At 43.3% G+C, this 144179-nt stretch overlaps 3 long non-coding RNA genes across 7 annotated transcripts; 2 read left to right on the top strand and 1 right to left on the bottom strand.

Moving 5' to 3' along the window:
• Positions 1–56478: 56478 nt before the first annotated feature.
• LOC144318199 (uncharacterized) lies at positions 56479–115932 on the bottom strand. 2 transcript variants are annotated; one of them, XR_013384017.1, is made up of 6 exons: positions 115443–115932; positions 111418–111473; positions 110866–110930; positions 106382–106514; positions 100809–100937; positions 56479–56638 (listed from the first exon to the last, which is right to left on the bottom strand). It is a non-coding gene; the product is annotated as an uncharacterized LOC144318199 (long non-coding RNA). The 2 variants fall into 2 exon arrangements; XR_013384016.1 differs by lacking the exon at positions 111418–111473.
• Positions 79989–84285, top strand: LOC144318198 (uncharacterized). The gene is made up of 2 exons (XR_013384015.1): positions 79989–80212; positions 84075–84285. It is a non-coding gene; the product is annotated as an uncharacterized LOC144318198 (long non-coding RNA).
• An 83-nt stretch (positions 115933–116015) lies between the features above and the next one.
• LOC144318197 (uncharacterized) lies at positions 116016–122186 on the top strand. Of its 4 annotated transcripts, none has more exons than XR_013384013.1 (5): positions 116016–116188; positions 116464–116714; positions 120196–120316; positions 120495–120594; positions 121597–122186. It is a non-coding gene; the product is annotated as an uncharacterized LOC144318197 (long non-coding RNA). The 4 variants fall into 4 exon arrangements; XR_013384014.1 differs by having other exon boundaries at positions 116016–116714; positions 121597–121827; positions 121997–122186; XR_013384012.1 differs by adding an exon at positions 119550–119603 and having other exon boundaries at positions 116016–116714.
• The last annotated feature ends 21993 nt before the right edge of the window (positions 122187–144179 follow it).

Raw genomic sequence — 144179 nt, 5'->3', positions numbered from 1 at the left:
CACTCAAAACCTTGCCCGAATCCCCCCAGGAGCTGGGATTTTGTCTTCGATGTTTTTTGTAATCTCTCCAGAACTTAGGATCATGCCTGGCATGTAGTAGGTGCCCAGTAATTTTTATCAAATGAGTGAAAGAATGGTTCTCCTTGGCTCTTGTGCCCAGTCTTAGAGCCTGGGGTCGGATCAGGTCCAGCTAATGTGGCTAAATAATGGGTGCTATGAACTGAATGTGTCTCCCCAAAATATGTGGAACATATTCCCCCACTGTGATGGTATTTAGAGGCCCGGCCTTTAGGAGGTGACTAGTCTCATGAATGGATCTTATAAATAGAATGAATGTCCTTGTAAAAGAGGTCCCAGAAAGCTCCCTTCAACCACGTGAGGGAGAATAACTGACAAGATGGCCTTCCGTGCACCAGGAAGCAGTTCCTCACCAGACATGGAATCTGCCAGCACCTTGATTTTGGACTTTCCAGCCTCCAGAACTGTGTGAAATAAATTTCTGTTGCTTCTAAGCCAGCCAGTCTTTGGCATTTTATTATAGCCACCTTGTATCTTAGCCAAGTGGACTAAGATAATGAGAGAGTATGTTTCCCCAGGAACTGTTGCTGGGAGCATACAGGAGTATGGATGCTGAACAGTCAAGCATAATAGATGCCCACATCACTGTGGCCGACTGTAGTCTTCCATATGGACTTGTGAGAGACCGATAAATATCTGGTGGCATGGGATCCTAGGATTTACTTCCTTTTGCATATACACTGGGGGCAAGGGAGGGAGGGATGGGGTCTCAAAGGAATATTAAGATGCTGTTGCCATTTTAGAAAAGGGAAAGGAGATAGTGAGGCAAAACCAACAGCGTCCGCTCCAGAGAACATCATTAGGAGAGAAAATAGATTTAATTCAAGAGTTGCAGAGCTGGAGGGCAACCAAGTGAATGGGGCGGTAGCTGGATGAAAAGGAATCTCTCCCCAAGTATCAGAAAATTGTTGAGTTTTGAGAATGTGATGGGCATCATTTTCAGTGATCATGTGGGAACTATATTGCAATGGCACAGAACGAACCATAAGTGCCCTTCAAGAGCCTTTGGGCACCTCCACTTCTCTCAGACTTCCTTGCGATTGGATTGAGCATGTGACTTGTTTTGGCCAACAGAATATGAGCAGAAGGAAGCATGTTGGTCCAAGATCAAGACGGTTCAATAATTTATAGGTCCCTTCTATGCTCCCTTCTCTAACTTATTCCTACCTGCCTATTATTGGATTCCAGGGAGAGCTTGGAGTTACAAAATAGAGCCATGAGGTGGAAACAACCAAGTCTCTAAATCAGTGCTTTGAAGAGGACTGTATTATTTTCAGGAGACTAGGATGTGAATGAGAAACAAAATGCATTTGTGTTGAGCCATGGAGAATTTGGGGATTATTGGAATCAGCAGCTAGTCTTAGTTCTTCTTGAATAATCTGAAGCATAAAGGCAAAAGCAGTGAGGCACATTTGAGGGGCTTTTGCAATACTGCAGACTGGAGGTGAAGGTGGCTCGGAACCAGATGCTGGCAGTAGAAGTGAACAGAAGACTCTTTGGATTTCGAATATTATGAAGATAGGGCCAAAGGATTTGATGAAGGAATCAATGAGGGGAAGTATATGGGATAGCGAAGCCTCGGTGATGACTTCAAGATTGTTGGCCTGAGCAATTGCAAGGATGGAGTTGACATTTAATTAGCTGGAGAAGACCATGAAGAAAACAGAGCCAAGGGATGAAGGAAATAAAGAAATCAGGAGTTCTGTTTCAGACATAAATGTTTGTGATATATTCCACTGGGCATTGAAGTGGGGTTGTCAAGGGGACAGATGGACAGCTCAGAGATGTCTGGGCTAGAGATAGGAATTTAGGAGTTGTCTGTGTTGGGAGGTATTTTTAGCCCCAAGAGCAGATGAGATCATCAAGGAAACAATTCTACATAGAGAAGGAAAGCTGGTATTAGGAATGAACTCTGACATTTGACATCTACAGATGGAGAAAGTGAGGAGCAACAAGCATACGCTACTTAGAAGTTGGAGCTAAAACAGATAGAAGCAGACTCATGAGAGAATGTTCTAGAAGCAAGAAGGAAAGAGTAAAGATTTATGTCAGATGCCGCTGATAGGTCAAGTGAGAAAGAAAATGATCACTGACACTGAATCCAGCAATGTGGAGACCACGAATGTCCCAGACAAAAGCTGTTCCAGTAATGGGGGTGGGAGGGAGGGAGAGGGTGTATGTGTAGGGGGGAAACAAAAGCTTTGTTTTGATTGTATTAAAGAGAGAAGGTTCAGGGAGGGGAGAGGATTCTGGAAGAATGAACATAGATAACTTTTTCAAGGAGTCCCTTAGTGAATCAAGGGCCTCTGATTTTATTTGGTGGGAAAAGGAAAATACTCTTTTCTCTTGCTGGCAACATCTTTTTCTCCACCTCTCTTGTGTCTTTATGGATCTGCGCCTCCTCCAATCTTGGACCTGGTCACACCCCTGCATTTCCTCCTTCATCCTTTCCCCAACCAGGCAAAGCATCTGCTCTAGCTCCCATGGTAATCATTCATTAATGAATCGACTCAGTCCTACACCAACCACTCTTCTATGTTGGCCACTGTGCTGCATTGGGGCCCATAGTGGCAAATAAAACAGCTTATGAACTAGAATGGGGTCTTTAAAGCTTTGTGTTTATGATTCCCCTAAGACAATTTTGAAAAACTGTGACATCTCTTTCACCCAGGCTTCAATTTTAAAATGATATTTTATGTTCAAAAAGTCTTTTGTAGGAGAACTCCTGGGTGGCTCAGTTGGTTAAGCATCTGCCTTCAGCTTAGATCATGATGCTGGGGTCCTGGGATAGAGCCAGAGTAGGGCTCCCTGCTTGTGGAGAGCCTGCTTCTTCCTCTTCCCCTCCCCTTGCTTGTTATGTCTCTCTCTCTCTCTTTTAAAAGTTTTTATTTATTTATTCAGAGAGAGAGAGAGAGAGAGAGAGGCAGAGAGAGAAGCAGGCTCCATGCAGGGAGCCTGACGTGGGACTCGATCCTGGGTCTCCAGGATCACACCTTGGGCTGCAGGCGACGCTAAACCACGCGCCACCAGGGCTGCCCTCTCTCTCTCTCTCTCTCTCAAATAAATAAATAAAATCCCTATAGAATAAAAAAATAACAGTCTTTTGTAAGAAAGAAGAGACAGACTCAGCAGACGCTGTCTGGGATGCCTTACCCCATTTCCAAATATATTAAAATTACAGGCTTTTTGTTATACACAAGGAGTTTTTCATGGTCATCAGGGAGAAGATAGTTTGTGGAACCAAAACAAGGGACTGGAGACTTTCCAACAGTCAGTACAGTGGGTATGAACAGTCCCTTTGGGTCTTAAATCAACAAACTTCAAAAAGACCAATTGAAATGAATGTGGATTTGAAAATGTTCTCAGTGAAATCCATTTAGGATCAGTCATTATGCGGAGACTTTACCTTTCCTTCTAAAGTTTCTTTCTTCAATAATTGACATGCCCTACTAATTTCTTGTGGATAGGCTATATCTTTATCATCTTTTATACATGTTTAAATTAATATCTAAGTATTTTCATCATGAATATACATAAATGCAAAGGATATTATTTCCAGTCAACTATAAAGACTGTCATTGAAAAACTAAAATTATTACAGGGCAACTGGCTGGCTCAGTATGTAGAGCACACGATTCTTAATCTCCAGATTGTGGGTTCAAGTTCCACACTGGGCCTGGAGGCTACTTAAAAATGTTTTTTTAAAATAAAATAAATAAAACAATAGCCATCTTCTTTTTTAAAATTTTTAAAAATTTATATGTTTGAGAGAGAACATGAGAGAGTGGCAGAGGGAGAGGGAGAAACAGACTTCCTGCTGGGCAGGGAGCCTGATACAGGCTCAATCTCAGGACCCTTGGATCATGACCTGAGCCAAAGTCAGACACTTAACCGACTGAGCCACCCAGGTGCCCCAATGAATACCTTCTTTTAAAAGTGTCTTGATGAAGTCCCAATAGTTCATTTTTGCTTTTGTTTCCCTTGCCTTCATAGATGTATTTTGCAAGAAGTTGCTGTGGCCATGTTCAAAAAGGGTGTTGCCTGGGTTCTCCTTTAGGATTTTGATGGATTCTTGTCTCACATTTAGATCTTTCATCCATTTTGAGCTTATCTTTGTGTCTGGTGTAAGAGAGTGGTCTAGTTTCATTCTTTTGCATGTGGCTGTCCAATTTTCCCAGTACCAGTTATTGAAGAGACTGTCCTTTTTTCAGTGGATAGGCTTTCCTGCTTTATTGAATATTAGTTGACCACAAAGTTGAGGGCCCATTTCTGGTTTCTCTGTTCTGTCCCATTGATCTACGTGTCTGTTTTTGTGCCAGTACCACACTGTCTTGATGATCACAGCTTTGTAATCCGACATTGTGATGACCCTGGCTCTGGTTTTCTTTTTCAATATTCCCTTGGTTATTCAGGGTCTTTTCTGATTCCACACAAAACTTAAGATTATTTGTTCTAACTCTCTGAAGAAGAGGTCCATGGTATTTTGATAGGGATTGCATTGAATGTGTTAATCAAGATAAAAAGCTTCTGCACAGCAAAAGAAACAGTCAACAAAACCAAAAGACAACCTACAGAGTGGGAGAAGATATTTGCAAATGACATATCAGATAAAGGGCTAGTTTCCAAGATCTGCAAAGAACTTATTAAATTCAATAGCAAGGAAACAAACAATCCAATCATGAAATGGGCAAAAGACATGAACAGAAATCTCAGAGGAAGACATACACATGGCCAACAAGCACATGAGAAAATGCTCCGCATCACTTGCCATCAGGGAAATACAAATCAAAACCACAATGAGATACCACCTCACACCAGTGAGAATGGGGAAAATTAACAGAATAGGAAACAATAAATGTTGGAGAGGATGTAGAGAAAGGGGAACCCTCTTGCACTGTTGGTGGGAATGTGAACTGGTGCAGCCATTCTGGAAAACTGTGTGGAGGTTCCTCAAAGAGTTAAAAATAGAGCTACCGGGATCCCTGGGTGGCGCAGCGGTTTGGCCCCTGCCTTTGGCCCAGGGCGCGATCCCGGAGACCCAGGATCGGATCCCACATCGGGCTCCCGGTGCATGGAGCCTGCTTCTCCCTCTGCCTGTGTCTCTGCCCCTCTCTCTCTCTCTCTCTGTGTGACTATCATAAATTAAAAAAAAAAAATAGAGCTACCCTATGACCCAGCAATTGCACTCCTGGGGATTTACCCCAGAGATACAGATGCAGTGAAAAGCCAAGACACCTGCACCCCAATGTTTACAGCAGCAATGTCCACAATAGCCAAACTGTGGAAGGAGCCTCAGTGTCCTTTGACAGATGAATGGATAAAGAAGATGTGGTCTATGTATACAAGGAATATTACTCAGCCATTAGGAAGGACGAATACCCACCATTTGCTTCAACCTGGATGGAACTGGAGGGTATTATGCTGAGTGAAGTAAGTCAATCGGAGAAGGACAAACATTATATGGTTTCATTCATTCGGGGAATATAATAAAATAGTGAAAGGGATTAAAGGGGAAAGGAGAGAAAATGAGTGGGAAATACCAGAGAGGGAGACAGAACACGAGAGACTCCTAACCCTGGGAAATGAACAAGGGGTATAGAAGAGGAGGTGGGCGGGGGGAGGGGGTGACTGGGTGATGGGCACTGAGGGGGGCACTTGATGGGATGAGCGCTGGGTGTTATACTATATGTTGGCAAATTGAACTCCAATAAAAAATATACATGAAAAGAGTGTCCAATGACATCTACATACCATAACACTGTGTTATATAACATCAACCATTGTTAAGATGTGCAAATCAGCTCTCCTTTAGCAGTAAGAACGTTGAAGTTTTCCCTTACCGAGCCCATACTTCCATTCTGTTCAATCCCACACACACAGGATGTTATCCTAATATAGAAGCTTGATCTTGAAGGACTTTTATTCGTTTTCTTATTATCTTTCTCTGCAGCAAAAATTTGTACTGTTAGATGCCCTCCAGCCAGTGGACAACCAGAACACACCTAGTGTTGAACAAATCAGGTTTATTGTTCATTGAAATGAGGGAGAGCGCCTACCATGCGGAATTGGGTGTCTGAGTACCAGGGTGCAAGAAAGGCTATATTATAAGATTTGGACTTTAAGTAATTAGAGGAAAGTTTATGGGAACTCGACTTCACTCTGGATTGGATGCTTTCAGGAAGTGGGGGCAATTCTCTTAAGGTTTATCTTAATTTTACGTGGATGGTGGATGGCTCTATTAGTAAAGAGCCAGCAGTCACTCCTATTAGCTGGGAAAAGGCGGGTTTGCATTTCTATGCTTCACACAGTGAGGTTTTTTCTTTGCTTAGATGAAATCGTGAGCTGATATTGATGGTTGTTTTACTTAGTCATGATCATGTGTAACTTTGTCTGACGTTGGGGCTTTGTGTTATTGTTGATAGCCAGCAAGAGAATACTACGGTCTAGCTGTGAACATGTGTCAGTGCCTGATAACTAAATGGCCTCCCTGTCCTTGGAATCAGGGAATGCTTTTCACTTTCTTGGCCTCTTCTTTTGGGCAAGGATGGATGAAGTTAGCCCACGAGATATTAATTCATGATGTGAGATTTTGCTGCTCATGATCAAGAAGGCGTCCCCTGAACCTCCCCTGTAGTTAGATGAGGGCCCACCCCTCTTCTCCATTGTAAAATGAGTTGTTGTACCATCTGATGTGACAGTGCTGCCCACGAGCATTTAAGACTCTGGACCGGATATGTCAGCCAACTATAATACAGCCAATTACCAGAAACCGCATGATTATTAGACCTTGTAACAGGTCTCAAAGCAAGAGGCCTAGACCATAAACCCCAGGCAAGGAAAACATATCCCAGAATCCAGCAGGGCCTATTTTAGAGACCCTGATGGTTTCTACTATTCACCTGGTCTTGAAACCTGCCCTGTTGTATTTACACAGGGGCCTCAGGCTTGGAGGAAATCAAGCACTACGTGATCTTTCATGGCAACTCTGGCTAATGCATTTGGACGCGTTTATTGGGTGTCCAGGGCAGATACTGTGTTATTTATGACATCTGTTCAGGTCCATGACAAGTTTCAGATCACTGTAGGAATTGCCATCGGGAGAGTTTGCATAAAGAGGGCATCGGTATCCCCTCCTGAAGTATATCCCATGTTTTCCTCCTGCAGGAGGTTCCTGAGAGGGGTGGTTGTTCTGCACATCTTGTGGTCTCCAGGAATTACCGGCAACACACAGGCAGTTAGAGCAAAGCAGGCAGGTATGAGCCTGATAATCTTTTTGGAAGTAGAGTCCCAGTGGGGCACAGGCTCTATTGAGAATATAAGTATCATTTATCACAACAGGAGTGAATCAATTCTATGTCCATTTTCTAGGGGTTCCTGTTGTGCTCAGGAAATCCTTGTTGATTTTAAATCATTTAAGTCATGGATTAACCCAAACCATTTACCTCTTATGGTATAAATATATATTTGTTCTTCTATCATTTGTGAGTTAGTAGGTTTGGCTAAGGACAATTAACTTAGATGTCTAAACTGATTTAATTTCTGTGAGAAGCCTAAATGTCAAGGCACATTCAGCTCTGCAGAGCAGAACCTCTTGGCAATTTTTAATTTTTGGGTTTTGGGGTTTTTTTTAGAGTATGATCCATCGATACATAGTAGTAAATCAAAGATATCCAAAAAAAAGTCTCTAGAAGGTTTGAAAAAGATGTGAATGCTACCCTAAAGAGATTTTTTTCTCCAGACAAAAGAGTAAACTAGATTTTAGAAAACCAAGAATTGTTTATCTCCTTTGAAAAAAAAAATGAATACTCATCTCACACTGTTTTAATAATATTGATAACAAAAAAAGAAATGAATAAAGAAATGTAAATATATAATACCATCAAGAAACAATCACCACAAAATCATTACAACTGCTATAATTGTTTAACAAAAACAATTTGCTAACCTATTGTCATTTAAGAAGTCAGGATAAATTATGCTTAATGACCAGTGTTTTCTATTTGTTCCTTAATTAAAAACTGGGCATTCAAAGATTGTTTATTAATTAATTTAAAAATTTGCCTAATGTCTTAAAATTAGTTATGGTTCTGAAAAATATAACTTGGCTAATACACGAAATCCTTATGATTTGTAGTGTTGCGAGAGTTGCATAAAATTAAACACTCTAAAGACACATCCATTATCATCAGTTCATTTTTATAAACATAATTTGATGTGTATAAATTTTTAATTTTAAAGAAGCTATGGAGACAGTAGTAACCAAAGGAACTCGTAAAACCAATGTGGGCAGTTTAGCAAATTGAAATATGAGACATTTAATTCTGTACTCATACAAGTAAAATTTTGTGCTGGAAGTATTTTTATAGGGTCAAGTAATTTTTAAAGACTGAATCATGCCCCAAACTCTTGTTTTATCTTAGAGCTAAAGCCATTTTTCCTAACTTCATAGCTGGAATAGCAAAAGCTGTTATATAAATACTCTTTTGGGGGTCCACAGAGAAAAACACTGCGTAATAACTTTTTCTTTTTTTAAAAACATTGTTGAATGTTTATCTGGGCTAGATAGTCCTGGCATGCTGACATAGCAACTGAATGGTTTTAGTTTTACATCTTTAACCTCTTTTTCCCTGAGAGAGAAAAAGAGACAGAGAAAGAGAGATAGAGACAGAGAGAAAGAGCTAGAGAGACGGAGACAAAGGCAGAGAGGAACAGAGGCAAAGAGACAGAGACAGAAAGAGACCAAGAGAAAGAGAGAGACAGAGAGAAGGCAGCCAGCTCCAGGCAAGTACAAAATCACTACTACGAAATGCTAATTATGTCTTCTCTCCAGAGAGAGGATGATAAGCCTAGATGTAGAAAAGGATTATGATACCTGTGTTCAAGGAGAGTGGCATGTGGCTGGGTTTGACAGTGTTAACAGCCCGGACAGCCGAGAGGTCAGCCGTCCGTCACTAGTTCCGAGGGACTGAAATGGAGGGGGCATGACTCTGGGGCAAACAGAGTGCTCTTTCTGGTAGACAAACACCACATGTAACCTCCTCTTGAGGATTTCTTCGCTTTTTGTTCGAAGGTACCTTGCAAATGAACCACTCTCACTCCTGTCAAAAGCTCCCCAAAGCACTGCAATTTTGAGTGGTCCTGGTGAAATGGTGCAATTAATGAGGTGAGCACACACGTTAGCATGATAGTGAGAAAACAAGGGGCGGGGAATGGCCTGGGAGAGGCACAGTGTAGATGTGGTTGGGGGAGAGGCACAATGTAGATGGAGAACAAGCACAGTGTAGACAGAGGAGAGCCTCGGAGCTGCTGGGATCCATCAGGGGGTGTTTGTGTAATTTCATGGCTCTGGCTCCTGGCCAAAGGCAGTCATCACCCAGCCTTCATCAGGGAGCAGACAAAACTGATTCTAGGCAGACAAAAATAAACCAAGGTCTCAGAAACACCAGGAGAGGACTGAGGGAATGTCCTTATAGGGTTTTAAAATGGTGATCCAAGTCAAAGTCAGTCTAGAAAAGATGCCAAGTCTCAGGGGACACGATGAAATCCTCAGCCCCCGGGCCCAGCTTGGGGACAGATTTCTCAGCTCTATTAGCAGCTTTTGTCTGTGATGGTCGATGTGACATGTCAGTTTGGCCAGGCCACAATCCAGTCCTCAGTTATTTGAACATTAAACTAGATATTACCATGAAGAAATTTTATAGACATGATTAAAGTTCATAATCCATTGTTTTAAGTGAAAGAGCTTATTCTACATAATCTGCATGGGCCTGATTCAAGCAGTTGAAAAGTCTCAAAAGTGGAGTCAAGGCTCCTCTGAAGAAGAAATTTGCCTGTGGATAGAAGCTTCCACATGCACCTGAGAATTCCAGCCTGCCTTCTTGATGGCCTGCACTCTGGATTTTGGACTTGCCTAGCCAGGCCCTCACAATCACATAAGCCAATTCATTGCAATAAATCTCTTAATACAGGTAGCTCCTACTGGCTCTGTTTCTCTGATTGAACCTCACTCACACATACTCCCTATAGACGTTTCCAGTTATAGACAAACAACACTCTCTAAGACAGGGGACAAGCAGATAGACCAGGAGCAGGTGTTAGAAGACTGGAAAACAATTTCAGCAAAGGATAATGTAAATATGATCAAGTAAACAAGATAAGCCCAATGCTGGAATACTTAACAAAATATTGGAGCTCAACGTAGCATGAACTTATCTCTCAGCTATGTGTGCAAGGGGTACCTCAAATAGGTAGAGACACAGCAGGTCTCGAATGTGACCACCAGACTGGGTCCAGGGCTTCCACCCAGGGAGTGAGGACTTCAGCTGGGTCTTGGTGGCACATCCCTTTCTGTCAGTGCCCTCCAGCTGGACACCACAGGGGCATACTTACAGCTGAACAAATTGGGCTCCTACTGCTCATTGTAGGAAGGGAGAAGGTAACCGATGGGGAAGCACTGAGTATCTCACTAAGAAGATGGTAGAAAGGACTTATTGTAGGATTTGGAATTTGGTTAGGTAATTGGGGAGAACTAAACAAGGCAGCCTTTACTCTAGATTGAATGCTGTCAGAAAATGGGGCCAAGTCAATGATTAGTTGTCTTAATAAATCTTATTAAGAAAGTCTCCTCTTCTGAAAACCTCATCTGGAAGACAAGAGCCTGGTTAGAACAAAATTCACAAGCAACAGTCATTCATATTAGCTAGGGTAGGGTGATGTTTGGTACTTTGTAGTTTCCACAGTAACTCTGTGCTATAGACCGTGTCCTCCAAAAATCTTAATTCTGGATGTGATGATATTCGAAGGTGGAGTCTCTGGAAGGAGATTAGGTTGTGAGGGCGGAGCCCTCCTGAATGGGATCTGTGCCCTTAGAGCCCCGAGGGAGCTCCCTCGCCCCTTCTGCCATGCGAGGACACAGTGAGAAGATGGTTGTCAAGGAACCAGGAACTGAGTCTTCACCAGACCCTGAATCTGCCCCTGTCCTGATCTTAAACTTACCAGAATCCAGAAACTGTGAGACATAGATGTTTGCTGTTTAAGCCACCCAGCCTGAACTGACAAAGACACTTTGGGTTTGTCTGTGCTTAGACAAGATTATGAAATTGTTGTGTTTTGTTTGTTTGTGGTTGTTTTGTCTCCCAGTATCATAGTCACAGGGCACAAAGCACCAGACACCGGTTGAATGCTCGTTGATGTCTGTGGCTTGCTGATATTCCCCAGGAGGACCATGATCTGGCTGTGAGCTGTAGGCCAGCTCTTGGACCAGTTCTTGGACAGCTTCAAAATCACTTCCTAGATGTCAGAAGTTGTTCTCCTCTTCCTTTGTATATAAATTGAAATAGTTTTTAGTTTTTTTATGGCCCAAGATTTATTTTTTTAAACGTGGACTGAGCTACAAACAGTGTAATTATTATTATATCCAGTTTACCCAGACAACAAAAATATATAACATCTTGTGATCATTACCAAACAAAAACATATTATTAGAAATCATATCTTGATGAGATAGAAAGGGAAGTTTTCATGTGGGTCATGCATTTATGAATAAATATTGCTTTGTTCCTTAAATGAAAATAGTTGGCATATATATTTGTTGTCACTTTCGATTTTTATTTATTTAGGGGCTGAGAAAACTCATGTCCTCAAATGAGTCTATGGAAGCAGAATTTAAAGACAAAAAAACAACAACAACTCAATTCTTTCGGGTTATCTGCAAAACGTTCATTTTGATATACCATCAAAAACCAATTTTAATGATCTGCCTGTTTACAATGTAATTGAATCTTCAAATTGAAAGCAGAGAATCAGAAACTACATAACTTACAAAGGACTTGTTTTTCAATTGTGAGAGCTCATATCTTTCCAACCCGAAGACCAACATTTTAAATTCTTTTTTGTTCAAAAGCCCAGAAGTTTCCCCACCCCTCATAAAGTAATGCACTTTAGTAGGGAGGGGGGTGGGTGAGAAGTCTCTCTGCCTTCTGCACAATGTGAGAAAGGTGACTTTTTAAGGAAAAGTGAGACAGAATCCATGTCACCTCAACTGTAGGTGAATTCTCAGTTAAAACAGGTTTAACAAAGAATACATATGTATGATGAGAATCTGGTTATTAACTCTCTAAAGCCCTACGTGCTCAATACCCCTTGGAAGGTCTATTGGTATCCTCAGGAATACCTGTGCTTTACTTAAAGACTCACCAAGCGATCTGTAGGTTGCTTTCCCAGGAACATCTGCTGTGCCAATATAATAGGATCATTCTGGACCATGATCATTATACTGTTTAGCAATGTTACCCTTAAATCTCATGTAGCACCTAAAACACTGTCTCTGTGCATACGAGGTTCTCTGCAGATGTGAACTATAGTGAAAGAATCCATTGTATTGTGAGGTGAGAAAAGAGAATTAAAAATGGCAGCCATTGTGTACCACAGAGTACCAGTGCTTGACATCGTTCCTGCCAATGAAGAAGCGGCCAATGATTATTGATTGAATAATATTATTTATCATTTACAGAATACCTATAGAGGCCTGACATTTAACATACATGTGTGTATGAGGGGGCCTGGGCAGATCAGTCGGTTGAGCATCTGACCCTTGATTTCTGCTCCGGTCATGATCTTGGGGTTGTAAGGTCAAGCCCCATGTCAGGCACCAAACTGAGCATGGAGCCTGCTTGAAATTCTACCTCTCTGCAATCCGCCCCCCACTCATGCTCTCTCTCTCTCTCTGAAAACAAACAAACATACATGTGTGTATGGATACACGCACGCACCATATAACGGCCTCACAGACCGATATTGTTATTTCCTTTTTATATATAAACAGTTCAGAAAGCAGTTTCACAAGCCACAGAGCTAATAGAAGGTTGTGCAAACATTCTAATCCAGTTCCAAGGGGCTGGTTGCTTTTCATTCCTTCTTAGCCATGCCTGCATTTACATCCTGGTGCTCCTGGAGAACAGCAACAGTTTCTTAAAAAAAAAAGTACATCTCTGTTTTCTTATATTGAAAAGGATGAAGAGAAGGTCTGTCTTGTACTTGTGAGATAAATATGTAAAATGCCAACATAGTGCATGGAACACTTCAGACATTTAATCAATGCTACTTCCCTCCCTCATCTGCATGGAAATTTGAAAAGAAATAGAAATAAATCCGTGGAACTCAAAACTGATATATTTGGCTTCTGACTGGACTTGGTGACATTTTTTGGTAAAACAGAACATTTTCCAATTGGCCAAGTCTCAAACCAACCCGACCTGCTACCTGGCTATTTCAAGAGCCCTTCTTAATGCAAGACCACTTCAACACAATTTAGGAAAGATGGATTCAATCCAAGCTGCAAAGATTAGAAACACTCCACAATTTTCTCTCATTTTAAGGAGTAGAACACAACCTGAAAATGGAATATAATTGGAGTGAAGTAGCATCTCTGGGCTGCCTATTTTATTCTCATTTCCTTAGAAAGTATTCATATTTTGATCTCTCTGTGTGTGAGTGGAAATTAGAGCTACTTGCTTTGTCTTTGAAACAGGCAAAGGGTATCAGCCTGGATGACATGCATGCTGTTGAACTACATCAAACCAATGATCTGATCCTTAACAGTGAACAGTCCCTGGTCTTTTTAAAGGCAGAAAGAAATTTTGTAACACAAAGACAGAAATGAAGGTAAGCTGATTCCATTCTCTGAAGAATGTCTTGCCTGCAGATTCAGCCCTCATGGATCTGTCTACTTTTATTTGCTCATGCTATACATTTAGTGACAAGGCAGTATTGAATATATATATATATATCCCTTGAAGCAAAAGCAAACACAGAGCTCAGAGACAGCAGGCATCCAATGAGGCAAGTTGGCATTGCATGGAAGTCTAGACATCAGAAAGCTTATAGAAAGGTCTTTTTCCTTTTCCCTCCCTACCAAAGTGTTGAATGGCCATTAGGAGGCTGAGTGAAAATCTAGAGAACCTCCAAAGCTTTCCTCAGTTAGCTTAGCTTAGCCATACACAGGGTTTTATTCTTTGCTCTGCGAAGGGCTAAAAGAGGCAGCCATGGAGATGGGGGAAAAAATAGAAGAGATATTCCACCTTCTGGTCTTGGTTGTTCAGTTGAAAGTTCCTCCCTGTATGTGCTACAGGAGGACAAGGTACTAGGAATGAAATATCATGGGCACCACAGAAGTCCTGTTTGCAAAACACATAGATATTCTTCTGGATCTGCCCCTACCACATTTTGGAATTTCTGAGTTCCTTCCCATTGGACACCATTGAGGATGGAACTGATTTCCTTATGTTATCATCAGGGCAGATGTCTTCCTGTCACATGAAATCAACAATTGCAGATCCAACTGATGACTCACAGGCAAAAAGAGGTGACCAAACTATTGTGGCCACTCACAGCCATGGGGCTTATATGCTGTATTAGTTTCCTACCACTTCTGGAGAAAATTATCATAAATTATCACAAAGCATCCTAACACAGATTTATTCTCTTCCAGTTCTGGAGGCCAGAAAGTTAAAATGAGTCAGCAGGGCTGGTTCTTTTGCAGACTTCAGAGGAGAATCCATCTCTTTGCCTTTCTCAGCCTCTAAAAGCTACCCACCTTCATTAGCTGGTGGCTACACAGCACTGTCTTCATCATGACATCTCTGACTCTTGACTGTCCTGTTTTTCTCGTACAAGGACTCATGTTATTTCATTGGGCTCACCAAGATAATCCAGAATTCTCTCCCCATCTCAAGATCGTTAATAACATCTGCAAAGTCCCTTTTGCCAGGTAAGGTAACATACTTAAGGATTTCAGAGATCAGGCTGTGGGCATCTTTGGAGGATTATTATGTAGCCTGCTGTGTGTGCCAAGTCATTGTCTCAGAGTGCAATATCTAAATCAAGATCATCTTCTCCATGGGCCAAGTAAAGTTAAGTATAAATGCTTGATGTACTTGTCATTACTGAATACTAGAGACCATTTAATTATAGCACAAGTATTAAAACCATCTCCCTTGATGGACTGAGAAATCCTTGAGTGCAGGGAATGCATCTAGATGACACTCATCTTGGTGGATCAGGGGCCTACCACACACTTTGTCCAATAATGGCTTTTTAATGAGACTATATGGTCCTTTGTATATGAGAAAGTAGAGATGATGAGGGAACCTGGTACAAATGGAAAGAATAAATTAAACCCACATTTGATCTTTCATGACATATATTACTTTCTATTTTTGGCAATGGGCTTTTGATATTTGAGTGATCCTTGATAAAGTGTAAAGCCTATGGGGAAGTTATTGATTGTAGGACCAGGGCAGGTAAAATGCAAAATTACTCCAACTAACCAACCAACCAGCCAAACAAACAAACAAACAAACAGACAAAAACAAAAAGCCAGTGCTGAAGGATTTCCCAGTAGCCAAAGAGGCTATTGAATTAAAACTCAAAGTATAACAAATACCCAGAGTTCATACTAATGTAAGTGCATAGATAGAGGAAGGAAGGGTGGGAGGAGGAAGGAGGAAAGAACAAGAGATAACTCTTCAGTGCAGAAGAATTCCAAATAATAAATGTAGAAGGAAATAGGATGAGGAAAATAGGAAATCATCATTAGGTCACATCAGTAATAAAAACTACAAGCAAAATTATTATAAGTGAATTGTATTTGCACTGTTTTTCCCTCTGATAGCATCAGTATATATACAATATACCTATATAACAACAACAAAATGTCCCATGTTTACAGTAGCCCAAAAATGGAAAGAACCTAAGTATCCATAGAAAGAAAATGTGGTATATATATCTTTAACATATGTATATGCATGTATGTTGGAATAACATTCAGTCATAAAAAAAAAAAAAAGAAACCCTGCTATTTGCGACAATGTGGGTGGACTTTGAGGGCATTAGGCTAAGTAAAATAGGTCAGGCAGAGAAAGATAAATACTGTAGGATTTCACCTGTATGTGGGATCTAAAGAAAAAACAAACTCAGCGATACAGAGAACAGCAGAGGTGGTTGCCAGAGGGGCATAAGGGGCATAAGGATAGGTGGGTGAAATGAGCGAAAGTGGTCACAAGGTGTAAACTCCCAGTTATAAAGTAAGGAAGTCTTTGTGGTGATGTTGTATATGACATGGTGATTATTGTTTATAATACTATATTGCCTACTTGAAAATTGTTAAGAGATCCTAAAAGTTCTCATCATAAGAAAAAAAAAAGTAACCGAGTGTAATGATGAATGTTAACTAGATATATTGCGGTGATCATTTCACAATATACACACAGATCAAATCTTTCTGTTGCTCACCTAAAACCAATATAATGTTGAATGTCAATGATCTCTCAACTGAAAAAAATAAAAAGATTTACTCAAGAATGGGTGAAATCAGTGGGTAAAAGTTTAAGGGGGAACATGACATTAGCATAGTCTCAAAGTATTCATGATACTTGAACAGTCTCCGCCAAAAGTAATGCTTATGAATTAAAAGGTAGAAGTGGTAACCTTCCAGTGGAAAAAGCCCCCAGATATCACCTTAAGTGGCCAAGGTTAAGAACGGATTGCTGTAAGATGTGGCAATATCAGGTACTCCTAAATATTCTGCACTGAGGAAAGCTCATCACCTTGGTAATATCCCTCCTGACAATTCATAACTTCAGTCCAATCATGGGAAAACCGACAAATCCAAACTGAAGATCTGTCTACAAAATAACTTAGTCTCAAATGAAAAAGCAAGCAGAGGCTTGTCACAGATTGAAAGAGGCCAAACGAAATGCCATGTGGGATTCTGGATTCGATCTTGAAATAGAAACAGGACATGGGTGCAAAAACTGGGGAATGCTGAACAAAGTTTGTAGCTTTGTTAATAACATCGTATTCATGTTAGTTTCTCAATTTTGCTAGTTTCACTAAGATTACACAGAATGTTGAGGTGGGGCCTGTGTGCTGCATGAAGGCCATTCTGGAACTCTGTTCCCTAAGTCTAAAATTCTCTTACGATGAAAAGTCAAAGCTAACATAGAGCATAAGGTAGTGCTGGCCATGTTTCTGCAGGATTCTGAATGCTTCTGTTGCTGTTGTGCTATGGATGAAGACATGATCTTTTGAAGAGCAAGGAGTCCCTGCCCTTGCTTGGCACTGAAAAGTTCTGTGAATGTTTTCACAATCATTTTCCTATTTGAGCCTCTCAGCAATGTGTGTGATGGGTATGGAGTGATGAGAATTTTTTTAGAACAGAAAACAGATGTTTAAGGAGAATAAATGACTCCAGAATCATCAGTGGATGGGGAGTCCAGGTTTGCTGATTTCAAGACCAACACTCTTGCTGTGCCAGGCAACTTGCCAGTAGTAATCCTGTTTGTCCATGCTTTGTAGCCATGAAGACATTACTGTCTTGCATTTGAAATCTGGCTAATTACTCTTTACTCTCTAAATAGATACCAGAGTATCTGGATTTAGCCATGTTTTGGATGCCACAAGGCCTGCTAGACACATCTACAGAGTTTGTCTCCCTACTAACTTTTCAGTATTCAGAAAGGATGAGGGTTTAAGCCTTTTCTTATTCTGATACTACCTTTTAAGGAACTCCTGAAGTTCTCCAAGTCTGATGGCCTTATTTGCATGTGCCTAAAAGGCTCCGGTGCACACTTTTAACTCATCCAATCATCTAACATAGCCACAGCATGACAGGGTCGATTCAAGTTTTGAATTTATGGATGATTCAGCATTTCTAAATTTCAAAAGTAGCTTTGATGATGGCAGTATTGTGAGCAAGGGATGTGGGTATGGGGAGTGATAAGAGTCTCTGCGGGCTGGAGCTCAAACACCCACTATTCATGCCCGTGTTTTGATGTGGCGACTTCACTTGTCACTATCCACATCTAATTTAGGGCAGTAAGCAAGCCTATTGGCAGTCTGGGTGGAAAAAGAAAAAAACAGACCTAAAAGCAAATACATTCTGCTGTGTTGCAGAGCCCGTTCGTCCCTTTCCCAAAGCACACCTAACTGACGGAGTAGAACCGCAGCTCCCTTAGTCTGCTTGGGCTGCCATAACAAAGTACTGTGGATTTTGGGGTGACTTAAACAATAATACATTCATTTACTCACAATTCCGAAGGCTAGAAATCTGAGATCAAGATGTCATCAGAGTTGGTTTCTTATTTATCCTAAGGCCTCTCTCTTTGACTTACAGAGAACATCCCCCTATACACGTCTATATCCACATTTCCTCATTTTAGAAGGATATCAGTCACATAGGGTTAGAACACACCCTAAGGATCTCATTTTAGCTTAACCCTTGAAAGACCTTGTCTCTAAATACAGCTGCCTTCTGAGGTGCTGGGGATTAGGACTTAAACATATGAATTTTAAGGGGGACACAGTTCCACCCTTGACAGCATCTTTGTTATAAACATGCAATCAATCAATGACACTCAACAGGGCTCCTTGTGCTCCATGGTGACACTTAGCTTCCCCCAGTTCTGGTTCAGTTCTTCATGCTGTCAGATGGCAGGTGCTACAATCACACCCATGGGCCACCATAAAGTAGCTCATATGGGGTAATCTTAGAGCCGCTGAATATCCTATAACATTCCTCTCCTTTCTTTCTCATGCTCTATGCTGATGGCATTTTATCATATTCCTGTGGAGAAAGATTGCTGCCCCTACCACCATGTAAGCCCCCCATCTGCCCCCAGGAAGTATTTTCTCACAATGTTTCCTTGTCGTGCATCTAAGGCTCTATCTCATTATTCAACTCAGGCTGTCAGTTTCTGAGAGTTTTCTCTCTTCAAAGAAGGTCAGAAGAGGTTGTCTAGGGCTTAGAGCAGAGGACAATAGCAGAGGATAATACCTACATTTTAAAATGTAGGTTTTATTATTATTCAGGTAGGATGAAGCTGACAGATCAGGAAACAGTTGCCCATGAAAACAGATGTTTTCTCATAGTTCCCAAAAGGGGAAGTGCCATTTGGGCCACATGGGGAAGCATCATGGCTGGTTGGAAGGCAGGGGAGAAATAAGGGCAAGAGCCTTTATTGTGGTTTCCTTGGGAAGGTGCATGTGCATAAGCGTAAACAGGCTTAGGATGGGCAAGTTTGTATAGTTTCTGCAGTCTCTGGGGTGTAAGGACTGTTTTAAGTTGTCTGGTACCTGGCCCTGGGGTGATTAAGACAGGGGACTACTGGTCTGGAGCATGAGAGCCAGTAGAGGATGTAGGTTCTGTATTGGTTGGTTTGCATGTGAAAGATAGGATTGTAGGACAGTCATTAACAATCTCTAAGAACTGGCTAGCCCCAAGAGGGTAGGGTCACTAGGGACCCAGATGCCCAACATCAGGATACAAAGATATGCTTCATGCAGTGGCATCTATAACTGTCCCACTCTTGTGAACCACTGGTCAGTGCCCTGGACTGGACTACCATACCTCTAACCGCTCTCCCCTCAGTGGACTGAGACCCTATGTCCAGAAAAGAGGGCAGACAGGCAGTTAGGGCCTCAGCAGCACATGACTGATCCATCCTACTTAGTTTGCCAGATAGGATACAGTAGACTCTGTCAGAGTACTGGGGGGTGCCGGGTCACTTTTCAGAAAGGTGATTCTGTGCCCTCGCTCACTTCCCACTCCTGGGAGCCCCACATTTGGCTGGCAGATCCTGCCACATGGTGCATTGGTCAGAAGGGAAGGGAGCCAAAGCTTCCAGAGAGAAGCTCTGAAATTAGCAGAGGCATGGGGCAACGAAATTATAGTTAAAGCTGGACGGAGAGCAAGAGAATGGACAGACGGCAAGCAAGGCAGGGGGTAGAAGCAATCCCATCTCAGATCTTGGCACTGGCATGGCAAAACCAAGCCCCAGACACTGGGTAGTGATTTAAGAGGATGGTACTTCTGGGAAGGGCAAAGTGACAGCAGAACACACACCATCTGATACTGTGAAGTCCCAACGTCATCTGAAAACTAGACAAAGCAAGCGGGGGTAATGGGGAGTCCATGAACCCTGGGGCATGGAGCCATCCAGAAAAGGTCCCAGCTGATTAAGATCCCTACGCAGGCTTCCTCTGGTGCAATACCCCAGGTAGATGGAGATAGCTGGGGACACAGTGACCTGTGGGGAAGAGAAGTAGGTTGAGCACCACAGGAAGCATCATCCAGAGGTGTTAATGATGCAATAGTAGTCATGCAGTTGTTCATTCATAAATATCAGTGAACACTTACTACATCCTGGGTACTAGACCCTGGGATTATAGTGATGAGCCAAACACATCCGGTCCCCTCCTGGTGCTTAGGTTGCTTTCATAGCAAAGCCCTGGTCTTTAACCTTTTGGCAGAAAGCCTCCTAACATCCTCAAATACCAACAGCTTGCGGGTGACCACTCTTTATATCCTGGCCATCTCATTGAGTCTAAGAGGACCATCTGTAGGAAGCCAGATGTTTATTCCGTAGCAATGTTCTACTCTTCATGACTCACCGGATACCAACCCTGAACCAGTCACTATTTTTTGTGTCTTTTAATGCCTCCCCACCACCATGTGAAGTAAGATTATAATCCCTTTTTATGGAGGTAGGAATTGGTTCCAGAATGCTTGAGCAAGTAGCCAAAGGTCACTCGGAAGAAAAATAATTGAAACCCAGCTCCATTTGACTCCAAAGCCAGTGTTCTTTCAAAATTGCCAGGCATAGATGAATTTGAATTGTTAACCTGATTAAATAATTCCATTTGCTAATAGGTATTATATCTATTTCTAGGTGTATAGATGCATGCTCCTTAGTAGCATTTTGACTCATAGTTAATTAAATGATATGGATATACCCAAAAGATGAGTGGATAATTTACAGTTTTTAAAATTTTAATGAATAAATAACAACTCTTTCTTTATTTATCTGGTTTAAAATGTTAATGAATAGCTCCCCTTCTAATTGCAAAGCTGAGTATTTAAGGGAACCTGACACTTCATAAATATCAAACTGTGAGGTTTCATGTGTTGGTTTTATATAAACATAGGAATTGAGTAATTACCATCCCCGCTATTCATTAAAATTCAAAATTAGATAAACAATAAGCAGGAATGTTTTTGTTCATTATTATTCATATCAAGTACTTTGCTTAGAATATCCCCTTGCTTCTTTTCATGATTTCTTTTATGCACTGTCCTTTCTCTTTGAGCACAAAAAATGATCCATTGAGTGGAAAACTCTGCTCATCTTTTGTTTTTGTTTCAACTAAGTCATTATTTTATTTGGAAGGAGTGGTGGTAACAGAGAAAGAGTCTGGGTTCAGGGATACATGATCCTTAGTGCTGGTCTTAGCTCTGTCTAACTTCTGGTGGGTTCCCTAAGGCATGTCACGTATCATCACCGGGCTTGGGTTCCCTTGACTTCAAGATGAGGAATTAGCAATAGATTATCATTCATCCATTCATTTTTTTCCCCTGTAATAGATATTTTTGTATGAATATGCACTAGGCACTGTGCTATGTAGCAAAGCTCTAGAGGTGAACAAGAAATGATTGAAGTTTCTGCCCTAATGGAGCTTCATCAAATAAGCACCCAAACATTTCTAAGATCACAGCTATGATTCTTGCCACAAAGGGGATTATATAAAGTGTAAACCATTATAATAGGGCTGCTGTCCTGGAAGAAGGCATGCTTACATAACTCAAGGACAAGCAGAAGTTAACCAGGTGAAGAAGGAAAAGAGGACAATCCCAGGAGCTGGAAGGGCTTGGGAAAAGGCCCTGGGGCAGGAAACTATAAAAGGCCTATCTGTCTACAAAGGAAAGAAGGAGAGATTAGGCTATAAAGTGAGGCTATAGATAGTAGGTTGGGGCCTGTTCAGACAGGTCATCTGCAGGAGTTGGTCTTTACCTTAAGAACGGTAGCAATGAGCATCAGCATATTTTTAATATTTAGTATATTAATCATGTTCATCATGTTCTTTTGAAAGTGATCTTGTTAGATGAAGGTTAGATCTGTTTTTTTCGTTGTTTTTTTTTTTTTCTCTCCTCTTGAGAGCCTTCTGAGCAGTTTTGCTTGCAAAGCTCTCTTAGGGATATGGGATCTAAGGATAGTTTGTAAGCTTATGGGTAAGTGCCAGGCCACAGGTGGGTGAAGGATGGCAGACCTTAGGACCAAGAAGTTTGTGCTCCTTTCCCTGGCCTGCTGCTACAGGATTTCTTCTGCTTTGCTGAAACACAGATTTGCACATTAAAGATTTGTCCTATTGCACTCTTCATAAAATGATTTGATGAACCTGAGCTTTGACCTTCATTCAGCAACAATCCTAACTTCATATCTGCTCACCTGATTCTCCCAGAAATTGACAAACATTCTAAGAACACACGGTTTCTTGCTTTTATGTATAACAATCTATGATTCCTATTCCAAGCTACTTTGCTCGATATAATAATCTACTTACAATATTTTGTTTTATTTTTGTAAAAGGAAAAAGAGGCACCGCAGGGCCTTGATCCTGACAGTTTCCCCAGGGGAAATACCACTTCTATCTAGAAGTTGGCTGTGCCGAGAATCTTGATCACCAGCCTTTGACCACAGAGGCTACTTTTTATACAGTGGACAGTGGCATGAGGGCTCACAGGGAGACTTGAGGTTGGCTTACTTCCAGGACCTGTTTTGAAGTTGGCCACAGAAAGCTCTCTAAGCTCAAATATTCCATGCTATTGGTGAGAAAACCAGGAATATCCTGGAGGCAATGCATCTTTGTGTGAAATGCAGCTGAGCTAGGAGGGAACATGGCATTAGAGTGCTTCCCCACACTATCAGAATCTCCTGGAAGCCTCTTAAGAATGCAGATGCATAAATCTCATTTTTGTGGATCTGTTTTGATGGATCAGAAGTGAGGTCAATGAATGGATATTTTTAACAAGCTCCCTCATGGGATTCAATCCGAGAACTTTTCTACTATCCCTGATAAAAACAATTTCCCCTTTCAGGTTGGAGACTCCTTTGTTCTTCCCTGCTAGAGGAAGGGGATGTCAGGAGGCCTAAGGACATGGGGAGAAATCCAGAGTGCTCACCACAATTGAGAAATCAGGAGCGCTTTTCCTGAGTACCTTCTGCTGTCTTGTGGGGCATCCCCCTCTTCCAAGAGCCCAGCCCCTATTGCTTTATAAAATTTTTTTTAATTCAAATATAATTAACATACGTGTTACATTAGTTTCAGATGTACAATATTGTGATTCGACAATTCTGTACATTACTCAGTCCTCGTTGAGGCAAGTGTACCTTTATTCCTTTTACTATTTCAGCCCCTCCCACCTCCCCCTTTGGTAACTGCCAATTTGTTCTTTGTACTTAAGAGTCTGATATTTTAGTTTGTGCCTTTTTTTTCTTTGTTCATTTTTTATCTTGTTCCTTAATCTCCACATATGGATGAAATCATATGGTACCTGTCTTTCTCTGTCTTGTTTTACTTAGCGTCGGAATACCATCTAGATCCATCCATGTTGGTAAAAATGACAAGAGTTGGCTCTTTTTTGTGGCTAAATAATATTCCATCACATATATATGCCACATCATCCTTGTCCATTCATCTGTGGATGGTTGCTTGTTTGCTTCTGATTCCATCTGGAGTCAGCAGTTAGTGGGCCACCCCTCTAGGAGATGCTATCCCCTCATGGGTCCTCCAGGAGTAGGGGTAGAGACTTTAACATCAGATCTCCTCATGTGAAAATTGGTGATGGTTTCACCCTCTCAAATTAGTTTTTACTCAGCTCAATTGAGGTATGATTTATAAAAAATAACATGCACTCATAGTAAGTATACAATTTGGTGAGTTCCGACAGATTTATAACATGTGTAAACACCACAAGTGTGCTGGAGAACATTCCCATAGTCACCCCAGAAGTATGCTCCTGGCCCTCGGCGGTCACCCGTCTCCTCCACATACAACCCCAGACCAACACTGATCTGCTTTCCATCAAAAAAAAAAAAAAAAGATATATTTGCTTGTTCTAGAACTTGATCAATATGGAATTACTTGGTATATATACATATGCTTATGTTTCTGGCTTTTTTTTTCCTTTTTTACCAGATGTGTTTTAAAAATTCATCCACACTGTCTGTGCATCAGTATTCTGTTCTGTGTTAGTGCTGAATAGCATTGTATTAGATGCATGCCACACAACTGGCTTATTCATTCACTTGCTGATGGATATTTAGGTTGATTTCTGGCAATACAGCTGCTGGGAACATTCAAGCACAAATCCTTGAGTGGACATGTTGGTATTTCAGCTGGGTAAACATCTAGGAGTGGAACTCTGGGTCGTATCCTAAGTGAACATCTCACTCTAAAAGAAATGGCCAGGGCAGCCCCGGTGGCTTAGCGGTTTAGTGCCGCCTTCAGCCCAGGGTGTGATCCTGGAAACCGGGGATCGAGTCCCACATCGGGCTCCTGACATGGATCCCGCTTCTCCCTCTGCCTGTCTCTCTCTCTCTCTCTCTCTCTGTATGTGTGTCTCTAATAAATAAATAAAAAATCTTAAAAAATAAAATAAAAGAAATGGCCAGAATGTGTTCCAGGATGGCCAGACCATTTTGCACTCCCACAGGCAATGAAGGAGAGGTCCATTCGCTTTGCCTCATCACCAATACTTGGTATGACCAGTCTTCTTCATGTCTGTCATTCTAGTGGGTATGGAGTGGTGTGAGAAAATTGCTTCTAGTTTCTTTCCACTTGCATTCCCTCACTCCTTCAGAAAGGAAATATCCTCACAAATGCTATTTTACTGAAGAAACAAGAAAGCATATCACATAGAGGGTCTGGCATATAGTAGATGCTCAATGAATATAACCCTGCTTCTCATGGCAGTAGTTCTCAAGCCAGCTGCACATTGTCTCCTCTAGGGAGCTTTTAAAAATCCTGCCTCCAGGGTCTCACACCAAAGCAGCAAAATTAGAATCTCTGGGGTTGTCAGAGAGGTGCTGCTCTGTGGGGATGTAGCCTTGTCAGCCTCTGCACAGGGCCCGGCCTGGCTCTGGCCAGTATTATGCGGCAGCAGGTGACTGTTTCGAGCCTGAGTATTTAAGGTTTGCACGTGTGTGAATGAGTAAAATGGCAGCAGAGCCCGGCAGCACTGCAGTGACCTTCCCAGGCAGGCTGGCCGAGGACCGGCATGTTTGCAATTTCCGAGCATTCTGTGGGGTGGAGAGGGAATTTGCAATCATGAGGTCTCCAACACAACAGGCTGTGTCAGCAGGCGCACTGGCAGCGGGCTGAGTGGGGATCACGGGCAATCACAGGCAATCAGGCGCAGCCGCCTCGAGAAGCAGCTGTAACCCACTTTGTCGCTCCTTAGGCTGGCTTTGTGTGGTTTAACGAGGCTTTTCCAGTCTCTCCTCTGCAGCCAGCTGGCAAAGCCATGGGATCAGCCACAGGGTGCTGCCGAGATTCCCTTCTGAGGATGGCGTTTATGCACAGAGCCCCTCCGATCTCCTGTGAGCATGATGCACAGAGAGGGGACAGCCAAGCCTTTCCTGTCCAAAATAAGAGATCCTTGCAATTGGCAGAACCCTAATGCAGAATATGTCCCAGGCTTCCTCTGGCTGCGATTCCTGAAAAGGCTTTCCTATCTAGAATTCTAAATAGCCTATTCATTTTCCAAGGGGGAGAGCGAGGAGAAGCATTTCCCCAGACTTGAAGATGTAGTCTCTTCTTCATCTGCAGATTTCCTTCCACACCAGACCTCCTGCTTAGTAGATGCCGGGTACCTGCTAGGTGAGTAGCACTGAGTTGAAATCAGAAGTTCTGGAAGATTCGGATATTTCATACTCAGGGGCTGAATGGAACTAGATGATATTAACCTTGCTTATATGGCCTGCTCCCTCCCATCACTGGCGTCGGCCTCGCTTTCTTTCTCCCTGTGCACCCACAGCTCATGGCCAGGCCTTTTGTTACAGTATCAGAGGCCAGGACCCTCTCTCCCTGGGAGCTGCTCTGTGCTGTGAGCCTCCTCTCCACCCAGCACCCGCCCCAAGTCCCACAGCCCCTCATCCCCTGCTGTATGAGAACACAGTCTAAGCGATAAGGTCCAGGGCTTTTCTCCCATTGCATTCTCAGAGGAGGGCAGCACCTTTTCAGGCACCCAGAATACGGGGAAAGGACTACCTTTCTCCATTCTGTGAACCACTGCTATGCAGGTAACCACCCCAAATTCGGTGGCCAAAAATCATGATCTTTTCCTGTGTGAATAGATTCTATAGGGCAGAAATTTGAACATATACAGTGAGGATGGTTTGTCTCTCTGCTTTAGGAGGTCTAGGACCATAGCTGAGAAGTACTACATGGCTGAGGGTGACTCCAGTGGTTGGGGCCTAGAGTCATCCAGAAGCTTCTGTATTTGCTAGTCTGGTGCCTGGAATAGGATACCTCAGAAGCTGGGCTCAGTGAATATCAATCTACATATGGCCTATCTGTGGGGCTTGGGCTTCCTTATAACATGGTGGCCTCATGGTAGTCAGGCTTCTTACATGGAGCCTCAAGAGTCCTGAGAGCAAGCCAAGAGCATCAGAAGACATATAAGGTTACCTTTGTCATACACTATGGTCAAGCTGTCATAAGCCCTCATAGATTCAAAATGTGGGAGGAAGGACCCCACCTGTCAATAGAAGTGCCATATATTCTGCATTAGGACAGTTTGTGCTTTGGGGACCCCCCTTCCTTCAATAATACCCCACACGTTATTTATGGGAATCTGTCCAGTGGACGATTGAGGAAGAACCACCCCGGGCCCCCCTGAGTCACTTGGTTCCCTTCTGGGAGCCTCCCTGGGATCCCTCACAGGGAAGCTCCCACTACCTGTGCTGCTGGATTTCAGGGGGAGGCAGAGCAGTTGGGCCTCAAATCCCACCCTGAGATGTTTCCCTTTGCTTCTCTCCCTGGCAATTAGAGTGGCAACTTTGAGGAGAATGCTGTTCTGGGAGGACCCAAAGGGTGGCAGTGAGCAGGGTGGAAGGAGAGGGACCGGGGGGGCGGCAGGGGGTGGGTGTTGCAGGAAGACCATCAAGGTGGCTTGGCTAAGGCTCAGGACAGCGTCCACAAAGGGGAGAGGAGGGCCGTATCACAGAGACCACAGAACAAGATTTGGGAGCGAGCAGCAGTTTTCAAGAAAGAAAGAGATCATCTGGTAGATGGATCCCAGGGCCACCTTCTGGGGCCAGGCTAATGAGTGTGTGTAGACATTGTAGACATGGTTACTCCTCCCCACCGAGTGGCTTTGAGCAACTGTAGCATCTCAGTCCCATAGAAATTACATCAAAATCAAGTCAGCTGTTCCAAGCTTCCTATTTATTGCTAATGAGCCCTTGGTGTCTGTAGGGGTGGGGTGGGGTGGGGGTGGGGGGTTTCCTCACCCCTCTGCCTTCGTCGTACAGGAAACATATGAATTTTTAAACATACAGGAAGCACATTGTTTGTGATCACATTAGGCCTTCAAAAGGAAGCATGAACATAAATTTTGAGATGAATAGCCGAGTGCTGGAAGCCTGCCTCTCTGCTTGACTTCAATAACTTATCTCAATGAATCCCCAGCAGAAAGCATCTTCTATACTCCAGTTCTTGAGAAGATGAGACGTGAGTGCTGGGGAATTATAAGACAGAGGGGCTTTATTGCAACAGTGAACAAGCTGAAAATTACAAGGTAATGGAATCTCGGTAGGAGGTCCCCGTACCCTGCCATTAGCTAACTCAGACAATGATTGCAGCAGAAGAGAGAGGGTTAGAGAAGCCCCGTGCAGATTTCTGCACTTTGCATCCTCATCCGGCCCAGCCCAGGCCTAACCGCGCTTGAAGGCAGAGGGTACCCCTGCCTGCCGGGAGCTTTGACCTCAAGGGAACAGCCTCCAGGCTGACCTGCCTTGAGAATCCTTTATCCTATTGGAGATGATTTCATTTTGAGCCCTTGGAGGGGACTGAAGCTTACTATCGTTCAGCAGAGGTAGAGCCCCCGAGGGTTACTGATCTCTCAGGATGTACCTCTGCGGGCTCTACCTCCTGCCCCGGTCCTGGGGTCATTGTACCACACGATGGCCCAAGAAGGGACCTCGGTCAACAGGGCCTCTCCTGTGCCCCTTACAGTCCAGCCTTGAAGACTCCAGGGTGTGAGGGACACACAGAGGCAAAGGTTGAAGGCAGGGATTCCAGTCCCCGGGAGGGGCTGAGCAGAACAGAGCAGGGCCCACTCACCGAGTGGGGTTGCACAGGACAAGGTGGGGGCACTCTGTGACTGGAACTGGAGCCAAGGCAGGAAATGAGGCTGGAACTCTCTCCCAGAGCCTCATGTGGCAGGGGCTGGAGGGCAGGCCCTGACTCCAGAGCAGTCTCCCCTGGTTCTGGGTCTCCCTTAGCGCAGAGAAGTAACCACAGGTGGGCTGAATCTGCAGGTGGACATCTGCAGCCCCAGCTGCAGGTAGAGGAAGGCGCGAGGCAGGGAGGCAGGCTTGCCCATCCTGGCTCCAGTGGAAGCAGCCGGTGCTTTCTGTTAAGACAACAAAGGTTTGCCATGGGTCCCCAGTGGGAAAGACAGACAGGTCAAGTGTCTGCACAAATGAGCCAGCAGCGCTGCTGCACAGACTCCGTGGAGCTCACCTTTCTCTGAAGCTCCGAGCGCATGCTAATGAGAAACATTTCCAGTTTGTGTTTGTAAAGCTCATGCAAACAAGGGCTGGGCTGTCATCCCACGTCAGAGGCAAAGATGCGGCTAATTACGTAAAATGGGATGACGCGCTAAATCTAGAACCGTTTCGGGGGGGAGAAAGGAGGATGGGGAAGGATGGGGAAGGCTCACTGCGGTTTGGGGTCTTTGGTGTCTGCTCTGTGTTCCTTCTTCACTTTGTCCTGAGAAACAGCAGGATTAGGTGATGCCCAGGGTATGAAATCCAGTTCAGTTTACTAAACATTTCCTAGGAGCATCATGCATTGAAAGAAAAAAGGAAGGAAGGGAAAAGCCAAGGGAAAGGCAGGGAGGCAAGCAGGAAGGAAGCGAGGGAGGAAGAGGGGAGGGCAGGCAGGACAAACCCTGCGACACAAATGTTTCCAACTACTTTGGATATAATGCTCTACACCTCACTGATGCCCTGTGATCTGTTTCCTGACTGTACCTGCTGCCCAGGGTGGAGCGATCTGTGTTCAAATGTGTGCTGCGAGGGATCCAGGAAACTGCGCCCCACTCCTCATCTAAAATAGGAAGAATGCCTCCTCGGAGCCAGGAACCGTGACCGTGTTTGGTTTGTGTTCTCTCACTTGACTCTTGAGTTGCATACGTGAAGCTGGACCCTGCTGCAATCACTTCTAAACCTCAGTGGCTTAGACATGGCGAGTTAATTTCTTGCTCACATTACACGTTGGTCACAAGTCGGCAGGCGGGGCTCTGCTTCTTGTGGGACCCGGGCTGGCCGGACAGCCTTGATCTTGCATGTCACTGCTGGCCATTCTAGACAGAAAGGAAGCTCTGGAGAGCACACGCCAGCAATGCCCTGCTTGCCCAGAAGTGGCCTATGCCCAGCCTATACCATTCACAGCTTGTAACGTGGTAGCTGTAGGGATCCATCCTGCCCCAAGGGAGCCACGACACAGGATCCTACCTTGTGCCCAGAAGGCAGAGAGTGGGAAGTATTTGCTCCAAAGCACCAATGAGCACCCATGGCTCCCACAGTTTCTAAAATAATGCCTAGCTCAAGAGCTGGCCATACTGTTCTCATTTTACAGACGAGGTTTCTAGAGCTAGGGCAATGGGATTGACTTAAGGAAAATCAGAAGAGTTTTTATGCCTTACCACATTTCTTTTGCTTTTAGTATTTGTGACCCCATTTCCTAGAAAAAGCTAACCTGTGGGTAAATGACAAAACCGATTGTCTGAACTGGAAAGCTGCTTGCCAAGCTGTGTCAAATGACAGGTGCCTTGCAAGGTCTTGCCCAGGTGGCTAGCCATTTCCCTGGCCTCTTTCCTGTGAATATCTTTTTACTGCAGGGCTTAACCGAGGATGAGTTTCCCCAGACAAGAATCCCATAGAATGTTAGCTCCATTCAATACCAAGAAGTGTTGCAATCAAGGATTGAATATGCTAATCGGTTTTGTGCTTCTCCAAAAGGGAGACTCCAGCAGATGATAGCACACGATGTATCTTAAACCTATGTGCTTTAGTTTTCTAGAAGATCTATTAACAAAGAAACACTGGACCAAGGTGTTAATGAGGGATATATACTGATGCTGACTGCATTTCCAGAGGTCTAGAGCATAAACTCTTCTCCCGCAGGGGCTCTCCTATAGGAAAATTCAGGGACGGAGTATTAACTACATCACGAACTGAGTCTACACTATATTCCAGGTACTGCAGGTGGAGAGAGATTCACACAAGTATGGTCTCTGCCTTCAAGATCTACACCATTTACACAACTCATCATCGGCTATTGATTGGCAAATATCATTTGCTAATCATGCTAGGAAATGCTATTTTTTAAATCTTCATGCTAGTCTGACCAGATCTTGTCTTCATTTTATAGAACTAAGAATCAGATTAACCTGCCAGGTCAAGATCACGATGCCAGTATGAGACTGTGCCTGGCTCCTGGATCCCAATGTGCTGAGATGAGCATCGTGGCCACAAACTCACAAAGCTCAGAGTAGAAACATTTTGTCTCTTAAATGGGACTTCCCCAACCCTGTCTCAACATAGGCTGTGCATGGGGCTCAGTGGTGCTCAACCTTGAACATAAAATAGCAACACCCCGGGAACTTCACAAAAGGCCCATGTCCAGTAAGATCAGAACCTCCAGGGGTGGGGGCCCAGTACTAGGTTTTTCTGAAGCTCCACAGTGATTCCAGTGCAGAGTCAAGATTGAGAATCAGTGGCATGGCACTTGCTTGGCCCGTGGGAAGAACCAAGTTCACTCTTAGAAACCGTAGCCCTTACCTCCAAGTTGGAGGGAGAGGTCACACCTGAGATGTAAAAATTGGTGTATTCCAAGAGGAATTCCATTTTTTCTTTCATATATATATTTATATATAAAATAATTTTACTTGAAAGATATCTATTATCTATCTATCTATCTATCTATCTATCTATCTATCTATCTATCATCTATCAAAGGGCTTCCAAATCCCTTGGAAAGTGCCAGAACTTTGGATTTGGACTACCCAGTGTTCTGCTCTTAATACCATCCTAGCTGGGAAATGACTTCATCTCTGGTCTGCAGGTTTTTTTTTTTTTTTTTTTTTATTGTGTCTATAATAAAAGCCTCTGGCATAGGCTGGTGCATGGAGGAAGGAGGAGGGGGAAGATGAACATGCCCTCTTTATTCTGTACTTGGCATACAGCAGGTGTTCAGACACAATAGTCCCCTCCTCTTCCTTCACTCTTCCCTCCTCTCCCTATGCTTAATTTAAAATGAATCAGCAATCTTAAGAATCTTAAGAATTTCATGGCTGTCTTAAAACTAAGGCTGGTGTCACTGCCCTGAAGTCCCAGCACTGGGATCAGGGAGGGCCTGGAGTAAGTGATAGCTTGAACCATCTTTTCTGTTGGCTCAGGCTACATTATTAGTAGTAGTACCATTATAATGGCCTTTGTTTAACTTGAGGAATTGGAGTCAAATGTTCATTTAAATCAGTGAAGCTCAATGGAGACAAATATGTGTGTATAGTCTCTATTCATAGATTCACTAATTGCTTACCCGACTCACTAAATTCTAATTAAAACCATTCCACCAGATGATTTTATTTTATTCCTTTCAACTTGTAATTAAAGCATTTACTGGCCAACTATCGGAAAGAAATGCAGAGAATCCGCTTAGGTGTTTGAAGAAGAAAATGGGATGAAGGTCCCTGCGGTGGTGACTTGCTGGTTGGAATTGAACAAGATCAACTCCTTGTTGATTGGAGGCCATTTTATGGGAGGAGTTGGCTCTGCTTTTGGACATTCGGCGAGCTAGATTCCAGCTTAGTTTGAGAATCCAATTCTTCATGCAGGTATTGACTGCCAGTACATGCCCAGGAGCAGGACCCTTACATGAATCACCGGCGCAGGGATTTGTTGACACTCTCAGGACTGTCAGGGTGCCTTACTGTGGTCTTTATTCCTTGCTCTCTTCCTCCTGGTTTGAATTGGTTCCAATTCCCTTGTTGTATTAGTGACTCCCCTCTTAATGTCTATAATCAAGTGAGGCCCCCAGAGATCTCTCAGATTTTACTTGCTCTTCACTTACTACTTTATTTTACTCTCTGCCCATCTTGGCTCCTCCTAAAGACAGGTAGTTATTCTTGAGAATCGGAATTGGACAGACACCATGTACCTAACTCTAGGATTAGCTGTTACACAGATGGAGGTGACCATCCTTAATATAGAGACAGTCTTTACAAACTTACAAGAAAAGCACCGAGGCCCCGGTAAATAAACAAAGATATAAATCATTAACAAAATGAAAATATGAATGACCCCAAAACAAAGCAAATGAACAGAGAAAAAAAAAAGAGAAAAATAAAAAATCAGATTCAAATATAGAGAACAAACTGGTGGTCATCAGAAGGGAGGTGGGTGAGGAGAAGGGTGAGCTTGGTGAAGGGGATTAAGAATGATGAGCACTGAGTATTGTAGGGAATTGTTGAATTGTTATATATTCATCACATTATTATCTTGTATACCTGAAACTAATATAACATAAATTCAATTATACTTGAAATAAAAAAAAAATAAAAAGTTTAAAGGATTTTATTTATTCATTTGAGAGAGAGAGAGAGCACAAATGAGAGCACGTGAATGCAAGTGGATGAAGGGGCAGAGGGAGAGGGAGAAGCAGGCCCCCCATTGAGCAGGGAGCCCGATGAGGGGCTCCATCCCAGGACACTGGGATCATAACCTGAGCCAAAGGCAGACGCTTAATGGACTGAGCCACACAGGCACCCCCCCAAAAAAATAAACTTTTAAAATATGAATGACCAAATATATTTAGAATGCAGATTAAAACAAGCATGAGCTACTGTTTTTCCACCCATTTAACAATGGGGTTATCCTAAGTCGGGAGCTGGTATGTTCAGATGAGCTGATAAGTGTAGATCTGGGTATTGGGCCTCCAGGACAAGGGTCCAACCCGAAGCCCATATGTCATGCATCTACAGATGTAAAAGTCACAAAGAAAGCTAATGAACTGTTAAATATTTTCAATCTTCCTATCTTGACAGATACAGCTTCCTAATGAGTTGGATAAACTTACAATTCTTGGATTCCCGAGGCTTCTTTCAAGAACTTGGTATCAGGGAGAGTGAGCCCTAGGCTCCTGGCCATTGACCTCCTTACGTTTCCCTCCCCAGTTCCATCTGCACTGTGAGGGGCTTTGTGGATACATATGTGGACACCCTAATGGCATGTTCAAGATCTTCCCAGGTGCCTACCCACTCCACAAACAGCAGGGCAGTTGTATGGACACTGTAGTTGAGATCTGCCTTTGAGAAAATGGCCTCAGAGGAGAGACCCTGTAGCCCTGGAAGCATTCATGGGAAACTGAGGCAGGCAATACCAGGACTCGATGTTCTTGGATCATGATCTTGAGAGTCAAGGGTCATAGATTCCCAGTGGGTTATCCCCTCTGCCTCTAGAACCCTTAGTCTATGGGAAATAACATGGCCCAAGGAAGGCCAAAGAGCGCCCTGGGTAAGTGTATATCCATGCTGCAGCAGAGACGACTGGGAAGTGGCCACCTGGTGGGGGCAGCCTGCCGGCAGCCACCCCAGCTTACTTAGAGGGACACCTGTGCATTATGTCTTGCTGCCCACTCACGTCCCTGTGCCCACTGTGGACGCAGTCACCCTGTTCCCCTCCTGCTTAGGTCAGGAGGAACAAAAAGCAGACATGTCCCCTTGGTTTCTTTTGGGGGCCAAAGCATCTTCATGTGCGTGGTTAAGTAATTCATGGAGGTAACTGAAGATGAAGGCTGTTTACGGGAGGAGCCTGCCCATGCTGACTGCAACGGTGTGGCTGTTCGGTCTCTATGTTTGCATATGAAGAATGAGCCAGCACTTCCCAAGGGCTTGGGGTGCTCTGGGATACAACCCTCAGAACAAGTCATGTGGCCTGGTTATTCCCACGAGATGTTTGCCAAAAGTAACAGTAACAGCCAACACTTCGTTATTGATTATCACGACCCAGTCCAAGTGCCTGACAGCTTTGCTGGCTGGGACATGTGGTCTGCCACTGATGGCACCTGGGAGCTCCCCAGAAATGCAGAGCCTCAGGCCCCACCTCAGACCTAACAAACGGAAAGTGCATTTTAACAAGATCCCCAGGTCATTTATAAGCAGGTGAGAGCTTGCCACGTCCTGCTTTCCATACATTAACTCTTTAAATGCTCACAGAAAGTCCCAGGAGGGAGCGGAGATTGTTGCTCTTATTTTACAGATGATGACACTTGGGCACAGATGGATCAAGCGATTTGCCCAAGCTGGGAAGGGTTGAGCCAGCATTGAACTGGGATAGTCTGTTGCAGAATCTGATTTCTTAAGCATCCTTGCTTCTGGGGAAAAAAAAAAAAAAAAAAAAGTGACTTTGGTGTTACCCAGAGCTGCGTTCATATATCAGGTCCTTTTTCCTGGCTTTGTGACTCCGGTCAGGCTGCTTAACCTCTCTGGGCTGCCATTCTTGCCTCATCAGTAAAGGAAGACAAGAATAGCATGGACTTCGTAGGGCATGTGTGAGGCAAAATAAGAAAACACTTGTGAAGACTCAGCAGTTAGTGTCTGTTACGATCGCTGCCACTTTTACCATCATCCTTGTCACTGTTGCTATCATGATTGTCATCACCGTCAGATTGCCAGGACGAGGACCTGGGTTCACGGGGCACAGGACCAGCAGGAACTCAGCAGAGAGTCACCCAGGTGGAGTTCCACATTGGTGCTGACAGCTGCCTTGATGCACTAACCACAGAACCAATTTCTGCAACCTCCCGAAACCCTGGCGAGGTCGGTGGCTCGTCTTCTGTGCTCATTCTGCCCGTGCAGAGTTGATAGCTCTGCCTAAATATCTTCCTGGGATAGTTAACTTGAAGGCAGTGTTCTCCCCAAGTGGTGGTTGCTGTGGAGATGGGTGGCCCTCGGGGACCAAGACAGTGCTGGCAGAGACTCGACTCCTCATCTCCTGGAAAATAATTGTCCAGTTTTTCCTGTGCTTGTTATTCCCACGAGATGTTTGCCAAAAGGGCACAGGCCGTGTGGGCCCCATCCTGACCGTCGCCTCTGCTTTGTGGCTGTCGGAGGGAGCGCGTCTTCTGGTTGTATCTGCATCTCCGCCGCTGGTGCTCGTGGGCTGGGCTACAGGTGGCACCAACTCTTTGAGGTTGATTTTATTTTTCTAGCCTTGTGTTTCCTTGCAGCTCCTTGCCAACGCTCTCTTATTTTCTGGGACTCCTTATCCGAGCACTGCCACCCTGATTTAAAGGAAAGTCAGAATCTTAAGGCTTTGTTTAGGGCGAAGGAAATGCTCAAGGAAGGAAACCACAGCTGTCCAAATTACTGTTTCCTGAAGTTTCTCCCTCTGCAGGTGGAGGGGCTCTGTCTGGATTCCCAGTTCTTCCCCAACACATCCCTCCCCCCGCCCCCACCCCGGCCCCATTGAGTGAACTACATCCTTTCCAATCCATTGATGTGTGTATGTGTGTTTGTGTGGATGCCGGTAATGTTCCCTGGTTTTCCTTAGTGCAGCTGAGGTGGCCAGAGATGTTAAAAAGAACCTAACGAAACAGCAAAGAAAGGCAAAAGAGAAACAAAGAAAAATAATAGAGGCATAAAAACAGTCTGGAACTCTGGGGCAGGTGTCTGTGCGCTGGTTCCAGAGTTCTGGTTCCTGTTCAGTCTCCTTCTGTGGGTCCTTTACCTTCCACGGTCCAGCTTCCTCCCTCTGCTGTGACCTGCTCACAGGAGCTGGTTTCTTGGCCACATCTTGAAGCCAAGGCCAAGAAGAAAGGTTCTAACTCTGCTGCCCCACCCCCACCCCCCTAAAAGAAAGAGAGCATTCTAGAATAGAGCAAGAGAGAATATTGCATCCAAGCCATCCCAGACCCAAAGTCACACTTCTCCCTCTTAGATATTTCTTTTTTGTTTTTTAATATTTCTATAGATGGGACTTACCTTTGTGGCTAGTCAAGATGAAAGAAGAGCAGTTCGACTGTCATGACCATCCTTATATCATCTAGAATATTTTCTGCTTTGAAATCAGCCAGACTTCCCCCACCCCTCTCTTTTCTTTCTTCCTTACCCCGTTTATCCGTACAATAAACAGAGTGTCAGGGGGCCTGGGTCGTTCAGTCCATTAACCGTCCAACTTCCATTTTAGGCTCAGGTCGTGATCTCAGGTACGTGAGATCAGCCCTGAGTTGGGCTCTGCACTGGGTGTGGAGCCTGCTTAAGATTCTCTCTCTCCCTCTCTCTCTGCCCTTCCCTGCCCTCTAAAAACATAGAGTTTCAACTATGTGCAAAGTGCATTGGTCGAGGGCACTATTTTAAAAATGTCTGTTTAACTTAAAATTTTTGGTTCCTGAAATTTTTTTAGGCTGAATAACAAAATACCTTGCAAATACTTCAACAGCTCTGTAACTCCTCTCTCCCTTTCTTGTCCATAACCTTCTGCAACTCTGCATGCAGATGCGTTCCCAGTCTGGGTGCATGCACGTGTTCCTGTTTGCATAGACACGCGTCCTGGAGTGCGTGTGCACGCGTGTGCCTGTATTTGCAATCACCTCTCTTATTCCTGTTCGTTTTCTGTCCACTGACCCAGATGCATTCTGGAGTTAGACTCTCCGAGGCTTTAGCAACTCGGCAGCCCACCCGCCCTGACCCCTCCACATGCCCGGGTCCATCCCCTTGCAGGGCAGCTTACACAGTTCCCAGGGGGCCCAGGGAAAGGAGCTGACCGGCTGCCTGAGGAGGGTGGAGCACAGCTGTTTCTCAGACTTTTCCTTCCAGAACAGGCTGTGCACCATGGGGAGCCCTTTCTCAGCCAGGTAATGGAAGGGAGGCAGCAGATGGCATCCCCGTGTCTCCGCTGAACCCTCCCCCAGACTGAGCCCCACTTAGGCCTGTGTCATAGCTCCCCTCACTGTTCTGCGGACTCTGTTCATATTACACAAAGCTTTTTGCCAGCTTTTCCTCCCGAGCAGGAGCAGGAGGGGCTCTCGATTAAGCAAGTACCAGAAAACTGCCATTCTGCTCGGTGCCCTAGCAGCCTGCATGCCTCCCCTGCGCTCTCCTCCTTAACTGCTCTCCCAGGCCACATCCATCCCAGACATCTAGACACTGACTGCACTAGCTGCCTGGATGCCGGGAGCGCAGAGCCCACAGGATAATGAGAATCATTTGTTTTTATGGAGTGCCACTCTTTGCAGGAATCTCCAAGCACCTTTCAGACAATTAAATGGGATTGTTGTCAATGGGGAAACTGAGGACCAAGTGAAATTGAGCCTTTTCCCGAGACACGTGGCTGATGACGTGAGGAGCCCAGCCTTCCCAAAGATCACAATTTCCAAGCCGAGAAGTGAGGCTGTCGCACAATCACGAGCTCTTTTTCTTCTTCTTTCCTTGACTGCCCTTCTTCCCGGAGCAACTCCTCTTCCTCCTCCCAAGGGTCTGTATGCACTGAGCATCCAAGGGTCCTCCTTTCTGCAATTCCAGTGTAGAACCGGCCTCCAGAAGAACAGGAGCGGGAGGTCGCTGGAATATGGGGAGGCCAGGCTGCCTTCCTGCCCGCTCTTGGCTCCTACCTTTGCTTAGTCCATTCATCTTGTGTGTGTGTGCGCTTGTCTGGATGGACGCAGAGAACATCTTCCATAGGTCTGGTCCTCCGGGTGTGGGAGAAGACAGCATACATGCGGCTTCCGCTCCTTTGAGCTCACAGTAATTCCTATGCTTCTACGGTGACCACCTCCATCCGCACAGGGCAGAGCCAGAGAGAAGGAGGTCTCATTTTCTCTCTTATAAACCAAAGCACTTAATTACTACTTCCACCCACAGGAAAGGTGTGAGCCAAAGGTCCAGCCAGGTCCTGGGATTATAAAGAGCATTCTGTTGATGAAAAACATCTTATTTGGGACGTGAAAGACCATTACAGTGTTGATCTATTTTTCCTCCTGTAATGAGTCTACATAATAATAGTAATAAGTATTGAAAAAGTAGCTACTATGTTTATATATATTTAGCTACTCAATATACATACATATTGAGTAATACTAGATGTTGAGCTACATTCTAAGTACTGTAGGCACATTATCTCATTTGCTTCTTATATCATTTTTCCTTTTTTAATATTTTATTTTATTTTTTGAAAGAGAGCATGAATGGGGGCAGAGGGGCAGAGGAGAAGCAGGTTCTCTACGGAGCAGGGAGCTGGATGTGGGGTTCAATCCCAGGACCCTGGGATCATGACCTGAGCCAAAGGCAGATGCTTCACCAACTGAGCCACCCAGGCACCCTCTTCTATCAATTTTCTGATCCAGAAACTATTATTCTTCCTCTATGTAGATGAGAAACTGAGGCACAGAGATGTTACAAAGTTCTCATCAGTGTTGTATCAGGTATGAACCTAGGGCTTGTAGTGATCTATCATGAATTCATTCTACATGTTTAAGAACTCCTCAGCTTGCTGTAAGGAAGGGCAGGCTTAGGAGATGAGGTCCCTGTTTGAAGCACACAGCCCAGGAGGGGACAATGTGAATGGAGCCAAGGCTAGCTGTCCCCATGGTCCTTTATACTGGGGTCCCCATGGGACGTGAAGAGCCTGCCCTTGCCCTATAGTCCACGCAGTGCCTAGCGCTGTGTGGACCCACACTAGACACTCCATAAACTCATGCTCATTCTTCTCATGGTGCTAGTGGATCCGAAATTAAATACTGATTTTAAATTCTGTTCTCCCCGTTCCTGGGAGGAGTAGTGTGGGTAATTCAAAGGGTGGATAGTTACTTAATCATGGATGCTTTTCTTTTCAAATGCATTTGTGTATTTATGTTTGAATTCGGGTTTGCTATTTATGAGATTCATGTCACTTCTTACAAAATAATGAGGATACAGGGTGATGGTCTGACTCAGGAGAAGCTGGGAGTCGCTGTATGGTTCCCTCCTCAGTGTCTCCCTATTTCCAGCTCTCAAAGGGGTACAGGTGTCACCTCATACATTGAAGTCACAGACTGGCCATCCTGGCTGTCCTTGGCTTGTGAAGGACGTTTTTTTGACTGCCAAGTGATTTCCTCTCTGCCTCCCCCCTCTTTCTTCTTTCTTTCTTTCTTTCTTTTTCTTTCTTTCTTTCTTTCTTTCTTTCTTCTTTCTTTCTTGTTTCTTCTCTTCTCTTCCTTTCTTTTAAATTTATTATCCTTGTCAACATTTAAAAAATTAGATTTCATCTAGATTTCTGGCTTCTCCTGGAAATTTCTAATATCTGGCAACAGAGGCTTCAGATCTTCACTTGCCAGGTAGCTGAAACTAGTTAATGAAAGGCTTGTCTTCTGGACTGGCCTGTGCCTTCCATGAGATCTCAGTCTACCCTACATTGTACCGTCACCCTGACACCAAGGCTGAGTGTCAGTGGCCAACAATCGTCATGCCTCTGCAGTAGTTTTCCTGATGCCCAGTCAGCACCATTCAGTCTTCTTATAGCTCTGGCAGCTGAAGGCACCTGGGTGTGTGAGCTGCGTCTCAGGCAAGATGAGCCACCTGGGGTGAGCAGACGAGCACACAAGTTGTCACTCCAGCCCATCCCCACAATCCACCTGCCTCACGTCTTCTCTCTGACTGGGCACCAGTTAATGAAGCATGAGATGAAATGGCTCTGGCCCTGGTGTCAAGCCTGTAGAACTTGCTGGCTTCTCTCTAGTCACCCAGGAAGAGGCAAATATTATCTTGAAAATTAACTGCCACTGGAGTCCAGCCCTTGCATTCTCAAACTTTTCAACTAAAATAACACCCTTTCTATTAAATAATGTACTTTAGCCTGAGTAGTGCTGCTTTTGTGACTCTTGTGTGCTTGCTACCTGACTTATTTCTCTCTGTGAGAGCCGTAATTGATGCTTTGTTGCAGAGGAGGAAAATCCCATCCTCATTCCATGCTGATGGCATGTAAATAGAATCATTGGTGCCATTGTCAAAGGAGCCAGAGGATAAGGCTACCCAGACCTGGAGAGCACTCTGTCTTACCAAAATGGCCACAAGTGAGCAGATCGATTAAGTTGTGTCGAGACACCAACACAGATTTCTGCCAATTTTGGCAGAAATTGGCTGTTTTTATGGTGGTTGTGGGAGGTTGAATTAGTGTTCCCAACTCCTCATTCTCAGAAGGGAATTTCTATTTCCATGCCTCTTGGCCTATGACTTTGTAGTAGCTTCCACTGGAGTCTATAGAGTGTGTACATCGATACTCGTCTTTAAACTTGACCATGCAATTTACTTTGATAACTAGCTGAGGGTTGAAGAAGTTATCAAATTTCCACCAGCCCTATTGAACATCTGCCTTCTGTAATGAGAAAAATAGGCCCCAGGAAGCTGTTGCTCCTTAAGCTTAGATGTTGGGATGAAAATACAGGGAGCAAACCTGGATGTAATGTAGCCCAGCTGAGCCCAGCTAAGATCAGCCAAGCCACAGCAAAACTTCAACCCATAAACTTGAAACTAATATTTGCTGCTGCAAACCACTGAGATTTGTTTGGTTGTTATACTAACATCTCACAGGAAAAAAAATCCAAATGACCTGGATAATATAGCTAATAAATGGGGGGAGGGGGAGGAGATTGTGTGTCTATTTTGCCAATTATTGAGAATTTTGATCATCTCATACAATGTGTTGCTACAATTTTATCATTTACTCTGTAAACACACTTTTACTAAGATTTTTAGAGACAGCACATGAGTGAGCCAGGGTGGAGGAGGTGAGGGAGAGGAAGAAAGAGAATCTCAGGCAGACTGCACTGAGCACAGAGCCTAATGTGGGGCTCCATCTCACGACCCTGAGATCAAGACCTGAGTGGGAACCAAGAGTCGGATGCCTAACTGACTGAGCCACACAGTGCCCCACTAAGATTTTGTTTTGTTTTCCCCTTTTCAGTCAGCTGCTGTGAAGGTACATGCAGTCAGTTCCATTAAATTGACACACATCTTCTGTAATGAGTAAAGATACCCACCTCCATAGAATCACTTGACAGGAACCACAAGTTTACCAGGTACTGTGAAGAAAGACAAGGAAGGTGTGGTACCAAAAGCAAGAATGTGTCAAATAGGTATCTCGTAATTTGTCAAGAGTAAATCAAGCACCTTATTTTTCTAACTAAAATACCCTAGGTGTTTCAAACTACCTAACTTCACCAGCTCTGCTTTTCAGTCTACCTAATTCCATCAGCTTCTGTTATCTTCATTCCATGGGCAGCTTTGAGAATGAGTCCCAGTGGTCCTCTTATCTGTTCATTTACAGTCATCTTGTCGGGGTCACAGATAAGTACCCAACTCATTAGGCGCTGACCCCTACTGGAGTAATCACCATAAAGCACCATGAGCTCTTCCCAGTTCAATTGATGTGTAAACTATTTAAGGACAAGATGAAATGAACAGGAAAGATTTCCTGGTTTAGTTTAATTGCTTCTCAGGTGGCCTCTCATTTACCAAGCTCTGCTACAAGTATGAACCAGAACTACCCTAGTGAAACTAATATAAAAGACCCAAGTACTTTGGGGAATACAGCTTGATTCAACACATCCCAGGAAACCCGCATTGCCAGACTGAAAGAAAGACTTTTTCAAGTCTACTTGGTGTGCCGGTGGTGACCCTTCTCTCCTTTGCATGTGTATGACTCAAAATTGCACTCTCTTGAAAATAAAGGATCAGATTATATTGTCCACAAATTCCTTGCTCTTTCAACTATAAAAAGATGATGGCTATGTTAAACATGAGTCAACTTGTCCCTATTGGGATGTCTTCTGTGGGATGCATTTGAAGGCATCAAGAAAAAAGTTCTTAAAAATTGCAATAAAAATATAGTAGGGTGACGAAACAAGATTGACAGAAATCTATTGGTTCCTGAGACAACATGGTGCTTCACTGAACTGTTGGCCCTCTGGTTTTGTATGTGTTTGAAATCTTTCATAATAAAAATAAAAACTTTATAAGTCTGCAATCTATCAAGTCAAATTTGAACCCAAATCTTATTTTGGGACTCCCTTTGTATCTCTGTGGAACTCTTCTTAACTGTAAGAATGGCTGTCGGGAGACCCCAGTTCACAAAACACATTGGACCCTGGTGTTCTTCAACTTTCACTATTTTGCCAAGCCATGGAAGCAACTGGCTCTGGATTTTCAAGGTCTGACTATCAAATATGTTCCAGTGAAATGCTCTTGCCTTTTAGCCTTCTTTCTTGTCATCTTCCAATAATCTCTCTTTCTTGCCTCAGGTACAGATGGAATCCAGTAGGAACAGTGCTCTGGGGTTGTGCAGAACAAAGGATCTTATAAGCAGGTGCACCTACTTATCCTTGCCAGCCTAGGCTTTGCCTCAGAGGAAGTTCCTGGGACCCAGAACCTGAATTCCTAGCTCTGCCCAGTTCTTGACCAGCCCAGACTAGGACATGTTGCACCTTAGGAAGCAGATCTCAATAACAGGAGTGGTCTTACCATCTTTGTTAGTGTATTAGTGTATCTAGCATAACTTGGTTGGGGAGCTGAGAGCCTATGAAGCTGCATCCATCCATAACCCTCAACATGTGTGCCCCAATCATGTCATCTGATTTCCATATTAGATCTGATTGAGAATGGAACTGTGGTCTTGTTCCCAGCCATCTTTATGGGGGCTCTGATACCTTACTTGCTTTTGGCCATCTCCCTCCCCAGGAATGAGGATATAGAACCCAGGTGCTCAAATAGGGAACAAGGCTCCTCAGTTTGACTCTTGCCCCACCCATTGAGTTGGAGCCTCTTGACCATGGAGTCTGAATGTACTGCATCTCTTCGAACAACATACTTTGGATTTTGGACACATCCTGAAAAGCCAGAATTGTGGGAGATTAAATCTTATTGCACTGGCCTCACTTGTCCCGTGGCCACCTTCCTCCTAAATGATGGTAGTGCTTTTCTTTTGTTCTTCTGAGCACAGCTAAAACTACAATTTTTATATAGGACTTTTAAGAAAAGCACAAGTGAAAATACATTTAAAATCCAAGAAACAGGGGCACCTTGGGGAGCTCAATCAGTTAAGTGTCCGACTCTCTAATTTCAGCTCAGGTCATGATCTCAGGGCCATGAGATGGAGCCCAATGAGCCTGCTTATGATTCTCTCTCTCCCTCCCCTCTGCCTCTCCGTACCTCACTCATGCTCTCGGTCTCTCTAAAAAAAAAGAAAAAAAAAAAGAAAAAAAAAGAAAAGAAAAAAGGAGAGATAAAAAAATTTCAAAAAATACAAACGTAACACCTTTAAGGTCCAAATTTTGTACCTTAAAACAGCTCATTTGCTTACTTGGTTTTTTTCAATTATCTGCTTATTTGGCTTGTATGTCTAGTCAGGGAGCACATCTGTACTCTCCACCTCCTAGACTTGATGACCTAGAGCTTTTCCAGTTTCTGGACAGCTTGCAAGCACCAAGGTCATCAGGCATGCCAAGAAAAACAAAGGCTGGGGATTGGGTAGACAAGGGCCTAAATCTTTTGCCAGCATTTTCTAGCTGTGTGGTCTTCACAAGATTTCTTAACCTTAAACTCTCTGGGCCTCAGTTTCTCCATCTGAAGAACAGAGATAAATAACAATTCTTGGCAAGGATGTGGAGAAAAGGGAACCCTTGTACACTTTTATGAGGAATAAATTGGTACAGCTGCCATGGAAAACAGTCTGTGGGGTCCTCAAAAATTTAAAACTAGAATTACCTATGATCCAGCATTTCCACCTCTCGGTATTTATTTGTTTATTTTTAAAAGATATTATTTATTTATTCATGAGAGACACAGAGAGAGAGAGAGAGAGAGGCAGAGACACAGGCAGAGGGAGAAGCAGGCTCCCTGTGGGGATCCCGATAAGGGACTAGATCCCAGAACCCCAGGATCACACCCCAAGACAAAGGCAAACACTCAACCACTGAGCCACCCAGGTGTCCCTCATCTTTGGGTATTTATCTGAAGAAGATGAAAACACTAACTTGAAAAGATAGCTACACTCCCATGTTCACTGCAGCATTATTCACAATAGCCAAGTCATGGAAGCAACAATCTAAGTGTCCATTGAAGGATGAATGGATAAAGAAAATATGATCACACACAAATACACACAGGAATATTATTCAGCCATAAAAAAGAGTGAAATTCTGCTGTTTGCGACTACATGGATCGACTTTGAGGGCATTATGCTAAGTGAAATAAGACAGAAAAACAAATACTCTGTGATGTAAATTATATGTGAAATCTAAGAAAATAAAACAAATGGGAAAAAAACAGAGAATAGATTGGTGGTTTTTTGGGGATGGGGAGGGCAAAATGGGTGAAGAGAGTCTAAAAGTACAAACATCCATTTATAAAATAAGTCATGGGGATATCATGTATAGCACAGTGAATATGGATAATAGTAATGGTATTACATGTTTAAAAGTTGCTACAGGTATATATATATTTTTTAGATTTATTTATTTGAGAGAGAGAGAGAGAGCACGTGTGAGCAGGGGGTGCAAGATTAGCATCTCTGATTCAAGATAATGCCATTTCTCAAAGAATTTGTGCATCTTTTTAAAAAAAGATTTTATTTATTTATTTAATAGAGAAAGCAGAAGCACAGACAGTGGGAGAGTGAGAAGCAGGTTCCTGAGCAAGAAGCCTAATGTGGGGCTCGATCCCAGGATCGAGGGTCAGAGAGAGACTCTTAAGCAGATTCTCAGCTGACTGCAGACATGGGGCTGGATTTCATGATGCTGGACCATGACCTGAGCTGAAACCAAGAGTCCACACTTAATGGACTGTGCCACCCAGGAGCCCTGCTGAGAGCATATCTTAAAAGTCCTCATCACAAGAAAAATGAAAAACAAAAAACCTTTTTGCAACTTTTTGCAACACAGTGATGTGTTAAGTATACTTATTGTGGTGATCATTTTACAGTGCATACAAATATTAACTCATTATGGTGTACATCTGAAACTACTGTAGTATGTCAATATACCTCAAAAGGTAAAATAAATAAAAAATAAATTGAAAGGTAAAATAAAAATTTAAACAATGAAAAATGGGGTTAACAAGATCTACTTGGTAAGGTTGACAGGTGGATTATCAGATCAATCATATGTAAAATGCATCTCACAGTGCCTGGCAAATTATAAAATCTCATTGAGTGGTGGCTATTATTCCTCTTCTTACTCTAGATTCAGAAGGGCCCAGGATGTTCAGATCAAATAGGTCAAGAAGGAGTGATCCAAAGCGTGGATGGCCTCACACCACTCAGGTACCCATCAGCATGGAAGAAAGAGTCCAGAGCCCACTGGCCGTCCTCTTCTCCATCATAGAAAATGTCAAGAGCTATTTCGTCATGAGAGTATAGTCTAAAGCTTTTGTGTCTCGTGGAAAGGCTTTGAGGGGTCACTGAACCTGAACGCCATGCATGGTGTTGTGTTGCCCATGGGCCTCTCTGCAATTTTCTGGGAAGGTAGTCCATAGCTTTTATCAGATACTCAAATGAGTCTATTTTTATTCATTCTTTCGACAGCTATTTGTTGAGTGTTTATACTATGGTCTTGGTATAGCAAGGATAGCAGTGAATAAAACAAGACAAAATGCCTGTCTTTGTGGGCAAATTGTCTAATTTCCAGTGGACCTGAACATTTTTAAGTATCACTGATCTAAGCAAACCAAGAAGCCTATGGAAGGGGATTTTAATTTGCCAGTAACTCTTTTTCGGTTGCATTGAATTACAGACTCCAAAACATCTGTCCGACTGGGTCAGATATGTTTTCTACAGCCATATATATTTAATATCGCGGACACCCAGGGAAAGGATTAATGAAAATTTACTGATTATATTTGACGCCAGCAAATTTCCTCTGAGTACCCCACTGTGGAACTACAGGAATAAAGGAAGGTATTAAGGTTGTGGTCAAGTGAAAAACAACAAAAAGAACAAATGAAAGAGGCTGGTGTTTGGGGACCATGAGGGCCTGCGTTCAGATCTTCAGCTCCATAACTATGAGAGATTGGACAAGATGCACAAATTTGGGGCTCCTGGGTGGTTCAATGGGTTAAGAATCTGCCTTCAGCTCAAGTCATGATCTCAAGATCCTGGGATCGAGCCCCACATTAGGCTTCTTGCTCAGGAGCCTGCTTCTCACTCTCCCACTGTCTGTGCTTCTGCTCTCTTTCTCTATTAAATAAATAAATAAAATCTTTTTTTAAAAAGATGCACAAATTCTTTGAGAAATGGCATTATCTTGAATCAGAGATGCTAATCTTGCAGGGCTGTTGTGAATATTTTTTTTTAATTTATTTTTTTTAATTTAAATTTTAGTTAGTGAACCTAACAATGCAATATTGGTTTCTGGAGTAGAATTCAGTGATGTATTAAAATAATAGGGCTGGCAGTCAGTAAATGTTAATTCTGTACGTCAAAGACAATGATTCCTATGATGTTAGAATCATAGGCCTGTAAGTGTAAAGCACACACATACGCACATACACACATGTTTTTGATACTGACAAAAACTTGACAACTATAACTTTCTTCAAAGTACAGGATTTACAAAACACAAATAAGCTAAAATAAAACCACATATACACACAGCTATCGATTACCTTCTTTAATAAAGGGATTTTAAAAACAACACAGTAAAAGAGGTTTTTTTTTTTTAAGATTACTTATTTATTTATTCATGAGAGGCACAGAGTGAGAGGCACAGACACAGGCAGAGAGAAGCAGGCTCCCTGCGGGGACCCCAGTGCAGGACTCTATCCCAAACCCTGGGATCACATCTTGAGCTAAAGGTAGACGCTCAACCAAGGAGCCACCCAGATGCCCCAAAAGAATTTTAATCTCAGCATAAAATTTCTTGAAATGAAATAAATTTTCTTAAAAATTAATATATTGAAAACTCAATGTGTTCAAACTTGCATGTAAACATGTTAACAATATACTGTTGTATATATATGACAATGGATAACAGAAACTTATAAAACTAAAAACTCAATATATTTTCTTAATTTCCTCATTTTAGTTGCAAGTGTGGTCATGCACTTGCTTCATCTCTGATGCTCACACCCAGTAGGATGGGGAAGAAAAGGGCTTTTGCTGTATTTTTCCAGAGCAGAACCAAGACAGGGAGGGGAAGCAGTGGCTGTCTCAGTTCTCTCTCTCTGTTCAGCTTTGCCATGAGTTCTGGAAAATGGACTTGCAATCCATGGGCACTAATCTTGTCATTTGTCTGGGTCATGGAGAGGAAGGTTTCAGCTTTACGTAAGGCAGAACTTTGTAGACAGCAAAGCTGAGTTCCTTATGACTAACTAGGAGCCTTGTAGCAGAAGCCAGATGGCCAACCTGACAATATCTGCTTCCTCTTTTCAAAAGCACCTCCAAAGATTTGAGTCTCAGACCTTCCAGTCTTTCCTTTTTCCCTGGAAAAAGATTTCAAGCCCTGTGGTTGAACTCCCAGTCCATGGTGAATTAGGAGAGAAAGATTGGAATTTAGAATCACAAAGTCCTAGATTAGAATCCCAGCTGAGTCTACATTTGTATGAACATCGTGCTTACTCTCTCCCAGCTATCTGTATTTGTAAAATGGGGGCTGTAATTAAAACCTCCTAGCGTGGTGAGCATTAAGGAAAGTAACATGTGCATGTAAATTTCCTGATGTCATTTGCCCAGGGCTGCCGTGCACAGTTGCACAGGTTGCACCTTGCTCACGGGTGCCATTCAGGGGGACAAATGGGGATGGCAATCCAGCCAGTGCTCAGATCCTGAGTCTTGTGCTCTGATAGGAGCTGCAGCCGGGGTTGGGGAAGCATCTCACAGTGATCTGTGCACTTGGACTGAACATCCCTTCCTATGTTAGGGAGCTCTGAGTGCTGGAGGTAGGCCCTGCCTTCTTTCCTATCCCCTCTTTTTGATCAGTTCCTCTTTAGTGAACATGAGGCATAAAATCTACTACACTGAGCTACTCACTGCGCTCCAGGGGTTGCTCGGCCCCCATGGCCTGGACAGCACTTGCTTCTCAGCAAATGAGAGGAGGAAGATTTCTTGCTACCTCCAGGGCCTTGACAAGGATTGGTTCTGTCTCCAAATGAAATACTCTTTAAATTGCCCTTAAATTGGATTGCTTGTCTCAGTTAAGTGGAATCCTATGGACTATAAATCTGACTTCAGAGGGCTTGGTTTAATTTGACTAAGATGCTACAAAGGGTTTACCAAAATGTAAAGCATTTGTCTATGGAAAATCAATTCTGGCCCCCAATCTATCTCACTGATGACGGGAGCATCCTCCTTTTCGGATAGCCCACTTGCACATGTACTTGTGTGCACGCGTGTGTCTACACACATCCACACACACATGCACACGTGGGGTGCAGTGGCTGGAGTCTCGTGTTGCAGGAAATCCATGTAGATTAGGTTTGGTTTCCTGATGAATGATAAGCAAGTTATCAATTGCAGTGATGTTGGCACATTTCACTTGCTGCTTCTAGAATGCCAGATCCTTCCAAGCTAGCCACTGATCAGGTTTCAGCTTTCTATTCATAGCTAGAGAAAAGAGAGGATAGTGTTCTCCATTCCAGGTCCTTCTGTGTCCACTACCCTTCTATGACATGGGTAGAAGGCCACCCAACCTGTGGGAACTAAAGCTCTGGTCCCAATCTCAGAGGCAGAGTATCTACTCTCCCAGAGTTCAGTGTCCTAAAGAAAGAAGCAGGGCTCCTCATGCAGTGATTTCCCAAGGCTGAGTCTGACAGGTCATGAAGGGCTGAGAGGACCGAAACACAGAGCCAATGGATGAGAAATGCACAAAATTGCATGACTCGAGCCAGCTGACCACTAGGTGCTATAATGTTTGTGAGCAGCAGTGGCCAGGCCAGTGACAGAGAGACCAGTAGTGACATGTAGACCAAATAGGGGCAGGTGGGGTCATTTGCAGGGGTGAACGGGTGGGTGGCACCCTGCTTGGGAGCCCAAACCAAGAGATAGGACCCCACACTGATAAAAGAAATCAGTTACCAAGAGGAGGACCTGGTCATGGTTAAAGTAGCAGTGAGTGTAACAATAATACAATAACAGTAATTATAGCTCACATTTATGTACGTTACATAATATACATATGCATATTACATATATTGTCTCATTTAATTTGCAGAAAAAAAATCCTTCGAGGTAGGCAGCACTGTTATCCTCCAGCTAAGGACACATAGCTACTGCAACTAATGAAGTTGGGATCACAATGAAGCTCATTAATCATGATTATATGTGGTGGCCTTCGAAGACACTAAGTGGAAAGCAAAACTGGAGGTTGGCAGAATTAGGGTTTCTAACCCAGCAGCAGGAAGCAGAGCACCTAGGAAGGCACCTCTGCCCCCTGCACCTGCTAAGATACAGTAGCACTGAGGGGGCAAGTGGGAACATGGGCACACAGATTAGAATGGACACCGAGGAGCCCCATACTCTCCTCCTTCCTCGAGTTGTAACTTCAAGAATTTTGGAGACTCTACTTAAGCCTCCAGATGAAAGAGGAGGGTCCTTCGTAGACCTCTCCTGGCGGCTGGCACTGCCTTCTACCTAGAAGACTTGTCTCCCCCTGAAGACCCAAGGGGCCAGGCAGGGTGGGTCTGGGGTGGAAACAAGAAGCTGGTTGGCTGCTCGGGGGTTTTCTGGGGCTTTGGGTTTAACTGCCTGTGATGTTGTCTACAGTGAAACACATCAACAGGGAATGAATTTGAAAGAGTAGCAGCCTACAGAGGGGCAGGCCCAAAGAAGTGTGACACGGCAGCACGGTAGGGCACTTTCTGCTTCTTGGCATGTTGGGGAGACTGAGACAAAACATGCAAAGGATTTTGCCTTGCATGGTCTACATCAGAATGCTGTGGCCAACTCTGAGGACGTTTCAAAATGTTGGGGCTCCTTACACTGTTTGCAAGTGTAGACCAGAGTGCTGCCCTTTATACTTTAAGTGTGTATGAATATGAAGCTTCTGGGCATCTCTTTACAGGCCTTGGAGTAAGAGATGATTTGTTTGCTAAACCGGAGGTGTCCTCGGGACCTGTGTCTTGCATGGCCTGAGCAGGGGTTTCTAGAGACAGCAAGAGAAGAAGCTGCATTAGCCATCAGATTCAGGCTACCAACCTCCCGCGGGCCACTATCCCACCTACAGTGCACCTCCCAACCTCCATGGGTGGTCTTTCCCGAGTTATTCTTACAGCAGGCACTGCTGTTGGTTCTAATTTCCACTAGTTCGTCCCTAAGGAGAGTCAGAGAAGGGAAGAGAGAGAGACCCTCTTAAATTCAGATCAGGACAGGCCAGCAATCCACAAGGGCGGGATGGAGCAGGGCAGTTTGCTTTGGAAAAGGGGATTCAGGATGAGTTTGTTTAAGTTCCATGCTTCAAACCCCGAGACTGACAAATACTATGGATGAAAGCAAGAAGAGAATATACAGCTGGAAATCGGAGAAAAAGCCAAAGTCGGATGTAGGGTGTCAACAGAAGGAAGCAAATCCAAGGCCATGGCATGAATGGCTGGCCTGGAAGATCCAATGGCTCAATGTGCCAGTCACTCCCTCACATATATCCTCTCCTCTGGGGTCACAGCCTTGCTCCTCCTTAAGACAACCCTTAAGGATCCTTAAGGCAATAGAGAAGCAGAAGGAAAATTCTGGAAGTAAATACTACAGCTATCCCTCCCTTCAAAGAGACAGTTGGGAACCCAGAAGGGCCAAAGGGATCAAGGAGAGCCAGGAATGGGGTTTCCCAGCTCTGTAGAGACCTGTTTAAGAAGGGACACAGGTGATGATGGCTCTTTCCATGTAGCTCAGGATCCTGGACTTTCATCATCCCCCAAGCCCTCCATGTCCCCTCCTAAGAGCCACCACCGCCCCCTCCCCATCAGCTCCCAGTACTCTGGAAAGATCAAGGGACAGAAATGAGGAGAAGGCAGTCTCCACCAAGGCTGCAGGGAAGTTTGACAGTGTTTGCCACATTAAAAGGGATGGCTTTTAATGGCATGAAAATGCCTTTAATCACAGAAGCTAAACTGTGCTCAGTGCAGGTTCAAGGTGATAGAGATGCTCTTGTTCTACAACTGCATTTTCATCTCACTTAGATTAATTCATATTTTAATTGCCTCTCTCCCTGATTGAAGTGCGGAGAGGAGCGCTTTGATTCCTTTGATCTCACGTTCTCCCCCCTGCAAGGCCAAGGTCACACAGGGGCACAGGCGCAGAGTGGGAGGATTTCCAAGAGGGGCCCAGGAGGCAGGCTCCGTTGGGTGAGCAGGGGCCCTCTCCAGGGGGAAGGAAAGGCTGGCGGCTGGTGGGGACTGGATGGAGGCAGGCAGGCTAGTGCCCGGAGCGCTCTGGCTATTCCAGCCCAGCGGGCAAGAACAAACACAGTGACCTCACCAACAACGACGCTCAGCCCACACATTGTCCAGCACCCTGGGGTGTGGACGCCCGCTTGGCTTCGCATTCAGGCCACGACGTTAATAAGAATGTAGCTCCTTCTGTACTCACCTGGTGGAGTTCCCAGGTCTTCCGGCCCTGACGTGTCACCTTGCCCCACAGCAGGAAGGTGCAAAATGCCCCTCCTGCAAAATCTCTGGGATCCCCAAGCAGCTACGCATGTGTGTCTTGTGGCCTCTCTTGTTCTGATTTCCTGTACCTCCCCATGTCACAGTGCAGTGGCTGTTCCCTTCTCTCTACCCAGAGGCAGCACATGGGCAAAGCAGGCCCTGTTTCCCCAGTGGGTGAATCCAGGGTATTTGTGTGGAGCAGAGAACTCACTGCAGGTGAGTCACAGCTGATCCTGTAGAAGTGGGTATCAGAGAACACGCTCTTTATTTTTTATCTTTTCTTTAAAAAAAAAAACATTTTATATATTTATTCAGGAGAGACAGAGAGAGAGACAGAGAGAGAGAGGCAGAGACATCGGCAGAGGGAGGAGAAGCAGGCTCTCTGTGCAGAGCCCAATGTGGGACTCGATCCCAGGACCCCGGGATCACGACCTGCGTCATCCAGGTGCTTCAGGAACACGCTTTTTCAATAGTCATTACTTTTCAAATGAGCACCTGCCATAGGTAAGACATTTTTCTTTTCTATTTTAGCTCTTGGATCCATCACCACAATGCTGGAAATGGGATATTATTACTTTCTTGTCAAAGGTGTCAAAGGTTGGGGGCTGAGGCTCTGGGACGCCCAGCATCGTGCAGCCAGTGAGTGGCACTCACTGCTATTTGGTCCCAGAGCCAGTGCCTGTAAGATGCAGTGGATTCCAGCCCCTCAACCCTCGGCTGACCTGTCCTCTACCCCCCATACCCCTCTGTATCCTGGACACTGCAGTGACAACCTATGTTGGCCTCCTGTGGTTGCTGTACCCAGTCACCACACACTGGGTGGTTTAAGGCCATGCACATGTATTCTCTGAGTTCTAGAAGCTGAATTCCAAAATCAGTTCCACTGTGTCAATATCAGGATACTGGCAGGGCTGTGCTCTCCCTGGAGGCACTAAGGAAGGATCAGTCCCTTGCCTCTTCCAGCTTCTGGTTGGTTGCCAGCATTCCTTGGCTTGTGGCCCCATCATTCTGATCTCTCTCTGTGGTCACTTTACCTTCCCCTCTTCGTGTGCCCACATGTGTGCCACATGCATACGTGTGTGTGTGTGTGTGTGTGTGTGTGTCTGCAATCTCTGTACTTCCTTCTTTCAAGGATACATATGATCACATTTAGGGCCCACCTAGATAATGCAAAAAAATCACCCCATCTCAGGCTCTTTAGTTTACTTATATCTGCAAAGGTGATTTTGCCAAGTAAGGAAACACTCATGGGTTCTGGGGATCAAGACATGGACAGAGCTTTGAGGACCATGATTTCAGCCACCCCTACCCTTCCTCTGTCCTTTATGGCTCTCTCCTGACTGCCTTCCCTTTGGCTTGTGGCTTGCAGGCACTGGGTTTCTTGTCCTTCTGGCTCCCTCCAGGAGTGGGTAGGGAGGAGGAAAGGCGAGGTTCTTGTGTGTGGCCTACACCACAAAGACACACCAGGGAGCTCTCTCTGTCTGGGTTTTATAAAATGATTGTAATAATGCTTGTTTGAAAAAGGGCTGGAGATCATGTCCTGAGGATGAACGTGCCGGCTGTTTTGGATGGTAGATAGCTGCTTTGAGCCTCCAAGATCTCATAAAATGGAGGTCTTGCAGAGCCGAGATGAGAAAATTATTGTCCTACTGGGGAAAAACATTCTTAAGAGTGGGAAGGGGGTGAGAGAATGCCTCTGTGTGGACCAATGACAAGGCTCAGGAGAACTTCTGCTACTGCAGGACAGGGAAGTGATGCCTCCCCTCCCCACCCACCACCATGGTCATCATGGCAGATGGGTCACAAGGGCCTCGGGTAAGAAATCCCCAAACGTTTGTCAGGCTTTTCTGCATTAATACCTGATGTAGAAACCTTTCTCTCTCTTTTTTAAGCTTATTTGTCCTAAGCTGATTCCATCCACATTAGTCTCAAAGCATAATGCTTGTTTTGCTTTAGATATTTTGGGATATGTGGTCCCCTGAGGCCAACAGCCCAAAGGTCAATGTCAGTTCTCTAAGGTGAGGCTCTGGATGGACGAATGCCTTTAGGATTCTTTTTTTTTTTTTTAATTTTTATTTATTTATGATAGTTACAGAGAGAGAGAGAGGGAGGCAGAGACACAGGCAGAGGGAGAAGCAGGCTCCATGCACCAGGAGCCCGATGTGGGATTCGATCTGGGGTCTCCGGGATCACGCCCTGGGCCAAAGGCAGGCGCCAAACCGCTGCGCCACCCAGGGATCCCAGCCTTTAGGATTCTTGAGTTGGGATAATAAATAGCTGCCACTACTCTCTGCGTAAGTGCTCTGTAGGTGTGATAGAAGTCAAACGAGGTGGGCTGGATGGGATTGGCTTCAGCTAACAAAACAATAAATAAATAAATGATTGTGAAGTGCTTTCATGGGAGAGACAGGAGTGTTCCTGCTCTTCTATCCTTGAGAACATTCACTAGAAATGGGTGAGCAGTAATATTTGACCCACATTATGATCCTTTTGAAAGTGGAGGAGACATTACTCAGTTAATTTGGAATCCTAGGCATATATCCAGACTGCATCTCTTTACCCTCTGGGAGGAACTTGTACTTCCACATGGCTGGTCTTGGAAGAAGCTGTGAAGTAGATTTGCTTACATTATTCCCTTCCCTCGTGCTCTATTCTCCTCTGCCTGGTATTCTGGAAGCCATCCTTCTGGAGCTTGATGGCAACCATTTCCCACATCGTATTTTACGATCAAAGAAGCAAAGACCCCAGAAAAAGGTGACTTTGGGTTACACAATGGACAACAGATGGGCTTAGAACTTGTCTCCTCTCTCCAGAAGAGAAAACAGGAGTTCTTTGTGGCCGTGACTGGCCAGGGTCCAGTACTACCCACCCTACTGAGCCCAGCTCTGTTCAGAGTCACTGCTTCTCTCATCTGGACCCCCAGTCATTGGCGCTCAGTGAGATGACTGAAGGATATCTGATGGATTCACAGTTGCTAATTTTGACATCACCCTTTGGAGGATGACGTGTGTTTTTATAAAGGGCTTCTGTAGAGTGTCCTCATGCAAAGGAATGGATCTCAAATGTTGGCATTTCACCTACTGGGGGCAGATTTAGAAAGGAAAGCTTCAGGGCTCCCTGGGTGGCGCAGCGGTTTAGCACCTGCCTTTGGCCCAGGGCGCCTTCCTGGAGACCCGGGATCGAATCCCACGTCGGGCCCCCGGTGCATGGAGCCTGCTTCTCCCTCTGCCTATGTCTCTGCCTCTCTTTCTCTCTGTGACTATCATAAATAAATTAAAAATTAAAAAAAAATTAGAAAGGAAAGCTTCAGATACGGGAGGATTTGGGGAGGCATGTACATGAATAATATTTATTTTTCTTGTGCAGAAGGAGAGAGCAAGAGAAAGCCTAAAAGTGTATCTATGGTGGGGGAGAGAGAGAAAGAGGGGTATGGGGATGAGGAAAGATGGAGGGAAAGGAGAGAGAAAAGACTGGAAGAGAAGACAAGAAAATAAGAGAAAGGAAGGGGAGGGAAGACTTTGTGGGGGGGGAGGGGAGATAAGGGAGCTGCAGGAGAGATGGGGAAAGGGAGATGGTGGGGAGTAGAGAGAGGAGGAAAGGGAGAGAGGGGAAGGGAGGGACTTTGGCATTCCCCAGGAAGGAGTCTTGTATAGTTCATGCTGAGGTTGGTGTGTTCTGGAGAAAGGGGATGTGTTTAGAAAGGAATATCCACTAAGACATCAGTGACAGGTCTACAAACATATTGGTTGTCAGCTCTGGAAGCTACCCGGGAGTTTCTGAAGCCTTATTAAGAGAGGACCTGAGGTACGTCATTAATTCCCCCCAAGCAAGGTCTTCTGGACTTCCAGCCAATGCTCTTCCCATCGGACTTCGCTGTCTCATTAGTCAGAATAAGGGTGTAGGAAAGGGAGCAAACAAAGCAGACACTACCCGCACTGGTGCCAGTTACCATGCACATCAGGTCTGTCCATCAAGAAGATGAGGAGCCTACACAGCAACCAAAAACGTTTATTTGGGGTCTCAGGGATTGGCAGTCTCAGAGACAGAGTGGACTATAATCGAAATTATGCTCTGAACTCCATGTGGGGAGTATAGACTTATAAAGGCAAAAGCCACAGGGTTGTATAACTTGTTCTGAAAGAATTATGATTGGTTCTGGAAGATATCAACTGATCATCAAATAAACAATTGTCTATTTAGCTAATGGATGCTCCATTATCTCTATTTCAGTCCAAAGTAGGAGGACGTGTTCCAGGAGATGGTGGATTTATAGTTGACCATCGCAACTGACAAAGGTCCGGAGAGTTTCAAAAATTGAAATAGGAGATGTGCTTGGGTCTAGCTTCCTCGATGTCCTCCACCCCCACCCCATTTTAAACAACTTTTTGCGATGCTTAATTCACTTTGGAATCTCCCTTCACAGATCCCACCATCAGAAAACAAAACCAAAGTAATAAAACCCAGAACAGAACCTTCCAAAACCCAAGAGAACCAAAAGTGACAAGGTCATCCTTGAGCGCTTCCTGTACGTTCCCGACTCACAACAAAACAAGTTTATCTCTGACTTTTACAAGTGTGATGTCTAAGGATACGTCATGTTTGTAGATATGATAATCATGTCAGAAAACCATGTTCCATAGCAAACAGACTAATTGTAGAATGAGTAATTTTATGGGGTGTTACTTTAAAAAACTATTATGTTAGATGATAAACCAGAGTGTTTCGCAAATTAACTTCTTGATGTTTGTCTCTGATTCTTCCACTCAAAGTAAGAATCCATCAAACTTCGTTCCATGCCGACATAGAAGAAGATCTACTTCTGGTGATTTTTTTCTGCCCCTGTCCCAAAGATAAAAGATCCAGAAGGTCAAAAAGCCTCAGCGTCTCGAAAGCTCATCTCCTCATTTCTGCCTGTACAGCTAATTTTCATTCAATTCTACTGTTCTTTTGTATCATTTCTCAGATTGAACATCAATTTCCTACTTCCCTTGCTTTCCTTCTGTTCTATGGTCTTCATCCCACCCCTACCCCTGATTTCTCAGTGAATGATAATCTTTATTTTGGTCTCCCTTGTGATGGCTTCAGTCTTTCCTGTGACCCTGTCTCCTGCCATGATAATATTCCTGCAATATGGTTTTTATCCTGTCATCACTTCTACTCACAGGAATTGCTGCCTGGAGGAGGCAGTCCAAACATCAATATGGTTGCCAGGCCTTCGTGAACCGACCTTACCTTGAGTTTGGGAAGGGTTTCTACCTTCCCACAAGCCCAACTTCACAAAGAAATGGGGACTCCCCTGGTCATCCTCTTCAGCCTTCTCCTCTTTGTTTTGTATCCTTTGGCCAACTGTGCTCCTGATTCCTCTTTTTCTTCCCATCATTACAGTTCAACCAGTGCTACTCAAAGTGTGGTGTAGCTTCTGCATCACCTACAAGCTGGTTAGAAGTGAAATGCACGGGTCCCATTCCGGACACACGAAATCAGAGTCACCAGGTCAAGGAACCTATACTTCAACAAGTTTGCCAGGTCATTCTTAAGGCACATGGATATTTGAAATATACTGTTCTAGACCATAATGTCCGCCAATATTCTGTGGCAGTGATTGGATCTGCTGAAGTTAAATTATTCACTAACTGATTACTTTGTGGCAAAGTTGGATCTAGAACCCAGTGCCCCTAAATACTGTCCTTCCTTTGCTAAATCACCTTGACTCTCTCATTGCTCTGTAAACACTGAGTTGGGAGAAGTGGAGAAGATGGTCTGTTTCTAAAGTGAACCCTCAGAAAGAATCACTATCCTACCAGCTACACAGCCCAGTGTAACCTTGACCACTGGACAGTGACCTGGGATCCTGTAGCCCAGCATACTGTTCACCATCCATGGGAGATCGATACCTTACTGCTATCAGAAGGCATACTGTTTACCTTGAGGATCCAAGGGCAGAGACATCTGAATGTGGAACCAGCAGGGACTCTCGTAAATTCAGAAAACTCTCTCTGGGCCTTTGTGTAATGACAGGTATACACATGGTTGTGTCTACACCACATGCTGCTTATATACTCCTTAATTTCTAATCACTTCTAACTTCATGATCCCTGCTATGGATGCACTTTGGATTCTCATTTGGTACCAAGCTCTTGTCCTGAGATGTAACTCAGATTTCTTATTTCTACTTTAACTTATTTTAGTTTCTATGACATGTTCTTAGTGGAAGTGAGTCAAAATTAACCTGCTAGGGTTCCCCACATTGGCCAGTAACTTCCCAGGATTCCATTAGTCCTGAGTCTATTCCTTATCCTCAACTAGCCCTGGTAATGTGGACAAGACAATGCCAGGCCTCAGGGTCACTACTAAGATGCAAGGATATTTCCAGTCGCCAAGGTCAACTGCTGCCATGTTTCCCACTCACTTCCCACACTCCTTTTTTGATGCATTGGGTCCTCCAATCATCGTTGCCAATTTTCTTTTTTGCTGCTTCTGTGTCCACTACCTTCCTGGCCCAGTTTAGAGTCCACACTCCATCCTTACCTTCCCTCCCTTGCACACATCCTTAACGACCCCCACTTCACCCTCCAACCATCCTAATTGCCCCCAACTCAAATTTTAACCTCTCCCCTGAGCCAAGCTGCTGGACATGACTGGAGAAAACCATCCTACAAGATGGATACCTCTCTTTTTTTAATTTATGACTACAATTCTCGAGTGGAACCTCAGGTGTTCCTCCCAGGTGTCCTGCGACATTTTCAGGGTCTATTCTCATACCTCCTCACCTCTCATACCCCCTGCTCCACCGATGGGTCTGACTCCATATTTCACTGAGAAAACAGAAGCAGTGGGAGAACCACTCACTAACCTACTTTGCCACCATGTAATCTACTCACATGGCTACGTTTTACACACTTTCTCTACATCCCCTCTTTAAAGTGGATGAAATGGTATTGCACATAGCCAAGACAAGTGTCGCTACTGGAACAGCCGCCCCTGCCCCCCACAATGATCATGCTCTCATCGTCATCAGCTTCTCCTTCTCTCCAGAGCCATTACTCTCAGCTTATGACAATATCATAGCAGTTCACATCTTTTAAGAACAATGTTCTCCCTGGGCCCTGCATCCTCCTTCAGCTGTCATAGCCAAGTTCCTCACAACAGTGACTCCACCTGCTGCCCCCTCTTACTTGTCTCGTGGTCTCTCTTCAAATCACGACCATGGTCAGGTTTTTGTCTTCATCACCCATAGAAACTGTTCTTGCCAAAGTCGGCAAAAATCTTCATTCTGCTGGATCCACCAGTTACTTCTCTTTGTTATTTGACTCAAGGTTTCAGCAGCACATGGCACAGCTTCGCCTTCTGGCTGGAGCGACCCTCTTCACCAGGGTTCAGGGTCACCACGCTGTCCTAGTTCCCCCCAACCTCAGGGTGGTTCCCTTTACATTTCAGCTCTGCAATCATACCCTCCCCTTGCTGAAACCCAAAGACTTTGGTCTTCTGGAAGCTGTCCTGAGGGTCAGGGGGATATCACTGCAACATTGCCAGTTGGGAGCATGAATTTCTTTTACGAAGTTGTAATTAACATATAAAATTTATCATTTTCATGTCTACAACATAATTATTCAATAGATACATTGCAAAATGATCAGCATGGTAAGTCTAGCTAATATCTATCAGCATACATGGTTATAAATTTTTTTTCTTATAATGGGAACCTGTTCATAAGATCTTTGAAGATTGGCTCTCCTAGCAACTTTCAAATATAAAATACAGTATTATCAGTGATAGCCACCATGCTGTATGCTATACTCCCAGGGCTTATATATTTTATAACTGGAAGTTTGTACCATTTGATGTCCTCCACCCATTTCACCCTCACCCCCACTCCTGCCTCCTCCATCTGTTGCCATTTAGTTTGTATCTTTGAGTCCTTTTTGTTTTTTTTAGATTCCACATGTGAGATTACATAATATTACATAATATGTGTATTTCTTTGTCTGACTTATTTCACTGGGCATAATGCCCTCAAGGTGCATCCATGTTGTCTCAAATGGCAAAACAAGATGGGCAGGATAGTATGGGGGGTAAGAACACAGTCTCCTTTTCTTTTTAAAAGATTTTATTTATTTATTCATGAAAGACATACAGAGAGAGGCAGAGACATAGGCGGAGGGAGAAGCAGGCTCCTTGCAGGGAGCCAATGCAGAACTCGATCCCCAAATCCCAAAGATCATGACCTGAGTCAAAGCAGACACTGAACCACTGAGCCACCCAAGTGCCCCAGAACACAGTCTTTAAAACCAAACTGTCATTGTTCTATCCCTAACCTTGACTTTAGGGTCTTTCTTCATGGCTCTCAGATCTGTGGCTCGTGCCCTTACTTGATGATTATGGTCTCTGCTCAAAGGTCATCTTCTCAGAATCCTGTCCTAGTCACTCCAAGAAGATCAGGACTCTCTTTGCTCCATGCCCCTCTCAGTTTCTTTCATTACCTGCTCTGTTGTCTCCATACCAACATCACTACCTCATGGCATCTAGCTGGTCTGCCCCATCCCTGTACCAGTCCTGGAATATCAGCTCCCCAAGGGCAGGGACATGGGTTTGTTCATGCTGGATCTCTAGTGCCCACGTTGGTGGCAGTCGGCAGAGGGCATGCATATGGTCCCACCTGCATTCATGTTCACAGACACAGAATTGTAAATGCATTCCCTGTGTCTTTCTCCTCCTTCCACATCCCAAGGCCTGGCACAAGCTCAATCAATATTAATTATGATATATATATACTATTAGTATATATTAATTGCATTATATGTAATTATATTATATATGTACACATATACACATATATATTCATTGTATATATTTGTATATATTATTGTATATATTTATGGAAATATATATACATATACACACGTAAGTATTCACATACATGCACATATGCACACATATCCACATACACATGTATGTATTATGTATATATTTATGTTAGTGTATATATACGCATATATATTATATATGTATATATACATTATATAATAATATAATATTATTATAATTTCATTATAATATAATATACATATTATATACATATATACACTATATTGTTATATAATATAATGTATATATAATATGGTATATATAATTGTGTATATACATACATATGCACACATAAATATTCAGATATACACAGTACATATATGAATGAACGGATTTCAGAGAGTCCATTGGTAGTGACTCCACTGCTTTTAGATATGGTGTCAAGAGTCGATGAGCCTCATGTCAACATGGATGTTCTGATCAATAAAAGTGCTTTCACTGAAAAAATAAGGCAAGATAGCTGGCATGAGGACTGCCTCCTCATACACTGAGGGTGCAGGACTGTAGTTTTAAAGATGATCTTTTCTGTCGTGACCCCCCCCACCTCACCCCACACTGGCTTGTCCAGCGTTAGATACATTTGTACATCCTGCCTTAATTTGATTAGCGACAGATGCTATTATCTGAGGAAATCTAAATTGCCTCTTCCTGTGCTAATGAACTACTGTACCAAGTGCGTGGGGATTTGAGAATGAGATAGATTTATTAATGAACGCCTAATTAAAGGGACAGTTGCAGAGTTCTGGGGGCGGAGGTTGGCAGTGCGGGGAGTGTTTCCGTTTCTTATACAGATTGGCACTTTTATGACAAATGGAAATGTTTCACACATCATAGTTTCAAGTTTTCAATGTCACAATTTAGAACCTGAATATAGAGTTAAACCTAATTAAATGTGGTAGAACGTGACATCCCCCTTCTGGTTGGGGGTGGGGTCTGCAGGTCCTCCTGTCACAGCTTTCCCCAGCCTCGCTCACAAGCAGTCCTGCTACTATTGTCTTTCTTTTCTTTAATTTTTTTTTCTAACACTGCCCTGAGAATCCAACTCTGAAACAAATTACTTTTTTTTCCCTGCTAAAGTGGAAACCTGTATTTGAAGCTCCAGGAAGCACTTGGGCCCATCGTGTATACACAGCATGTGTTAATGACCCCCTACCCTGACCCTCTGTCCACAGTGCTCACTACCCATGAAGGAGCCCAGTATAAAGGGATTCCATAATTGAACCTTAATTCTTCCATCACATTCCGTAGTGTGTGACACACAGAAATGAGAATCAATGACTTGGCTTGCTATTCCAAGCCCATCTAATCATCATCATTAGCCAATCTAATCATCATTAAAGGCCATGAAGGGATGCTTGGTTTCACTGGACCAAGAGCTACTCATTGGGCCGCAGACAGGAAGGTGGGGGCTCCTATGCGAGCGAAGGGAAGAGAGAGGAAAGAGGTGCCTGGAAATGAGTTGGTGTGCAGGTTTCACTGCCGCCGGATCTCTTGACGCTGTATCTAGCAGTGCTGGGAGACTCTATACCTGCTACTGACTGACCATCAGCATCCCTGGGGAGCCCACCATGGTGACCATCATAAGTCCCAGATGACGAAGAGAATGAGGGCTGCCTCTTGAGGCACCTGAGAGGGGAAACCAAAGCCTGGAGAGACTTGACCTCTACCAAGGTCACTAGAAGTTACTACAGTGACCCAAAAGGGAGCGTAGCCGAAGGGTCGGTTACGTGGGGGAGTGGGTTTCCAAAGGAGGCTGGGAAAGGCAGATTTCTTCTATGAAGATAATCCATCTATTTTTTAAAAAGTCACTCTCTAAATTATCTTTAGTATCTCAGCTGCCTGCAGTTCAAGGCAAAGGGGTTTTGCATTCTCCTTGCACCTCTAGCCAGGCGAAGGCCACAAAGGCTGGGCAGAGAAGCTTGTCCTTTATTTTTGCTACCCAGAGACACTGCTTAAAATGACTGGCTCACTTGCATACGCCCTAGAGTTCAATGTCTCTAGAAATATTTTCTTATTCTTTGAAGACTCTCACAAGGGTTTCACAGAGAATGTTGTGTCTTGGCTTACAATTCTGGTAGCAGACCAGAGAACAGAAGAGACATGTTTTCCAGCTGTATGCATGAGAATAATCTCATCCATTTATATAATGAATGGTGCTCTATTCTACAAGATTTCCCCAGTCGGTCTGCTATGTCTTCTTTTATAAAATAAATAGAGGTGCCTGGTGAAATCATCAGCTCCTTTGCTGCAGAACCCAATGGAGGTTTAAAATTGGTCTCTCCCAGTAAGAAATCACGACTGCCTTCTCATGCTGCTATAGCAGAGAAGTTACATAGCCTAGAGAGGCCATATTTCTCCTGGGCTTGCAAATAGCATATACAACGTCAGCAGTTTGGGTTTAAAGAAGAGGGGGGAAGATAGGGCTAAACCTGGCCAAAGGTTTCCCGGGAGAGGGACCAACAGTGCACATATGTGTTTTTAGCTCCGGCTTATAGGAAGCAGTGTCCATATTGACATCGCTTCAACTGCAGCTGGTGGGCCCTTGAGACAGAGTCCTTCTTGCTGGGCAGATACTTGGGATGATGTCAAACAACAGGTGGTGTCTGGTTTGGACCAGTAGACATGGCTAGGGGGAAATGTACAAGAAATAGGCTCACACTTCCCGAGAAGGTCTGGTTAAAAATGGGGTGCCAGGCTGGAGGGGAGGTGAGTGGGAGGAATGGGATAACTGGGTGATGGGTGTTAAGGAGGACACTTGATGTAATGAGTACTGGGTGTTATATACAACTGATGAATCACTAAACTCTACCTCTGAAATTAATAATACACTATATGTTAATCAATTTTTAGAAAAGAAGAAGAGGGGCACGTGGGTGGCTCACTCATTGAGCACCTGCCTTTGGCTCAGGTCGTGATCCCAGGATCCTGGGATCAAGAACTGCATTGAGCTCCCCATGAGGAACCTGTTTTTCTCTCTGCCTGTCTCTCTGACACTCTCTCTGTGTGTCTCATGAATAAATAAGTAAAATCTTAAAACAAAACAAAACAAAAAAACAAACAAACAAAAAAACAATCTACTACAAAGAGGGAGCCAGACTGGTGGTTAGAGTTCCCAATAGACTAAAGTCTGGGAACCAAACCTGGAGGGTGTGAACACCTGACCTGTACATTTCAGAGTGCGGTCTAGGGAGACTTAAAAGGTGATATCCAAAGACGAATCTGGAGTTGAGATGCAACCAGACTAAATCAACCAAAGTCTTGATTGGGTGGAGGGTGGGCATTACATGGAAGGCAATGGCAAAGCTGTCAGAGCACATCAAAAGAGGCAAGGAAAGCCCTGTTGGATGGCTGGGAAGTAGGACTTACAAAGAGCTCCTAAGTGTCTACACAGAGAAGTGATTATGATTCCTCATGTGCATTAGGCACAAACCATGTGCCATACCCTCCCACCTTTTAACAACTGCACCAGAAAGTTACCCCAATCTCTCATACTAGGCAACGTGCCCACGATCTTAGAGTCTAGAATATCGTAGCTAGATTTTTGAACCAAATGCATGTGAGTCCAAAGTCATTGTTTCTGCCACGCTTTCTTTCTCTCCTTCATATAGAAATCTGTGTCCTTGCACTCTGGGTTTGAGAGAGTGGAGTGATCATCCACAGAGGATCCACAGAGGATGTCAGAATTCAGTGAGCACACATAAGGCCTCCTGCAGTGGGATCCCCCATCTGCTACCAGAATCCACTGCCTGTTCTTGGCAGGCTCCCAGTGGCTCAAGGACTGGGCGTGCCAACCTAGTGGTTTTCCAATCTCTGCTATGAGTTTGGGTGGGACTGGAGCACTCAAAGACTGTTGGTTTGCACTCCTCTGACTTCAGAAGAAGATGCTCCGAGGGTCTCTTATACCATCAAGTTGTGGATTCAAGGGGGGCTGATTCCCTCTGGGGAATAACGTGCTGAGCGCTGAGAAATTCAGCATATCTTGGAGGACAATTGCCTGCTGTAGTTGGCAACAGAGTCTCCTGTCCTTTGAGTCAGACCCTTTGCTTGAGGGTGATGGGGTGTGAAGGTGATAGTGTGGATATGGATACTTTGCACAGATTCTTAAATTTCAGTAAGGCCTGTGTGGAGCCCTATTGTCAGAGAAGATAAAATCTGTCAAGCATACTTTGAGAACAACTGTTGCAGGGCTGCTGTCTTTGCCAAAGAGGTCAGGGATACAACGACAGGTGCTTTGGGGGATTTTGAGATGGTGTGGGATGGCTTCTTCAGGAAAAAAAAATAGATTTCACGTAATCCTACATGCTCACATCCTACAAATCCCTAACATGGCAGGGTGAGGACATATGACATCTCCCGACTGCAAAAGCTACGATGTCTTCACGAAACTGCTGATTATAGTTAAGAAATGTAAATCTCTCACCATTTACCAGAGGTATCTGGTGCGAAGAGCCAGATATCAGAATCCAAGTCTGCCGAGTCTTGAGCCTTTTAACTCTACTTGTGCATATGTGAAGCCGGAGAGAGAAGATGACATTCACAGGAGGACCCAGCAGTGAGTGGAGGACTTGGGTTGGAATTCAATCCCTTAAGGCCCTGAATATCAGTGAATATTATTGTTGTTGTTGTTGTTGCTGCTGTTTTAAGAGAAAGGGTCCACACCATATCATACCACATCCATCAAGAACTCTATAAATTCACTGAGTGAGGAAGGTGAAGCAAGGGTGTGGAGTATCCGTGTTTGGGTCCCACAGTCTGTCACTTCTATCTGGGATCCTGGATTTCACTTTCTTGGCTTCAGTGAAGCGATTGCCTCTCAACTTGGGCATCCCAAGAAGGAGGCTTTCAGGTCTAATTTTGTCATCATAGCTAAGCACAGGGTCCTCTTACTGTCAGGCTAGAGTTGAGGTTCCAGTGCCAGCTCTTATCAGCCTTCACTTCCTTGTCATTGCCAGGATATCCAGAATCAAAGAGAACTATCACTGCTTCCACAACCACCCTCCGCACTCATACTCTGCTCCTGAGGCAGGTAAGTACAAGGACATAAAAGAATAAATTCCATCAGAAATCCAAAGGAGAGGGTACAAATAACACCCCACCAGCCCCTCTGGCACACATGATACTACTTAAATCACAGATTGAAAGATAAAAATTTTAGAAAGAAAAAAATGGGCAAAATATGTCTTCATGTATGTCTCCCTTACTCTGGCATGAAGAAGAGGTGTGTCTTAACTAATTTGAAAAGTCTTTTATCATGGAGGTGGAAGATAGGACTGTAGCTAGGTCCCTCGAATCTCACGTCACTGGACAGCTACCCCAGTGAAGTTTTTAAAGATTATCCTTATTCTGTGGAGAAGATCTGACTGGAAATGGTTCAGGGAGAGTATCCTTCATGTATAGGACCATGGATCACTCACAATTTGGGTCACTTTTGCCCTTAGAGGGTGCATTCTTCATGGACTGGACTCCACTTAGCCCATTGGTGGGAGGCAAGAGTATGGATGAGCAAGGCATAAAGCAGAACAGATGGGCTTGGTGAAGCCTTCCTGAACCAAACTTCTGGGTTCTTATTTTATGGCCAGATTGGCCAGAATTTTAATGGTTTGGATAGAGGGAAATTGTGGTGGTTGTAGAGGTAGGTTGGTAGCTTGAATTAGATCATTAAAAAGAAATGTCATTATCACAGATTTTCAGCCTAACCATTACGATGGAATTGATTAGTCATTTAGACAGCGTGTATTTATTGAACCACTGAGCTAACTACAAATATGGTTGGTCCCTATGCTCCTGGAATTTTATAGACTCACTGGGAGATGGGTAAGATAAAAATATTACACTTAAAAATTGATGCATTGTAGAGACCTGGGTGGTTCAGTCGGTTGAGTGTCTGACTCTTGGTTTAGGCTTGGTTGGGCTCTGCACTCAGTGGGGAGTCAGCTTCCCCTCTCCCTCTTCATGTGCCCCCCCAAATAAATTAATACATCTTTTAAAAAATATTGCATTGCCACATGGAAGAATGCCATGATTCTCGGAGAACATGGGTACATGAAGCCAGCTCCATCTGGGCAGGAACTGGACAAGGCTTTCTGCCTCACTGTTTTTCACTATTCCCCTAAATAAACTGATTACTCAGCCCACGCTTTGAATCTTAATAGTGTTTTGGTTTTGCAGAGTATGTGCCTCTGGGATGGCATCATTTTAAGCACATACTAGTCAATATTGAAGGGATGAGGGATGAGAATTCCAGTGGTTGAGGGCAAGGCCTTAGATCCACATCTTTCCAGAGCAGGAGACTATAATTATATATATATATTATATATATATTATATATATATAATTAATAGTTAAGTTTATTGACATTAGACTAAGACACCTGTATTAGGCTTTCCAAAAAAAAACAGAACCAATGAAATGTATGTGAATATATAATTCTATAATATTAAAATACAGTATAATAATATATTAATATTATAATCATGTCATAATAATAAAATATTGTGCATTGTTAATAAATATTAATAGTATAATATATGATAATATGTTATGTTAATTATATATAAACACATATTAACTAGTATAATACAGAATTGTTAATTATAAATAATTATTAATAATTTATATATACAAACATTTAAATGTGTAAAATATGTGTGTGTGTATATATATACATATATACAGAGAGGAAGAGATGAAGAGATTTTAAAGAATTGGCTTGTGGGGATCCCTGGGTGGCTCATCAGTTTAGCGCCTGCCTTTGGCCTGGGGCATGATACTAGGGTCACAGGATCGAGTCCCGTATCAGGCTCCCTGTGTGGATCCTGCTTCTCCCTCCACCTGTGTCTCTGCCTCTCTCTTTCTCTGTATCTCTCATGAATAAATAAATAAAATCTTAAAAAAAAAAAATGAATTGGCTTGTGCTCCTATGGAGGCAGGCAAGTCCCAAAATCTGCAGGGTGGAAGACTCAGGGAAGAGAGGACATTGTAGTTCAAAGACCATCTGGTCCAGAATTCCCTCTTGCTCAAGGGAGATCAGACTTTGTTCTATTCAGGCCTTCCACTGATTGGTTGAGGCTCACCCACATGGGGAAAGGCAACAGATTTAAATATTAATCTCTTCCAAAAAACATCCTTGTAGAACATGCAGAATAATGTTTGACTACATATCTAGGCACTGTGCCCAGCCAAGTTGATCACATAAAAATGAATGAACACAACACCCTTCAAATAAGCTTAACTGTCGCACAAAGAGGAAAAGTCAAAGGGTTTGTAGTGCTTGGAGAAGTTCTTGGAGGAGACGGGAGTGGACAGAGTGTAATTAGAAAAGGAAGAGCTGAGGAGGAAAACAGAGAACACAGACTATTGAGGAAGAGATGCCTCCAGCAGCTTGTTTTCCAACATTTCCTAAATCAAGAACATCTGCCAATGTGACTAAGACACGGTCATCATGTTCACTGTGAAGCATAACCTTGGGCCAGGAGTGGGTGTGTGAAGGCATACAGGCCCTTAGGAGGTTCCTTGCTGGCCCACTCCCCCCTCTAGAATTTTTAAAGCTCTTTGTGAGTGGGATAATAATAAACAGTGAGAAGCACTGGTCAGGGCTCGGTGCTCTTAGATCGGCCAGTACTAGGTGGAAATCGTGCCACTTCTCAGAATACAGTCTCAGTTTCTGTTTGCTTGTCCACATCAGTGGATTATATCCCTTATGGCCAAAAACCTGTCTAGTTTATCCTGTGCTTCCAAAGCCCAGCATGCTCTTCTGTATTGGTCATATGACAGAATGGACACGTCCCCTAGAGAAAGGCAGCCCAAAAGGTAGATGATACCCCCCCCAAACTCACCATGCTTAGGTGCTTTGTGCTCATCCCCCATTTCTCCAGGCCCAACACGGAAAGCACTCCTCCCTTTCTTTCCCCTTCTCAGACTAACTCCCACCAACTACTCGAGCATCCTGCAGATTAATATTGAATTCCTACCGTTTCGCAGATCATTTTTCCCAGGGGAACTCTGCCTTATTTGATGTTATAAAACACAGCAACCCCGCATTTCAGCTCACCAACTGAAGGGCCCCTAACAAATGGGTCTATTTCCGCAGACCCTCACAATAGGCCTAATTGCATGGGTTTGCGGTGTAAGCGGAGGTCGTTTGATTACTAGCTGTTTTGTACCATGAAAGTGCACATTAATTATTTAAGAGATGGACTTATAATTATTGTAAGCCTTAAGTAATTACCTATAATTTTGGCAAGGGTTAGAAAAACTGATAGTCTAGCAAATTCAGGTTCTAGTCATTAGTAAGATCATAATTACATTTAAATTGCAAAATGAAAATTATGCAATTTATCTCCCCAATAATGCATAAACATTACAGTGATTGTAGGTTTTAATGGACTATAAAAACTAGAGCACCAATGGGCAGTCAGGGGCAAGCCCAGCCCCTTGCTATTATTTTATATTTTAACTGCTTCTTCTGTACCACTGCTCCGTCCACTCCTCCTTGGGTTAGCAGGGGCGCTGTAGCTTTTCTTTCAACATGAAAGCAATGAACACTTTGCAGGAGAGGAATAAAGTGATGGACTTTAAAGAACAGTAGAGTACTTGCACCAGAGCAAAGGAAAGAAAAAAAATGAGTAGGGACTATCACAGAGCTTTGAAGTACTTTCAAACTTGAATTTTCATCGGAATGAGATGATCACACCTGCTTTACAGGTGAGAACACTAAGGCTCAGAAAGGGGCCAGCTGTCCTTGCAGCTCTGTCCCTGGGACTGGAACCTGGCATGTGGATGCTTTGTAGCTGGCTGTCTCTACTTCTTCATGCTCGATTCAGGGTCAGGACCCAGTCAGTTGTGGTGTAAGTGTTTTGCTGGGCAAACAGCCATGCCGTATGGAGGCATGAAATTATGACATTTAATTATGACCCTCAGCCTCAAATCTGTTCTCTTCTGGGTGGCCCAAACACTTGCAAAATGAAGCTCAAATATCACCTCCTCTGTGAAGCACTTTCTGGGGCAGGATTCCTCACCCCTTGCTTTGTTCCCATATTGGCCTGTAAATGTCTCCATTGTGATTCACATTCATCAACAAAAAGCTGCAATTGGATGCAATGTCTCCCTCGCTGGACTAAGAGCCTTACGGAAAATCATCCCAGTTTATGCATCTTTGGCAGTCAGTGAAAGCCCAGGAAATGTTTATTAATGGAGTCAATCAACTAATCAATCATTTATGACTTGTCCACTCCGCTTATTGTCTTAGGTTAGATGCAGTGGAGTTTTAGGAAGAAAGGTAATAAGTGTATCTCGAGACGCCGCAATCCAGGAAGAGAAACAAACAGCAGATGACAGACAAAATGACAATGCCAACATATTTATCATCACTGAGCAAACTGCACCAGTGTTATAAGTGTTTGCTGAGATGAGTTATAAATTTTTCCTCCGCTGGAAGGCCACAGAAGTTGCCCAGACACCTATAACTGCCTTGCTTAATCAGGTTCAGTTTTACCTAGATGCGAGAAGATAAATATTTCCTGTTGTCATCATCTAATTATGGGATGATACCAACAATAAATATTGACTGAGAACCTAATCTGTGCCAGGCTCCATGCTGCGAAATAGGACATCAAAAGGAACAAGCTCCAGCCTTCCATTAGCCGGGGAGACAGACTCGGGCGGTACAAATATAAGCCAAGCAGATGCTTGCCCTTCATCACTCAAAGCTCTAAGAGCGGGGAACAGGAGTATTGTGGAGAGGCAGGAGAAGGTGAAATGCTCCCAGTGGTAGGGAGGAGGCAGAGGGAGAGCTAAAGGGAGACGGGTTTTGAGAGTACCCTGAAAGATAAAAAAATATATATTCCAATAGACACGGAAGGTGGATTGGAATGGGCCATTCCAAGACTAAGTAACACTACAATTAAACACATGGCTATGTTCAATCTCCAGCAGCGATGTTTCATGCTCTGCAGTCTTGATGACCCCTTAGGGTAGCAGCTCCTGCAGATTGCTGGTTCATGTTACTTTCCAGGTCCTGCGCTGATCTTATGTTGTGATCCTGGCTCAAAAGTCAGTGAGGGGGACTATTTCGTTGGCCCACCAACAACATCATTTCATGACATCACAGGGGCTCAAAAGGAAGGGAGGTCCCCTGGGGTAATGCTGCTCTGCAGCAATGCTAATGCTTGCATGCATATTTTGAGCAAAAACTAAAAAGAGTGGCTGTAGGTCAAGCAGCCTTGGGATATGGAAAGTGCCTTTTCCAGGAGCCTGAAACTCATGCTTAGAACACAGTGTTGTTGGGTGGAATTTGCTTGATTAGGAAATTTAACTACTTCCACAACTTGGCTCCCATGACCTGGAAGAATCAGGTGTAGATACAATCTGAAAAAAAAAGAAAGAAAGAAAGAAAGAAAGAAAGAAAGAAAGAAAGAAAGAAAGAAAGAAAGAAAGAAAGAAAGAAAGAAAGAAAAAAACCTAAGTGAGTATTTCTTCTCACATGACTTGTCCAGTGCTAAATATGGTAGGGATTAACAAACCAATGATCATACAATCTGTGGCTTCAGGAAACTTTGCAATTAATGGAGAATAAGAGGTAAGGTCAGACAAATACCTGCATCATTTCATTCTAAGGCAGAGCATCACAAATGTAAAGAAGTGGTGAGAGCAGTAGAGCAGAGAGAGTGTGATCACTTCAGCTGGGAATATTGGCTGCCATTTTTGATTAAGATTTTGGCATTTAAATTTGGTCTTGAAAGAAAGGTAGGACTCTGTGCCTTAGAGATAAGGGAATGGATTCACAGAGGAAGCAGGACCCATAGAGGCAGGCAAATGGGTAGAAAAAGCGCATATTCTATGTGCTAGTTGGAATTATTTTGGTTGCGAGTGACTGAAAAATCAACTTGCCATAGCTCAGGTAAAAATGGAAACTAACAGTAAGGCTCACAAAGTTGTGGGGCCAGTAGGGGAATAGGTATCATAACAACAAAAGGGACAGATAGCTTGAGAATCACCAGGACTCACTGTGACCACCTCTGTCTCTGAATCTCTTAGCTTGTCATTTACAATCTTCTAGACTATCTGCCTCCTCTTGGAGGGAAACAATGGTGCCGGTCCCCTGTTAGTACAATTCCCAGATCCTGGGTCAAGATCTAAAGAACGGTGCAAGAATTCAGCTCAGGTTGAGTGTCCACTCCTATACTGATACTGTCCATAGAGAAGCCAATGGGGGATCTTATAAAAGCATAGAATTTGTAAGAATAAGAATATCACTTCTAAACCCACATTCTGGACTTGGGATAAGAAGAGGAGGGGTAGGGATAAAATATGAAGCATATTTCCGAGAATAAAGTTAAAAAAAAATGTGTGGCGCAATAAAATAATAGATGCTTCAAATACAAAATACAAGTATAGAAGACATGGTTGGGAATGTTGGTCAGAGGCAGATCACGGAGCACGTTGGATGCTGGGCGATGAGGTAGGATCTTTGTACTTGTGACAGTATTTAGCACTGGTGAGTTTTGAGTAGCTGATTTTATCATATTGTACTCCCTGGCTTTTCATTAGCTCTCCATTCAATCAAGCCACTATGGATTAGAGTAAAGGCAACTTATCAGATAAAAAAAAATGTTGAGATTTTATCACAAAGACTAGGCAAATAAACTGGTGAGGCTAGGGATAATAATATAATGCATCCACTATGAAAGCATTTTACCTACAAGATAATGGCTAGTGTTCATTGTGAGTGCCCATGTGCGGAAGCCCACAGGATGCTGAGATGGTGACATTGCACAGCATCTGTTTCCCTTAACTATGCCCTGCTGGTTTCCTGAGCACACAGGGCGGGCCCATCAGATCCATCTTGGTGAACCGGTGCTTCCACGCCTGTATGTGAACTCCAAGTTCACAGCCAAGTTCTAGTTCTGGTTTAATGAAATACGCCCACCGTGGAAAGCGGGAAAGATGTTGACTCCACGGGGACTTTAAAGGCAGCACTCTTCTGGAGAATGAATGCAAGCTCTTCTTCCCGAAGACATCAGGCTCCCCTTGTGAGGTTTCCTGACCTGTTGCCACCCGAACCACCTCAACTAAACAGAAAGCATTATTTAGGTGATCTATCAGGGATTAAGGGTTCCTAAGCTTTGCCCTGACCTTCCATTCATTTTTTTTGAGCCAGATGTAGTTATGACAGCACAAATGGACTCTGCTTCTTCAATTGAAGAGTAGCTTCCTTTCTTGTGTAGGATGGAGTTTCTAGCATATGTGTGAACAGTAACAAGGCCAGTGCTGAAATGCTGACTTCTCAAGAAATGATGACAGGTGGACTGAGTCGGGACTTTGATAGCAACAAATGAACTTGAAACAGCATCAATCTATCCTTGCCAAAGGTTGGATTCTGATGTCCTGGCCGGAGGGTGAATAGTCCCAGTTCCAGGCACAGGGGAAGCTGTCTCATTCTTGAGCAGGGATTAGGTCTGTAATTGCTGAGAAATGAGCCTCCCTCAAAATCTTAGAGGGCTTGCTGCCTAGGTGTTCATCCATGGAACAAGAGATGCATGGAATGTCTATGCCTGGGGTCAATACTGAAGAGCTGCTGACTGGGCTAGATCAGATTTTGTGTGCACATATCTGAAAAGTTTCATGTGTGCATTCGGCATGCGAGGCATGGGTGGCCACTGAGGGAGGAGGGGCAGCCAGGATTGAACACTAGTCTGGACTCAGATGTCACAGAGACTGAGCCAATGTCAGAAATTTGCCTTGGAAGTTGAGGCATGGTGTTTAAAGGTGATGGTGGGCTCAGCTGTGGTTGAGCAGACCCCTGTAGCAGGAGCTTCTATACCAGCTATGACATGACGTGTGTGAAAAATCAGGTAGTGTGGGTCCAAATTAGGTGGATTCTCTTCATTCACAGCAAGATCCAACAAGCTTCTAGGAATGGGCCACCTTTGAGCCCTGAAAAGACTCCAAGAGTCAGGGAGGGATGGAGATCTCATTACAGTGGGCTGGCATTCCAGAAAGGTCTCGCAGCCCCTTAAAAGACTAGGACATGAAGCAGGGTAGCTGGGAATAAGAGCGGGATTCAAGCTTTGGCCTGCAGATGCTAGCTAGGCTAGGTGTGTAGGACAAATTATGACTTCCAGACTACAGAGGAGCCCATCCTAGGTCTAGTACAGGTTCTTTTGTCCCAGACGTCACTGGACACTGAGGCTGAGGCTGCTGAGTGTCATCCTGGCTCAATCAGACCCAGACCTCCGCTGGCTTCGCCTGCGGCATTCCTCCATATACCAAGCACAGGGAAATGTCTGTGAGCTGACCCTGTCATGGAGACATTTTCTAATTAGATCCAAAAGGCTAGTCATGGCCAAAGAAAATCCTCCTGCCTCTGACCTACTAGAATTTAAGAGTTTCCTTTGAAAGGATCCTAATCTGTCACAGGTGCTACAAAAGGATTCTTGATGACCTAAAACGTCACTTCCAAGTCCAAACTTATTATTTCTTTATTGCATTCTACATAGCTGAGGCCTATGGTACAAAATTAAAGGAGCTTGTTGTTTTATTTTAAATGTAATACATGTTCATCATGGAGCATATAGAAAAAATGTTAATAAAAATAAGCATCATTTCATGAAGATGACTGTCATCCCTGCATGATAAATAGCTAAAACTGGTGATGAAGTAAGACCTTAAAAATCTCACTGTCATTTTCTCTCTGGCGTTTCAGCGCTCTGTTTGGCCTTCCACTTTCGGGTACGTAGAGGTGAGCTTTCCACTAACAGATGCGAGACAGGCAAGCAAGTGCAGGGAAGATACAAAATGGGAGAAGCCAAAAAAAAAAAAAAAAACTTCTTTTTGATTTTTACATGCATTTTCATACTTCCATTTGAGAGGAGACTTGTCTGGTGTATTTGAAAATTCACTTCAAAGGAAATAATAAAATCTTGGTGCAAGAGAAATTGAGATGCTTTCCAATTTCCCGACTTCAATAAAATGCTCCCCAGCACGTCTCTGAAAGTCACTCTGGACAGGAAATTGACAGCCATATGGTTCATTTCCAAGGTGATGAGGGAGGGGACAGTGAGGATAGCACTGAGCTAGGGCCACTATAGCACAGGGACAAGGTGACACTGGTCTCACTAGCAGTTGATGCCAAGATTTCAAGACTCCATGTGCAAAGAACATGGCTGCTTTTGGTCTAGGTGCAGTTTTGAAAGATCTGGGTAGGGAGTATGTGGCTTCTGAAGCTTCAGGCAACATGAGTCTTATCATCAGAGGGCTGTCAAAATGCTAGACCCAAGAGAACAACTCCAATGGAGATCACGGGCATTTATTGTGTCTGGGCACTTAAATGGCTCCAGATTATCCATGTGAGTCAGTGTTAAGAAGAATAAGGCCAGCCAGTAGCAACACCTCCCTGCTTCTTCCTCTGGCATGTATCCCCATTGTGCCCCCATGAGCCCATCATCCTGGACATTGCCTACTCGTTCTCCCCAGATCTTGAGCCCTTTGCTTATTCTTGGGTTTCTGCTACCCACCTCAGGCTTACTTTGCTCTCACGACAGTCTGGATTTCACAGTTGTCAGGATGTTTATCTGCCCAGTATGACTCTTTCCAGGCATAAACTTTGACTCCATATCTCTATTTGCCCTGATCCTTTAGGATCCTTCCAAGAAAGTGAATTCCAATAAAGAACATAAGGGTTTAATACTATGTTGGTTGGATGGAAAATTTTGGTTGGAATTAGGTCAGAAGGACAAGACCACAGGCAACTAGACTGGATTCAGGGCGAGGGGTTTGTCCATTGGGGAAATGAACAGTAAATCCAATCCAGAGGGAAAGGCAAGCCAGACCAATGCTCCACACGTAGACCAGGGTCAGTAGGTTGCAGATTGGGGCTCACCAAGGTATTATAATCCTCATTTTCAAGACGGAGGCTGGGAGGCTGGTCCAAGATCCCCAGAGCTGGAATTTGCAGACCTGGAATGTGGTCTCAGGGACTATCATCATCCTCATTACCCATAAGAGAGACCGCAGGTCCATAATTTGGGAAAAGTTTCCCAGAAGGATGCAGGAGAAAGGTAGGATGGGTGCTGAAAAGCCAGAAACAAACAGGTGTCCACTGCAGTGCAGTGTCTATAGCCACTCTTCCCCCCAACCCCCTGCCATGCACTTCTCAAAACACCTTCACTTAAAGTAATTTGATATTCCAGATACAACTGAAAACATTCCCACCCCTTTACCAAAAAGCAGCAAATTAAACTCTTATCAATCATGCCTCCAGGTCCATGTCTAGAATCTCTGATTCATATTTACCTCACTTCTGCTTATATGTGAGCCCATCTGGATATTTTCCAGTCTATGAAGTAGATGGTTAATTTAACCACCACCTACCCAACCTACATGTGAAGTGAGGCAAACAAAAGAGGAAAAAGAAGGGAAATTATTTAAAATATAAACCTGAACATTTGACATCCTAGACCTCCTCTTTTTTTCTCATTCGTATAAATCTGTCTGCAAGTCTCATTGGCTTTACTTTAAAAAGTGCATAGGGAATCCAACCACTCTGTATCCCTTCCTTGTTATAAAATCCTCTTGAAAACACCACTGGTTCTTGCTAGGATTGCTGCCATAACCTCCCAACCAGCGTGCCTGTCCCTTCTCTTGCCCTGCTACAGTCTATTCTCAACACAGCAGCCAGAATGAACCTGACAGCATCCTGTCTTAACCCCCAGTGGCTTTCAGTACTCTCTGCTAGAAACCAGACCCTTCATCATCATGCCAGTAGAGTATCCATGATCTGGCCTCTATGCTTCCCTGACCCTGTGGCCTCATCCCTTGTGTTCACTCTACTTCAGCCACTCTGGCCCCTTCACTCTTCCAACATGGCTGGTTTGTCCCCACCACAGCATGTGTGCACCTGTCATCCCTTCTACTTGGAAGACTCCACACACCTTGCTCATTTGCAAGCCTTTCACGTCCTTATTCACATGTCACCTTTTCAGGGAGACTGGTCCCAACCATAAGACTTACACTCTCCTCCAACACACAGTTCTGCTCCTCTGCTTTTTTTTGGACCCATATTTCCTATTACATTCGAGCACAATATATATTGTTTATTTATGGGGCTTATTATCTACATAAACTCTATGAAGAAAGGGAATTTTGTCTGTTTCATTCATTACTTTGCCCCTTGGCCCAGAGACTGCTTACCATGTAGGAGGCGCTCAATAAATGTTTATTGAATGAATGAATCGATGAATGAACTGTTCATGGGGCCATGGCAGCTGTCCCATCAATCTATAATGCTTCCCTCTTCCAATATCCATTCCACTTTCCCCCACCTTGTTCCAGCACTGCAGAAAATGGTGGGATGGGGGTGCTCTTGGGCAAGTTACAAAGACCCAACTCTGCATCCTGAGGGCTCTGAGCCCTTGGTGTACCTGCCCACATAGAGTGACTGGCATCTCCTATGGACCTTTGTCACAGGTCAGAATGGTGTGACTGCCCTAGGGATGCCCTGAGTATTTTCCTATTCACCACTGTGTAACAGGGGCCCAGTTTCCCTTTACTACTCAGCCAATCGTCCCAGCCAGCAGGGGAACCACTTTTGTCCCAGTGAAATGTAGCAGGGAATATCTGGGTGGCACTTCCTGCTTCCAATTCCACTATCTTTCCTAGGAGAGACAGAATCATGTATACAGGAAGAAAATCACTTACAAATGGATCATCGGGTATGTTCATGAGCAATGCCCTTCCCACCTTCCCCTCTGTGTCTCTGGACTCACGTGCTCCAGCCATAGGAGAAACTGGACCATATTCTGGGCTTTGATGCACACCCCTCAGAAAGACAGCCCCCAACTTTGAAAATATTGTCTTCAGCTTGCCCTGTGATTGAGCCATCAGCAAGCCAATCCACCAAGCTGTGAAGTCAGATGCTCCTGGCTGATAGGATTCATGATAAGAGTGGATTGCATAGGCATCAGCTCATTGCCTTTCTTCTCTGCCTGGGGAGTACGTTCTTTGGCCAGAAGCAATGTTGTGTGAGACAGTGAATAACGTATTCAGTAACTTGACAGATGACGGTGCTGGCGGAGGCCTGACAGGCCAGGAGGGAGAAGCAAAAAAACCCAGAATGGAGGTCTGTTCCAACAGGACAAATTACAGAGGCCCCTGTGACAGGAGTGGCTTAGTGTAATTAACCTGCCACCAGGCAGCTGGATGACCTCCTGGAGGGATTTTATCATAGTGCTACTCCCTCATGTCCACAGTTTGTTACTGATGTCAGCATACTGGTCATTCTAGAGTGACAGCAGGTGACAGGAGGTCCTTGGTGAGAGGAAGTCCATATTGTTGAGCTTTTTCCTACCCTTTATCCTTAGTCCCACAGCTGCCATTTTGGTCACTAGGTTCTCTCATTGGTACTTGGGTATTTGCAGAGGAAGGTGATTGGTATTGAAGGAAGAGTCCATCTGTCCATCCTCAGTGGGGAAGGGGGTAGTTTTTGGTGAGCATTTACACTGGATACAAATATTCTAATACTCTGGCCCATGTAAAAGTTCCATCTCACATATTTCTTCCCCCAGCTGCCTGGTCATCAGTATCCTGGTCTTGCTCCTTCTGAGTCCCTGTCAATTGTAACTACCCTCGCTTCCCGTCCTACATTTCTTTGTGTCCATTGTAGTGTCTGTCTTAGCAACCAGTCTGATTGATCCACAGAGATTGTGTGATTCTAGATGATTATGGGCATTAATGTAATTAGCAGCTTTACTATTATTTCTTATAATTCGGAGGAAGGGGAACTCCAGGAAATGACAGGAATATTGAAGAGTGAGGAACAAGGAAACTCAAGGGTGTAGGTAGCATGGATTTTGACAGTCCCACCAGAACACTGCTACTGGAATAACCAAGCATGTATCACCTTCATCCTCATTGTCACTGCTCAAGATTCACACCCTGTTGCAGAGGGTCTGATTGATCCTACTCAGGTGCCACACCTCTGCTTCTTGGCTTATCCAGTCTGTATCTCGTGGGAGGGAATCAGTTTCCCAAAAGGAAATCTGGATGCCAGTATCAAAGGCAAAATGGACATTACACAGCCACAAACTCTACAAGTGTCCGCTACACTGGACTCCTTGGTCTAAGATCTTCAAGAGGTTCAGAGGTCTTATAAGGGGATGGTTGTGGTGGTTGGATGGGAATTAAGTGACCAGGACCCACAGATTTATTTAGAGAGTCCATTCATAATAAATGCTAGATCCCTCTTACCACCGACCTCTCTCTTTCCCCCATTCATCAAACAGTGCACAGTATAAATGATGCTCTTACTGTTTGACAGGTGATCACCAGTCACATTCATTTCAGAGGTGACCTTTGCCCGAGTGATCTGTGCTCTATCTTTTTATGATGCTCCCTGAACTCACACCTGCACATCAGAACACAGAGCCTGGTTGTGGCTGTAGTTGCCCCAGCCTGCTGGCCCCAGCCTCTGACCCTGGGCTTTCCAGACATAGGATCCTATAAAAGACTGCCACAAAGGAAAAAGAAAAAGCAGTTCATAAGCACCTGTGCTCAACCTCCTGACAGATTTTCATTAGGTCTTTATGAAGCTTGGGCCAGCAGTCCCTGAGGATCTTTTGAATTTCCACAAGATCTGGCTCAGCTAGCTACTTTGCCCCGAGGACCCCCCAGAAGAGGTGAGCCATTCCTGAGTTCAGGTGTCAGATCCAGAATGAAGGCTTGGGCTGTGGACAAGGAAGGAGAGTGAAAGAACTGCAGGGATGTTCTAGAGCACTGGATCTGTAAGACATTCTCCCTGCATGATTCTCTGCTAAACCCCCGCCTCCTGTGAGAGGTCCCAGAGAGGGAACCTAGGCTTTTATGGCAGGGAGGGTTGACTCCGGCTCCAGCTCTGACAGCTTGCTGCTAGCTCTGTCGCTTGCTTATTTCCCCTCGGAGACTGGGTTTCCTCTTCTGGGGAGCGTGGTAAAGAGCAGTGTCTGCATAAGCATAGTGTGCACACGTGTGCATATGTATCATTCACGTAAGTGGTTAGGCATGCAGCATTGCATTTTATCTACATTATTTTATTTAATAGCCATATCTTGTCCTTGGGCTTAAATACTATCAAATGTATTGTATCAATGAGAAAACTGGATGATAGAAGGAATGAATTAACAGACGGTTTGGCTGGCCTCAGAATCCTGTCTGTCTGACTCCAACACATGTGCGCGCACAGCCGTACTGTGCTGCCCCTGTGCCTACGTGATGAATGCCTCATCTGGGGCAGAGTGGCCACTCCATAATCATTGCTGCTCTATTTGAACATATGCTTAGTTTCCATGCAGAGGAGTCTAGCCGGCTCCATGCACGTGGGCCTAGCTGCCATGAGCAATATCTCGCAGTGCTTGTCACCGACAGCATTTTCATATGCTAATAAGAATTAATAATTCATGCTCAGTAATCTGCCTGGTGTTTTTCCCATCCTTCTTTCTTGCTGGAGGCCCAAGCAGACCAGACATGATGCTTTCCTGGAAGGAGGCTGTCTGCAGAGCCATCTCCATGGAGGGCAAGGTGGGTCTGAGTCTCTTCTGCTAAAAGTGGGGGAATGACCAAGGGGGGATTCGAGGCAATGCCAGCCCCTCCTTTAGCAACCCCTTTATACTCGGTGCTGGGAGCCAGGGGAGCTGCAAGGAACAGCCTCTGCCTGCACTGAGAATGTTCTGTGCTTCTGACATTGCTGTATCTGACTCTTTGCAGAGATTGTTTTAAATGAGGTGCCCTGTGATTTTCTGGACTTGGTGGAGCCTGAGAAACCCTACCTGGAAAGCAGACCTAGCAGGCCACAAGGGCTTTTCCTAGTTAGGCTAATGTCTGTGTCACCCTTGAGCTTGGATGAATTTTCCAAGCCACTAATTTGTACTTTGCCAGGAGACAAGAGTGATGAGTGGTATTATTTTAGGCTTTCTAAATTGGAGCACTGCTTTTGGGTACTAGATGTTCTCAATTTTGTATTTCCTTCAACTCAGAGAGCTGGCAGTTTTTGTTGTGTTATTTAAAAGGGCAATTGAGTTGTTCAGAGAAGTATTTCTGGCTCCTTTCCTCCATGTGCTAAATGATAACTTTGGGTTCTGCAATTGAATTCAACAAATATTTATCATGTGCTTATCGGATGTCAGGCTCCAGGCTAAGTGCTGCAGAGGGCATGAAGATTGATGATTCACATGTTCATTCAGGTATTTATCTAGTCATTCTTACAATAACATCTTTGAGCACCTGCTATTGACCAGTTACTGGTAGGTGCTGAGCTGGAACTTTATGTCAATTAAGACTCTAGTCTTCTCCCAGTAACAGAAAACCAAACAAAATTGCCTTGAATAAAGAAGGATTTTCTTTCTCTTTTATATCAAGAAGGCTGGTATCAGATAATTATTGGTATCAGTGAATAGGCTGTATGATGTTTGGGATGACAGTTCTGATATCTGAGCCCCTTCCTCATGATCTCAAGGTGGCTGCTGCAGCTCCAACCATAGCTTCCATTTCAAGGCAGGAAAAAAGAAAGGCTAACTCAGCCGTAATGATATTTTCATTGAGAAAGCCTAAAACTTCTCCACATCACTTTCTCTCAGCCAATGCCCCCTTTGTATCTCATTGGTCAAGACAAAATTACTCACTGGTCCGTTCCTAGATGCAAGGGAACCTGGGCAGGGGACAGAGCTGTCATGATTGGCTTTGTCGTGTTAAGCTGGCAAGTTTCCTCTTGGGCTTCTGTTAGTAGGGAAGAAAGAGGGATGGTATTGGATACATAGTAGCAAGAGTACCAAGTGAAAGAGTCCTTTTCCTTGCCTTCAGGGAACTTACCATCTAGAAGCAGAGGCAAAGGGAAGGCGGGGGTGGAAGGGTATTACTGGAGGGAGAGACCACAGTTTCAAAGCCCTTCACGCACAGAAGTTTGTTTGATTCTCAATAAAAACCTGGGATAGGCTGAACAGAAATGAACAGCCTCATTTTATAGATGTCTCTACCTATGGAGCAGAAAGTCTAAATAAATGATGGTATTCCAGGGACCACATGGACAAGGTACAGTCATCCAGAGAACAAAATCTAGGTCTGCTGACTCTTATGCGCATCCTCATCCTGTTCTTAAGCATCTAGAATCTGACCTACCTACCACCAACCCACCGTTCCACTCACCCACCCACCCGCCTACCTTCCCACCCCTCACATATGCACAAGGTCAGAAGCTACCACTGGCGTCAAGTAGGCATGCAACCAACATAAAAGCAAATGGGGGCTGAATGAATGATTAATGAATCCTAAAAGCCAGATATTTTGAAAAGGATACAAACTCTACAGCCATACACTAGATGTAATAGCATCTTCTTTATGTCTTCATACTCGCTTGGATGTCCTGCACAAACCCCAGGTTGCTGGCTCTGCTGCCAGCAGGCATCTTCTGCATAGAGGAAGTGCCAGGCTCCTGACCTTCCATGCTGTTTACCTTTCAGAAATGAAAGGTCTCAAACTGACTTGCCCAGAAAGCCAGCCAGAGGGGCAAACCCGTACCTAAATGACCTTCAACAGCAGATCCACCTTACACTGTGCAGGCAGCACAGGGAAGCCCCTGAGTTTCATTCTCTTGGGTGCCTCTGACCCACTCTTCCTCCTCCACAACACACCTGAACTACATGAGAGCAAAGACTGCAGGTATGGAAGTCCGAGTTTAGCCCTTTCCCTCTCATGCCTCATGGAAGTTTCACAGTTTACCCTATGAATGCCCTTATTGCCATACAACAGATGAGGAGGGCCTTGAAGCTCAGAAAAGGTGAGTAACTCCCCGGGGTCACTCAGTTAATATGAGTGGGACAGAGTTGCAATTTCAGTGCAAGCTTGTCGGAGCCCAAACCCTTGCTCTTAAGCAATGGACAAACTTGTCTCTGTACAAATCTCTGCTGTGGTCCTTGCTAGAGCTTCAGTGCTGTGAGGTGGACCTTTCTATGATGGGGGAAATATTCTAAGCCTGTGCTATCCAATGCAGTAACCGCCAGCCACTTGAAATGCAGCTAAAGAAGCTGAGGAACTGGATTTTTAGCTTCATTAAATTATAATTAGTTTAGGGGACCTGGGTGGTGCAGTTTGTTAAGCATCTGCCTTTGGCTCAGGTCATGATCCCAGAGTCCTGGGATGGAGCCCCAGATCGGGCTTCTTGCTCAGTGGGGAGCCTGCTTCTCCCTCTCCCTCTGCCTGCCTTCACCTCACTTGTGCTTTCTCTCTCTCTCTCTCTCTCTCTCTCTAATAAATAAATAAAAATCTCTAAAAAAAATTTTTTAAGCCATAAGGAGCCAGTGGCTACTATATTGAACAACACAGCTCTAGAACATTGGTAACAGCTGGGGAAACTGAGGCCAGATAACATGACTGATTCCCCTAATGTGGTAGACCCTAGGGGCTCCTGGTTCACACACAAAAGAGTAAGTACCAAGGAATGAAAATTCCATGGGAATGTTCCATCCCAATCTGACCACTCAGAAATCTGAAAATTTTAGTTTTTGGTTTGTTGGTGTTGGTTGGGGAAAGTCCAAAACTGCTCTAAGTGTTTTAGGCAGGATGGCATTCAACTCGGCAAACTCATCAGAACCCTGCCCACCCCCAGCCCCGCCAGTAGAAATGTCAATAAATTTGATATTCATACTTTGACTCCAACTTTCCTACCCAGGAGAAAGGCAAGCAAGCAAAGTTCCTGGGGTGGGGTGGTTAATGGCAAGGTCAACTGTGTGGAGTTACCCTTTTCCAACATGTCACATTATAGGGAAGCAGTAAATGTTCATTCAATTAATGACTATTTAGCAAGAAGACAACAGAGTTTAAGAATAGGGAGGAGAAGTAGAGGGTGGCCGGGACCACTTAGAAGAGTCATTTTTGACAAACAACAGGGCCTCTTTGGTGGTGGTGTAGGTGAGTGGACAAGTAGGGAGAATTGGGGGCCATCAGGCCAGCATGTCTAACATCTCAGGGTTGTGTGGGAAGAGCTGAAGGTGCAGAAATGCCAGACACTGGGGAGGAGGCTACAGTCATTTCCCCAACCTTATCTTCTAAGCTTTAGAATTAAAACAAGCTACCTACACCTTCTCCTATCTCAGACATTTTAGCTCCTTTCTCCTGTGTGAATTCATTTTAGACTCTGGGCTGACTCCCTGGAAACCCAAGCCTGGCATAGCCATGGAGGAGAATAGAAAGTGTCCTCTATAGTCCTCCTGCCAGGAAGCAAGACACTAATCTTATGGAATCAGGGTTCCATCCTTATGATTATTTAACCTTAACTACTTCCTTGAAAGCCCTATCTCCGAAGAACAGCCTCACTGGGAGCTTCAGCAGATGAATTTAGGAGGATAGAAAACATTCAAGACACTAACAATAGGTTTCTCATTCATTCTAGGATGGGAAGAGCCCAAAGTCTCATTCACCATGTCTCCCATGAAAGATTATAAGAGTCCCATAAAGGAGCAGACCAGACGGCAAAGAGGAGGTGTTGATGCCCATCCACGAAAATGGTCTTCCCCCCACTTCAAGAGCACATCTACTTACACAAGCATGGAGCCCATTTCGCAGGAGGCGCTCATAAATGTTTATTAAATGAATATGTGGTATTCAGCTTGTAGCATTGCTCAGATGGTTAAGAGTCAAATGGGTGGTAAGTTTATTAAACTCAGAGCTTTTTAGTGATGTGACCCCAGAGCCTATACAGAATTGAGAGTCAGCAAAGAAGTGTTTGAGATCATGCACTTTACAAAGATTTATCCAGGGGAGACCGTCTCCACACCCACCTGCACTTTGTACATTTGAAAAGGGGACTACCATTTTCTGACTAATCTAGGAAAGATGTGCAAGCCAGGGTTGTTGCACCCAGCACATGTTCATTTCATTATTGTATCCATGATTGAGAAAATGATCCCCTATCATTGTGAACATCAGATAAAATATAAAATACACAAACTATTCTTTTTTAGCCTCAAAATCGGACTTCATTAAATCCCCTCCCCAGATTATTAAAGACTAATTGCAGATTGAGGATTGACGTGATGGTGGGGAGAGAGGGAATATGGGATCATATGGAAGGATGCAGCTGTCAGAAGCACCAGTGAGGTCATTATAGGAAACTTTGTACTCAGCCACTATTCCACCATTTGCTATTTTCATGACCCTGGTCAAGGAATTGAACTTCTATGAGACTCATTTATAAAAGCTAATATTGTCTTCCTCACTGGGTTGTGGTAATGATAGAATCAGGTCACTTTTCTACCGTGCTTAGCATCATGCCCAGGACCTAATAAGCAACATTCTGATGTCAGCCCTACCTGAATATGTAATAACACAAATCATCCAACATGCTTTTCAGAACACGACCATCAAGGTGAAAAAACTGAAATGATGAGAGAGGAATTTGCATCTTGGGTGATCAGTGGGAACCTTTGTCCCCAAATGTATTATTTTCAAATAAATCAGTAAGTTCCAGTCTTTCTAAGCAATATGGTTGGGATTTTGGGCAAAGACACAGAAAGCACTCAAGATGTTATCATCAGGAAGGAATTGAATGTAGAGAATTAGGTGCTAAACGATAAAACCCCAGTCCCTCCTCCCTTCTGTGTTCTTTATTCTCATGTTACTACTACCAGGCCATTCTCTGAAACAGCAGCTAAGTATCTTTTAATTTACTCCAACTTTGACACTATCTACCTGCAGATAGCATCAGATCCCTCAAGTTAAGGGCTCAGTCCTATAAGACCAGCCTCCCTCTCTGAAGTCAATTGCACACCCAGGTTGTCTCCTGGCTGATGGCCTATAGGTCACAAGTTTCCATGAGCCTCCTTCTCAGATTTGATTTATTTGCTAGAGTGGTTCATGGAACTCACAAGAACAGTAGCTTATTTTTACCAGTTTAGAATGTGATAAAGGACACAGAAGAACAACCAAATGAGGAGATACACAGGACAAGCTCTGGGAGAGTCCTGAGCACAGGAGGTTCTGTCCTGTGGAAACAGGGTATGTCACTCTCCCAGTGTAGATGTGGTCAGTGACCTGAAAGCTCTCTGAACCCAGTACTATTAGAATTTTCATGGAGCCTTTTTCACACAGGCATGATCAATTATCAATTATTAATTCCATTTCCAGCCCCTCTCCCCTCTCTCTGGAGAATGGAAGGTGGGATTGAAAATTTCAAGCTTCTAATCCTGAGTTAGTCTTTCTGGTGACCAGCCCCTAACCCAGAGCTCACCCAGACTCACCTCAATAGAATAAAAGATAGTCCTAGTGTTCTTATCTCTTATGAACTGACAAAGGTTTCAGGAACTCTGTGTCAAGGACAAAGATGAAATATATATTTTATTATGTATCGTAATATCGCAGTTGCCCCACAAAACTTTTGGCAAAGCGGTGGGTGGGAGTACAAACAGGGGAATCATCAATGGTGCCAATCACCCAGATATCAGGCATTAGAGAAACTATAAGAAACTGCCACTCAGAGCAGGCAATTCACAGGAAAATGGAAAACCTCATAAAACAGCACACAGCCTTCTGCTGAAACCCACACCCTGCCCACCTATGTCTGAGGATTATAACTGTTCCTGTTTTTCTCCCACCTTCCATATCCGTTGTTGGCAGAATCTCAATAATAATTCAACTAACAAGGGAGCCTTAAGAATACAGTTCTTGGGCTCCTTGCAGCCAATGTATGGGGAGAGCTTAAAAGCAGAAGATGCTACTGAGTACCAAGAGAAGATGCTACTGAGTACCAAGAGTTACCCTCGGTAATCACGGATTCTGCATTTGCAAATTCACCCACTCCCTCAAAATTTATTTGTGAATTTTCAAAGTACAATATTCAAAGTGCTTTCATGGTCATTTGCAGATATGCACAGAGCAGCCAAAAAGGTGATTCATCCCAATATACACATTTCCAGCCAAGGTTGAACGAGGGGATGCTCTGTTTTCTTGTGTCAGATCACACACAATGAATGAGCATCTTTTTCATAATCTATTCAATGCCATTTTCTTTACAGTTTTGAGCTTTTGGGGGTGGTGGTGGTTAATTATGTTATATAAAATGGCCCCCAAGCACAGTGCTGAGGTGAGACAGTCATGATGTGTTAAACGCACTTGGTGAAGGCCCAAGTTACGGCGCTGTCTGAAGGTCATGAATCCACAGTATGTATTAACTAAGGTGTGTTTAAACAGAAGCACATATAAAACAAAGTTATGCATTGATCAGCTGATGGACATGTTGTATCCAGAAGCTCATAGGAACCTAGCTCTGTATGTACCCTAGGAGCAGTGATTCAGGACTTGCTAATTCAGCATTCACGGACACTTGTAGCATGTCACTGCTTCGAATAGTGAGATTTAACTGTAATATTTAGTGCACGATCAGAGATGCTACAAACGCACCCGGGATACATTTCTGGGTGTGTGGTCCTCTGTGGTGGTGAGGACAAGAGGCTCATTTGTTGATATCGCAGGATCTCTTTGTGAGGATGTGCAGTTAAAAAGATAAGTGGTTGAGCATGCTTTGACATACTCAAGATCACCACAAAGTTGCATGCAGGAGCTGACTTTGTGCATCTTCTTTTGTAGATTGTGTGTGTGTGTGTGTGTGTGTGTGTGACGATTTATAAGATAAGTAACCTCTGTCCCGAACCTCCAATGTTCTTCGAACTTTAAAAGGAGAAAGATATAAGAATTCATGCTGTTACCTTGAGGAAGGAAGGGAAATATGGGGGTTTAGCCTACTGTCTTCAGGCAGTACGTTTGCTCTTGTTTTACATATAAAACACCTCTGAAGCCTGCAAAGGTTAAGAGGTTAGCCTGAGGCTACTGGGAGGTCAAAAAACCTGCCTTCTACTCCACTGTCTCTCCTTTTTGCTTGGCTGCTTTAAAATACAATTCAATTGCTTATAAAATGAGGAATTTGAACTAGCTGATCTCTGAGGTCCCTCGCAAATCTAAAATTCTATGACTTTGTGACTCTCATTCATTGAAGGCTTAAGACTGTTGAGCACCGAGCTGGTGGCTGGAGATGAGCTGGCGAGAAAAGATATAAAAAGCTGAATATTCCACAGAGAGTTTATGTGTTTGTGCACGCAGGTCACCGGGACATGAAAATTTAAATAATGATGCATATACTGCTTGTGCCTTTGATCAAATGACTCCTCCTTCACGAAGCCTGCCTTGATTTCTACCCTCTTCTCTGTGGGATATTATTTTATGATCCTGACTGCCGTGGCTCTACCTGGATATCTCATTAGTGCTAATGACTCATATTTATTGATTGCATATTAACAGTCATTGCATTTTACAGAGAGTTTACAGAAATTAATCCTCACAGCAGCCCTGGGAGAGAGATGTTTACTGGCTTCATTTTACACAAGAGGACACTATCTTTCCTCCTCTGACTGGTTCTCTTGTTAGCATTCCAGCTCCTGCCCACTCTCCTTCCTGAGACACTATCTTCCCTTGGGTTTTTATCACCCACCACCTGCTGGTCCCTGTACTCTCTGACCACTACTTTTCCATTTTTAGAATGTAGAAAGCTTATTTTGATCATCTTTGTTAAGGTACAGTTAACATAACTATCTGTTGATGTTTAAAATACACCCCTGTTGGGGCCCCTGGCGGGGCTCAGTCGGTTAAGCGTCTGCCTTGGGCTCAGGTCATGATCTTGGGGTCCTGATGGGGGGTCCTTGAACCCCATTTTGGGTTCCCTGCTCAGTGGGAAATCGGCTTCTCCTTCTCCCTCTGCCCCTCCCTCCCCTGCTCATGTTCATGCTCTCTCTCTTTCAAATAAATAAATAAAATATTTAAAACAGCAAAGTACACAATATTACGTTTTGACATATGAATATGCTTGGGTAAACCATCACCTCAATCAAGATAATGAATAGACCCATCATTGCCAAGAGTTTTTTTTATTGGGTGTGTCTGTGTGTATCCCATCATATTCTCCAGCTATCCACCCTCACCCCGGGACAATCACGGATCTGCTTTCCTTCACTGAGTTAAGGCAATACTTTGCATTTTCTAGAATTTTATCTAAATGGAATTTTATACAATACACACTTGCTTTTGTCGGACTTCTTTGATCAGTAGAACTATTTTGAGATCCATTTCTGTTGTGCTTCTATCAGTGGTTAACCCCTGTATGTTGCTAATTAGAATTCTGTTGTATGGATGGATGGATGACAATTTGCTTGTCCCTTCGCCCGTTCATGGACATTTGGATTGTCTCTTGTTTTGGGCTATTGCAAACAAAGCTGCCACACAAAAAAACGTTTTTGTGTGGACTTTTTAAAAGATCTTTCAAGTAAATACCTAGGAAACGGCATGACTAGAACATATGGTACATGTTTGATTTTTAATGAAACTATCAAACTGTCTTTACCACTGCTTCCGCCTTTTTACCTTCCATGGGCAAGGTGTGAAGAAAGTTCTGGGTCCACCATAGCCTTGCCAACACCAGTGTAGTCAGCCTTTTTAATTTTAGCTGCTTTATTAGGTGTGTAGTAGTATCACATTGTGGCTTTAATTTCCATTCCCTGATGACTAGTATGTTGAGCATATTTTCACATGCTTATTGCCAGCCTTACATAGTCTTTGATGAAGTGTCTGTTCAGAACTTTTGCCAATTTTTTGTTTGTTTTCTTTTAATTGAATGTCGAGAGTTCTTCCCATATTCTGGATGCAAGCACTTTATCGCATCTATGTTTGGCAAATATTTTCTCCCAGTCTGTGCCTTTTCTTAATAGCGTCTTTTGAAGAACAGAACTTTTTAATTTTGATCAAAGCCAGTGTATTAATTTGTTCTTTTATAGGTGGCATTTTTGGTATCATATCTAAGAAGTCTTTGGGTACTCAAGTTCACAATGAATTTCTTTGATGTTTTCATTTATATCTTATACAGTTTTAGGTATGATGTTCAGTTGTATGATCCATCTCAAGTTATTTTTTCTGTATGCTGAAAAGGATGCCAAGATGTGTGTGTGTGTGTGTGTGTGTGTGTGTGTGTGTGTGGTTATCCACTTGTTCCAATATCATCTGTTGAAGACTATCATTTTCCCACTGAATTGCTTTGCACCTTTGTTGAAAATCACTTTTCCATATAAATGTGGGCCTATTACCAGACTCTTGTGTCCCATTGATCTGGTCACCTATTTTGACATGAATGCGGTAAGACCTTGATTACCGTAGCTTTAAAAGACATATTGAAATCAAGTAATGGTTTCTAGTTCCTTTTCAGACTTTTTTTTTTTTTTTTTTGCCATTTTGGGTGCTTTTGCTTTTCCATATGAATTTTAGAATCAGTTTGTCAATTTCTACAAGAGGCTCACTGAGTTTTCAGTTGGGATTGCATTGAATGCATAGATCAGTTTGGGAAGAATGGACATCTTAGCAATATTGAATCTTCTGACCCACCAACACAGTAGTTTCTCCATGTATTCAATTCTTCTTTGACCTTTCTCAGTGTTCTGTTCTCTTTGGTATGTGGATCTTTTCTATTCTCATATGTTCTTTAAGCATTTAATATTTTTTCATGCTTAGTAAAAGATGTTTTATACTTATTTTTTAAAGATTTTATTATTTATTTATTTATGAGAGACCCAGAGAGAGAGGCAGAGACACAGGCAGAGGGAGAAGCAGGCTCCCTGCAGGGAGCTCGATGTGGAACTCAATCCCAGGACCCCGGGATCACAACCTGAGCTGAAGGCAGACGCTCAACTGCTGAGACACCCCAGGCATCCCTGTAAAAGATGTTTTAATTTCAGGTGTTCATTATTCACTTATAGTACATAGAATTATGATGACTTTTGTATATTGATCTTGTATCCTGCAACCGTACTAATCTTGCTTATTAGGTTTTTAGAGATTTTTATCCTCTTCTCTGCATCATTTATCTTAGGAGAGGGAAAGCTTTTCCTCTACCTCCTTAGGCTCTGTAACTGGGGCCAGTGAATTAAAAAAAAAAGTGATAAAAGAATATTAATGGGGAAAAAGGAAAACAAATTTCCTTAATGTTCTTTAGTTTTATATGCAAGGAAAATACACAGACGTGAAAACCCAAAGAAGTAGGTGGACTTTGAAGCTTTCATACAATTTTAACAAAGTGTGGTAAGAAGTGACTAGACAAAGGAAAGGGGAGCTTGGGTTTCTAGGAGCTGTAAATTGTGGGAAATCAACTATATGGAGAAACAAGGAAGATAAAGGTTATTTTAGTTAGGCTTGTTTGTGCAGATTCATCTCAATGCCAATTTCCTGTCTTCTTCATGGCCATAAAAATCCCCTGGAGAGGGAATTTATAGCAGCCTCATTTTTCAGAAGTTTCTGGTTTTAGTCGAGTAAAGGAAGTTCCAAGAAGGCTCCTTTCTGCAGACAGTGTCTGTTGGTTCTCATTTGCCTTCAGCTCAAAATAACCTGTATACCAAAGTGGTATACTTTGGGGTGGCATATTCTGATCCCCTTCACTATCATGTCGTCTGTATTAAGAGTAGTTTCACTTCATTTTTTCAATCTTTCTTTACTTTCTCTCTTTCTCTCTCTTTCTCTCTGTCTCTATCTCCTTCCTTCCTTCCTTCCTTCCTTCCTTCCTTCCTTCCTTCCTTCCTTCCTTCTTTCCTTCCTCTTTCCCTGATTGCACTGTTAGAATCTCTGGTGAGAATCCATCTCTTTCCTGTCCCTGACAGGGAAAGCATTCACCCTTCCACCACTAAGAATTAAGGTGGCTACAGGTTTTGCTTAAATGTTCTTGTCAAGTTGAGGAAGTTTCCCTCTATTCTTAGGTTCTTGAGAGTTTGTATCTGCAGTGGATGTTGGGTTTTGTTGAATGCCTTTTCTGCATTCAGAATGCAGAAAAGGGATGTTTGTTAATGTGGTAAAACACATTGATTTGCTAATGTTAGGGCCCAGGAAAGACTTCCTTTGGGAGTCTTTTCCTGTTACCAAGACAAGGCATCATCTCTTCCCCTCCATTTCCTGAGGAGGGAGGAGGAATTTGAACCAGAGCAAGTGTGGGTGGGAGGAAGAAAAATTTTCAGTCTGAAAGGTGAAAACCAAGCCACCAGTCAGTCCTGGGATGCTGTCTGCACTGAGCCAGTTCAAAGTTGTTTAATGGAGTTCAGAGGGTAGGGACTTCTCTGAGAAGAATTAGAAGAAGCACCTAAGAGATTGACAGAGCTGGGGTTCCAGGCACCTTCGTGTCAATTTTCTTTTCTTTAAGATTTTATTTATTTATTCATGAGAGACACAGAGAGAGGCAGAGACATAGGCAGAAGGAGAAGCAGGCTCCTTGCAGGGAACCTGATGCAGGACTTGATCCTAGGACCCGGGGATCACAACCTAAGCCAAAGGCAGGTGCTCAACCACTGAGCCACCCAGGCGCCCCCCACCCAAAATAAATTTTTAAAATATGAATGACTAAATATGTTCAAGTGTGGTGTCACTTTTCACAAGTCATTGTCATTTCACTTATCTATGGAAGGGAAAATGTAGCTAAAAATTGAGAACTTCCTTATTATTACTATAGGATTCTATTGGCCCTTGGCACGTGACACATCACCTCCTTTTAGCTCTTCTTTCAAACTGCTACCTGAGTGATCAGCTTAAATATCCAAATATGGGCATATCTATAACCCAACTGCATATAGCTTGACTATAAAGTATTTTATTAGCATGATTACAAGACCTCTTCATTCTCTCCCCGACCTACCTGTCCAACCCTTCTTCCACTGCCTTCCAGGCACACCCAATGCAACAGAAGTGCTAGTGTTTGAGATATTCAAGAAGTAACACACTTTCTCTCTTAAGCCTCATTATCTTTGTCTGAAATGCCTTTCCCCAATTTTCAATCTGTTTCTGTCTCTTCCCTTTTATAGTCTCAGGTTTAGAGTAATGTTAATCTCAGCTTTAGTTCATTGCATACTATCATCTGTGCAAGGGCTTGCCTCTAACTCCCCAGAACCGCAAATAATGCCACAATGGACTTGTATGAAAATCTCCGTGGGAGATAGATGCCCAGAAATGGAATTGCTGGCCAGAGAGCATTCAAGTTCCTAATTTCACTAAATATTGAGAGTTTATTCTACAGAATGGCCACGCCAGCATCTATATCCTCTGTAACTCAGAAACGTTTGGCATCCAGGTTTTCCACATTCAGGATAGCTTTTAATGCATCACATGCAACACTTAACATTATATTGTAAAATAGATTTTGTGTGAGATGGTAGTGCCCACCTGTAGACTATTGGAAGTGCTCTGAGCACATTTAAGCTTGGCTAGGCTAAGCTACAATGTTTGGTAGGTTAGGTGTATTACATGCATTTTCGACTTATGATATTTTCAACCTACCATGGGTTTACTAGGATGTAACCCCCTTGTAAATGGAGAAAGATCTGTATATGTATCATAATGCACTGTCAACATTCATTTCCTTTTTAGTCTCTTCTACTAGAAAATGAAACAGAAACAGATAGTAACACTATCTCTTTATCAAAAGACATAACACAGGACTTGGCACAAAGCTAGATCTCAATCATGTTTCATGAAGGAAAGTCAGAATTACATATATTGTCTGTGGGCAACATGATTAAAAATAGCCTTAAGATAAGTCAATCTATAAAATCAGAAAGAATGCCATGTAGAAATATAGATTATCCAACAGCATTACATGCATTGGGAAGAGAGGATAGTTATGTTCAGAGGACAATCCCACGTCTAATTCTTAATGCAAACATCTGTTTCTTTTGATCTACATCTAAACAAGCTGCGGTAAACTCCCGTCTCTAAAACCACATGCATTCACAGTGTTTGTTGACATTGGGCCAAAAGGTATCACACTGAATTCAGATGATTGGAAGGACAGATTTGTTAACTCAGCATCTCAAGACACTGCCAAGTACATTCACATCAATTTGCAAAGCTACCATTCCAGTTAGAGATGTCATCTTAAGGGGATGCATTGGAGCTCCAGAATTGCTTACAACAAAAGGAACACAAAGGTTTAAATGCCACAGGTTGAAAAGTCAAATAGACCTTTGCTGGCAAAGAAGAAACGTGTTTCTATTCCCAATACCCAGTGAATGTGGTCAGGGTTGTCCTTCGCACCACATAAATTAGGATAAAATCGGGCTTCAGAGTTTTATGAGAGAGTTCCTGTGACAGGTGCCATGGTTGGACAGGCCTCCCAAAGGAAGTACATCCAGTTCTCTCTTTTGCAGCCCTGGAAGCAGGGGTGCTCTAGACTCTGAGCTTGGCCAGGTCTTGCCAGAGTGAGTCTGAGGATTAGCCAGCACACCAAAGGCTGGAATGGGCAGGATGGGGCACTCACACCCCAGCATGGGGTATAAGGAGGCAGCATATGAATGAGCAGGAGATCCACCACTGACTTGGACAGGAATCCTGGAACTTCTGCTGAGGTAATGCTTCTTTAGGCTTGACCATGGGACATGCCAGGAGAGTGGACAAAGAAGAAGAAATAGGGAGGAAAGGGAGTCACGTCTTGGACTAATCCTTAGGAATTAATCAGTCTTTATAATTGATCCCAAACAGGCATGGAGTACCTGTGCCAGGGGTTGGTTTCCAGCTTGTCTGTGGGGGGTGAAAAGGTTGCGATGAGGATAGATACCACATACAGGCTGGCAGGTGCACTTTGGTCCTTGGGCTGAGGGCTGAGTCCAGCTGGGGTGGTGTGGAATTCCAGTTTTCCACACAACATCTCTTAGAAAACAAGGATGATTATAATATGATATCTACTTTCCAGAATGTATAACTGAGATACAGAAAAGATAATTGTTCTTGCCAAACATCATTCATTCATTCATTCATCCAGTGAATATTAAGTAAGGATCTACCACGTGCCAATCCCTTTTCAGCCTTTGGAGTTATGGTAGAGAACCAGAAAGAATGACTGGCTGAATACATGAAGTACACACACCTAGTTATAAGAGATCCCATGTAGTTATGACCATGATAATGTCTCTGAAAGACAAAGAACAACAGCCTGGGTGAGTGTAGAACATGGGACTCCAGCGTGTCTTAGAGAGGCTGGCTGCGGCAGTGAGCTTGTCCTGGAAGAAATGGCCTCCCTGTAGAAGAGACAGTTCAGCTGAGATCCGGTGGGCAGGCATTCTCAAGAAGAAGAGAGGTGGGGAGGTTTTGAAGAGTTTGCAGGCCGTGAGGACAGCACATGCCATGGCCCTAAGGGACAAGACCTCTACACTGAAAGAACAGAAGGCTGGTGTGGCTGACTGCGGATGATGGGAGGTGTCAGCCATACCTCACAAGGCTATGGAAGCTGCACTGAGAATCTTCTTCTGATCCTCCAACCAATGGGGAGCCATTAAAGAGAGTCAGGAAGGGGATACCACTACCTAATTTGTGTTTTTAAAAGCTCTCTCTGGCTGCAGCCTGGAGAATGGATGATGGGGGCTGGAGGAGAGTCCCATGGACCAGTTAGGAAGCCGCTGCAACACTCTAGTTGAGAGATGTTTGTGACTTGGATTAGGGTGAAGACAGGAGAAATGGATCAAGTGAACATCTTCCAGATATATCACTGAACAGATAACATGGGGGAGGCCTTAAGGGACAAATAAAAAGACAAAGGACAAAGGGAAATGGACACCAGGGAAGGTAGGAGCAGGGGTTTAGGCTTCTGCCTACAGAGCGACGCTCAGGAATAAATGGTTGGGAGCAGGATTCAAGGTGATCAGATTTTGACATCTCACGTGACCATCACCTCCCTGTGGTCCAGCTTGTTACTCTTATAGCTGCTGCCATGGAAACTGGTAGACAGGTGCTCTGGGGGCATCAGCAGGAGGGGACCAGCCAGAGAGACAGCCAGAAGCTACCTGGCTACCTGTTCAATGGTAGAAATTCATTTCAAGTCACCTCATAAGGGACCCAACAACATATCCACTCCCCTCCCCCAGGCCGTTGTGAACAAGGCAATGTTCTTTTGAGGAAAGAACAGGAGAAGCCGAAAAGATTGACAGCCCCCATCCCATCCCAGAAGCAGCATCCACTCCCTCTCCCTATGCTCAGAAGCTTCAATTTATTAAATCAAAAAGTAGAGACATATTTCTCTTGCTCCTATCCCGAGAGCTATAGAAATCATGGTCATCATTACGCTAAGTCAAATCAAGAGTAGCTGTCACAATCTTATTCTTCGAAATGGAACAGAAACATGTACATGCATTTATTTAGGATTCTCATATTTCGGAGATCTTATTTATTTAATTCTTCCAGCAATGCAGTGAGGAATAGCACTTTGCAGACAAGAACACTGGGACTCTAGGAGATTTGTGTCACCTGCCTCCAAGACCCTTAACAAATAAATGGCAGATCCAAGGTTTACAGCTAGCTCTCCCGAATCAAGCAGCTTTAATAGTTGACTGTCTCCTGGACAGAAAGTCACTTTAGCCCCGTGACTCTGTGATTGCAGCATGTGGGGTCCGTGGGTCCTGAGCTGAAGGCCCAGTCGAGGAGCTTTGTGTGTGCCTAGCACCTGTGGCCCTTGGCTCTTAGCCTCTCATTCTGCCAAGGAGAAGATTCTGGAAAGCGTCTTCTGTCTTTTATATTAACTGAAGCTAAAGCCCCTCCTCCTCTTCTGTCTCCCTTACACTAACACACACTGGGAGGAAGACAGGACACAGGTTCTCACTGTGTCTGCTCCTGGGTAGACCGTCATCTGAGCTGTTCATAGATCCTGTCTGACTGGAGCGCTTATGAGCCCAGCAGGGGACAGTGTGTGCTGGCCCGGGCTCAGCGATTCCTTCTCACGGGTCACCCAATGTTTCAGCAGCTCAGGAGTCCCAGAGGGCTCAGATCATCCAGGCTGCTTCCCACACACGGGGCAAATTGCTGGGATCAACACCGACCTGCCCATGAAGGGAAAGAGGAATTGCAAGGTATTGGGGTTAACTTTCTATCATGTGACAGAGGTGAATAAAGACCTTCAGGAACATGCTTAACATTAGTCACAGGCAGTGGCTCCCTGGAAAACAGCGTGGGACTCATTGCTCTTTGCATGCTCACCTCTTGGTCCCGTGGAGCCGTGGCAGCTCCAGAACCGCTGTGCCTGCTCTGGGTCTCTGGGACGTCAGAGCCTGCCTCGCCTTCCCCAGCCCAGCCTGCGTTGTCTGTGGGCCCTGGCCTGCACACTGCATCTCCCAGACTTTATCCGGGTTCAGCCGATGGAGGAATCGGTGGGGAACCAAAGACATAAATTAGCAGAAAGCACAGAACTGTTCTGCCCCCAGCCTCCCTCCAGCAGCGTCTCTAGCATCAGCTCTCTCCCCTTCTCTGTCTCTGTCTCTGCCCCTCGTCCCCTCTCTTTCTCACCCTCTGCTGTCTGTCTGCAGATAGCCTAGCTATTTGACCTGCAGGACCACCAACAAAGCACTGCCTCTTAATAAGGCTTACTTTGCTGGTTTTACAAGCAAGCACATTCCTATTTTTGCCGGATACCTTAGAAATCACTGACTGTGTTATTCAACACTCTGTCCCATTTGGGGATGTTGCTGGCCCGTGCTGGCCTTCTTAGTCATACTAATTAATAATGTGTAGTATTTAGGACATTTGGCTGGGAATGCAATGATTTATTTCAGAAACCTGGGACACAGGATATTCCAGCATAACACCTGGCTGAGAAACGACCACAGATTTTGAACTATTGGCTTGTCCTCAGGGCCTTGAAGTTCTTATGGAGTCCAGACTTAACCCCTAAGCACTCTTAGGAAGTGGGGTTTTGTTGTTGTTTGTCTGTCTGTTTTCTTTCTGGGACCCAATACTCGGAGATCTCCGTGTGAGATTATTCTCTGATAATCCTGACTGTGGTGTGAAGTCCACCTTAAACGCAGGTGTACAACAGCCAAGCTATTCATAAAAAAGCCATTTCTTTTTTTGTTTTTAAGCTTTTATTTATTTATCCATGAGAGACACAGAGAGAGGGAGAGGCAGGGATACAGGCCGAGGGAGAAGCAGGCTCCCTGTGGTGAGCGCGATGCGGAACTCGATCCCAGGACCATGGGATCAGAACCTGAGCCAAAGGCAGATTCTCAACCACTGAGCCACCCAGGTGTCCCAAGAAGCTATTTCTAGTGTCAAAAAGAAACAACCGAAAAATCTAAGTGCATTACTCGAACCCTGTAGGGAGAAATATGTAGTATTTATCCTGGAAAAATCTCTGGTATTGAAGAGTGGGATTTTGTAGCCAATGTGGGATTTTGAACACCACGTGATGGCTTGTTGTGCTCCTGTGGGTCAGTGGGCATGCTGGGTGCCTCAGTGTCCCTCGAGGATGGCATACTGGAGGCGGGCAGTGAAAGCAGTAAATACACAGTTGAAATGAATGGCAAATAAGTGCTGCTGAATTGTTAACTCAGGCTGAGCAAGCCAGGGAGGGCTTCACGGAAGAGAGTGACTTGTGAGCTAGAGCTGGCTCATGGGGAGTGGGTACTTGGCCATGTTTGTTGACTGAATGCAGGAGCATGTGACAAAGTAGAGGTCCACGGAGGAAACAGCGCATTCAAATGCATCAGGAGAGAACATGTCTTTTCTAAAACTGAGCATCAGTGTGGCCTGCTGTAATTGCTTTCCTGGCTATTTCGGAATTGGAATTTGCAATCCTGGATCTTATGAGCTTCCAAGTAAATAATATGGCAGCTGTGGGGAGAGTGCCTTTCTCGCGACCCGGGTCCCAGACTGCAGACAGCCTCCTGGGGAGTGCATTGAGTGGGAGATGAAGGAAGGTCCTTGTGGGTGAGCCACAGCCAGCTGGCTGCTGTAGTCAGTGCTCAGGACAAAATGGTCAGAACGAGGGGTTCCTTCACTTGGAAACTGCTCTATCACCTGGGCTCTGGGTAGCCCTCATCCCCACCTGCTGTCCTGTAACCCTCTGTTAACACAGAGAACAGGGCCTTCACTGTGCCAGACAGCAGAGAAGCCTCGCTGGTAGGAGCACTTTGCTATTCAGATGAGGAGCATTTTGTTCAATACCCAGGAGGGCCTGTAAATCCATCGTTCACTCATTCAGCAACAGGCTCTTATGGAACATGCACCTGTGCCTTCTGCTGTCTGAAGCCTCTCTACGAACATAAAGCCAGTTTTCTTACAATTATACACTCTGTCCAGGATGGGAGAGCCGAGTCTTCTTGTTATATTCACAATTGAGAATGGGAGCACCAGGGTGGCTCAGTGGTTGAGCGTCTGCCTTTGGCTCAGGTCATGATCCCAGGGTCCTGGGATCAAGTCCCACATCGGGCTCCCTGTGAGGAGCCTCCTTCTCCCTCTTCCTGTGTCTCTGCCAATCTCTCCAGTGTCTTTCAGGAATAAATAAATAAAAAATAATAATTGAGAATGAAGTGTGCTCTCGTGTGTATGTATGTGTGTGTGTAATTTTCTGCTAACAAGGTGGAATGAAAAAAAAATGGATTTTGATCTATGGCTTTTGAAACCACCCCTGAGCCATGCTATGCCTTCATCTAAATCTGAAGACCCAAGAGATGTCAAAATAATAATAATATGGGCATTTGGGGGGGATACTGATGGAGGAGGAGATGAAAGGTTAGTTTTGAAAATAGGCAGCAGGGGAATTTGACATTTGGCAAATATGGTAGAGTAGCAAGTGTTGCATGTATACACCTTGGTTCTAAGATATATCAACTTTTCTCCAGCAGGGGCCTAGGGGATCAGGAACTAGGGGTTGATTTGAAAATAAAGGTTATGAAAAATGGTAAGGCCCAGGAGACACTTTACACAAATTTCCAAAGCCAAAAGATTGTCAGCTGGGGCTGTGGGGTCAGCACTGGGCTTCCAGGACAAGCTTGCTTATTTTTTTTCCAAGTAAGACTGGGAATTGCCTTTATATTTCCTGAGCTAAAGTGGTTCAAGTCACGGGTGAGATCTCATTTGCCCATCAAGTCCTGGTGGCCAGCTGTGAACATGTGAAAAATAGATTAGAGACAGCTCTGTTGACTGTATTTATGGAGTGCCAAGGAATGGAGTCCAGTTTTCCTGCCAATGAAATCAAAAAGTTCTCCGAGCTCCTCTGGACTGAGTTTCCTTTGGTGTTCCCAAATACATATGTTGAAACCCTAACTCCCATTGTGGTGGTATGTAGTGCTGGGGATTTGGGGGAGTAGTTATGAAGTCACAAGGGTAGAGCTGTAATGAGATTCCTAGCCTTACATGAAAAGATCAGAAAGCTTTTCCTCCATCCGTCTATCTCTTCTGTTCTACGATATTTGGAGTGCGTGCCTGCACCAAGGAAAGCAAAAGCCATATGAGGACACAGCGAGAAGGCAGATGTCCGAAAGACAGGAAGAAAGCCCTCACCAGGAAGTAAGTCTGCCAGTACCTTGATCTTGGACTTCTCAGCCTCCAGAACCATGAGAAATAAATGTGTGCTGTTCAAGATAAATGTCTGCCCTGGCTACAGTATTTTTGTTACAGCAGGCTGAGCTAACACACAAGGTGAATGTTTTCAAACGTGCCCTGAACTCAATGTTACCAGCTTACTCTCTTGATTGCCCCTTTCTCTTGTCTTTCCTTGTGGGCAGACTCACCCACTTGCTCATCCTGGAGACCATGGAGTTACATGTGGCCTTTCCTCATCAGACACATTCCATGATCAAGTCCTCAGTGTAGCACATAAGATCCTTCCCCATTTGGCCACAGCCCACTCTTCTAGACTCATCTTTTACCCCTCTTCCCTCTCCCTTCCACATTGTTGGCTATACTTAAAAGGACTACTTCTTTCTCCTCTAGTTACACCTGTTTCCATGTTTCTGATCTGTAGTGCACATTGTTCCCTATGCTTAGAATACTTTCTGCATCCTTCTTGGTTGGAATGCATGACCCACACTGAAGGCCAGGACCAGGGCAAAGCTAGTGAGGCATCTCTGGCTCATCTTCGAGCTATCCACTCTCAGGGTCATGTGTACTTTGTTCTTCTGTTCCTTAGGCTCTCATTTTTATCCCCCTTGTCCCGGCTCTGTCTGCGTCCTCTTTAGGCCAGTACGCTTTGCACACAAGTCTGTTCCAGCATATATTCAATTCAATCCATGGGACATTTATTGAGAATTTACCATGTTGTATGAATAAACAAGTAGCACTTAAGCCATTTTGCACTTACCTCCCACAACAGCTTCTTGAATTGAGTGCTGATCAATATATCATGCCTATGTTGGTGTACATTTATTAATCCACTGGCAGCCGACTTGTTCTTTATATGTGTGACAGTAGATAGTTGTGGAGGAAGATCCTAAAAAACAGTTGTTAGTTTTACAAGTCCCTAAAAACTCATTCTTTCATTACAGATGAAATGTCACATTTAAAGACATGTGAGAGGGGCATGTGGGTGGCTAAACGATTGAACATATGCCTTCAGTTCAGGGCGTGATCCTGGGTTCTGGGATCCAGTCCTGCACTGGGCTCCCTGCAGGGAGCCTGCTTCTCTCTCTGCCTATGTCTCTGCCAATCTCTCTGTGTCTCTCATGAATAAATAAATAAAATCTTAAGAAAAAAAAGACATGTGAGAAAGTCAATTCCTTGGAAGGCAATTCACGAAAATTAAGGGATAGTTTCCCTTTCTAATCATACAAATCCCCCAAACATCAGACATTTTAAAAGTACAGAACAGCATAGATTATCCCTTTAGTTTTTAATTTCATAAAAACTTTCATCAATGATAGGCAAGTAGGGATCTACTTGAAATCCACCTAGCTCTAGGTTCAGTATATGTAAACAGCATTTCCATGCTGTGGGAAGAGGAGGTTAATATTCCTATACATAAACCCATAGTCATGGACACTGAGCCAATCATCTGGGGAAAAGGTAAAGAATTCTTCCAAGGGGAGCACCCTAGAGGGAATAGATGATGGTTGAGAGCACACCCTCGGGGGCCTACTAACATGTCATGTGGAAATTCGAGGGCACAACGTTTTCATGAACAATATCCATCAATTGTGAAAAGTTGAAGGCAGCTCTCTATATCATTTCTGGTTTATGAGTTTGCAAGGATTTCTCAGGGTTGAAGAAAATGGGTCAGAAATTAGAAACAAACTCATTTAACAGGCATATCTCGTTTCAATCAATATTCAGGATTATTTGGAAAATAGTTGGTTTGCTACTTATCTTAATCAGGTCTCTTTTGGTTGAAAATAATAGAAACTAAAAGAGGGTTTTTTTTGTTTTTGTTTTAATGACTCAAAAGACAGAGTGTATATGGCTACAGGCACACCTGAACGCAAATGGCTAAAATGATAACATCAGAAAACTGTTTATGTTTTTTTCAATTCTGCTTTTTCTGTGTTACTGTCATCATTAAACTGACAAAGATGGAAGTCCCAGGTTTACATTTTATCAGCTTAGAACCTTGTGAAAAAATAACTTCTCTTCCCCAGCATACCAGCGAAAGTGTTGGCTGTGACTCATTAGTAGAGTTTGGGTACTATGCCTGTTTCTTAGTCAGTCACTATAGATAGGGATAAACTATGCTATGACTGTCCAGGTTTGGGTTATATGCCCAGTTTGGAAGCCACAGATAGGGTTAGACTCACCATTACACTGGGTGAACTGAATGAAGGTGGGGGATGCTAGTTCTTTAAATGGTTTCCAGTAAGGACAACATATTCACTAGTCCCATTTGACCCATTTTTCAAGATAGTTTGTTCATTCACTCATTTTTTTTTTTCAACACAGTCTGACATTTCTCTACGCTTCAATCTGTTTCATGTATTTACATTTAGTGTATTCTGATACATGGTTGTATTTAGGTCAACCATTTCACTATCTGTTTTATATTTGTCCCATCTGATTTTTGTTCCTGTGTTCCTTCTCTCCTGACCTCTTTGAACTAATCAAATACTCTTAATATTCCATTTAAATTCACTAATAGCCTCTTAAGCTATAATTTTTTTCATATCAATTTTGTAGAGGTTGCTCTAGGGATTATAATATGCATCCTTATTATACTCTATTTGGATTTAATTTTATACCACTTCACATAAAATGTAAGAAACCTGCGACAGTACAATACAATTCCGTTTACTGTTTACCTATGTTTTGTATTTTACATCTACATACTTTATAAACCCACAAAACAGTATTAACATTTTTGTGTTAGTCATGTGTCTTTAAGGAAGCTAATAAGGAACAATTGACTCCTCTTCCCATTATTCATGGTAATGTTCTATACAGCTGATACTCTGTTAGTAATGTTCCATCAAGTTCTATGAATAGTGAGTTAGTGAATACTGAGCTCTCACTTCTATAGGAAATACAGGGTAATGTTCCTTCAAGACTCTGGTCACAACATTTTCATCAAGTGACCAATACCCAACCTTGTTTTATGTGTGTTTATGTTTAAAGACACCTTAGTTAAAATATATGTTGTTGATTCATTAACATTGAACTCATGGACAACAGTACTGTAACTCATGCCTGAATGAAGCTCACACATGTCATGTCATAGCCCACTTACACTTAAGAACACTATACAGCTCGTCAGCACTACACTGAAGAGGCCATTTTAAATATTTATTTATTTATTTTAAAGAGAGAGGGAACGAGGATAGGAGAGGAAGAGGGAGGGGAGAATCTAAAGCAGGGACTCAGGGCTCCATCTTATTAGCATGAGATGATGATCTGAGCTGAAATCAAGAATTTGACACTTAACTAACTAAGTCACCTGGATGCCCCAAAGCAGCCACTTTTATTATTTTATTTTATTTTAAATATGTTATTTATTTATTTGAGAGAGAGAGAGAGAGTGAGTGAGTGAGAGGGAGAGAGAGAGAGAGAGAGAATATGAAGCAGCTCCACTCTGAGCTCAGAGGCTGACATGGTGCTGGATCCCACAACTGTGAGATCATGACCTGAGCCAATACCAAAAGTTGGAGGCTTAACTGACTGAGCTACCCAGGTGCCCCTTGAAGGAGTCATTTTAAATGGCAAAATCACCAACAAAAAGCACAGATATTTGAAAAATACGGCACTAAGTAAAACTAAAAAGTCATTTATTTACACTATGAGAGCTGAAGCAAGAAAGCAGAGTGTCACTGCAGCTGGGAACATGCACATCAGACAACTCACATTTTCCACCACTTGGCACATGTCCTTCATAAGTTTTAGTGAATAGGTGAACTCATAAATACAGAATCCCTGAATAATGAGGACTGACTCGACTTATCATTACTGATGTTCTTCGTTCCTTTCTACAGAATTTAGTTTCTATCAAGTTTCACTTACTTTTAGGCTGAAGAAATGTCTTTAGCATTTCTTTAAAATCAGGTCTGCTGACTATGAATTCTCTCAAATTTTGTTTATCTGAAATGTCATTTTGCTTTCATGTTCAAAGACTATTTTTACTAGATACAGAATTCTAGGTAGACATTCCATTGTCTCTTGATCCCTATTGTTCCAAAAGAGAAGTTATTTATAATAAGTATTGTTCCCCTGTACATCATGTGTCATGTCTCTCTGATTTTTTTTTATTCTCTTTGGTTTACAGCAGTGTAAATATGATTATCAACTTATGGTTTCCTTTATATTTATCCTGCTGAAGGTTCTATGAGTTTCTTGGATATGTAAGTTAATTGTTTTTGCCAAATTCTGGAAAGTCAACAATTGCTTCATATATTTTTCTGGTCTTTAAAAAAACTCTCCTTTAGGGACTGCAATTACACCTGTGTTAGAGTATTTTATGTTGTCCTTTATGTTCCTGAGAACTTATTGAACTTTTTCCCATTTTTTTCCTCTTTCATGTTCATAGTGACTTTGTTATACCATATATAATCTGCTACTTAGTCCATCAGGTGAATTTTTCATTTCAAATATTATTTTTTCAAGTTCTAGAATTTAATTTTGGTTCTTTTTTATAGTTCGTATTTTTCTGTTGGTATTCTTCTTCAGATCACTAATTATAACTATCTTTTAATTTACTTTCTTGATCATATATTTAATTACTGCTTCAAAGTCCTTGTTTGTTAATAACAACATACTTATCTATGATCTTAGTCTATGGACTGAATTTTCTCTTGGATCACACTGCACTGTTCTTCCCATGTCCACTAATTGTTTTTTTTTTTTCCATGTCCACTAATTGTTTATTGTGTATTGGATATTGTAGATGTTCAGAAACTCATCTTCCTTGAATGAGTCAGTTTTTGTTCTAGCCAGTGATCTAATTGTTAGCTAGTTAACTTGAACTTGTAGATGTTTTGTTTTATTCTTTGTTAGTGTGGGTCAGATGTAGTTTTTCTTTAGTTCTGGGAAAGAGTCATGAAGGCATTGTCCTTGAAAATCAGTAGAAACCTGACATGTTGACCAGTACTCTGTAACTTGATGGGATTCAAACTCTGAACTCTATCACTCCTCAAGCAGGTCACAACTGAACTCTCTGCTCAAGTTTTTCAACTTTCCAGTTTCTGCTCTCTGCTGAGTGTCTTGGCAGCACTGCTTCCCCCTCATTTACATATAATTCAAGTGACATCAAGAATTTGAGGGGAGTTTACATGTAAATGTGGGGTCTTCTCTTTCTGTAGCTCCTTATTTTTAAACATTCTTCTCCTAAATTTTCAACTACTCTGGAAGCACCAAATTCTTCCTTCTGATACTTCAGGCTAAAAGGCTGGATACTGTAGTTTGAGTTCTAGGCAACCTACATTGAGCATACTGGAGAAGCCCTCAGGGGAAAAGCTATATAAACAATATAAACATAGCTCTCACCCAGTGCATTTTCTTTCACTCAAGTGTTGAATCCATTCCAATTTCTGCCTGCTTTTGATCGTTCTCCAGTACCAATAGAAACGTCCCTCTTTGCTTTTTTTGTTTTGTTTTGTTTGTCCCAGTTTCATCATTGTTTTCTGCATGAAATTTAATCAGATAAAAACTATTTCAGAGTTACAAGAATTGGAACTTCCATTTATTCTGTCTTTAATCCATTTGTTTAATGAGAGGCTTCCTACTTGTGATTTGAATCTCTCAATGGTGGTATGGGCAGCCCAATGGGGAAATGAGGGAGTGGAATATTTGGAGACCCTCTATAGATCATTGGAAAAGGCATTTGCCTAACAGGAATGCAAATTGAGTAGAAAATATTCAAGGAGAGAACAAAGATTTCCCCCTTGATGAAGTGGGCAAAAGTTACATGGCATGGGAAGTTGTTCTGAGAGAGAGCAAAATGATTTTGCATAACTCTGGGGTGACCAGTGGGCCCTGGTTGGATGCAGGTTTGATGAACTTCTATAGATTTGTTTTATCTATTTTCTTTTGTTTTTGAGCAGCTTTGATGTGGACAAAACAAAATCAAGCTTACTATAGTGATTCGATTTTCTTTGAAACTTCTCATTATTTTTTTGTTTCTCAGGGTGATCCCTGGGTGGCTCAGTGGTTCAGCGCCTGCCTTTGGCTCAGGGTATGATCCTAGAGCCCAGGATCGAGTCCCACATCGGGCTCCCTGCATGGAGCCTGCTTCTCCCTCTGCCGGTGTCTCTGCCTCTCTCTCTGTGTGTCTCTCATGAATAAATAAATAAAATCTTTTTTAAAAAAAGATTTTCTCTGAAACTTATTATTTTTTGTTTCTCATCTTTTCTACTTAAAATAATAATTCTGAGGTTTATATATTTTGAGGTTTATATATATTGGTGAAGGTAGAATAATATCTATGCTTTGATTGGCTCAAGGACACAGAAGTTCATTACTTACCCATATACCAGTTTAGTGCCATTCCCAGGAAGCTGAGGAAGGGAGTGTTCCATACAGTCACCCAGGCTAACAAGTCTCTTAGCTTTATCATGTGCTTCCCAGTGACAAATCAGGTATTGCCACTGCAGGTAGCCTGAAAGGAAATAGAGCATGGTGAGTACTCATGGGAGTTGTTGTTGCTTATGAGCAAGGCTCCTAAAAAGTAGCACACAGTTCTCTGCTCACATCCTATTGACTGGAATTCGGATTCATTTCCACACTGAGCTTCAAGGGAGATGGGAAGTGTGGTTTCCTACCTACATGCAGATAGAGGGTTTAGAGCTAAGTCGTGGATGCCTTCACATCTACATATCCTTTTCCTGAGGTAAAGCTCCTGATTATTTTTGAAAAGAACCTGAGCACCTAACATCGAGTTCTGTGCCATCTGAGCTGTCATAACCTGGGTTCTCCCGGGAGCATACCTGGAGACAAGACTTGAATACATATAGTTTGTTTGAAAGATGATCCCAGAAAGCACTGGTAAAGAAAAGTAGTAGAGATATGAGGCAGGGAAGAGAAACAAAGGACTATGAGCACATTCATGAGTTTTGAACTGTGAGCAACTCACAGTGGTTAATCCCACTGGAAACCCTTGGGAGACTGTTTGGAACATTCTACCTAAAGGGATGAGGAAGCTGGTGTACTGACTCTCTGCCTCCCATTTGTCATTGGCTGAGAGCTGTTCCCAGGGCTGTTAACTGCTCTGCACATTGGCGTGCCATGTGCCCAGAAAGCTGTCAAGTAGAGAATTGCTGATGACTACAGCAGAACGCTACTGGCATGTACCGAAATGATGAGTGTCAAGATCCGGGCAGAGCACCAAAGCATCTGTTACTCTACCAACTATGAACTGGCTATTAACTGACTCACCACCTTTGGATATGCACAGCAACCATCTCTCATCAAGTTAGAATGCTATGAAAGAGCTCGGGGTTAAGCAGGTCTGAAAGGGAGGTAAGATGCATGAACAGGAGGCCCCAATTTCTACTTCATCTATCCCTCCTGCAAACACTCCTTTCTCTCAATCCACATCTATGGCTTCAAAGATGACTGGTTTACTGAAAAAAAAAAAAAAAAAAAAAAAAGCTTGATCTGGTTCACAGATTGCTCTGCACAATGTGCTGCCACAATCTGAAATGAACTGCTGTGGTATTACAGCTCTGATCAGGAATATTCTGTCAAGATACAGATACAGGCAAATCTTTCCCAATGGCAAAACTTTGGGCAGTTGTTTTTCTACTCTGATTGGACTGAGAGATGAGCAATTTGGATGTATCTGATTCATGTGCAGTTGCTAAGTGTTTGGCTCGTTGGTCAGGCATCAGAAGGCACAAAATTGGAAGACTAGCAACAACAAGTCTGAGGAAGAGGTATTGGATGAGCAGCGTGTCAACATATTTGTGTTCCATGTTAATGCCAAGCAAAGGCTGTGCACTGCAGAGGAGGCTCTCAATAATCACATGGACAAGATGACACATTCTATAGATGTCACGTGTGCAAAGTCAGATGTGCAAAGTTCCCAGAAGGACATAGACAAAGGCTATGTATTGGCTCACCAATGTGGTCTGAGGGTATAACTTCCAACAGCAAAGACCAGGGCTAAGCCCTGCTTTGGTGCCTTTGTCCAGGGTGACCAGACAGCTACATGGTGGTGAATTAACTTCTCCAGTCTCCTTCTGGCATGAAGAAGGCAGTGATTCGTTCATACTAGGATAGATACATACATGCCTTCTTTTCTTTCAATGCTTGTGCCAGCACTAGCACTTATTAAATGCCTTATTTTCAGTCGCCGTGTGCCATACAACATTACTGCTGATGAAAGAACCTATTTCACAGCAAAATAAGTGTGACAATGGATTCATGCCCATGGAATTTACTAGTCTTACCATGTATCACATTACACTGAAGCAGCTGGTCAGATAGATGGGAAAATTGCTTATTTAAGAGTTGATTATAGTCCCAGTTGGGAGAAAGAACTCTTAAAACCTGATGTAGAGTGTACTTTCAAGAAGTGACCTATGTACAGTGCTGTTTCTCTCATAGCCTTAATACATGGGTCTGGGAATTAACATACCAAATGACCAATTTGCAAATATTTGCTTCCCATCCTTGCCATTCTAGGCTTAATTCCCATACTTCCAACAAAGTACACGCCTAGGGTTCCATTAAGTACGAAGTTTAGCTGACCTTCTGGCAATTTGGGGATTTTTCTTTTTAGAGATTTTATTTATTTATTTGAGAGAGAGAGAGCACAAGTGGGCAGAGGGAGGATAAGCAGACTCCCTGCTGAGCAGGAAGCCCAACACAAGACTCAATTCCAAGACCTCAGGATCACAACCCAAGCTGAAGGCAGATGCCCAGCTGACTGAGCCACCCAGGTGCCCCCATTTTGGGATCTTTATGCCATTGATCCAATAGACAAAGAAGGCTGCTATTCTGTTGACTGAAGTGATAGATCTTGATTTTTTAAATTTTTTTTTTATGATAGTCACACACACACACAGAGAGAGAGAGAGAGGCAGAGACACAGGCAGATGGAGAAGCAGGCTCCATGCACCAGGAGCCCAACGTGGGATTCGATCCCGGGTCTCCAGGATCGCGCCCTGGGCCAGAGGCAGGCACCAAACCGCTGCACCACCCAGGGATCCCGATAGATCTTGATTTTTTTTAGGGTTGCAGCCACATAAGAGGGACATTCCAGATCATTCTTCAAACTAGGGATTCTCTAGAGAAGCCATTTTTTGGTTCCATGCTCAATAGAAAACTATACTAATCAAAGAAGGGCAGGACCACTCAATATTCAGACCCATCAGGAAAGAAGTTTCATATCATCAACAAGGTCAAGAACTCTAACCACTTTGGAATCTGAATAAAGACAAAGGGATAGTAGAATGGAAGTGAAGAAGAAAGTTATGTGTATCAATGAGACTAGTTACAGAAATGTAACTGTTTTCCTACATGGACTCTGAATAATATATCCATGAAGAAAGGAATATTGGTTTTCTAGCAATGCATAAACTTTGTACAAACTTCTAGCAATCTCTACCAGACTACAGAAGGGCAATTGATCTTATTTTCATTAATGATCACTATTAGAAGTGAATTTGGGCATGTTCAGAGTCACTTTTTTTTTTTTTTTTTTTTGGTCACTTGGCTTTAAGATGTGTTTTGACTCCTTCCACCACAGACCTAGGCACTTGTGATATTCTGGGATTTTGTTTCCTCTCCAGATATGGAGATCTGATTCCAGTATAGCTAGAAACATGTCCAGTCTCCCATTCTGCTCCCTGCTCAAGAGGCATGCCTCTCCTGAAACTATATTATAAACTTGCTCTATGATTCTAAGTCCCTCAAAATGGCAGCAAACATGATCTATACCGTATACAGACAGGCTCTCTCGCATTGTCTGAGAACAACAGCAAAAAAAGCTGAAAATTCAGGTTTTACAAAGTTTTCCAGCTCGAATGCAAAGAGTTGGAAAATTGAGTGCCAGCGGAGGAACAGAGCAAAGTCAGGCAGAAGGTAATAAAGCAGAGGAGATGCCAACTCTCAATAAGGTTAAAAAGATGATTTACCAAGTTGTTGTGTAGTGAAATATGGGATTGGCTGATCCTGGGCTAGCTACCGATGCATCCAACCCATGCCCCTGGCTGTGGGATTTTGGAGGGGAGGTGGGTGGGTGGGAAGCAGTTATTATCCCTCTATGTGATGATCTTACTTAATGCGAACAAAAGACAACAGTAAGGCAAGGTGTGCCACCCTTCTGCTGGAGCTTCGCTGAGCCATGCAGCTGAAAGCTGAGGCTGGAAGGGGGTCACAGCTAAATCTTTGGGCCTGAAATGGCAAACTGTGGCCTTTTCTTTCCCTCTGAATGACCACCTTGAAGGCAAATCAACAGGAGTGACAGCGGAAGAGAGAGCCACTCAGCTGAGCTGTCTGCCAGCCAGAAGGGAGCATTCAATAGTGCTCTCCTCCGAACTGAGACCCGAGTCAGCCTTTCTGCAATCCAGTGACATTTCTGCCTATTAGTGAATGGAAACACACGCCTTTCATTCCAGAGTCGAACGGTGCTGTTTTGTCTGCAGTGTCCTTGCTCTCCTGGCCTGATTGTTTGCTGAGAAAAAAACAATTAAATCTTCCATTCAATTATGGTCTGTTTGGGTCTGAAGAGCTGTTTAAAACCAGAGAGCCTTATCATATTAATGAGCACTGCTGCCAAGATTAATACCTGAGAAAAGGGATTCCCTGGGGAACTGAGGAACAGAACTGAGAATATTAGGATGTTATGATCTTCACTTGATGGAAAACTACTGATAAAATGGCACATTACCCCTAGAGATAGGGACTTTGTGTTAAATAGGCATGGAAATGAACATATATATTTCACACAACCTGATAGACAATACAAACTCAGATGAAACGTGCATACACTCTTAACTAATTACCTGCCTGATATCACAGGAGACCCAGGGCTGGCTTTCTCTGCATGGTAGGGGTCAGGATCAGGAACCTGGTAACAAGGAAGGCAGAGAGGTAAGCCAGCTCAGACTGATTGAGGACTGTTTGCATCAAATGCTGGGAGAAACCAAGGGCAAAAGCAAATTTCCAAGCCAAAAACCAGGTGGAAAGCAGGGCTGTAACTCCAGGATCTCCAAGTGAGAGCTGGTGGCAATAGGATTTGGGAGAGAGTAGGGCATCTGAAAGGGAGGCCCAGTCCATGCAGTAGCCATGAGCTCTAGGCTATGGTGTTGCAGCTCTAGGGGGCTCAGCTTGGTCACCTGGCAGGAGCTAGGATACATGGACTCATCCAACTGGTTCAAAGGATCAAAGGTGGGTTGATGGCTTTCCAGATTAACACAAATTTAGCTTGTTTGTTTGTTTGTTTTTTAAAGACTCCTTAGCTCAGACTCTTAACTATAGAGAACAAACTGATGGATACCAGAAGGGAGGGGAAGAGGGGGATGGTTGAAATAGGTAATGGGGATTAAGGAGCACACCTATGGTGATGAGCACAGGGTGTTGTATGGAAGTGTTGGATCACTCTATTGTACACCTGAAACCAATATAACACTGTATGTTAACCAGATGGAATTAAAATAAGAACTTCAAAAAGAAAATCACTCATTAGCTCAAAATAGGATATGGTCAGTCCTCAAAGTGTGGACAGTGCAAGTTGATTGGAGTGATGTTTTCACTATCTGGTATTTTTACTCTTGTTTCATCTACCACTATTCACTCAGTACACTTATTTTGATTTATCCATGATTCTGCCTTAGCAGGAGCCCATTCCTGTTTAGTGCTGTGTAGTATTCCATCGTGAGACTACACCACCTTCTGTTTATCCGCTCACCTCTGAGCAGGCATTTGGGTTGTTTGCAGTGTTGAGCTATTACAAATAAAGCTTCACAGCATATTCATGTGTAAGTGTTTGAAAGGACACATACTTTTTTTTTCTCTTGGATTCATACCTGGGAGTGGAATGGCTGGCTCATATGGTAAATGTATGTTTGACTTTTAAAGAAACTGCCAAACTGCTTTCCAAAGTAATTGTTCCATTTACATTCCCACCTGCAGTGCATGAGAGTTCCAATTCCTCAACATGCTCATTAGCACTTGACATTGTTATTATTTTTTTTCACCAATGTAATAGGCATCTTACCATGGTTTAATTTATATTTCACTAATGGCTAATGTTATTTAAAATGTTTTCCTATTTGTACATATTTCTATCTGCATGTCTGAATAATATATAATATATATTACATCCTTAATATATTTATATATGTAATTATGTCATATTAATATCATTTTATATATGAACATTATATTAATATATTTAATATAATGTATTATTATATATAATAATATATATGATGTATTATTACATGTTTGATTGACAAATATTTTCTCCTAGTTCATGGCTTGTCTTTTCATTTTCATGGGTGTCTTTGGAAGAGCAAAAGATTTCAGTTTTTAATGAAGTCCGATTTGTCTAATTTTTTCTTTTATTTATTTTTTTAAAATTTATTCTTTATTGGTGTTCAATTTACCAACATACAGAATAAAAAACTGGATCATGCTTTCAGTGTCCTATCTAAGGTATGGAATGCAAAAGTAAAAATATTTTTCTTATATTTTGTTCTAAAAGCTTTATAGCTCTAGATCTTATATGACATAACTCTCCACTTATCAATTTCTTCTTTACATTCTCATGGCAATATTATGTAGCTGTCAATATACAAGCCCTGCACACTTTGTCAGATGTATTCCTAAATATTTCGTACTTTGACGCTATTTTAAATGGTATTACTTCTTTAATTTCAATTACTGATTGCTCGTATAGAAATACAATTTATCTTCGTATATTGATTGTAGATCCTACAACTTTGCACTTTCTAGATCTAGTAGCACTTTTTGTAGATTCCATTGGGTTTTCTATAAAGATTATCAGGTTGTCTGAGAATAAAGACTGGTAACTTCTTCCTTTCCAATCTGGATGCTTTTTAACTCTTTTTTTGTACCTGATTGCACCAGCTACAACCCCAAATACATACAGCGTGGAAGTGATGAGAGAAGATATCCTTGTCTATGCTTCCTCTTAGAGGCCTTTTATCTGATTGAAGAAATTTCCTTGTATTCCTATAGTGCTGAGAGGTTTGTTTATTTTAAATGCAGATAAGCTGTTTATTTTTAATGCTTTTCCCTCCATCTATTTAGATGTTCAGATGAGTTTCCTTTTTTCCTCTATTAATATGGTGAATTGATTTTGATTCCTTTAATAATGTTAAACCAAAACTATACTATTGAGATAAACTTCCTTGCTCATGATGTCTTATTTTTATTTTTAAATTTAATTTGCTAAAATTTGGTTTTGAATTTTTGCATCAATGTTCATAAGGGATATTGGTATACAGGTCTCTTTTCTTGGGATGTCTTTGTCTGATTTGAAGTAAGTATAATGCTAGCCTCATCGAATGAATGGGGAGGTATTCCCCCTTCCTTGATTTTTTGGAAGAGTTTGTGTTGAATTAGAATTATCTCCTCCTTAAATGTTTGTTGGAACTTACCAGTGCTGTAATCTTGGCCTGGAGTTTTCTTTGTGAGGAGGATTTAAACTATAAATTCCATTTCTATAATAGATACAAGACTCTTCAGGTTATCTACTTACTCTTGAGTGCTTTTTCAAGAATTGGCCCTTGTTACCTAAATTGCTGAAATTATTGACACATCCTTTTATTATCTGTAGAATCTGGAGTGATATTACCTCTTTCATTCCTGGTATGGATAATTTGGATTTTCTGTCTCTCTCTTACTTTCTTCTTTCCTCTACTCCCTTCTTCCCTCCTTCTCTCTCTCTCTCTCTCTCCCTCACTCTGAGTCTGCCTAGAGGTTTATCAATTATATTGATATGAAAAGGGTTGCTGGGATTGCCCACCAGAGCCCCTGAAAACTAGAACTATTTCTGTACTCTGCTTATCTTTTCAAAATAAATACTGTAGGATAAATAATTAGAACAAATAAGATGAGCTTTAGTTTCTCTATTTCAATCTCGGTATGAAGTTGAAGCCTTTTTGAATAAATGGATGGATGAAAAGATGTCTTTCCAGGTATATATAATAGCACAAAACCAAAGTATAAACTTGTCTATGGTGTGACTGATGAAGTTAGAAGTGATTGATACATATTAATTCTGAGCTGGATTTCCACTGACATGCCCTAACAAGACAATCGTGATGTAAAGATAGACAATATGATTCTGTGTGTGTTTTTGGAGTCCATCAGAAATCTTTATGGTGAATCTACCTCAAGAGGAGGCAAACATTATCTGTGAACACTTTTGATCTCAGTGACTAGATTAGATTTAGTCATTTAGCTGAAGTATAGGAAGTATAAATATTGCTCCTGGGAAGGTTGTAATACCATACACCCCACTCCCATGGCTTAATAGAGGTAACATTACTTAAAATAGGTAACATAACTGCCAAGCACAAAGGCATGCTCACTCCTTTTGCTGGTGTTTCTGGCTCTCTAACCTAGCTCTTAGAAGGTAAAGAACATGACAACAGGGAGGCAACCACATTTTGTGTAGCTGACAGCAAGAGGACATTTCATACAAGTCCTACCAGTTTCAGTTCAATGGAGATCTAATCTCAGTATCTTTGGACTCTTTTCCATAGTTCATTACTTTCTAATCAGTTATGGCCCTTATCAAAAAAGAACGCCTCTGAGACTCCCAAAGTAGAACAAATCCATAAATCAAACACAATGAAATTTTGTTGTTTTCTCTTTGTTTTTTCCCCTCATATCTGCACATCGTCTCTGGCTCAGAAAAGAGATGAGATATACAGTGCCCGGGCTAGCACAAAACACTTGTGTGGAGGCATTTTTAAGTGATATTATGGAGAAGCATTGGGATCAGAGAACTATGCCCCATCCAATGTAATCTGTTGTCTTACATATCTTTGAGCAAACTCTTATGGATATTTTACCAACCAGCCCTTCAACCACACCATAAAGATAGGCATCAGAGGCCAGCTGCATAAAATAGATATAAAAGTTATAGGACATAGGATTTCTGAATCTTATACATACAGCCTGTCTTCTCTCATTAACATCCCTATTTCTAGGTAAAACCTATTGGCCTACAAAAACAAAAAAGTGTTCCTAAGCAAATTAATTGTATAAACACAAGCCCCAGGAGAATGATTAAACTACTTAGGAGACAAACAACTCTTCAAGCTTTACAGAAGTACCTTCGGTTTTTGTTTTTTGTTTTTTTAAATCATGCTTATCGAAGATGTGTTATCTATTCATTAAAGCAGGTCTCCCAAGGATTTTTGTTAGACAATGTTTTGTTGGCCCAATTTTAATTACTCTATGCATTTGGAAGAAACAAAATTACATTTATTTTGAAATAGTCTATAATCCATAATCCCAGAATAATGATTTTATTGAGTTGGTTTTGACATTATAGCCTCAACTTATATTGAGAAATGCTCTAAGAAATAGCTTTATTACTTACTGTCAGGATTTTGTTCCAAGCATCATTCACTTATTCTCATTATCATAGAGATGATACATTTATTTTAGAATTAATCAATGGCAAAAACTTAGTTCCCCTAAGGGATTTATATCAAATTTCTTATGGACAATGAAAAGTGTACAACCAGCATGTTTTCCTTTCTGCTCTGTTCACAGGTAATTTGAGAGCCAATTTCACAGCTAAACTATACATCTAAACAGGCTCTCTAGGTGATGCTTATGCATGCTGAAGTTTGAGAAAGCACTGCTCTGCATTATTTACAACTTAAGGCTTTTACTGGGATATTTCCTTTGCTCTTCTTTGAGGGAGATAATTTGGCAATTCAGCTCTCACAGGTTCAGGCCATTGTTTCCTGATTCTAATGCTCTGAATTTAATGTTTGTGTCCCCCTACAATTTATATGTTAAAGTCCTAACCCCTCCTCACTATCACGTGGCTGTCTTTGGAGATGGGAAGTAATTTAAGTTACATGAGGACATAAAGGTGGGACTCTGATCCTATAGGATTAGAATTAGTGTCACAGTAAGAAAAGAACACTGATAACATTCTCTCTCTTCCTCTCCCTTCTCCCTTTCTTCCCTCTCTCTCCCTGGCTCTGTCTCTCTCTGTTTCTCTTTGCACACATACAAAAAAAAAAAAGAGATTACATGAGCACATGGGGAGATAGTGGTCACCTACAATTTACCTTGTTGGCACCTTGCTCTTAGCTCTCTCAACTTCCAGAAGTATGAGAAATATATTTCTGTTGCTTACAGCATGCAGTCTGTGTTTTTTTTTTTTTTTTTGTCATGGCAGCCCAGAGCTGACAAATACACTATAGTACTTTAACTCCATTCCATGCAGTAACAAGTTAAATGTTAGAATGTGAGGATTTTATTTTTAGTTCAATTATTATCTTACTATTTAACCTTAAAAATCCATTTTTCCACCTCATTCACCACAGTGATTTGCAAGATATCTGAATTAGACAATAACTTTAATGAGCCTTATTTCTTTCAAGTATACAGATTCGACAGTGTCAGAGGAGAGCTTAATGATCATCCAGTAAAAATGATTTATTTTATAAATGAGAAAATTGAAGTCCAAAGAGCTATTTGGTCTTAGGGCCTAGATGAAAGCCAATATCCCTGGATCCTCAATCCTGCTGATTGTTTCCTGATGCCAACGTATGGCACCAACTCCAAGTTCTCGACTGCCTAGAAGCCAGCTGGTTGGAATACAGCTATATTGATCCCCATTTTATTATTCACTGTAAGTTGTCTTATGTGGAAAGCCAGCCACAATGAAATTACTATCAGATTTATATTTTTAAAAGACACGGGAAGCCAGATAGACCTAAGGTCAAACTTGGCACTCCCCCATAGTAACAGTATGGCCAGGACAGGTGCCTAACTTTTAATGAAGTTGTTTCTTATCTGTAATAGAGAAGAAACAATTCCTTTATCATGAGTTGCTTGTGGGAATTTAGTGGATCATTCCTATGGAACACCTACCATAGTATTGAGAGTGTTCAATAGATGCTGGTTCTCTGGATCATGTATATTCTTTTCCCATACAATCAACTACTAGCAAGGGGTAAACTTTTACTTGAGTTCCCAGCTGGTTTCCTTCCTTGCCATCAATGTAGTTTCAAAGGACACTACCTGACAGGTCCCAGAAGAAGTAAAAGTAAGACAGTGAATACAAGATGAACCTGCCAATGATGAGACAGATAATGGTCAGGAGCAGACAGTTGCAGGGAGCACGAAAGAGCAGAATTGATAGGTGGAATGGGAAGTCTTTGGATGAGGTGAACTGATATGCTATCTGAAGGTCTGTAACACACATGGAAAGAGAACAGAAACAAGAAAATGAATTTCTTGGGGACCTGGGTGGCTCAGTGGTTGAGCATCTGCCTTGGGCTCAGGTCGTGATCCTGGGGTCCTTAGGATCTAGTCCAGCATTGGGGGGGGAGGGTTTTCCCTGCAAGGAGCCTGCTTCTCCCCCTGCCAATGTTTCAAAAGAAAAGAAAAGAAAAGAAAAGACATTTATCTTAAGCAATGGGCTCTGGATAAGCTTTATGAGGGAGATGAGATGAAGGGTTATTGATAAGCTAACTTCATGGTGCCTTAGACCTTTGACTAGGAGGTCTTCAGGAAAGCATGCAACTCATACATACAGTGAGACAGAAGCTAGAAGTAAAGCATGAGAGTCACAGCTGCGTTTTCCTGAATTTACAAAAATTCCAGTCATGTGCAAAATTTAAGATTCTCACATTTGGTCTGAAGCAAATAAATCTGTTATCCTGAGGTGAGTCACAATTTCCCAGGGGAGAATGATAGTTCTTCAATTTTTTTTTTCATTTGCTAGAATGTTCTAATTTTTTTCATTTAAGTTTTAATCACAATATTAGATGTATATGGGGGAAGAAAACAAATAGTTCAAAAATTCTTGAACAGAAGGGAAATGGTCTTTTGATTCCCATTCTTAACCACAGAAGCTAGAACTTTCAACTTCCCTTGGTTTTGTTTCTCCTCCAGATAAAGTGCTTATAGCAACATTTCCTAATTTGTCGATGGTAAAGCAGATACACTGACCTGATAATGTAAAAGAAAACCGTGTTGGTCACTTGCTCTGCCTCCGTCTCCCTCCAGGATCACTCTATTTACTCCTTGTGGAATACAGTAGGAACCTCTTCAGTCCTGACATTTGATATTTATGATTTGGATTTTTTTCCTCACCGTTCTGCTGACAATTTTAAGTACTATACTTATTTGCTTATTTTTTAAAGATTTTATTTATTTATTTATTCATGAGAGACACAGACAGAGAGAGACAGAGACACAGGCAGGGGGAGAAGCAGGCTCCGAGGGGAGCCCAATGCAGGACTTGATCCCAGGATCCCCGGATCACACCCTGAGCCAAAGGCAGATAGATGCTCAACCACTGAGCCACTCAGGTGCCCCCAAATACTATATTTAAACCTCTAATTCTTCTTGCATAGACTTTAGCAGATGCCTAACTTTAGGCCATCAGAGTGGATCCTTTTCGTCAGTTTGGCCTTCTGGCCTCTTCTTCCTCCATCCCTAACTCTGTTCTCCGACCACTCTCCAACAATATCACTTTTATGTGATCAAGATAAAAACACAATCATGGTGTTCCATAACCCAAATGAGGACTTGTTTACTTTTTCTACAGACTAATTCTAAAACTTGAAAAACAATTCACCCTAACCTAACTATATAAAGTTTCTGGTCTGCAAAGCACTTCTGTATACTAGGACTACATTTCCTTCTTGAGCATAATGCCCACTCCAGGGAAAAGGTTTCAAACATGTAGATGAAGTAGAATTTCTCTCTCCTTTTTTTTTGAAAACTCTATTAATGACTCAGAAACATTCGCATTTTACTTCACTTTATATTTGGATGCTGAGTTTCTTTCCGCCACTTGGAACACCCCCTTCCCTCCACCCCCCTCCCTCCCTTCCTTCTTCCTTTATTTCCTTCCCCCCTTTCTCCCTTCCTCCCTCCTTCTCTCTTATCTATTGATAAAACAATATTATGTCTCACCCAAATCCTCGAAATTATCCCATCTGTCAATGATTCCACCTATTAGAGCACCCAGTTTCTCTCCCTGGATCCTCCCAAACTCTCTTTTCAAACTCAATCCAGGTGCTTCCTGGATTCCATCCTAGAACTTCCCTCATTTCCATTCCCTAAGTATAAGCATAGAGGGAAGGGTTCATGGCATATCCATTCTGAGGACAAGGAAATGTTCAATTAAGTTCTTTGCTTCTGTTTCTCCTCCCTCTGTCAGCCTCTATTCCCCTTCTAGTCCGGAGTCTATTCTGAGCTCTTCTCAGAAGGCCAACTTCTGCACCCCTGCATCTCTTTAGATATTCTGAGCTAAGATTCCTGTTTTACCCAACAATACACTTTATGTGGCTTTCATCTTTTTTCACTGTCTTGAGATCTCTCAACCACTAACGACAGTAACCCACTCCCATGCCCCTTCCCTCGGTTTGGGTGGGCATGCTTTTTATTTCATTTGGATTCATCTGGGGTCTCATGGGAAGAGTTGGTGATGGTCAGTCTGTCCCCCTGACAGGGAGAGAGCAGAAGTCCGTGGCAGGTGTTGATCAGAAGTGAATGAGCCAAGCAGGTGAGGAGCTGATAGGAGTCCCACTTGTTTTATTGATTGCAGATTTCTCTTGCTGTTTCTGTCTTGTCACCAGCCTCCTGATGGCCACTTTTCTAGTCACTTGGTCATGGAGCAGATGGAAAATGAAGTGAGCAAAAGTTGGGGAATCCTTCAATGGATGTTATTATTTGGTCATATGTTCCAAATTAACAGTTCACCAACGATGGGAAGCTGGGGATTGATAAAAATCATGCCTGCCTTGTAAAAGTAGTTAAATATTAATTAATTATGTTTTTAAAGATTTTATTTATTTATTTATTCATGAGAGACACAGAGAGAGGGGCAGAGACACAGGCAGAGGGAGAAGCAGGCTCCATGCAGGGAGCCCGAGGCGGAACTTGATCCCAGGACCCTGGGATCATGCCTTAAGCCAAAGGCAGATCCTTAACCAATGAGCCACCCAGGTGCCCCTAGACATTAATTTGAATAGCTGCACAGAGAACCTTAAAAAGTGCGTGATTTTGTTGCTTTGCGAGGCAATGAGCAGAGCATAGGTTTATAGACTGTTGCTCAACAACAAACGTGAATGTATATGAAGATCATTCTTTTGCAGGAGCGGAAGGGAGAGGTGGGCAGGCTGGCCAGGGCTGAGTTGCTGTGCAGAATCCTCAGAATCAAACGGAAGATTCTCCTATGGTGGAGACACGAAGATAAATTTAAGGAAAATGTATGAGGTGAGAAATACAGGCATCTGGGGTGGTGGTTTGTGTGGCTCCCTCACATGGGCATGTTAAAAAAAATAGGAGTCAACGCAGAACAGTAAGTTCCAAGGTCCTGGGGTCACTAACTGGGTTTTCTTCTTTTGTTCCTCCCTGCCTCATTATGCCTCGTATTCTATGTTGACCACATAAGGAGGGAGCATTTTACAGTGAACAGAGTTCAGGCTTTGGACACCAGGCCTTCCTTGGCTGCCTCTATCCTGGGCAACTTACATCAATTCTCTGTGCCTCAGGTGAGTCCTCTGTGAAACCAGAGACGGGGTGGAAATGTTGACAAATGGGGGCAAAGGATCACCATGAAAAATGGCAACTAACTCTCAGTAGATATTTTGATAGATGAGGAGCAGAAAGTGTGGTCTATATCCAAACGGGGGAAAAGACCACTCAGAAAAACACTCCACAAGCCAATTTTTAAATTTCCTAGAGTGACCTTCTGGCTTGCCTTTCCCCTCAGGGTTCAGCGATACCTGAGGCAGGGTTGGCTTCAGGCAGTAGATCCAGACTTGCTCTCTAGAAGCCTGTTCTGGAGACATTAGCTAGTGTGGGAAGGTTTGTGTTTAGCTGGACCTTCAGGACAAGGGGGTCACTGCAGAGTGACCTTCAGCATCTCCTGGTCAGCATGGGGTGAGGGAGGCATATAGGGGACAAAGCACAATGAGGCCTAAGGATCTGGGCCCATGTCCCTCCCACACAGAATTTTGCTCTTGTCATTTGTTATTAGCTCCTTATGAAAGAATCTTTACACACATGTGACCCAGGATACTAACGTCTTATATTTATGGAGCCTTCGCAATTTCTTCAGTTCTTTCACAAAGTCTAGGTTCACCACGGATGAATGCCATGGTGACTTTGGGCAAGAAATTTCACTATCCTGTGCCTCAGCTGCCTCATCTGTAAAATGGGGGGGCAAGAGTGGGGAGGCTTCCCTGAGTTTGTGTGCATGAAGTGTTCAGAATGGAGCCCGGCCCTCACAAACCCTCGGGACTGCGCCCCTTTTAAAGATTTCATTTATTTATTCATGAGAGACACACAGAGAGAGAGAGAGAGGCAGAGACACAGGCAGGGGGAGAAGCAGGCTCCCTGAGGGGAGACCGATGCGGGACTCGATTCCGGACCCCAGGATCACGACCGAGCCAAAGGCAGATGCTCAACCACTGAGCCACCCAGGTGGCCCAGAACCTCCCATTATGAAAACCCAGTTTCCTGTTTTAGAGCTTCCTGTTTTTAATCCCAAGCTTACAATTACTGAGTGACTTCCTATAAAAGTCACAGAAGACTGCCCGTCAGAGGAGAGAAGGCGCTGACGTTCTTGCCAGATGCGGTGTGACAGGTGGTGTCTAGAAGTTTCCCTGTGCCATTTTGTTCCTCTGCACGAGAGGTCAGCCTGATTGTGATGAGGAGGAGCTCAGATTTTGAGAAGTTAACTAGACCTTCCAGACCTCAGCTGAGAACCAGAGCACAGACGGGTAAGGAAGCAGCCAAGGCCGTGAGTGCCAGCCCACACATTGGGTTTTGCTGGCCAGACCAATTTCTTGGGTCACCTATTGGAAAATGGATCACTAAAAGGAAGGCTGGTCGGAGGGGTGTGGACAAATGTCTCCCTGCTCCGCCATGAGATCACATCCCCTTTTGCAGACCCCGACGGTCCGGGACGGACAGCCTCTTTCCTATGGGCTCTAGGCAAGCTCTACTTGAAAATCAGACATTTGTGTGGACAACTATGTGTGTGCATGTGTGTGTGTGAGAGAGAGAGAGAGAGAGAAAGAGAGAGAAGAGGGAGGGAGAGGTGAGTCATTAAAAAGTGGTTCAGCTAAATAAAGGATCTCATTATGTGAGCTATTTTTATTCCTCAAATGTCTGCCTTCCTCTCCCCCCTTGAGGTTCCTACTGAAATCTGACAATCAGGGTTGAACTTCACTGTCAGCTTCCATTAGGCAAATCAAGCAGGAAAAAAGGGAGTGTGCCTCTGGCCTTGGCAGGGAGCTGAGTCAGCAGTGATAATCTGCTTGAGCTGGTGGGGGCCAGCTACCAAAGGCTTTAATTAGTCAGCCCAGGTGTCCTCTCCGCCCCCACCCGCATCCCTGCTTCCTGTCCCTTCACCCACCAGCCTCCACCATGAGTCTCTCCATGCCTTCCCTGCCTCTAATTCCTGGGAAGGCAGCTGGGATAACACATCCCCAGGGCGGGGCCCCCAGCACAGGCTGCCCCTGTCAAGGGCATTTTGTCCCTTGGAACTGAGGGACTCATGTTCCTGCACTGGCTGTCTCCTTCCCTCCATCTCTTGGCTCACCCACTGTGAGCAAGACTTAACCCCTCCTGGGAAAACGAGGCTGCAGTGCAGCCAAAGCCACAGCGATTCCTTTCCCAAAGGACTCAAAAACACCCTGTCTCCCTCCCTGATCTGGGCTCCCTCTTGTCTTCTTCATTAGGCATGCAGTCACTCTTTCAAAATAAAATCACCCCATCCGTGATGTGTGAAGCACTCTGCCTGGGTTGCAGGGAGGACTCGGGAGAGGAGGTCTCTTGATCTCAAAGGAGATGTTGGATGTAAAGAGGACAGAGGAACACAGGACAGGTGGCTATGGTCTAGAAAAATTAATTGGGGCAAATGGACCACAGCCAGCCCAAGTACAAGATGGAAAATAACGTGTGTAATAAAGGTTAAGAGCTTTGGGAGCTCCAGGAGTTCGGAGGAGGATGACCCATTTCTAGAACAGAACACTTCAGGGAGTGTCCTTGGAGCTGGGTTTTAAAGGTTGAATAAGATAAAATCAAGTAGAGAGAAGAACTGGGGTGTCCTGTGGGTAGGGTCCCTCAGGCATCATCTCAGAAAACCCCCCTCCCCCCATCCTGGGAGTCATTGAAGTTCTCCAGCTACAGCTGCTTGGCTGGACTCCATCTTCCTCCTGGCCTGTTAATGGCTCTGGTGTCGCAGCTGGACCGTGCCACCTCGCCCCTTCCCCCTCCCATCCTTGCCCATGGGTCACACAGGGACTGCCAACGCCATGGAGGCTGAGTGGATGTCACTTCCACATGCTTCCGGCAGCTCCTCCAGGCCAGCTAGCCACACTGGGATGGAGTGTGGCCCTCCCTATGACTATGTGACACATCTCCTTGTAGTCCTCAGCCCTCAATGGTTCTGTTTACTCAGTTTCTTGTGGCACCGAGGTTGCCAGATCCTGGCAGTCACTCTCTTCAGGATCTCAGCTGGATTCCCTTAAGATGACGCTCAAAGATGGTAAGCATGACACCAGCCCCAATGCTTCCACCTTGCTACCAACCAACTGTCCGCTCAGGTCTGTGTCACACACCTTGTACCTTTATCATGTGGCCCAGGGGAGCAAGGGAGGGCAGGGAGCTGCTTCCCAATTGATTTGAGAATCTCAGTCTTGGAAGATCATAATCCCCATGGACTTTTCTCACTCTGTGCACACAAAGCCCATGACATCTTTAGGCAAGTGGCACCTTGGGGAGCTGGTCACTTTGTTGGCCATTCTGGTTCTCATGAGATGTGCTGCTCAGGGCTCCTGTCTCCATATTTAACTGCATCTGTCTGAGCTAGTGGGGTGACTCAGATTTGCCAGAGACCTATTCAGAGGCTGGATTCTCTCCTTCTCACAGCCTTCTGGAAAACACACACACACACACACAGGCATGCACATGTACACACACACACACATGTACACACACACACACACCAAGGCTGCTGCTTCCTTCTCTTAGCCATTTTCAAAATGTTTTTTTTTTTCAAATTTTCTAAGGCAACAGTCACAGCCTTCCAATTCCATCCCATCAATCCCAAACTTCACATCCCAGTTTCTGCTGGGAGAAGGCCGGAGCCTGTGCACACAGGTGGGGAGGTAAGGTGCCTCAACGCCCCTCCATTCTCCCAGGAAGCTTCCCGCTAAGCCATGCTGTTGCTTGTGCAGGGCTCAGTCCCTTTCCGGGAACAGTTGGAAATGCTACTCCAGGCCTGCAGGTCTTATGCTCTTGAGCACAAATGAGAGAAGATGGGATGAACAGTTCAGAAAGCCCAAAGCTCTAGCAACGGTAAGCTATCGGTGTTAGTATGAAAGACTTGGCACTCTCCCGGGTGGGGGATTGTTCCAGAGCATACTGCTCCAGGGAACCAGGATGGTGGCTGTGAAAGGATTTCGACCTCGAATGAATATTGTCACTAGCGATGCAGGGGAAAAAACACGGACTTGGGCAAAATCCCAGCCCTGCTGCTAGGATCAATGTCCCAGTCTGTAAACTAGGAACAAGTGGCTGGCCTTCCAGTGTGCTTGTGAGGAGCTTCAAGGGAAAACGCTGTGTGAGCATGGCTGGCACAGAGCAGGGGAGCAGCCGCCGGGCTTTATCGGAGAATGCACTCTGTTCTCAATGGTGAGAAGAGGGAGAGAACAAAACCCCAAATCCAGCCCTGCCTCTATTCCCCCAACATAATCACTGACCCTAGGGCTCTAATCAGACGAGCAAGGCTCTGTTGGGTCTTTCATCCCAAATAAAAGCCTGAGACATAAGGATACCATTATCCTGTATAGCTCATCAGAAGGAAATTCAGCATTTGTGGGTAAACGCAAATAGACCACCGTGAGTGTCCCTGGGAGGAGGACGGCCTAGCAGCACAGGCGATGTAGACAGATGAGGTGGTGGAGGTGCGTCACTCCATGCAGCAGCCCGTACCTGCGCAGAGTGGGACATTCCCATTTTCTTTCTCTGCACGAATCCAGATTTGGGCTGCCCTGGGCAAGTGCGCAGCTGGGGACAGAAGCGCGGGATGGGTTTCACACAGCAGTGCACCAGCAAGAGCCGGGGACATTTTTACCCTGCCGTCCCATCGTCTGTTCTGGCCACACAAAACAAGTGTGAATCCTGGAAGCCCGCTGAGCCTTGGATTGCCCTCAGCTGCAATCCCAGCAGCCACTTTCCTGGGAATGCGGTGCCTGTTTCCTCTGTTTGCAGAGGGAATGAGGGTTCCATGGTTGCCCTGGTCGCTCTGCCACCAGTGGTCCAGCCGGTCCTGCTCCCTCCCCAATTGCCAAGTAGCCCTTTCAAAGGCTGCCCAAGGGATCAGAGACATTGCTTCTTTCACAAGTCAGGACTTAAGTGGAAGAAAACAGGGAGAACAGTGCTGGTTCACATCTTTTATGTGTGTTACTGTTTCTTCCTTCTTTCCCTCCCTCCCTCCCTCCTTCCCTCTCTTTCTTTCTCTTTTGATGTGGAGCAAAATACAACACAACACAACAAAACCAGACTATTTATCCCCCCTCTATTAACAAAGTGATCGTTCTAAAGCAGCTCTCCTGGAATCTAAACATGGAAACGAATCACCCCCAGGGTTCTTTTTTTTTAAGATTTTATTTATTTATTCATGAGAGACACAAGGGAGAAGCAGGCTCTTTGCAGGGAACCCCATGCGAGATTTGATCCCGGGACTCCAGGATCACACCCTGAGCTGAAGGCAGGCGCTCATCCACTGAGCCACCCCCAGGCGCTCCCAACCCCAGGGTTCTTGATGAAATGAGGATTCTGATTCTGGAGTCTGACCTCAGATTCTCTGGCTCTTGCAAATATTCACATCATGCTGATGCTGCATGAACCATGTGGTCCTTGAGCCATACTTGAAGTGGCAAGAGCACCAACATGTCAGGTTATGCCCCCTCTGGAAACCTGAGGTGGCTCTCTGTTGCCTAGACAGTAAAATCTAAATTCTAGAAATCACAGGGGACCTTTCAGCTTCTGGTCACTTATTCATTCTGTTAATCAGCAAATGTTTATTGTTTCCTAATAGCTAGAGCCCTAATACTCCTTTCCAGATGCATCTCCTACCACTCCTGACCATGGCTCCATGTCCTGCCCAAACACCATGACTTTCTGCCTTTGTGTCTTTGCCTTTAGACGTGTTCTCATGCAAATTCTCCTCTGCATCTTCTCAGATTGCTCCTTACCCTTCAAGATGTCTTTAAATGTTGGCTCTGCTGAGAAGTTCTCCCCAGGTCCTCCAAACACTTCTCAAGTATCTCATGGCATCTTGCGTACAATCCTGGCACTGTACTTGTCACAGTGTGTGGCACTTTGGTGATTTTACATCTACAGTGTCCACTGAACTGGGCTAGTCCTTCTTCAGAGCAGGGCTAGCATTTTTTTTTTCTTTTGATCTGGCCCCAGCACTGGGCCAGAAACAGCCAGGTGCTCAATAAGCACTTGAAAAATGAATTAACAAACGTTGAGAGAGGATGAGTACCAACTCTTCTTTCTGTCTTCCTGTGGAAGTACACATACCTAAGGTGGGGGAAAAAAAAGAAGCTTAAAAGAGAGAACTAAAATGTACACATTATTCTCAAAGTTGGTTTTATGAAATAAACTTTTGCTTTGGAAAAGTTGCAGATTTGCAGGAAAGTTATAAAGATAGCACAGAGAGTTCCCATATACTTCATACCCAATTTCCCCCAGACTTAACGCCTTTCGTCAGAGTGGTACATTTGTCACAACTCATGAATGAATTGCTTCATTGCGGTTACCTAAATTCCATGCTTTATTCAGATATCCTTACTTCTTACCTAATGCCCCCCCCCCTTATTTTGCTTCAGGATCCCATTGTGATAATCAACCTTGATCACCCAGAACTGATAATTTGACATCTTGAAGTCATGAGTCAAAATTGTTTATGTCCCTTCCATCTCTGAGGTGTGGTGCCTGAGCACACAGAAATCACATTCCAACCCTTCCAATGGCAAACCCCAACATCTGCATTTTGCTTCCCGCCCCACAGAGGACATCCAGGGCTAACAACTTCCCACCACCCCAGAATAAAGACTCTTGTCTACCATTTCCTCTCCCTCTTTCTGCTCCTGACTGACCCTGGGGCTTCCTCATCTGGCCCCCACAGAAGAGAGGCATGCCCCATCCCCGGGAATCATAGATAATAAACTCTATTCTCAAGGCAGTTGTCTGCATGTCTGTCATCTTACCATACATGATTAGAACAAACCCCAGGTAAGTTTCAAAATAATTGGTAGCTCGGTGACAGACGTGATGACGTGTGACTTCACTGCTTTTGGCTTACTAACTGAATTCATAGAATGGCATGCATGGCCTGGAAAGGCACCACGGGCTAATTAACACGCTTACACTTGGATGCCAGGGACTTCTGCTGAATTCTGCCTTGATTTGCCACCCTAAGATATTGTGGGGCCACAGGGAGAAATCCCAGGACTCCTGCATAGTTTAGGGATTTCTCCATAGCAGAAACCTGTCCGGACAACTGTCCTCAGTTTGCACCCTTATGACACTTAAGATAGGCCTACTATCTGGCAAAGGACCCAGGGCACCAAGGTTAATTGGCAAACTTATAAGGCTAGGCTCCTTTCCAGGGAGCTGCAAAGTCTTCCTAAAGGTGCTGGGGAGTGGGTGGACCTACATTCTGCTCAGCATCTGGGCCACCCCCATGGAATCGCTAAAGGCTGGGCATTACGTCTACTCTTTCAAATGTACTTGGGTCAGCACCCTTCCTCCCTATCCCCTTTATCAGGATTTTTCCTCATACATTTTTAATTTACCTAGACATTTTGCTGCCACATTCTTTACGCCATCCTGGGAGCTCCAGAATTCCTACATGACTCCTTTCATTTACATACGTTAAGGTTCACTCTGTAAGTCATAAAGTTCTGTGAGTTTTAACAAATATCTCCTGAGCATCATGTAGCCACCCTTACAGCAGCACATAGACTACTTTCACCATCTTCAAAAATCCCACATGCCTCATCTCTTCAGCCTCTCCTTCCTTCCCCGGAACCCCCTAGCAGCCTCTGATCCATTTGCAATCTCTGTAGTTTCATCTTTTCTAGAACATCATATAGATGAAGTCATTCATATGCAGCCTTTTCAGATGGCTTCTTTCACTTAACAATATGCACTTAAGATGCCCCGTGTCTTTTTTTCTTTTTAAGATTTTATTTATTCATGAGAGACACAGAGAAAGAGAGAGGCAGAGACACAGGCAGAGGGAGAAGCAGGCTCCATGCAGGGAGCCTGATGCGAGACTCAATCCAGCGACTCCAGAATCCAGGATCATGCCCTGGGCAGAAGGCGGCACTAAACTGCTGAGCTACCCGGGCTGCCCCTGCATCATGTCTTTTTATGACTTGCTAGCTTGTTCCTATTGATTCTGAATGGTACTTTATTGTACAGGTGTACCAGGGTTTCTCTCTTCTCCTGTAGGAGAACATCATGGTTGCCTCCAGTTTTCAGATGCCTTGTATATTGAATTCAATTTTAACCAATAAACATTTAGTTGGACGGCGGGGGGGGGGGGGGGGCGGGGTAGGGTGGGGGGCGGTTCAACATTTAAACACTTTGCCTGAAGCTTCTCAGAGGGCCTCGGAGGCTGGGTAAGTGAAGAGAATCTCAAATCACCTTTTTGCTACATTTGCCCCAAGAGTGAAATACTAGATCTAACAGATGTCCCAGGAAGGAGAACTAAGTTACATGGCGGTGGGTGGGTGAATGCGATCTTGAATGCCCAGGTGAACCCAACCATTTAATTCAACAACCACCTGGTTATTCTGAAAGCAGCTGCTCAGCAAGCAGATTTAAGGGGAGGTGAAGCCTAGTAATTGATTCTTATAAGCAGTTATTCCTACATGCAAAATCTGGTTTGGAAATTGGCAGCTGACGTCATTCATATTCAAGTAATATGGCCCTTCGCTTCCTGTCTAATTTCCTCTGCTGCCAGGCTACCCATGTCTCGTGAATACAGTCCTCCCTTTCTACTATTCATCAATCTGCTATGCTTTTCTCCTCTTCCCTTACTAATCCAAATCTGGCTGAATCCTTTGGGATTTGGGCCCATCCCACTTTCTTTCATTAAATCATCTTAGACGGTTTCATTCTCGATGTCTCTACCTTACCTACCACGAAGGTAAGCCTTTATGTTGAGTAATAAATGGAAGAATGAAACATGTATTCAGAAACCACTATGTTCCCGACATTTTGCTTGACTTTAGGTGACGTGGAATGTTTTCAAAAATGGCCTATGCTCACTTTTACTCTTTGCTTCTATTATCTTGCATTTTAATCTTCTTTTGCAATGTAATAATATGATGGCCCTGAGTAGGAATGTCTTTTTCTCCTGCATCCTCAAAAATACCCCAGTGGGAATGGGTGTATAATAATAGTGACCAGCATTGACTGAGCACTTTCTAAGTGCTGGCAGTGTTCTTAGTGCTTTGCATCTAGTCAAACACATCTTTGTATCCTCTCAATATGCTTACCATATAATTATTTCTATTTGACAGGTTAGGAACCTATGGCAGAGAAGGTTATGTAGTTTGTCCCAGATTGCTCGCAATTAAGTGGTATAACTGGGATTGGAGTTCAAGCAGCCTGACGCAGAGCAGTCGCTGGCTCCCATTCCCAGCTCAAGCTGCACGAACATAAACTTAACCTTAACCACTATGGTCTCCAGTCTCTCTAGTAAACAAGTGCTCAAAGACTTGATGGTTTTTTAACTTATAATTTTTCATGAAATTAATCATGCACAAACCCCATTGACTTGTACCCATCAACTCAAGAAAATAACATGCTTAAGAGAACAAGAAAACAAGGCACAGGCTGGGAGAAAATATTTGCAAAAGATAACATCTGCTAAAAGCCTGGTGCCCAAAATATACAAAGAACACTTAAAATTCAACAATAAAGAAACAACTCAATTAAATAATAGGCCAAAGAGGGTGACAGATATGCATCTGGCAAATAAGCATATGAAAATATGCTCCACATCATATGCTGTCAGGAAGCTACAAATTAAAACAACAATGGGAGAGCCCTACACATCTATTAGCCCAAATCCAAAGCAATAACAACACCAAATGCTGGTGAGAGTGGAGAACAACAGGAACTCTCATTCAATGCTGGTGGGGATGCAAAATGGAACAGCCACTTTGGAAGACAGTTTGGCAGTTTCTTACAAGCGAAAAATAGTCCTACTACATGATTGAACTATTACACTCTGTGGTATTTACCCAAAGGAGCTGAAAACTGTCCACACAAAAGCCTGAACACAGATGTTTATAGCAGCTTTACCCATAATTGTCAAAACTTGGAAGCAGCCATGATGTCCTTCAGCAGGTGAATGGATAAATAAACTGTGGCACATCCACAAGATGCAATATTATTCCCCAGAAAAAGAAATGAGCTGTTGAGCCATGAAAAGTCATGAAGGAAACTTAAATGCATATTACTAAGGGAAAGAAGCCAGGCTGAAAAGGCTACATGCTATATGACTCTGACCATATCACATTCTGGACAAGGCAAAACTACATAAACAGTAAAATTACCAATGGAATGCAGGAGGTGGGAGGGGGGGGAGGAGGAGATCAATAGGCAGAGCACAGAGGATTTTTAGGGAAGTGAAATTATTATGTATGGTGCCAAAATGGTGGATGCGTGTCATTTATTTTTTTTCTTTAAGATGCTATTTATTTATTTGCAACAGAGAGTGAGTAGGAGGGAGGAGGAGAGAGATCTGAAGCAGACTCTGCACTGAGCACAGAGCTGGATGAGGAGCTCCATCCCACAACCTCAAGATCGCAACGTGAGCTGAAATCAAGAATCAGTTGATCAACTGACTGCACCACCCACATGTCCCTATATGTCATTTATTCTTTTGTCAAATCCCATAGAATGTGCAACGCCAGGATTGAACGTTAAAGTAAACTGGGGACGTTGGATGACTGTGATGTATCCATGTAGGCTCATCCATCACCACAAAGATAATACTCAGAGGTGGATGTTGACAAATGAGGGATGCTGTGCATGGGTGAAGGCTGGGAGTAAATGGGAAATCTCTGTGCCTTCCTCTCCATGTTGCTGTAAACCTAAAATAGCTCTAAAAAATAGTCTTTAAAAAAATAACTAATCTATCCATTGGATTTCAAAATCTCCACCACAAAATTCCCTGCCCTGTACCTTGGAGATGTGTTTGACTCATCTCATGGGTAGGTGGGTGTCCCACTTCACCTTGCTCCAGAAGGATTTTTTCTGCTGTCTTGTGGTAATTCTCAAGATTTTCTTAGACCTTTCCCCAAGAATATTCCATGCACAGGGGACTGGAGTGGGTGGACACTCTATTTATTTATGCATTTATTTATCGATTCAAATATGCCCAATTTATTTAAGTTGTATGGACTGTCCTGTGGCCTCTGGAAATGTAATTTTCAGAGGCAATGTTTAAACAAAATCAAACTGAAAAATGCATCTTTAAGTAACAACTTACAGATCTAATAACCAAGGAAGGCTGCGCTGAACAGAGATGTTGTACATCTATTATTCTAAGTATCCTTTGTCCTGACACAATTTTCCCTAAAGCCTTTGAAATGTTAAATTTCTGTCAGACAAGTACACATGAATTCCAACAACTGGTTTGACGGATTTTTTTAGTTTTTCCATGAATCATATCACATACCAGAAATACCCTGGAAGGAGAAGGCCACAAATGTGGTGAGCCTGTTAAGTCAGATAGCACGAATCACAAAATCTGGGGATATAGTGAGTTCAGTTTAATGTGGGATGGCCAAATTTGGAGGGTGGGAGGGTCCACGAGGAATGTATTTATAGGAAGTTGAGTGGGGTTGTCACGATCTTCTGCTCAGAAGTACCTACCTGTGGTACGGAACATCTTTTGGGGCCTATGTAGGGAACAACCAACAATAGCTGGTGGTTATTGCAGAAGCACCATCCAGTGTGGGCCACTGGAATGTGGAGCTAACAAGATTGTTAGGTATCCTGCTGACATTCAGAGTTGAACCTCTATCCTCACAGGCAAAAAGGAGAAACCAGCAACCACGGCCAAAGACATCATGATGGGTTTAGGTAGGGAGGCCATCATCTTACGTATCCTTGTTCAGGCAGGTTAGGAACTGCTAGTCTAATTCCAATTGCTTCTTAGCAATTGTGAGTTATGTAGTTCTCCCTGTGGGGAACCTGATGCGGGACTCGATCCTAGGACCTGGGATCATGACCTGAGCTGAAGGCATACACTCAACAGTTGAGCTACTCAGGCATCCCGGGACCTCAGTACTTAGAGAAGCAGCCAGAACTGGCTAAAGTAAGTCATTGCTTAAAAAAATAATGCATACATACATACATACATTAGAAATAAAGAAATTTAAAAATAAACCAATAAATAAAAATTAAGTTAGCCACTGCTTTGGTATCAAGTAGATTCCATCTCATGTTTTTGTGGAAAGAAAAGTATATTAAAAAGATCTCTTGGAAGGTTATATGTCCGTAGTTGGCATAAGAAGATTCAAACTGAGAACGATAATTCCCAGAAAGTCAGAGGCTTCTTTGTAAGATTAATTACTGAAGTTTACCAAACCCCACGTTTGAGCTAGGGGAGAAAGACTTTGAGGCTGTTTCCCTAGTCCCAATAGTTTGGCATATAAGGTGGTCACCCCCTTGGCGTACACAATAAGACCCACGACTAAACCTCCTGCCACCTCTGCCTTCACCTTTGCCCTACCTTCTTCACCATATGTGATTGGAAGTTTTCCAAAGTGGTTAGTACCAAACCATGCTCTCACCAGCAGACTATGAAAATTCTAGTCGCTCCACAATCTTACCAATGTGTAGCATGGCCAACTTTTTCCTCTTAACTTTAGCCACGCTACTTTTGTATTTGTTTGTTTGTAATGGTATCTTATAGTTCTAACATAGTTCTCCCCGTCAACCAGTAGTGTTGAGCAACTTTTCATTTGTCATTTGGGCATCCTCTTTCATTTGTCATTTGGGCAGGGCACCTGACTGGCTCAGTTGATAGCGCATGCAGCTCTTGGTCTTGGGGCCATAAGTTTGAGCCCCACGTTAGACATAGAGATTACATTAAAAATTAACATTTATATATAAAAAGGAATTCTGCAGTAGCATATTTACCATAGATCAGGTGACTAATGTGTATGGTATTCCATTGGTCTGGATTTGATCTTAACTTGTGCTCGTATCAATTGTATTTTTGAAAGTGAGATAGAATTGACATACAGCACTATGTAAGTTTAAGGTATACAAAGTATTGATTTCATATGTTTGTATGTTGTGACATGATTACCATTGCAGCTTTAGCCAGCATCTCCAACACCTCATGCAATTATTATTTCCTCTTTGTGGTGAACACATTTAAGATCTGTGTCTTCTTAGCAGTTGTGAGTTATGTAGTACAGCATTGTTGACTATTATCACTATGCTGTGCATTAGATCTCCAGAACTTACTCATCTTCCAGGTGCAGTGTTGTTCCCTTTAATAACATATCCCTAGTTGCTCTAACTTCTGGTGACCACCATTCTATTCCCTGTTTCTGCAGGATTTGGCTTTTGAAGATTCTACATATAAGAGATATACAAAATATTCAGTCTTCTGACATACTTACTCTTTCCAGGGTTGGTTTTTTTGTCTTTGTTTTTGTTTTTGTTTTACCAATTTGCTACATAATTATGCGTCTATATGGATCATTTAATATCTGCCTAAGAAACTCTTTCTAGAATTTTCTTTAGTGAACTTTCACTGGGCACACATGTTGTCAATATTTGCTTGTCTGAAAATGTTTTTATATCACTTTTGCTATTGAAGGATATTCTCACTGGATATATAATTCTAGGTTAGAAATAATTTTGGAAGGGGCACCTTGATAGGCACATTTTATTGTTTTCTGGCTTACATTATTTCTGTAGGAAAAAAACCCAGCTCTTAAGCTTTTAAAAAACTATTATTGTGCCTTTGTATTTTTGTCAATGACTTTTTTCAAGAGTTTCAATATGGTTTTCAGGAGTTTTATTATGATGTGCCTAGTAAGACATTCTTTGTATTTATGCTTGTAAGGAGCAGTTAAGCTTTTTGAATGTGTGGCTTGGTGCCCTTTGTCAATTTGGGGAATTTTTTAGCCAATGTGCTGAAAATAGTGCTTCTGTCTCATTCTAGCTTTTCCTCCTCCCAGGAATCTAATTCTAAGCATGTTAGCCTACAGATCATGCCTTACATGCCCTATGTGTTCTTTTCTCTACTTGTCAGTATTATTTCTCTTTGTGACCACTTTGTATTTTTTTGTATATATTACTTTCCAATCTGTGAGTTCCTTCCTCTGCTGTGTCAAATCCACCATTAAATCATCAATTTTTAATTTTAGCCATTACTATTTTTTTGTTCTAGAATTTCTAATTGGTTATTTTTATACGTTCTAATTCCCTGTTGAAATTTTCCACCTTATCTTTTTTCTTAAACATATTCATCATAGTCAATGTCCTCACCTTAAAATGTATATCACCTATAGGTCTGTTTCTTTCTTCTGTTTTTCTTTTTCTCTTGGCTTTTGGACACCTGCTCCTGTCTCCTGGCATGCATGATGATTTTTTTATTGAATGCCAGACATGTTGCATAAAAAATTGTAGGCTAATGGATAATTTTATATTCTTCCAGAGAGAACTTAAAATTTTCCTGACTCTCGGGGACAATCTCCATCTACTCAGGGGCCAAGATGATTCAGGACTAGATTTAAGGTTCCATATGGGCTTGTCTATTTTTGGTCCATACTGACTCCTGGAGCATAGCCTTTTATGGGTCTCAAATAAATTCACCCATGAAGGTTTAGCCAACTTCTTGGCTCTCTCTGAAGTTCAATTTTGTATTCCTAGCACCTCAAGAGACTAAAAGCTCTGATTATAGATTCCCCCCACCTCCGCCGTAAGTTTCCATTTTCTGCTTTATCGGCTTTTTGTCCAGCTCAACTCTGGATTCAGCAAATACCATGAGGTAAAAAAGTGGCACAGAATGTCTCTGTAGGCTTTTTTGTCCAGGATTTTGATTTCTCAAATCCTGGAAGCCTTTGGAGCCCTGAACTCTCATTTCTATCCCATCCCCATGATAGTGCTAAAAGCTCTAGTCTGATGTTTCCTGATGGCCATATAGGCTCCAGGCTGGGACTCAGCAAATTCCCTAAGCAAGGGAAAGCACTGTTCATATGGTTTCTCAAGACATGGTTGCCTTGGTTGTGCACTGATGCCATCAAAAAGACATTTCAAATGGGCTTGCTTCTGGATTTCATCAAAAATTCATAGTTGCTTTCAGTGAGATGATAGTTCTAAGAGAAGATGCCCATTATAAGTAGAAGTAGAAACCTTCACTGATTTAGATTTAAGCCAACAAAAATGCCTAGTTGGGGTGAGGGTTAGAATTAATTCTGCAGTGTGTATAGTAGTTTAGTGATAAGCAGTGATATGCTGGGAAGTGTTTAATAAGTGGCTCTCATTTGTGGTGTTTTCCAATTTCAGTGATATAAATACTCTACCATGGCAAATTTCAAGCTACCAATATGATGTCCCTTCACACAGAGTTGGAAAAGATGTACACAAGTAACTTCTGGTAGCTGGTACAAGCTGACCCCAGCATACCACTGCCAATAAAGAAATCTTCCTCAATGAGACCAGCAGACCATTGTTAGCAACCTAACTACATTAGGCCCCCTCCATCCATGAAGGGCCAGGAGTTCCACCTTATAGGGCTATGTGTCTAGACAAGCAATTCGGTTTTGTTTTGTATTTTTCCACAGAACTTACAAATGCCTGGTTCATAGATAGAATCCTACACAACATAGCATTCGGCCAGGGGCCCACTTGATAGTAAAGATTTGAGCATGGGCATACTGTCTATCACGGTCATATGATATTCTATGCCATCCTGAAAGAAATGGCCTCAAAGAATGCTTAATAGACTTCTAAATGCACAGCTGAACAACCATCTTGAAAGGAATACTTGGAAAGCATAGAAGGTATCCTTAAAAATATACATTCACAATTAAATCAGAGACCTTTATTTGATAACTGTGTTCCATAAGAAGACTGTATGGGTCTAGGAACAATGGGGTAGAAGCCAATTTGCTCCTAATTATCATCACAACCACTGAGCCCCTGGGAGACTTTGTATTTTCTATTCCTGAAATTCTGGCTTCTGTAGGCTAGCCCCCAAAGTAGATATACTTACTAGAGGACACAGCAAGAGTCCACCAAACTACAAACTATAGGTGCTTTCAAGATACTTTGGACTCCATGTGTCCAAGCATCAGCAGATAAAAAGAGAAATTACCAATCTGGAAGAAGGTGAGAAAAGGAGTCACTAACTTGGCACCAAAAATATCATTGCAGTCAGCTTCACACTGGAGAGCAATAGGGCATTGCAGGGGGCATAGCAAATAGGGGAGAAGAGATAGGTCCCATCTCAGGGGTACAAGGCTACTCAGCTTCAGTTTATTGCTGTGTTTGTCTCAACATTCAGAGACCTCCAACATTTTCCAAAGAATTCAGAAATCTGTAGGTTGGTGAAATATCTCCTAGTTTTCTTTTTTTTTTTTTTTTTTTTTTTTTTTTAATATCTCCTAGTTTTCGAAGGTTGGCTACTGAACTTGGGTCTGGGATCCACATTGTATGGCTGATGGAAGATATCTAAATTCTCGGTCCTAGAGGAAACACATTTTATCACGGTACAGATTGGCCTCCCTTGGATGCAGCCCCTGAGATGGAGCTCAGCAGGTAATAAGTTTATTAGTGAGTGCTCTAGGAAGGGAGGGAGAGAAGCAACACTGGGCAGAGGAAGACATTGAACTTCGATGTAGTGTCTGCGGAAGTCTCGGTCAACCTTCTGGGGATTTCTCAAGATGGAATGACCCTTCTGAGCTGTCCCAGGTTGAGGTGAGAAGCCCCAGCTTTCACTCCTCCATATCCATCTGTCACTGGATGCAGCCTGTTCCAGGAAGGGGCTATGGGCTCTGCTCTCTGCTGCTAAGGGAATCCCCAAAGGTAGCCAATTGCTGCTGACTATCTGCTGGCAGCGCTCCCAGCTGTGGAGCCAAGAAGGCCTTTATTCCTAGATCACAATATCCACCACAGATCCAGAGCTCAGAGAAGACCTGAGAAAGAGGAGGGTCACCTTCCTCTCTGGATTCAAGAGGGACAGTGTTGCATTTAGTTAGAAACATGGTTCTTCAGGAAGGGTCCAGGGTGAGTGATGTCTGTGAGATCCCTGATGATCTTTATAATCTTGTTGAAATGGAATGTCCATTTTTGCCCGAGTGTGGAGACTGGGACACAAGCTTGACATTGCCACTCTGGGGACTATAGGCAGGGGTTCACATACATAAAATCCTGATCACCCCCTAAATCAACCCACTCATTGTACAGATGAGGACACTTGGGCTCAAAGAAGTTGAATGAGTTGGCTAATACTATATACGGCAAATCCCTGCAGGTCGAGAACAGGAATTAAGATTCCCCTCACCTCAAGACTCTCCTGTTCTACACTGTCCCATCCTCCACTCTAACCTCACAATCTGGAAGCCTAGATTTTTTTAATACAAATTGCAACTGACTTACATGGAAACTGGTGAGTCATACATCGTACGTCCCCTAATGAGTGTGAACCAATTAACGTATTATGTTGAAATAATTTATGGGCTGTGTCAAGGCAAAAATGAGAAATTCGATTTGCATAGAGCACTATTGATTAGCACGCTGTATCATCACTCTGAACGCTATTCAGGATGGTGTTCAAGGAACTCTGAGACGAGGGAGAAAGAGATAGACACGCAGTGCCCAGGACGTCTCTATTTGTGAGCCAACGAAACCATATCGCCAACCCCAGCTGCCTCTGGCACCCCTCCCCGTTCCCCCACCACTACAGCACTGACAGATCTAAATATGAAGGAGAAAAATGTCTCCGGCAGGCTGTTATTTTGCTGCCTGAATTGTGTCAGGGAAGTGTAAATATAATCACATTTTATCCGCCAATCTGAAATGGATTTCAGAGGAAGGGATCACAATGTTAGGAGAAATCTTTTTCGTTGGAGCATGCTTTGATTGAAAATAACTCCCTTGTTACCATCAGTAATGTGTTCAAGGGAGAAAAAAGCAGTGCAGTTCATGACAGAATTACTAGGCAATTCAATCAAACCCCCGTGCCTTGCTTTTCAGGTTATAAGGGAGACAGGTAAGTCCAAGATTCGCCTCAAGAGCACGTGGATTGTTCTGATAATCTTCATCGAAACATCTGCATTCTGCAGCGACTCTACTGAAAAATCACTACAGAGTTGCTGGCCTCTCCCAATGTGGCCATTCAGTCTGCTGGCTTGGCCAGTCCCGTGCCCCTTCAGGGGGGCCTTTGAATTCCAGAGCTGGGTGAGCGAGTCCTGCTTGTTCTCCCTGAGACCTTAACACACTGTGTTTATAACCTAACCACTAATTACTTTGCTCTTTTTTATTAAATTAATATAGATGATAGATAGATAGATAGATAGATAGATAGATGATTGCCAATTAGACCTTTTAAAAAAAGATTTATTTATTTATCTGAGAGAGAGTAGAGGGGGAGGGGCAGAGGGAGAGGGAGCAAGAATCTCAAGCAGACTCCACGCTGAGTGTGGAGCCCAACTCGGGGCTCGATCTCACGACCTTGAGATCATGACCTGAGCCAAAACCAAGAGTCAGACACTCAACTGACTGGGCCACCCAGGCGCCCCCCAGTTAGACCTTCTTTTCCACATTTGATAGGATGGGCTGAAATAATTCAATCCCCAAAGAAAGGCAGGCAGCTGATATTTTAGAATGTGGAGTTTTGGGGTGTGTGTGTTTGTGTGTGTGTGTGTGTGTGTGTGTGTGCGCGCGCATACATATGCATATATTCATTTAACTTTTAAAATATTTAAAATCAACTCTAAGCACACCAAGAGCCTTTCACTCCTTCTCTGTTGCTATGGCTCTTAGAGCATATAAACCGACCCCCAGAGAATAAGCACCCCTTTAAGGATGATAAAATGCATGAAGGACCATTCAGATTGTCCTTGCGGCAGCCAGCTCGCGGAGATCAAGCAGTCTGTTCCAAACTGCTCTCTGTTGTCATAGCACATGTAATGTTGCTTGAATTAAGAGCAGGGAAAAAGCAGCAAAGATCACCTTAGGTGTCTGCCAATAATGTGACTTGACATTTTAAGCTGGTCTCCTATTACTTTTGCTCTTTTCACTGAGAAATATCCACATGACACCTTCTCAAAATTGTCAAGGCACAAATGTAGCCCTAATCCTCCCCACTCGGGCATGAGACGAGAAGGAAAACCAGAAGTATTCACTGTGCACTTGCATTCTCGGATAAAATTACTGATCTAATTTTAGAACTAGGCCAGGCTTTGAGGCTTGCCCTTCATTCGAGGTCTAACGCATGAAAGACCTCGTGTTGGAGAATTTTCCAGGCTTGCTTGGAAGGGGGCATTTAACCCAATTTGATCTCCAGTCAATGCATCAGGAGCTGATTCTCTGCCGCTGGGAGAACCCCGCTGCCCGCCCGCCCTGCGGTTTCTCCACACTTTGAGAAAGATTCTTTTTGATGTCAATGGGAGCTCTATTTCCAAAAAAGAAGCAATGACACAAGAACCTGCATCTAGAAATGGAGAGCCAGGGTCTCTGCTTCAGAAAAATCTCTTTCCAGGCTCGCCAGCCAATAACACTCACTGTCTCCAGGGCGGTGCCCAACGTTGCTGGCACAGTGCTGGGTGGGGTGGGGCTGTTGGTGGGGAGACATTCTCTTCTAATCAGAGAATTCAGATTGGGATATTCAGCCTGTATATTCTAAGGCGAAACCTCTTTCAGCAGTGAACAATGAGCAAAGCCATCACTTGAGGCCGTGTTGATTTTTCTACCGTTTCAGTGACTACTCTGATGAAAAAAAGCACAGTTTGCTAAGAGCACAGGGTCATTGTTGTCCACCAGTAGGAGAGAATGAATTGGAATTTCAAACAGCTTCCCTCCACCCTGGGCCAGACACTCAGCCAGCACAGCTTTCCTCTCCCAGCTCTAAACGAGGCCCCTGGGAGAACTTCAGTTAACCATTGAGTGTCCTTGACAATGTCCTGTAAGTAAAACCCCAAAAATTCCAGGTTTCCTTCTGCAGTCGCAAGTTAATCAATTAGCTTTTGCCGTATTAAAAAACTAAGCCTCCAAATTGGTGGCTTAAAACTCCATCATTTAGGGACACCTGGGTGGCTCAGTTGGTTAAGCTCCTACCTTTGGTTCAGGGGTCCTGGGATCAAGTCTCACATCATGCTTCCCATGGGGAGCCTGCTTCTCCCTCTGCCTTCTCCCTCTGCCTCTCTCTGTGTGTCTCTCATGAATAAATAAACAAAATCTTTAAAATAAAGTCCTCCATCATTTATAGCTCACATGGGCTAGCATTTTGGGCTGAGTGTGGCTGGGCACTTCTGTGGCTGTGGGTTGGGCTCACTCCATGTTTACGGTGAGCAGACAATAGAAGGCTTCAGTTGCATGACGTGGTTGGCTGGTGATTGGCTAGGGGTCAGAGGAACTGAGCCACACACTCGTGTCAGTCAGCAGGTTAACCCTGACTGATTCCCACAGTGATGGCTGCAGGCTTCCCAAGAATGGCAAGAGATGAAGTGGCAAGTCTCTTGAGGCCTGGGGAATGTAAGTGGTATAATTTCTGCCACAGTCAAGCAAGTCAAAAGGCCAGCCTGGATTCAAAGAACGGAGAGGTGGACTTGGCTCCTTAATGGAAAAGCTGGCTGAGAGAGCCCCTGGCCCCCAGAGGGGTCTTCTTTCTGTCCCCCCAGCTCTGCAACCCCCTTTTCCTTCATCCTGTATGTCAAACTTCCTCATTTTTTGGAGAATCTGCATGCATCTGCCCTCCCAAGTTTCTAGCTCTCAGCAAGGATAACATCCCAACTATTTAATGGGTTGAGCTAGCTGGGCCACCTTTTCGGAAGTATGTGCAGTATTCTCATGTTAAATTTGATCTCTAATATAAAATATCAGCCTTTATTGTCTGTTAAATAAAAGTACAGAACAACTTTAGATAGTGTAAAGTACCTACAAAAAATATAAATTAGTTTTGGATGGAAAATGAACTTTAGGGATGCCTAAGTGGCTCAGCGGTTTAGTGCCTGCCTTCGACTCAGGGTGTGATCCCCCAGTCTGGGGATCGATTTCCATTTTGGACTCCCTGCAGGGAGCCTGCTTCTCCCTCTGCCTGTGTCTCTGCCTCTCTCTCTGTGTCTCTCATGAATAAAAAAACAAAACCTTTAAAAAAAAAGGAAAATGAACTTTAAAAATTTTAACTTTTATAAAAGTGCTTTAAAGAAAATAGAGTGAAGGATGCCTGGGTGGCTCAATGGTTTGGTGCCTGCCTTCGGCCCAGGGCAAGATCCCAGGGTCCCAGGATATAGTCCCACATCGGGCTATGTCTCTGCCTCTCTGTGTGTGTGTGTCTCTCATGAATAAATAAAGAAAAAATCTTTAATAAATAAATAAAAATTTAAAATAAACAAAAAATAGTGTGAGCACAGAGAGTTAGGAATCACTTGGAATGGGAGTCTTTTTTTTTTTTAAGATTTTATTTATTCATGAGAGACACAGAGAGAGGCAGAGATACAGGCAGAAGGAGAAGCAGGCTCCATGCAGGGAGCCCGATGTGGGACTCGATCCCAGGACCCCAGGATTGCGACCTGAGCCAAAGTCAGATGTTCATCCACCGAGCCACCCAGGTGCCCTGGGAGTCTTTCCCTGTAGTTCATCAAATTGAACCCTGTGGTCGATTGGTCATTTGCCTCTGACTGAGGTTACCCTGAAGGTTTGTAACCTTCCAAACTCCCTCCTTGTTCAGTGTGAATTACCTCCTCTCCTTATATTCTTCTGTTCAGATCCCAACCAGGAGCCTTGCAATAGATACAACCCCATTGAGTATATTTGCCTACGGTTCCAAGGTGAGAGCCTTGGACTCTCTCCTGAATCAGTGTCTCCCCAAGGATCCCAGCCATCACCCCTGCCTGTATATGGAGCACTTTTTGAAGTAGAAACTACAGTTGGAGGAAGTCAGAGTCTTACAGTCTGGCCCAGAGGGATGTTCCTTGACCACCCTGTTCTGACACAGAAAGGACAACAAGAAGTAGACATGATAGAGATAGTGTGAAGCCCACAAAGCCAACAACCAAACCCACAGAGGTTCCTTCAGCTAAGCTTAAGCCAGTGTCTTTTCTGTCCCATACGTGTGTACCATGATCCCTCTACCTTTATTACAGAAAGGAAGACTGACAGGAAGCAGCAAGAGAAACAGGTAAAAAGGCCTGAGCCATGGTTGATGACCTCTACACCACGCCCATGGGAAGGGGATGATGGTGTTCCCAGTGAGCAAACAGGCTCGGAATGAGCTAAGGAACACAAGTCACCCTGGCTCGGCCTGACTCCAACTTCCGGTCATTTCCCTGTTATGCCTCCTTGACAGTTTGCAGAAATGAAGAGTTTTCTAATGAGAGGAAATTAGAACCGGAAAAATTGTTGGTGCCATCGAGTTCAGTCCCCTTGGTTTTAAAGATTAAAATTTCATCCCATCAGTAAACCGGCATATTAGTTTCCTATTGCTGTTGTAAAAAAATTAAAACCATAAAAACATAGTGGCTGAAAACAGTGCAAAATCATTATCTCAGAGTTCTAGAGGCCATTAGGTCCAAAAAGGACTAAAATCAGGGTGCCAACAGGGATGCGTTCATTTCTGGAGGTTTTTATTTTTTTTATTTTTTTATTTTTTAATTTTTTTTCTAAAATTAAATATATTGACGGTTCATCAGGACGGTCTCTTACATTCCAGGGGCACAACAATACCCTCTAACATAATAATTCTTCAGGTTTGTTCTACTTCTTAGCTCAGTTTTTTTTTTTTTAAGGGTGCATTCTTTCTTTTTTAGTTTCTTCTTCCTTAAAAAGGAAGCCTTATTGAGATATAAATCATGTACATAAAATGTCCCCCCCACTTAATACAGTTCAATAATTTTAGTATATTCAGGGTTGTGCATCCATCATCACAATCAGGTGTTAGAACATTCTCATTAAACCAAAAACAAATCTTGCTCCCATTAGTAATCACTTCCCATTTTCCTCCAACCCCTTTCCAGATTCTGGTAACTACCAATCTACTTTCTGACTCTAGGGATTTGCCTATTCTGGACATTTCATATAAATTGAATCACATGAAACTGGCTTCTTTCCATGTATTAAAGATTCATCCATGTTGTAGCGTGTATCAGTACTTCATATATTTTCATTGTCAGATGACATTCCCTTGTATGAAGAAATCACGTTTTATTTATCCATATCAGTTGGTGGACATTTGAATTGTCTTCACTTTTTGGCAATTATAAATGCTGGGAACATTAGTTTACAAGTTTTTGTGGGGACATATGTTTTTAATTTTCTTGAGTAAATTCCTAGGAATAGGATTGCTGGATTATATGTAACTCTGTGTTTAATGTTTGGCCTGTTTTCCAAAGTGATTGCACCATTTTATTCCATCTAGGAATGTTGAGGGCTTCAATTTCTCTAGATCCTTAATTAACAACACTTGTTATTGTCTATCTTTTTTATTTTAATAGCTGTGGAGGGTATAAAGTGGTATCATATTGTGTGGGAAATATCAGAAAGGGAGACAGAACGTAAAGACTGCTAACTCTGGGAAACGAACTAGGGGTGGTGGAAGGAGAGGAGGGCGGGGGGTGGGAGTGAATGGGTGATGGGCACTGGGGGTTATTCTGTATGTTAGTAAATTGAACACCAATAAAAAATAAATTAAAAAAAAAGAACTAAAACTATAAAATTCTTAGAAGAAAATAAAGGAATACATCTTCATGACTTTGGGATAGACAAAGCCTTCATGTATTTAATACCAAAAACACAAGTGCCAAAACAAAAAAAAAAAATTGACCTACATCAGAATTTAAAACTT

Source organism: Canis aureus, chromosome 8, assembly GCF_053574225.1.
Source record: "Canis aureus isolate CA01 chromosome 8, VMU_Caureus_v.1.0, whole genome shotgun sequence".
NCBI classification, from domain to species: domain Eukaryota; kingdom Metazoa; phylum Chordata; class Mammalia; order Carnivora; family Canidae; genus Canis; species Canis aureus.
The sequence above is the reverse complement of the archived record's forward strand: the minus strand, read 5'-3'. Positions and strand labels throughout refer to the sequence as shown.